At 36.4% G+C, this 144179-nt stretch overlaps 1 protein-coding gene, 1 long non-coding RNA gene and 1 pseudogene across 4 annotated transcripts; all 3 read right to left on the reverse strand.

Annotated features, from left to right (window-relative positions):
- Positions 1-10968: 10968 nt before the first annotated feature.
- Positions 10969-119141, reverse strand: LOC131507250 (uncharacterized). Of its 3 annotated transcripts, none has more exons than XR_009259412.1 (3): positions 118884-119141; positions 113751-113913; positions 10969-11075 (listed from the first exon to the last, which is right to left on the reverse strand). It is a non-coding gene; the product is annotated as an uncharacterized LOC131507250 (long non-coding RNA). The 3 variants fall into 3 exon arrangements; XR_009259410.1 differs by lacking the exon at positions 10969-11075 and adding an exon at positions 35881-36139; XR_009259411.1 differs by lacking the exon at positions 10969-11075 and adding an exon at positions 108064-108165.
- On the reverse strand, positions 57924-60764 carry LOC131507249 (transmembrane protein 209-like). The gene has a single exon (XM_058721765.1). The coding sequence runs from the start codon at positions 60731-60733 to the stop codon at positions 59048-59050; it is 1686 nt and encodes a 561-aa protein (XP_058577748.1). The 5' UTR covers positions 60734-60764; the 3' UTR covers positions 57924-59047.
- Positions 119142-131745: 12604 nt separating the features above from the next.
- Positions 131746-132099, reverse strand: LOC131506156 (small ribosomal subunit protein uS10-like; annotated as a pseudogene).
- Between the last annotated feature and the right edge of the window lie 12080 nt (positions 132100-144179).

Consider the following 144179-nt stretch of genomic DNA (forward strand, 5'->3'; position numbering starts at 1 on the left):
TATCATTTATTTCTGCTCTAATCTTTATTATTTCCTTTCTGCTGGCTTTAGGCTCTATATGCTATTCCTTTTTTAGTTCCTTTAGATGTAAAGTTAGGTTGTATATTTGGGATCTTTCTTGCTTCTTGAGATAGGCCTGAATTGCAATGTGCTTCCCTCTTAGGACTGCCTTTGCTGCATCCCAAAGGTTTTGGATTGTCATGTTTTCATTTTCATTTGCTTACATGCACTTTTTTATTTCTTCTTTAATTTCCTGGTTAACCCATTCATTCTTTAGTAGGATGTTCTCTAACCTCCATGTATTTGAGGGCTTTCCAAATTTTTTCTTGTGGTTGACTTCAAGTTACATAGCATTGTGATCTGAAAATATGCATGGTATTCTCTCAATCTTTTTGTACTTGTGGAGAGCTGATTTGTGACTCAGTATGTGATCTATTCTGGAGAATGTTTCATATGTACTTGAAAAGAATGTGTATTTTGTTGCTTTAGAATGAAATGTTCTGAATAGATCTGTTACATTCATCTGGTCCAGTGTGTCAAAGCCATTGTTACTTTGTTGATTTTCTGCTTAATCTGTCCATTGTTGTAAGTGGGGTATTAAAGTCCCCTACTATTATTATATTATTATCAATGAGTTTCTTTATTTTTGTTATTAATTGATTTATATATTTGGGTTTTCTCATAGAATTTTAACTCAAATATTTTAAGAATCCAGGTTCCCATATTTTATATAAATTTTACAAATAAGACTCATTTATTATTTTTGTTTAATAAAAAGCTGTCTTCCCTGATTTATCAGCATAGAGTATAATACAAGCTTACATTTTTAGTCTACTTGGATTATGTTCTTCCTATGTTTGTGTAGAATTCCTAATCAAATCAGCTACCAGTCATCTACTGAAGTGTAAAGTTTTAAAAATGTTAATTGGCATTTAACCAAATTGATTCATTATTCTGAAATTTTTGTTTCAACAGTAATTATATCTTATAGTATATGAGTTAGAAGATTAGCTCACAAGATCCTTAGGACTACTATAAAACTGAGCTAACTAATCTGTATTAAGTGGATACCTAGATCATTTCCAAGCAGTCAGAATACTAAAGATTAATTACCAAGCATAGCTTTAAGTTCATATACTTGTGCTTCTTGTTTACATTCTATAGAGAAGCTATTTTTCACTCTTTTTTGAGAAGCTGTACAAGGGATTATTGTGTCTGTAGAAAGGTATTTAATGTGTGATCATAAATTCTGTTCATCTAAGATGCTACTATGTGACAGTTGACAATTGTCAACCCCTTGAGTTTTTTCGGTGAAACAGAAATTGCTTTGGCTAAAACTTGTAAATAATATACTTGAATGAGACTCTACCACTAACGGTCCTGTCAGAGAGACACAATTTTATGTGCAAAGTAATAAGATGTGTTTGCCTTCAAGAAAAAAAAGAGAAAAGTTTTGTCTTAAACTAGAACGACAAGGACAAAACCTGATGGATACCAAAAGTAGTATAAGGCACACAGAAAGGGAATTTCATTTTCTGATTATACTAAGTACAGATAATGAGTCTGACGAGCCATGAAATGTGTTAAAATCCTAGCAAAGTTTGCTCAATTTTGATGGGTTTGTGTCCTCAGTTTACTATTTATTGCTTTCACCTAAAATATAAAGAGTTATTTTTTTAATGTTTATTTATTTATTTGAGAGAAAGAGAGAGGGAGAGCATGCACAAAGAGGGGAGGAGCAGAAAGAGAGGGAAATAAAGAATCCCAAGCAGCCTCTGTGCTCTCGTGTGCAGAGCCCAAAGCAGGACTGGATCTCACAAATTGTGAGACCATGACCTAAGCCAAAACCAAGAGTCAGTCATTTAACTGACTGAGCCACCCAGCTGCCCCTAAAGGGTTCTTTTTTGTGTGTGTTATCTGCATGGATAGCAAAGATTCTGTTTTGTCAGGAAAATTTTCTGTGCTTTCCTTTGGTTTTATTACATTCTTGTTTACCTAAGAAAACAAAACTTTTCTCACTTATGAAAGAGTTACAGTTCTTAAAAGTTGTCATCTTCCCTGTTTATTTTTAAATGTTTATTGTCACTTTCAATTAAACGGCCAATTATTTCTCAACACTCACATTCCTAAGTATTCAAATTCCTGACAACTTTTTTTTTCCTTCCTAAAATTTAATCCTAAATGTTAAGCAAAGTAAAATAACTTTCAGGATATCTTTTGTTCCTAAAAATATCTCTGGGATTTCCCAGAGGGTTCCTGGAAAAGTATGAAGACTCATTCTTTCACTGTAGAAAAGAAGGTGCCAGAAAAAATTAAGATTGTTTGAAATATTACTTTTGATGAGTTCCATGGCAAGAGTTGTCAAATCAGAAAAGAGGCTCAGCTTTCTCTAGATTAAATTGTGTGGTAACATGCCTCAATATTTCAGAAACTATATGTGCTAAAGGAGAATGACAAGAGACTTGTCAGTACCCTTGCTGACCTTGATATATTTTTATTTATCAGACTTAGTGGTACTCTGCCTGATGTAGGCAACAACGGTATAATAACTTATAATTATTTTGATAATTAATTATCATAGTTTCATAATGTCAATTATTATTTAAAATGTTAGCTTTGGGGGCACCTGGGTAGCTCAGTTGGTTGAGCGACTGACTTCAGCTCAGGTCATGATCTCACAGCTTATGGGTTTGAGCCCTGCGTCGGGCTCTGTGCTGACAGCTCGGAGCCTGGAGCCTGCTTTGGATTCTGTGTCTCCCTCTATCTCTGCCCCTAACCCACTCACATTCTGTCTCTGTTGCTCTCAAAAATAAATAAACATTTAAAGAAAAAAATGTTAGCTTTGTCATATTCTTACTTCCTTAATTTGAATCTAGCACTTTCTAGGACGGTGCTTTTTAATACAGGATGCACATCAAACTTATCCACAGAGTTCTTTTTAAATAGAGGGTTTTTAAAAGACCTACTCCAGACTTACCAAATTTGTTATCTGCTTAGCATAGTCTTGATATGATATATGTATATTATGTCTCTGGTTAATTATATGTTACATTTCAAGATATTTTCCTCTATAAAGAATACATTTGCTATTTTTTAAATAAGATGTAACATTCATTATCTGTTAAAACATTCTTCATGCTTAATCATTATGCTTATAGACATTTTGTCTAAAACTTTAAGATTGCCTTTTTATGTTTATTTTGCATGTCACAGAAATAACCAATTCCCTTGTCAGTTGCATTTTTGTAATGAACTCTCATCAGATCTTTCACTTTTGAAAATTATAAGTAATGACCACAGCCATGTTAAGTCTCTGTCATCTACAAACACTATTTGTTTGACTATACTTCCCTAAAGCCTCAGCTACAAGTCAGAGTTTTGTGTTTAACAAAAGACTGTGTCACAATCTGAACTACAGGGACCCTATCAGGTATTGGTAATAACTAGCACAGCAGTGAAACACTTAAATAACTGATTCTTGGACACATATCCCCCAACCAAAGAGACATAAACCATCCTCAAACACTGGAAGACCAATCCTATTGAAGATCTCCAGCTGAGACTTCTCGGGAATCCAAAACAGTCCGTCTTCAGATGTAGATAGCTTTCACCCAAGATGCACAGAACAATACCACAGGTTGTCACTTTTTAATCTGCGTTCTTCTCTATACTACTTTCCTTCCTCTTGCTGGCATATGGCCATTTTTAACTATGTGGCTTATAAGTCCCCTATTTTTTTTTTATTTTTTTAACGTTTATTCATTTTAGAGACAGAGAGAGACAGAGCATGAATGGGGGAAGGTCAGAGAGAGAAGAAGACACAGAATCTGAAACAGGCTCCAGGCTCTGAGCATTCAGCACAGAGCCCGACGCGGGGCTCGAACTCACGGACCGCAAGATCATGACCTGAGCCAAAGTTGGTCGCCCAACCAACTGAGCCACCCAGGCTCCCCATAAGTCCCCTATTTTTAATATTTAAGATTGTTGTCTGTACTGTCAGTCACTGTCACTCTGTGGTATGAGTCCAATAACTGGCTGTAATTTTGCCACAAACTAGCTATAAAGCATTCAATTGAAATAGGTGAAGGAGACTGAGAGGTACAAACTTCTAGTTATATTGGGGTGTCTGACTATCTCAGTAGGTTGAACACTAACTCTTAGACTCTTGATTTCAGCCCAGGTCATGATCTCATGGTCGTGAGATCAAGCCCCATGTCAGGCTCGGCACTTGCAGAGCCTGCTTGGGATTATCTCTCTCCCTCTCTTTCTGCCCCTCCCCCACTTGCATACAAACTCTCTCTCTCTCAAAATAAAGTTTTAAAAATTTTTAAATAAATAAGTTACAGGGATGAAAAGTATGGCATAGGGAATATAGTCAACAATATTGTGATAAGGCTGTATCATGACAGATGGTGACCATGCTTATCACGATGAGCACTGAATGTCAAATCACTATGTTGTACACTGAAAATAATTATGACATCGCATATCAACTACATGTTAATAATAATATTTTTTAAAGTATTCAATCAAATTGACTATGAGGTTTGTACACATTTCACTTTGGAAATTATCCAGCTTCCTTTGGTTCCAGTTCCTTATAATAAACAAGTTGATTTCCTGAGTATGCAAACTCATTCATTGGATGATTATTTATATGGGAAACACCAAACCTATCCAGGCATCCTGGAATCTAAAACCTCCTATCATTTCATACATAGAAAAGGAGGTTCTTGCTTCTACTGAAATAAGATCCAGAGACTCTTTGTGAAAGCAAGCCCTTACAATGGAACTTCCACAGAAATAGAATTTGGAGAGGATTAGGATATAGGTGATATGTATTTGGATCACTTTCATGGGTCTTACAAGGAAAATATATTACCTTTCTTTTGCTTTAGATCCATCTAATGATCTTGATACTATAAATCACAATCTGGTGCCAATCCATTCTTGATGAATGGTGCCAAAATATTATAGTATTAGTTGCCAATTCCAGAGGGGCATTTTTCCCCAAAGATAAATCATTGGATGTCCCTTAATGATTGGTATTGGATATGTGGTATAAAAGCCTACTCGCTATTACCTACAAATGGACAGGAACTCACTGTCTTAGCACACTAATGCCTGCTTTTAAGATCGTTTCTGACATTATCCAGGGTCCATTTTGGCACATTGATGTGTCTTCTAGGAAAAAGGGATCAGTAAGTAATTTAACTCAAGAAGGAGAAGACTAGGCTCTGATACCAGAACTGAAATGGTAACTATACTATGGGAATTCTGAGAAAATAGTAGGTGATTTAGACAATGCCACTAAGGCCAGAGAACTCCTCAACCAAGAATTTCATGGAATTCAACACTGCTGGTTCAAAATAGACTTGCACTAGACATAATATTGGCCTCTAGAGGGGTAATGTGTGCTGTTTTAGAGGAAGAACCTTGTACTTACATGTCTGAAGACCTCTCTTGAGATTTTTTATTAATACTAAAAATATCTGGGAAATAAACAACAATAACACTCTGTGTTTGTAAGTGTGTGGGGGGAAACAAAAGACTTCTCATCTTTAGTGGACTACCTGGAGTATACTTGATAATTCACTTGATGAATTCTGAACTAAAAATATCTACTCCCAAATACTTAGCAACCATTAAATGTAACATTGATGAGGGAATTTGTATGTAAAAAAGATTACACATTCTGTTATTATTTACTGTCAAACTGGTTATTACATTCATTTCTCCAGCCATTATAAAGACTAAAAAGAATTTTCAGTGTAAAATATGCATTGTTTCCAACCTGAGCACAACTTAAAAATTGAATTCTAAACCTGGACCTTAAAAGCTTGAGCCCACAAGGAATAGGGAACTTTGATTGACAATCCACAGAAGGAACCAGGAAAATTATATGAAAGATCACCCCATTCTATTTTAAAATTGGCTGACTTGAGTGATGAAACAAGCTCTTTGAAACATACATGGATCAGGAGTTCACATTTCACCTTCCTCTTTGTCAGTATTAAAGGGCTGAATGAATTATGGCATGTGACTTCATACCATGTGTCAGATGGCACAAAATCAATACAGTGTGCTACTGTGGACAATAATTCAGTGGCAATAAAACCTGAAATCACCTGGATGATTTACTAGTTGAACTGAAAACCTTTAACGGCTTGGGCCTAGACCACTTTGTACATCAGGAAATAACTGTAAAAAAGTAAATTGTGTCAGGGAGTTAAGAAAAGCCACTATAATTATGTAATACATAGCTTCTATAGAAAAAAAAATTGCAAGACATTTTCTATAATGTCTTCTCCAATTTATCTGATCACAAAAATCATCTGGCACCCTCATTTTCAAAAGGATATTCCTTTGGAAAATCTGCTTCTGACAGACCAATTGGGTGGAGCTCAGGATTCTGTAATTTTTTTACAAGTGTTCCAGGTAACTTTGTGGTCAAGGAAGTTTAAAAAACACTTCTAGAGTATACTCTATATTTTCCTGGTAGTTTCTCAAACTACTAGTCTTAAATCCTCTGCCCTTAATGTTGCTTACTTTACCCTAGTCCACTAGGGCTAAACATCTAAGACATCCTCTTCAGTTCATGCCTGCAGTTCTTAAAATAACCTCCAAACTAATAATCCTCTCTCTAGGCTCTTATGCAGATGCCAGACTAATCTTCTAAAACTGCTTTTGTAATTATGTTAATCCCTTGATAAAGAAAATATTTTGAGGGCACAGCCAGTAAAAGTACAGGCTCTGCAGTAGACTTCCTACCTTGGAATCTGAACTTCGCCAGTGATTTACTAGTGCTATAAGCTTGGAAAGATAAGTTAACTTCTCAGAGGTCTACTATCTTACTCATAAAATATGTAATTTCAAGTGAAAACCCCTTAAAACTATATGTATGAGTTAAATAATTAATCATTTAATCAAACTTAGGTACTCCCAAGTATTGTCCCAGGTTCTGACATAGACTAAGTGGTTAATCAATATTAAATATTATTATTATTATAGTGAGATAATAAATTTAAATAATACACTTTTTATCTTATTTCCTCACCTGTAATTCCTCAATGAGAAGCATTTCCTTTGCCTAAATGAGATTAGAACTGTGAAGCAGTTTTAAATATTATAAGAAACTACTAATATTCAATTTTCGTTCTTGTTGTTTATTTAAGTGAAGCTCTTGAACCCATAACAAAAACAAAAACAAAACAATGTTTTTGATTTATAGGAAGCGAGATTATTATGAAGTAAAAACTCTTGAGAATCAGAAAGAAAGGCCCAGAAAGAAGCAACACACAGAGTTCATGCCATAAAAATAGATTCAAAAAAGACAAGAGGATAACCCTGACTATTCTACTCAATGTAAGACTAATAAGAATCAACAGGACTCACGAGGGGAAAACTCAAAAGCACAGTAATTTGTAGGATATCCATGGAGCTTGGAATGAGATGCTGAAGATAAGACCTGGGACTCCAGAGAGGAGGGGAATCACATTTAGACCCTGCCAGTCAAGGTCCAGCACCAGCAACAGGGAGCCAAGGCAAGCCTACTGCCCAACCCTGTGATAAGGAGCCCTGTGAGGCCGTGAGGTATGCTGTTTGTAGCTGCCTGATGAGGGCCTTCCTCTGAGAGCTGTCTGCATGTCTCCCACAAAACTATCAGCAGAAATGACACTCTCTAAAAGGCAGGAATTCACTGAGTCCCATCCAAACCCTCCACTGTGGACTAACCATTTTCAACAGTCTAGAACATTCATGTTTCCCAAAACAATGGGGTGACTCCCCAGAGACATGGTGGAATGAAAGGGAAATCCTCAGCAATTATACTTGGGCTGATAATACTAAAACTTAGCCCAATTACATTTTGTTATTATAATGATTCCTTATTGCCTTTTACGCCATGTGTAAGCCCAGGGCCTCCAGAATCTGGGCTTTAGAGTCCAATTATTTCATATTACTTCTCTCTTGCTCACAACATAAGTTATCCAGCCAAATCAGATTATTCTCCTTATGTGTATAAACCACAATGATACCAGCTGATGTTTCCAACCATGCTTAGAATACATGCTTGTGGTTTTCCTTTGTCTATTTCAAACGTACCCATTTTGTAATGTCCACCTTGCATCCAACTTTCTCCATAAATTTTCTATAACGAACGGCATTCAACTCACCCATCTCTAAGCCACCATTATGCTTAGAAATGCTACACAGTTAAGCCCTTGAATATATATTGTGTTATGTCTTTCTCTGTATTTTGTGCATTTTTCTCATCTCTTCAAGTAGATTAGATGTTCATGGTGGTTAAAGGCTTTATCTTATTTGTCTTATGTGTGTTACACAATGCCATTCCAAATTCTGAGTCATAGAGTAGGTACCAAATTAATACCTCTTGGTTAATTGATATGTTCTGAACACTGTAGGTCTATAAACCACTTTAGGCCATGTAAAATATCTATTTAATTGTGTACCATCTGCATTTCAAAAATGATATTTAAAATGATACCAACATCCCTTTGGTGAGAACAAGAAGGTACAGATTTCTCAAAGAAAAATATTTGTAAATCCATTATATTTCTGTGTTTTGCATCAAAATGTGTTACATATGCTTTTTTCACTTCTTTTTCCATGGGCACAAAACAAATCAGCAGAAGTGTGTGAAAATCAGTTAAAAATATTTTCTGACCTATAAAGCTCTCTACCAGCTGTACCCCTACCTTTTTATTATATTGACCCATCTTTTATACAATTATTGGTGCTAAAGAGTTTTTAACATACTGAATTTTTCATAAAATATTCATAAAATAAAAATAAATATTGATAAAATAAGGGTTAGTAATATATGATGACAATGTTTCTTCTAGGGTTGATAGTCTGCTTCCATTTAAATGCTGGTGGGTGTAAGCCAATGATCAGGGAAATAAAGACCACAATCCAGTTCTTTCAAAGGTTATTATTTTATTTTCTTACCTCTGAACAATAAACTATTTATTCCAGACAACCCTCTGCTAACTCCCTTGCGTTTTCCCTTCTTCATGTCTTGTATCCTGAATATGAAGAGGAAAATGAGTGTGAGGACATGCTTATATTGGATCTGTGGTGTGGCACTGGATTTCAGCACATCCATTCCCATCCCATTCCTGGTCTTCAAGTCCTCCTAATCCTGACAGAAAGAACTGTTGTCATTGGTCAAGTGTATGGGCTATTTCAGTAATCTTTTAAATTGCCCCAAGTCAAGCCAACCATGTAGTTTTTCCAAGGAAAGACAGGCAAGCTTGCAAAATCTATATGGGTTGTAACACTAGAATATCTTACAAAATAGTAGGCTCTAAATAATAAAGGACTTTCATGTATCTACTCTCATTTGACAGTACTAGTGTACACACACACACACACACACACACACACACACGTGCACGCACTTGCCCTCACTGAGGCAGCCATGAAGATGTGCTATTTCAATCAATCTTCAAGAAAGAGCTCGCCATTCAGGAGCAAGGAGTCCAGTTACTGATAGCTCCCAGTGTTAGTGCCTTCAGTGTCCACCACAGATTATGAGTGGAGGTCACACTCTTTGCCAACGGCCAATAGCCAACGATTGAGCATGGTGTAAGTACTAAAGCCTGGTTATTTCTGTCTAACACCAGACTCCCCTATCAGCGATCTTTGATGGAGAGCTCCTTGTTGGTTTGGCCATGGCTCTGTCACATCTGCATCATCACCTAAAGCTGTCCTGTCCAATCATGCTCCATCTTCTTTTCTTTTGGCAGCTGTCAAAATATTTCTTCCTCCCTCTCACAGGCATTTCTGCCATTAAGCCTCTTGTACTGCTAATTCTGTCTTACCGTCTTAGAGGATGCCAACTGACACACCAATACTTTTTTTTATTTGATCTTATAATATTTGGGTTAAAAATTGTGTGTGTGTAATATCCATGTATACACACACGCGCACGTGCGCACACACACACACATAATTACTTCACTCACAGCATGAAGCAGAACAAGTACTTTTCAGTTTTTAGTACTAGTTAGCTCATCTCAACTTTTCTAAGTTACTCCTTCCTTTTTTGTTAGAAAAGAAATCATCATTTCAGCAGAAACTAAATCATAGTGTTTAGATGTAGGTAAAGAGAATAAGCAAATTTTTTGCGTTACACAAAAGAAAGTCTGCAAAAATGTTATTTCTTGTAATTAGCTATTTGTAAAAGGTATTTGTAGGGTTTTTTGTGATAAATGCAATAGAGTTTCATTAGGCTGCTAATAAAAACCCAATATTATTCCCTCAAATCCATATTAAGAAATTTGCAGTCTTTTGCTCTCATCCATACCCACTGTTATTAAGATAAAATTAAAATATATAATTTTAATAGAGTTCTGATCTCCATAGATAGCAATGATTAACAATGCCATAGGGAAAAACATCTATTGAACAAAGACCTTGATTAAAAATAACTATTTTAAATACAGTTATCAAAGTAGGTATTTTAAATAGGATGATCAGGGTAGGTGATCAGGAGAGAAACATCCACATTAGTGTTGTCCTTCAAGCAATCATCTTGGGAAAGCATAATTTATTCCAATGAAGCTATTTTGATCAGGTAGTTTTGTATTTCACTTAGAGAGTTATCTTTACATTTAGTTTATAAAGCATTCAAGAAAATGAGTCAGTAACTATAGTCACATATTTTTTAAATCCTCAAATAACTACCTTATTTATAGCACTTATTTCTAGGTAGCTTCTAAGTTTTTCCAAGAATAAAGCACAACTCCAAAGAATAAATATATGCTGCATTCAGAGACATTTTTTAAAAAATATATTTCCCAAAACAATTTTCAGAAAAGAAATTTCAAAAGTTTCAAACAACTTGCAGAATTTCTCAAATGAGCTAATAGTTCCCAACTATCAAATATGAAAGAACAATATGTACATTCTTACCTCTGCATTTGTTAAATATTTGTTTTCTTACCTCTTAGTGACATGCCACTCATCTTTAGACCCCTCTCAAAATATTTAGAGCTCATTTTTCCCCAAATAATGACATTCAAAAGATGCTTGCTCCCTTTGATGTTCCCCTAGATTTACAAAAAACACAATCTATGAACCTGTGGTAAATTTGGTCCTTTCTTATGAATAATATTTTTTGAAGATTTTCACTTTCTAATACTGAGCTAACAGGTTAGGTTGCCAGATTAGACAAACATGAATTAGAGATTTTTAACCTGTGTTACACCCAAATAAGTAATATCAATTAAAAGGATAAGACAGAGAAAGGAAGACATCAAGTGTGGCTCCCCAGGTACCCCCTTGGTAGATCAGGGCCACCTTTGTGGTCAAGAATGGATAAGGTTTCTAGGGGAGGTTCACAGGGTCTTCAACAGTGGGAATACCCAATTTAAAACATTTTCATTTTATGCCCCAGAGGCTTCCGTAGTTTAGGAGACATGCTCCAGGGTGCCAAGTTCCTAATCTTAGTTTAATTTTCCTTCACTTAGACATTATGCTGAAGGCATTTTCAAGATAAGGCTTTTCTTGCTACCAAATATCGCCAGTCCTTTCTCCCTGGGAGCCAGGTGACATAGACAATAAAGCTGCCTTATTAACTCCTTCCTCCCAATCACTTAGCACAATTTTAAACATGGAAAGAAAGAAAAGAAATGAACAACCACAACAGTAACAACTCTTGAAATATATGTCCTGTATGTCCATGATGTTACCTGATCTGGAGGTTTATGATGGTTTAAAAAAAAAAAAAGTTGATGCACACCAAATAGTCAGAGATGGCAGGGAGAATCCTGTGACTCCCAGTGGATTAGCAACTAAAAATCACTTCATAAGTAGACAAACCACGAAACTTCTAATAGAAGGATCTATAATAGATTATGGTCCATCAAGAAAAATGTAAACATAACGTGTCTGGATATCACAATCCTCTAGTAAAGAACTTTAAAGAGTAAAGATACCATCTGCCAGTGAAAAGAAGTATGTGCTTAGAGCGACACTGGATGTTAAGAAGGAATAGAAGTTATTTAAAAGCCTTATTACAATCTGAAGTTTCTTGCAATGACCCTCAAGTTCCTATTAGATCTGTTCAACAGTAGTCCAACTGTTCTCTGACTTTATCTTATTTATTCTTCTCTGGCCACACTGCCAATTTTCCTTACACTGACTGTATTCCCCCACATGAACTGCTCTTCCTCTGACCAAATACAAGTCACTCCCTCAGGCTATTCTCTGGTGAATTTTTTTCTCAATGGATCTATTCTTCTCATCTTCCCTAAAATAGCAAACCATTCGCATTCCCAATTCCATTTACCCAGCTTTACATTTTTGTGCATCACACTTACCATCTTCCACTAGATCTTATAATTTCCTTAATCATTTTGTTTATTTTTCATCTTCACCAACAGAATGCAAGTTCCAAGGGTATAAGGATTGTCTCCAAGGGTTTTATTAATACATCCCAAACATAAAATAGTTCTTGGCATATAATAGGTGTTCCATAAATACTTACTGAATATATGTGTAATTCTAATTTTTTTTAAGTTTATTTTTATTTATTTTGAAGGAAAGATAGAAAGCAAGTGGGGGAGGGGCAGAGAGAGAGGGAGACAGAATTCCAAGCAGGCTCCCCACTGACACAGCACAGAGCCCCATGCCCAGGCTCAAACTCACAAACCGTGAAATCATGACCTGACAGGAAACCAAGAGTCAGACAGTAACCAACTGAGCCACCCATGTGCCCCAATAAATGTGTAATTCTAAAGACAACAATAATGCAAGAAACACAGACATGGGACAATCAAGAAGAAAACACCAAATAATTTTAAATCTACCTGAGAATATGTATTATAAGCATGTAAAAAGTTCAGTAATTAATCAATTTTAAGTCATGGTTTAAAATCACAAAGAAGAGATTAGAAGTCAAGAGCTTAATGCATCAATTCTAATCTACTTATTAATAAAATAAGGCAACTTAGCATAAAAGGTAGTATGCGAGCCATTTAAGTTTTTAGCCTGGTCTAAATCCAAGTTCTATCACTTATTAGCTAGATGTACTAAATCAAGCCCTTCAGTTTCTATTAGCCTTAACTAACTTACTGATAAAGTAGGATAATCATGCCTACTTTGTAGGTTTCTTAGGACCATTCATATCAGATAGTCTATAAGAACTACTGATCCCAGGGAATGATTAAATAAATTGATAATATTACTAAGAGTTTTTGGAAGAAATACAGAAGGAGGGGATCTCTGGCCCCTATCAGTAAATAGCATAGTTATTTAATTATAGCAAGAAGGGTCACACAATTCATAGAACTTAGATTTGCAGAGATACAGCTCCCTTATTTTTGTTCATAACTGATCTGTCCATGAAATAGAAACTCAACTAAATTTATATCTAGTTTAAATTTACTCCCACCCCACACCTTAAAAGGCCATGTGATCTCTCTATTAATATTTTATTAATAAAAATATTTAACCTCCCATATAGCCACCCCATCGCCTGTTTCCCTCCCTAACTGGACCTCCAGGGATATAAGAGGGAAAATATGTCTCACACATCCTTGTGGAAGAGCAAGCAAGGACACCCTTCATTTCAATGGCCTTTATCTTCTGGTCACTACAGTCTAATAGACTCTGATAATCCAGCTACCTCTGGAAAAATCATGGTTGGCTCTTTGATTTATGCTGTCTTCATAGGCTGCCAACCTTGGAGTGATTACCATTTACTTCCTCCAGTCTCCCAGCCTAGAGTTTTCTACCTGCCTCTACTGTGGATCACCTTAACCTCCCCAGAAGCTTCCTGGTAACAGGCTGGCTGGCTCTCCTCTCAGGGTGCATGACACACAGAAGTGCTATCTGTGTTGGTTATGTGCATCTTCTCGGTACAAAGTAGGTATACCTGTTGTCCAGAAAATTGTAATTTTTGCCAGTTGTCTCAGTGTGATTCCTTTCACTCTAAATAATGTTGCACTATGGGGCGCCTGGGTGGCGCAGTCGGTTAAGCGTCCGACTTCAGCCAGGTCACGATCTCGTGGTCCGTGAGTTCGAGCCCCGCGTCAGGCTCTGGGCTGATGGCTCAGAGCCTGGAGCCTGTTTCCGATTCTGTGTCTCCCTCTCTCTCTGCCCCTTCCCCGTTCATGCTCTGTCTCTCTCTGTCCCAAAAATAAATAAATTAATTAATTAATTAAAAAAAAATAATGTTGCACTATGGACAAGTTGGAATGTCATCCCACAAACGGGAAAGCAGGTAAAAAAAAAAAGTTCTGCTCTTGCCATACTACTTACTTATGGGAGGTCTCTGCCTTGCATCAATCCCTTAGAAAACAAAAACCCAGAGAAGGGAAATCAGGATGCAAAAGTCCTACAGCTTTACTTTCATCCTAGAGCTGTTGCTTCTTCTCTTCACTTTCTTTTTCTTCCCCCTCATTCAGACTCCAATCTCTGGCTAAGCTTTTGTAACAAACAAGGAGATTTCTTCCACATTTCAGGGGACATCTATTAGCTGAGCCCTCCAGGCTGAATAAACAAATTCTGTTTAATTCCTTCTTAAAACAATAGCCTTGCAAAGTCTATACTGTTGCATAATTCTGTTTTTTAATGAGAGAAGCTGAACATTTGGCTCATACTCCCTGTTTTTCCAGAGCTTGTTCTGTCTATTGGGTCATATTGCGGGGGCTAAGACTAGAATATCTGTGTTACTCAACCTAAAGTATTTTCTTTTATTAATCTTCTCTTAATGATTTTTTCAATTTTACAACAATCCAACTGAGACCTCCTTCAAAAAGATTAACTTCAATTACTTAAATACCAAAGGCAAAGAAAGAACATTCCATAAATTTTAAAGTGACTATGTCTCAATCCAAAGATGAAACCAAAACTGAAGTGAAACTGTAAACAAGTTAATAGTTTACTTCAGAATTGCCTCCACATTTTTAATTGGAATCTTTCTTCCCACTGAGGTACATTCCCCTTCAAGTGTCCTACCAACCATTTCTCAGCCAATTGTTCTTCTTCCTATTCCTTCCTTCTTCCTTCTTCTATTGATACCTACTTCCCAGAAATAAACAGTCAGGAAAGCTCTGACAAAAAATAGAGAGCATGCATGTTATATGGCAAGAGAAATAACATGAGTCTGGAAAAATGAGTATCTAACTTTTGGATTCTATAGTAGGCAGTAATAGGAAGGGCGGCTGGGAAATGACTTTTAAGTGAGCCAAAAACTGTGTCTGCCACAGCGTCTTCTCATTCCCAGTGTCCCTGTAGGTTATATGTCAAGAAAAATAATGTTAGCTAAATTTTTTATTCTTATTATTTTTTAAGATGAGGCAATCTTTGATTCTTAGACACTTTCACAGAGAGCTTTTCAGTAACTAATCTTCCCAGTGGAGAAAAGAGAACATGAAAATCAGCTTCCGGCCATCAGCCGCTGCTCTACTCAGGACCTGGGATCCTCACAGCCTACGTGGTGAGGTGGAGGAAGGCACTTCCTTTTATCAGCTGGTACTGTTGCCTCTTGATGACACTTCCACTTTTTATCATTTTCTGCCGAAGCAGATGTTTTAATGAAAGACAACATAAAGATCTTAGAAATGTGTTTTTACAAATACAGGCCACTTTAGTAATTTTTTTCAAAGAGGCATTAATCCTGGGGCTTGTGACATTTCCCAGGAAAGATTTCAGCTGTAGCCTCCAGAAATCACACAAACGTAATACACACACACCATTACATAAAAATGCATCATTTATACAAAAAGAAGGGAACTAAAAGGGAATTCTTAGCTGAACTACTTCATTTATTTATTTATTTATCTATCTATTTATTTATTTATTTATTTATTTATTTATTTATTTTAGCCAAGCTACTTGTATATAACAAGCATTGTGATTATATACATTGGTAAGATTTGGAGATAAATCAAAGTAATAAATTAATAATAACAACATTTATCAAGCACTTAGCATACGCTTAGCATAGAATAAGTAGTTTCATGTGGTTATATCATTTAATTTTTACAGCAATTCACTTGAAAAATGAGGATATGAAGCCCCACAGAGGTTAAATAACTAGTTCAAGGGTGCACAGCTAGTAAGTAGCCCAGCCAGGACTCAAACCCTGACCATCTGCCTCCAGAGCCAGCACTCCCCACCACCAACCCACATTGCTTTCCAGGGTCAGGATGATGAAGAAGGGAGAGGGAATAAGACAAAGTTTAGGAAACATGACATGCAAGGCCATAATGCACACCAATGTTACAGAAGCAAGATCCTGAAAGAACTTCAGGAAACTCTACATGGTAGTTAAGCCTTTTTAATGCTAAAACTTCCAGTAAACTTACTCTTGAAGTGTCCAGGCTTAGGGACACTAGGAATTAGAATAGGTTGTATCAGACACTGTTTTTTGGCCAACTCAAAAGTCATTTCCCAACTGTCTTCCTACTGCTGCCTACTATCGAATCCAAAGGCTAGATGCCCATTTTCCCAGACTCACAGTAATATGTTGTCATGTGACCAAGTTCTAGCCAAAGAGCTATGGGTCAAAAAGGGAAATCAAGCAAACAGTTTCTGGGAAAGATTTTGTTTTTGTTTACTGACATTAAAAAAGAAAAAAGGCAATAGATAGCACTACCCCTTCCTCCCTTCTTTCCTCCTTGTATATTGGCATAAAGGCAAGGGTTGCAGCAGCCACCTTGAGCACTAAAGTCAAAAAAGGAAGCTGAGGATGGACTATTATGCTAAGTGGAGTAAGTCAGACAAAGAAAGACAAATACCATATGATTTCATTGGTATTGAGAAAACTAAACACAGCAAAACTAAAAAAAAAACAAACAAACACAACAAATAAACCAAAAGCAGAATCAGACCCATAAATATGAAGAAGTGATTGTTGCCAGAGGAAGGTGAGCAAAGTAGGTGAGAAGGAGAGAGGGAGATACAGGCTTCCAGTTATGGAATGAATAAGTCATGGCAATAAAAGGTACAGCATAGAGAATATAGTCAATGATACTGTAGTAACATTGTATGGCGACAGATGGTAACTACACTTGTGGTGAGCATAGTGTAACATGTAAACTTGTTGAATCACTATGTTTTACACCTGAAACTAACGTAACACTATGTATCAACTACACTGAAATTAAAAAAACTTTTTTAAATTAAAAGTTTTTAAAAGGAAGCTGAGAGGGAGGAATAGACATATTAGAGACTTGTACAGAGAGCATGGATTCTGGATGTTACTGAAAAGAAGTTGACCTAACACCAGCCCTCATCTACCTAGAGATTTGGTTTGTGAGAAAAAATAAATCTTATTTGATTAAGCCTCTGTTTTCAGCTGAATGTATTCCTAACAGGCATAAGGCTTTAACAAATTGGATCAATTTTTATTTCATTTTATCAGAGTAAAATCAGCCCCAGTTGGATTTTAGGAGTTTCAACTAAATGATTAATGGATTATTTATTACATCCGTTGCCCTCTCTTTTCCAGTGGGTAAAGTATTTTGTGAGATTAAAGATAATGCCAGTGAGCATAGAACAAACTTTGGGTAGATTATGGATTTTCTTCATTTTTTAAAAAGTCAATCTTAAGCGTATTTTAGGACCTACATGTATTTCTTCTCCCACAAGATCTCTCAATGTTTTATTTTTCATCATTTTAAAAATCACGAAAAACAAACTTGTGTATGGCACTTTGCAAAAATAAAAAGTAACAAGTGTTTGCTTTCTCTGTAATCAAAAACAGTTAAAGATGTTGCTTTAAAGATTGCAAATGCCTAGATCACCATGGTAATTCAGTATTCTAACACATAAACTATCTAATTAATTACAAATATTAAGCATCTACTATGGGTTCATTCATGGGCTAACCTATTAATGTAATAAAAAGTTTTCTTTTCTGTAAAATGATTTTTTTCACTATGGCCTTTTCATTTATGTTAATCATTGCTTATGTTAGATATTGTGGATTTCTGAAACAAAGTTTCTCAAATATAAGGGAGCATAAGAATTGTCCAAAACACTTATTAAAGATGCAGATTCCTAGTCTTAAACTCCAAATTCTGATTTAATAGATCTGTGGTAGCATCCAGTGATCTCCTTACTTAATAAGCCCCAAGAAATTGTGATGGAATTAGAATCAATGGAATAGCATTTGAACAACTGTCCTGAAGGGCAGGAATGACCCTTCTAATTCTTATTGTCCAAGAAGGTTCTTAATCACTTAACATAGAACATGCTGATGAAAAGGAACATAGGATTTCTACATTGAGTTTTGAATGTACTAAAGTGTAATATATATAATAAAAAGTGTGAACTTGTTTTTTTGTTTGTCTTTGCTATTTTTGTTTTTGTTTATTGTCATTTGTTTTCACAGAGTTTATATTACCATATTCTGTCATAATTGAAGGATGTTAACTATTATACAGATTCTGACAAAAATTAGAAATTTTACATGTTCTTTTACATTTATTGACATTTATGGTCCTTGTTGATATTTGTTTGTCAGGTTAGTTATATTAAATTGACTTTATTATAAACAAAATCTCCATTTGAATCCTTCCCATTCAATTAAAGCCATAATTTTATTAATGTCTCTCCAGTATTCACTCACATATAGATAATTTCAGAGGAAAGTCTGTAATTCAAATTCACATTTGCCTAAAAATTGGAACTACTACAACGGCAATGGATTACAATCTTCTTCAACCCTCTTTGGTCTTCTCCCAAGAGGTAGAATCTTTGAGGATAAATAATTTTACTTTTGCTTCTTTTATTCAATTTCTCTCATCCTTTTTCATTTCTTATATGTGGTCTTATGTTTTCCATCACTGAGTCTAAAATAAACTATTTAAAGAAAAATGGTTAGAGAGGGAAGGAGCCAAAACATAAGAGACTCCTGAAAACTGAGAACAAACTGAGGGTTTATGGGGGGTGGGAGGGAGGGGTGGGTGGGTGATGGGTATTGAAGAGGGCACCTGTTGGGATGAACACTGGGTGTTGTATGGAAACCAATTTGACAATAAATTTCATTTAAAAAATAAATAAATAAATAAATAAATAAATAAATAGACAAAATAAACTATTTATGATTGAGAAGAACTTCACATCATAAAAAAATGATAGAGTAAACTTTTCTCCACATGATGGATAATGGATGGAGTATTCTAACATACTGTGTTACTGAATATGAGAAGCACGATGAATATAAAAGGAGGGGTTGGAATAAAAAAATACTGGCTGAATGAAACATGTACTAACAGATACATCAGAAACATGTTTTATTGACCTATGAAACTAAAATTGCACTTTGTCTCTTCATCTTCTTTAAACACACCCTCCCAATAATCCTCATCTCTCTGATATGGCTCTCTCCAGACTTTGAAATTGCATTTACTTTTCTTTCCTCTGTGTCTCTGACAGTCATGCAATGGCTCCCTCCTTGCAGTTCTATCACTGCCTTAGATTGGCCTCTCTCTCTCTTTTTCTTTCCTATATTTTATTCAGGTATAATTAACATCCAATGTTAATTTCAGGTGCGCAAGATACTGATTCAACAATTACCTTATTTAACACTCACCACGAGAAGTATAGTCACCATATGTCACCAAAAAATGGTACTACAGGGCGCCTGGGTGGCTTAGTCTGTTCAGTGTCCAACTCTTGATTTCAGCTCAGGTCATGATCTCACGGTTCATGAGATCCAGCCCCACATGGGGATCTATGCTGACAGTGCAGAGTCTGCTTGGGATTCTCTCTCTCCCTTTCTCTCTGCCCCTCACCCACTCATGCTCGCTCCATCTCTCCCTCAAAATAAATAAATAAGCATAAAAAATGTTATTACAATATTATGACCATATTCCCTGTGCTATATTTTTCATATCTTATCCAGTTATAAAATAAATAAGTCATGGCCTCTCTCTTTTTCCTCAGTCACCCGCTCCACCACAGGCTTCTTCACCTCACATGTCCCTCCCAGGGGTTACTCTCCTTGCCTCCATTGTCTTTCCAATCCCACCCACAACTGATCATGTTCCAAACTGCTGATATAAACTTGCTCAAAAAAAATGATTATAATATCAGTTTCCTGCTTAAGTATCTGTAGTCCATTCTCTATCTTTAAATTTTGACAATTTTCTTTGTCCCCTGCAAGATTTTTCTTGTATCAAACCACAGTACCCAAAGAACTGTGTGTGGGTCTCCTCTTAGCCAAAAGAGGCAGAGAATATGAGGTGGGGACCAGAAGACTCAGGAACAGGAGGCACTGACACATTTTTACAAGTCTGGTGAGTGACAATTATTTTGCAAAACTGCATTACATATGCTTATTTATTAAAATCCATACTCTAAATCAAGCTGTTTCAATAAGCAATTCTAATTTTCCAGAAAGTAATAATAGCATTTTAAGACAGATAGGCAGGCAAATGTGGTCAGGGTCTGAGGCTTTCAAAGATGATATAGCCAAGGTTAGGCATTTAAACAAGAAATCCTGACTGTAAAATGGCTACTTAGGTAAGCAAAACAAGTTATACAAGAAAAGCAAAAACAATGCAGTTATACAAGTATTCCAAAATCTTTGGATTTTATATATCAAAGAATAAAAATAAACAGGGTAAATATCAATGGATAAAATTAATGTATGGTATCATTCTGTAAAAGCTGTCACAGAAAGGCTGAAGCCATAATGAGCTGATTGGGAAGACAGTTCAAGACTGCAGCAACAGAGCTTTTTGACATGGTCAGAAATGAGAAAATAACAAGGGAAGAATAGATCTTCTTTGAGGACAAATAGTGTCCTGCTGATGGGTGGCAGTGAGAAAGCAAAACATCTCAGCTTTATTCTTTTTTCTCTGTCAATAAGAAAGACTACAAAACTGAGAGTATAAAACCTTCCAGCATTCAGAAATCGAAGCCCAAGAGAAAAAATGCAAGAGAGCCAGGCAATAAGGCTCCTTGCTAGGCAAATTAGGTGTCAGACTTGGAGACAATACCATGAAATCTTTTTCTTAACACATAACATACCTTATGTATAACTGAGAAGAAAAAGGTTGCTTATGGATTTATTGTGGTCACAAGACAAAGCACAGAGTAAAATGTAAATTATAATGATAAACCATTCACAGTTAGATAAAATACATCTGCCAGTTTTTCTCATTACTTACTCTCTGGGAAAGATAGTACTGAGATGGGTTTCTACAAAGAAACAAGGCAGAGTACAGCTAGACCATCATTCCTAACCTCAACCAGAACTTGCACAGCTAGAAACTGTACTATAACTTGGAACCATGAAGTGTGAAAAGGCACATGACTCCCATGGCAACTTTTGTTGTGAGGCAAGGCTGCAGAACAGAATATCAAGATAAGGAAGGACGTGCTGACTCCCACAGACTAAAGCAAGAAGGGATGTATGCACTCGCACTGAGGTATATTGATTCTTACTTCCATGAGATGTAAACCTGAAACAACTTTTTTTTCCAATCTCTGATTAAAAATCCTTTGATGGATCTCTTCTCTCCTGTGTGTTAACTACATGTTAAGTACCTCCTACTTCTCCAGGTACTTTTGGATACCCAGACGTAGTCCAGTCCATTTACAACTCCAAACTCATATCCAATTCTGAGCTTTCCCTTTCCTCCTATGAAGACAGGTGTTGTGGCCATGTAGGCTATATGAAAAAGAAGAGGTGTTCCAGTCTTATGACACCTCATCTGTGTCTGGATTGCATTGACAGCTGTTGTGTCTCCTCCCTGCGTGACAGGTGTCCACACTCTCTCACACAGATTGCACATGAGTACCTCAAATGAGCCCTGCGGAATGTCCCGCTTCAGAATTCCCTGAAATAATATCTGGTTCTGGATCAACTTATTTCATCATCTCCCAGCCCTGCAGCCAGACGCCAACCGACAGCCTGGCAGTCTGCCCCCTGGTGCACAACTGGTAAGAGATCTTGAGCCTGACTGACCACCCATTAGACTTATGAGAAACTCACACATCTTTGTCAGTCTAGCTCCTCCCCTTCCCTTCTCTCTCCAATACTTTTTTCTCCTGATCAGACAGATACAAGGACAGATCAACCAGGCCACTCCCTAGGCAGATGAGATAAAGCTAGATGACCTACGAGATTCTGTTTCTTGCAGGCATCCTCAATCACAATCAGTGATTTCCCTTGGGCCCTTAGCTCATTCTCCTTGCTTCCAAAATGTAAGGAAACAGCCTCTCACCACCAAGCACTCCCTACTAAAGTGCATATTTCTCCTCCACAGACCTTTCCTTAAATGTTTTGGGAGCTAAATGGAGAAGGGGTGCAAGTTGGTTAACTCCAGTTAGACCTTATCCGTCATAAGCCCTTAGGGAGATAGTTCCAATTTTGAGTAACTTGAGGGCAGATTTTATCAGAAAGTGCGATACTTGGTTCCTCCTATCCTCACTTTGGGCATTAGCTGCAACTCAAGAAGAACAGAGATGATTCCACCCAGCGTCTTAACTTACACCAGTAGTAGTGGCTTTAGAGATGGAATGGATTTTTATCATTTCCTGCAAATCTCACTTTTTGGAAGAAGATGATATTCCTCCCTAAGAGAAACTCAGTGACTTGCCCTGCTTAGATCCATGTGAATGGCAAAACTAGGATACATCGGGGCACCTGGGTGACTCGGTCGGTTAAGCGTCTGACTTCAGCTCAGGTCATGATCTCACAGTTCGTGAGTCTGAACCCCACATCGAGCTCTGTGCTGACAGCCGAGAGCCTGGAGCCTGCTTCAGATTCTGTGTCTCCCTCTCTCTCTGCCCCTCCCCTTCTTGCACTCTGTCTCTCTCTCTCTCTCTCTCTAAAATAAATAAACATTAAAAAAATTTTAATTAAAAAAAAACCTAGATCTATCTCTTTACAACTTTCTTCCCTCTCTCTGCTATTTCAAGGTTCTAAATTGTCAGTAGCCCCCTTCATCCTTTATTAGTGTTACTATTAAGACCCTTATCCTTGACAAATACCAGATTTGGAAATACATCTTCAACCATTGACAAAGCTAAAAAATTAAGGTCCAAGTTAAAGGGAAATGCTACTTGCTTATGTAAGGAATATCCAAATTTTTACATGTATTTATAAGTTTATAATCAGGGCTTCAAGAGCTTTGCAAATTCTAAGAGGAATTGTTATCTTAGTGTCTGGTTGTGTTGCAGCAGGCAAGTGCCACCACAGTCATGCCAGATCATTATACTAATGAAAAGAGCAGGAAACTGACACTACAACATACCGAGATGACTCAGAACCCATTGAACAGCAATACCAATCTGGATCAGTAGCATATCCAGATGGCAATGGCTTTTTCTTCAGCTTAGGCTAAAGAATTACCAGAAGTGAAGAGGGGCGCTGAGAGATAAAATAGAAAAACACACAAACCACAGACAGTAAAACCTTACTATGACTCTCAAAACAAATAAGCTGAACCTAACCATGATGTGTCACATGGACAATAAAAGCTCACTTACTTTATCACTTTTAACACCAACTCATAATGGACTCCCATATTACAACGACTGGTTGTTCCAGGAACTTACCTAGTTTACAAATTCATTTACCAATCCCTGCCCAGATTACCATATAAGTACACTTTTTGAACTTTTCTCTTTTGAGACACTACTAAGTCTCTGTCAAGATGGTGCTCTCCCTTAGCCAGAAGGTTTGTATGATAAACGAGTTTTCCTGGTGTTCTTTGCATGGGGACTTCAAAGACTTATAAGCACATAGGAGCAGGGGCCAAACCTCATAAAGAATCATTACAGGTTGAACTGTGTCTCTCCAAATTTATATGTTGAAATCCTAACCCCACTATCTCAGAATGTGACTGAGTCTTTAATAGAGTCTTTAAAGAGGTAATTAAGTTAAAATGAGGTAATTGAGGTGGACCAAAGAAAGAGCCAAAGAGAGAGACTTTAGAAGACACTAATCCTGGGACACCTGGGTGGCTCAGTCCGTTAAGCATCCGACTTCAGCTCAAGTCACCATCTCTCACAGTTCATGGCTCAAGCCCCACGTCAGGCTCTGGGCTGGCAGCTCAGAGCCTGGAGCCTGCTTTGGATTCTGTGTCTTGCTGTCTCTCTCTGACCCTCCCAACTCATACTCTGTCTCTCAAAAATGAATAAATGTTAAAACAAAAAAAATTTTTTTAAAAAAGACACAAATCATGCTAACACCTTGATATCAGACTTGTAGCCTCCAGAATTGTAGGAAAATATATTTCTCGGACTTCAAGCTGTATTACAAAGCTGTAATCATCAAGACAGTATGGTACTGGTACAAAACAGACACTCAGATCAGTGGAACAGAATAGAGAATGCAGAAACGGACCCACAAATGTATGGCCAACTAATCTTTGACAAAGCAGAAAAGAATATCCAATTGAATAAAGACAGTCTCTTCAGCAAGTGGTCCTGGGAAAACTGGACAGAAAAATGAACCTGGACCACTTTCTTACAACATACACAAAAATAAACTCAAAATGGATGAAATATCTAAACGTAAGACAGGAAGCCATCAAAATTCTAGAGGACAAAAGAGGCAACAACCTCTTTGACCTCAGCTGCAGCAATTTCTTACTTGACATGTCTCCAGAGGCAAGGGAAACAAAAGCAAAAATGAACTACTGGGACCTCAAGATAAAAATTTTCTGCACAGCAAAGGAAACAATCAGCACAACTAAAAGGCAAGCAACAGAATGGGAGAAGATATTTGCAAATGACTTATCAGAAAAAGGGTTAATATCCAAAATCTATAAAGAACTTATCAAGCTCAACACCCAAAAAACAAATAATCTGGTGAAGAAATGAGCAAAAGACATGAATAGACACTTCTCCAAAGAAGACATCCAGATGGCCAACCGACACATGAAAAAATGCTCAACATCACTCATCATCAGGGAAATACAAATCAAAACCACAATGAGATACCACCTTACACCTGTCAGAATGGCTAACATGAACAACTCAGGCAACAACAGATGTTGGTGAGGATGTGGACTGCTGGTGGGAATGCAAACTAGCACAACCACTCTGGAAAACAGTCTGGAGGTTTTTCAAAAAGCTAAAAATAGAACTAACCTATGACCCAGGAATTGTACTACTAGGTATTTATCCAAGGGATACAGGTATGCTGTTTAGAAGGGACACACTCACCCTGATATTTATAGCAGCACTATCAACAATAGCCAAAGTATGGAAAGGGCCCAAATGTCCATCGATGGATGAATGGATAAAGAAGATGTGGTATATACATACAATGGAGTATTATTCGGCAATCAAAAAGAATGAAATCTTGCTATTTGCAACTGCATGGATGGAACTGGAGGGTATTATGCTAAGCGAAATTAGTCAGTGAGAGAAAGACAAATATCATATGACTTCACTCATATGTAGAATTTAAGATAAAAAACAGATGGTGGTGCCTGGGTGGCTCAGTCGGTTAAGCGTCCGACTTCAGCTCAGGTCACGATCTCACGGTCCGTGAGTTGGAGCCCCGCGTCGGGCTCTGGGCTGATGGCTCAGAGCCTGGAGCCTGTTTCCGATTCTGTGTCTCCCTCTCTCTCTGCCCCTCCCCCGTTAATGCTCTGTCTCTCTCTGTCTCAAAAATAAATAAAGGTAAAAAAAAAAATTAAAAAAAAAATAAGATAAAAACAGATGAACATAAGGGAATGGAAGTAAAAATAATATAAAAATAGGGAGGGGGACAAAACATAAGAGATTCTTAAATAAAGAGAACAAAAAGATGGTTGCTGGAAGGGTTCTAGGAGGGGGGATGGGCTAAATGCATAAGGGGCATTAAGGAATATATTCCTGAAATCATTGTTGTACTATATGCTAACTAACTTGGATATAAATTTAAAAATAAACCAATTAATTAATTTTAAAAAATCAGTCCCTCTATTGAGGTTTCTTCAGCAGAAGTGAAAACAGGCTATGAGTTCTTGATTTCTGGCACTCTGCTCTACTAGGATGAGCTTTCCTTTCCTGAATCAACAACTAATCAGATCTCTGTCTCTTTTACCCTACAATTTATGCAGTGACATTTTCTAATGATAATTGCTTTGTAAGGAGTGGATTGCTTCAGTGCTAAAACGTATTTGCTGAAACAGGACAAAGAGATATCTAGCAATGTCATGAGCAGCCGGGCCATGAAAATTGTATTTTGTATAGGTGAAATGTTTTGGCCAGTATTACCACAGCCAAAATTACCTCTGACATTTCCAAATGTCACAGCTAATCCAATCTTAACAGCAATGTTTTAAAATGTGTTATAAGGAAGACTTCCAAAAGTAAGTCTAAGCTAAGGAAGCATAGTGATTTTAGCTCAGGGCCTCTCAAAACAAAATAAATAAATTTTTTAAAAAAGCAAAGTTATTTAGACAGGCATTTGGGAAGTTAATTATCAATACTTTGAGAATCTCCAAACAGTTCAATATCGAAAATGTTTAATGTTATTTTGGTGAGAACCTGGCACTAATGCTTTCATGTATTGGATTCCAACATAGCTGATGTAACTTTATTTTGTTTTGTGACTACAGACTACCAGCCATGACATCCCACCAAATCCCTGTTACATACCAAATATCTGTGCCCCCCTCCCCGACCAAATTCATATGTTGAAACTCTATCCTCCCATGTGGGTTTTAGGAGGTGGGCCTTTGGAAGGTAATTAGAACTAGATAAGGTCATGAGGATGGAGGCCTCATGAATAGGAGTAGTGCTCTAAGAGTCATCAGAGAGTTTGCTTCTATGCTCTGCTCTCCATCATGTGAGAACTGAGAAATTGGCTCTTAGTGAAACTTGACCATACTAGCACTCTGATCTTAGACTTCCAGGCTCTAGTTCTGTGAGAAATGAGTTTCTGTTGTTTGTAAGCCACCCAGTCTGCAGGTACTTCGTTATAGAAGCCTGAACTAAGACAACCCCAACTATAGTAACACATGTTGCAAGCCTAGTCTTACAAAGTGTCTCATCCCCTGGACCATATAATTTGCCTAAAAATCAGCAGATGACCTAATCCAGGCCAGTCATAATCACTCCATGAAACTACATAAATGGATACATAAATGGGATCTCTTTCCCCAGTTGTAGATCTTTGGACTAGGATGCTATCATACTGAAGATGTCTGTGGCCATGCCACCATTTCTCCCACCATATGGACAAAGCCTGTCTACTGTGAGAAGCCAACATACCAATATAAACAGAACCAAGTGATGTAAGAGAGATTGTCTGGAGAGATAGAGGAAGACAAAAATATTATTCTTTGAATCTATATGTTTTCAAAGATAATCACACCCTCTTGGAATTCTGAGTTACATACATGATTGAATAAACTCTCATTTTTAAACTAGTTTATTTGGGTTTCTGTCATTATAATAGAATGATATCATGGTCATGAAATTTAGCCCACCTAAACAAAAAGAGAATTCACATTGATAGCAAAGCAAGTCTTAAAGATTGCTTTGAAGATTCAGTCATGTATTGCCATATGATGTTCTTAATAACATAAATGGATTTAGATTATCTTGTTAATTACAGAATAGTAGAGTTCAACTAGAAAGTTCCATTTCAGTAATCATAAGCACACATTATTTTATTAATGTTAGGATCTATCCAGACATCTCTTGCCTTTGTGCATGAATTATTATATGACAAGATTTTGAAGCTTTTACAGGATAGGAACATGTATGATTTCACCTTCACAGCTCCTCAGATGGGTCAATTTATGGGAATAATTTCTGAGTTTAAAAATAAGAAAATATTGGGCGCCTGGGTGGCGCAGTCGGTTAAGCGTCCGACTTCAGCCAGGTCACGATCTCGCGGTCCGTGAGTTCGAGCCCCGCGTCAGGCTCTGGGCTGATGGCACGGAGCCTGGAGCCTGTTTCCGATTCTGTGTCTCCCTCTCTCTCTGCCCCTCCCCCGTTCATGCTCTGTCTCTGTCTGTCCCAAAAATAAATAAAAAAAACGTTGAAAAAAAAAAATTAAAAAAAAAAAAAAAAAAAAAAAAAAATAAGAAAATATTTGTCCTCTTTTTCCAGAAGTCAAACAATCAAAATAGAAATGTTTTTGTTATTTTATCAGTGGTATAGTACAGTGAGCTAAATCGTGGCCTCCAAAAGTTAGGTCCACATATAACCTTAGAATGCGACCTTATTTGGAATGAGGATCTTGGCAGAAACAAGGCAGACTCTTGAGATGAAATCAACCCAGATTAGGGAGGATCTTTTATACAGAGACATAAAAGGAGAATACACAGGTAGATGTAAACAAGGCCATGTGAACTACAGGCAGAGACTGGAGTGATGGAGCTACAAGCCCAAACCACCAATTGCTAGGAACTTCCAGAAGCTAGGAAGAGAGAGGGAACATTCTTCCCTAAAGCCTTCATAGGAAGCATGGCTCTGCCAACACATTAATTTTGGAATTCTATCCCCCAGAACTGTGAAAGAACAAATTTCTGTTGTTTTAAGCCAATAAGTTTGTGATCATTTGTTATGGCAGTCCTAGAAAACTTTTAGAAATGTATATTTCCCATAATCAATTCGAGTGTTCTTTCATTGGTTTCATTGTAGTTATCAAGGTTTGATTTTTACACTATTCTTAGAAAATCTACCATAACACATTTTGCCATGTGTGAAAGTTTCTGGGAGTTTCGTCTTATGTTTCCCTGGATAATTATTTCTTATGAAATAATTTCTTGTGAGAGTGTGAACCCACAGACACTTGGCAGATAACTATATTTTTCAGCTGTATTTTTATAACTGGGTTTCTTAAACTTTATATTTGAGTAAGATGTCTACTACATATCAATTTATGCTGTCATTCAGAAAGTATCTGTTAAGTTTTACAGTTAACAACTTCATAAACAGTTCTTTTTTCTGCCTTAGACCAAGTTTGTTTTGGGATTTCTGTGAGTTTATAAATCCTATTTCTTATATAAAAGTCTCATGTCTCCTTCGCTTACTATGATCTTCATTGGCTTTGGTAATATAATTGTACATTTTTAATATTTGGAATCTCTGTTTTTTAAATAAACTAATAGTATGAATAACACTGCAAGGATTCTTCTTGTAGTTTGATTTTCTTATATCATATGTCCCCCAGTGCCTAGAAAAGTCCTTTCTATATAATAACTATGCATAATGTTTGTTAATGGATAAATACATAAGTAAATGGCTTTCTATTCTTATTCCAGAGAGAAATGCAGTCTCAGATTCAATACTTCCCTCCCACCTGCACATTGTTTGCCATAGACAGTCCCAAGAGCTGAAAATGCCATGAATGCAGTTGGACAACACCCCAGACGTGCCAAAAACCAGCAAGGGAAGCCATGGTTGAGGGTAGAGTTTCCTAACAGAGAGTCGGTAAAGAGGCATCTGGAGTGGAGTCTATAAGAAATTTTCTGTAAAAATGTATGTATATTCCTAGAGAGGAACTGTATACCTTTCACCATGCTCTTAAATGGATTCTTGATCTAAAAACAAGCTTAGAATTTGTTTTTAGAACTGATCCATAGGTGAACTGATTCATAGATGTCGATATTACAAATCAGAGGGAAATGTATATAATGTATGTGTTGAAGACATTTTTATTGCCACAAGAGAAAATTCAAAGTTGTAGCTAGCTAAAGTAATCTTTTAACATTCAAGTCACACTCTGTAATAGTATTTTCTTAATCGATAGGTATCCAATTGCAAAACTGCTGTCAGGATCAGAGTTACCCATCTTATATGTTTCCAGGTCCACGTTGAGAAATTTGTACTATATATAACTGTAAACACAAGAGAATTGATTTGGCCAGCAAATGAATTTTACTTATATTCAGATGCCTTGTTATGGAACTTCTCATGATTTATTCCTACATTTGTTACTTTATCTGAATAGTTTCATCATTATTTTTATTCAGATATAGTTGACATTATAAAAAGAGTTAAGTGACCATCTTAAGACCCATATATATGCAGCATCTTCTATTAGACATAGCTTAGAACTTTTAATAAGTATTTGAAACAAAAAGTATTTATTAAGTATAGTTTGTCAACCATCATAAAGATTTTGCTTATTTCTGGACTTCCTCCCATTTCTTGTAGCCGGATCTTCTTTTCTGAGTTTAGATATGGGTCCACATTCCACATCCCTCCCTGTTTCCCCCAGATAACGGGATAAGCACAGCTCCCTCGGAAGAAATGAAGCAAGAGACTGGGGGCATATTCTCATCGCATTTTCAAAGTCTCTTGCATCCTCCCATATTCCTACACAAAACATAATAAATACATCAGATCATTTCCTGTTTCTTCTATATGCTGCAATAAGAAATAAGGCACAAAGAACAATATCCAATCTGACCAAAACTAAGAACAACAAAATTTGCTCAATACCTGCCAAAGTGTAAACTGCCTCCTGATGTCACTGTATGGGGTTACACATTTTAGTGTGTTGACAAGAAAAATAAAATTTGTGAGAGACGTAAAGCCAAGTAAAGAGGAGGAATCAAGGACACATGTTTTAAAATCCTAAAACAGGAGAATTCTTCCACACCTGTAACTCTCCATTTAAATGCTAATTTACCCATTATGATTTTTCATAGTCGGTTGCTTTCCTTCTTCACCACCTCACATATAATGGTGTTCATTTTGTGTGGGACCTAAGAAGACATGTCCTAAGCTTCTACTTTAACTCACACTGTGATAAGCATACAATGGGCATTAAACAATTTTTTTTAATCGAAGTGAAGACTTAGTGAACAAAGTGTGAAGTTTCTCTAGGAAACATAAAAACAAAAGACTCAAGAATCCACAAAGCGGGTAAGTAATTAAACATCTGATCTACAGAGGCATAAAATGACAACAACAAAAAGTGTTCTTATTGTTAATATTTTCCAATGTCCATTTTTAAAGCCTGAGATCAATCAAAGGTCAACAACTACCATAGTTAAGAGCTACATAAACTTTTTACCTAAAATATCCAAACAGTCGAAAGCTTTTTCTAAATGTCACTTTTCTAACCAGGTTAGTATTTAATGATCAGCTTATATGGTAAAATTCACTCATTTATTTCTGAGGCGAGTTATTCAGTTATAATTTTCTACTCATTACAAAAGGGATATAATGTTTCTCCTGGAATCTTGGAACAAGCAAAGAAGGAACAAGGCAAAGAAACAAAAGAGAAAAATTTTAAATACTTCTAAAGCCATCTCCCAAAGAGAAACACTTGATATTGATCATTGTAGATGTTTTATAATATAGAGGCATTGTAGATGGAAATGATGAAAATGATCAATCACCCACATGCCTTCTTCCATATTCTCCCCTCCTACACGTGCCATGTGTTGAAGATGGCAGTACTACAGAAGCAGGAAGCTGATCCCCCAGATTACCACAGGGAGCATCACCTACCAAATACCAATTAGAACTGAGATGTGAGCAAGACATAAGCATACTCAACTCCTGAGGCTTTCCCAAAAAAAAATTTTTAGCAACACTTGCTTATTCTAATACAGTAATTTGTGCTTTGAAGTGAGATGATGCCTTAACAAATCCTTAAATAGATGTCATTGGCTAAGCAGCTGAATTTTGGGTGATGAGAAATCTGATATCAGAGGCTGAAAAACCATTGAGCCTTACGCGTAGTGGAAAATGGTTAGACAGAATATTAAAACTAGCACATGCAGCTGCCACTACAGGACATCAGCTACCTGTTACAAGAAACAGATAAGTCCAGGAGAGAATTTGCTGATTTGCAAGAGAATAGAGTCAATAAATTTGGGGTCTGGAAGAACTGGAAAATATGAATAACTTCTAGAAACCAAACAGTAAGATGTAACAGAAAAATTGTTGAAAACAGTAAGACATAACAGAAAAAACTGTTGAGGGACCAAGGCCCTTCAAGACGTAGCCTTGTGAAGAAGACAGAACAGGATATGGATTTTTAGCTTTGATAAGACTTTAGGCAGCCTCTCCTGGAAAGAAGGTGAGCCTGACCCATGACTGGAAGAGATATCTGTGAAAGTAAGAGTGCTATGTATTCATTAAATAATTTTTTATCCTCTAAATACACACACACACACACACACACACACAAACCTATATTTATGTCCCCATGCATAAAAATGGGACCTTTAACTATTTCTCCTCAAATAAAATGAGCACCTGAGTGGCTTGGTTGGTTAAGTGTCCAATGCTTGGTTTCGGCTCAGGTCATGATCTCACTGTTTATGAGTTCAAGCCCAGTGCATCGGCTCCAGGCTGCCTGTGGGGAGCCTGCTTGGGATTTTCCGTCTTTGCTTCTCTCTCTCTGTCCCTCCCCCAATCACACTCTCTCTCAAAATAAACTTTAAAAAAAAGGGGGGGGGGGAAGTGAGCAGACTTTCTATGTTTCAAGCAGTTAAAAGCAAAAATGCCTTCTCTACAGTCCTTTTTCTTTTCCCTGCTGACTGGATGATGTAGGTATATTGAAGCCATGTAGTGAGTATGGAGTAGATTCATGATACACTGTGATAGATCTCTGAATGGCTACGTGGAGCAGACACTCCTCACTCTCCTTCCCCTACCACATTCACAAATAGACCCAGTCAGATTGTGAAATGAAAGACAAATAACCTTATCTCATATTTAGCAACTGTAATGTTAAGATCGTGATAACAACTAGCATTATTTCCCTAATATAAATGGATAAATAGATCATGTTGTATTTGTGTAATGGAATATCGAACAACAATGTAAATGAATAAGTTACTGAATTATAGGTACACATGATATCAAAGGCCAATCTCAAGAATAATGTTCCTGAGACAAAAACAAATAAACAAGTTAGGAAGAAATGTGTGGAAAAAAACAAATTTAATATCTCTAAGTGTGAAGTTACCTCTGAGAGTGAAGAAAGTAGTAGATTGGGGAGGAAGATCAGACCCAGTGTTCAAAGATAAAGGTAATGTTGTATGTCTTAAGCTAGGTATTCTTTGTATGATGTATTTTTTTTTTAATTTTTTAATGTTTATTTATTTTAAGAGGGGGGAGGGGCAGAGAGAGAGAGGGCAGGGGAAGACACAGAATCCAAAGCAGACTCCAGGCTCTGAGCTGTCAGCACAGAGTTCGATGCAGGACTTGAACCCAGGAACTATGAGATCATGACCTGAGCCGAAGTCGGACACTTAACCGACTGAGCCACGCAGGCACCCCTGTTTCATGTACTCTTTTTTTTTTTTTAATTTTTTTTTCAACGTTTTTTATTTATTTTTGGGACAGAGAGAGACAGAGCATGAACGGGGGAGAGGCAGAGAGAGAGGGAGACACAGAATCGGAAACAGGCTCCAGGCTCCGAGCCATCAGCCCAGAGCCCCACGCGGGGCTCGAACTCACAGACCGCGAGATCGTGACCTGGCTGAAGTCGGACGCTTAACCGACTGCGCCACCCAGGCGCCCCTCATGCACTCTTAATATATTCACATTTTATAAAAATGTTCATTCTTCCATCAACATTGCCTTGAAAAGAATTAAAGTCAATATATTCAGTAGTAACATTTTTGAATCACAAATATATACCTACAGGGTAAGTGAATAAATAACCCCCCTATTAGTATGGAAATATGTACTTAGCACTTTCACAAAAGCCTCCAGTGGTAACATTAGGCAGGCTTCACAGAGTACTGCATCTCAAATAACCTTGCAGTCAATGTGATATTCTCTGGACCACTGTAGGCAACTCATAAAGTAGCTCTAACAATTAAAAAAAAACACAGTATTAAGATAAAAATAAAAATAAACAAATTATTGATATCAAACACACAACTGAAGAGTTTGAATAAAATTATTTCTTAAACTGTGAAGGGTCAACATTTACATTTATAAATTGATATATTATTTTATATAATACCTAGTTTGAAATATGTATGCATAACTATAAAGCAAATATAAACAGATATATTACTATCAGTGGTATGATTTTTATTCTTTTCTGTATTATTTAGTATGGCTTAAAGTTTCTTTTCTAATGGGCGTATGTATCATTTTTTACAAAAACTACAATCACTCTGATTAAAAAATGAGAAAATTCTTTGTACCACAATGCGTGTTCTGAAAAGACTTTGTCACTTTGTTCTATGTCATTTAGCTGTGGTTATGTAATAAACCACCCCCCAATCTAGTAGCTTCACAGGTTCAGTAGCTGTTCTAGCAGCTGAACAGGTTCAGCTGATCTTGACTAGGCTTGCTCATGCTTCTTCAATGAGCAGGTGGGTCAGCTGGAGGCTGGTCACAGCTGGAATGACTTGGCTGACCTCCACTGCTACAGGCTTGCCCCAGGCTTGTTCTCATGGCAGAGGAAATGGTCTAAAGGAGGCAGTGAAAGTAAAGCACAAGGCTTCTGGAAGCTTATGCTCAAAACAGTCACATCCACTGAACTCCTTTGATCTAAGAGAGTCAAAAATGCAGTCCTAATTCAAGAGGTGTAGAAACAGGTGAGGAAAAAGACACAAATTACTGAAGGGAAGAGATATAAGAACTGTAACAGGATGACTGGGTAGGGAATCAAGCCATTTTTGGCAATTAATCTACACAGGATCTAATTCAGAGCCCAGAAATGGAAGCCAACTGTTCACTGAACCAATCCAAAATCTATTCCCACTTATCTTTGATGTTACCTATTTCGTGTCTCCAAATGCCCTGCTTCTCTAGCCCTTCCAGTGGCAATTCTATACCTCACAATCCTTGAACTTCACTTCTACATATTTTAATTTAGTCATTTATTTAAAACAAAATTACTAGATATTTGCAAATGACATATCGGACAAAGGGCTAGTATCCAAAATCTATAAAGAGCTCACCAAACTCCACATCTGAAAAACAAATAACCCAGTGAAGAAATGGGCAGAAAACATGGACACTTCTCTAAAGAAGATATCCAGATGGCCAACAGGCACATGAAAAGATGCTCAACGTCGCTCCTCATCAGGGAAATACAAATCAAAACCACACTCAGATATCACCTCACGCCAGTCAGAGTGGCCAAAATGAACAAATCAGGAGACTATAGATGCTGGAGAGGATGTGGAGAAACAGGAACCCTCTTGCACTATTGGTGGGAATGCAAATTGGTGCAGCCACTCTGGAAAACAGTGTGGAGGTTCCTCAGAAAATTAAAAATAGACCTACCCTATGACCCAGCAATAGCACTGCTAGGAATTTACCCAAGGGATACAGGAATACTGATGCATAGGGGCACTTGTACCCCAATGTTTATAGCAGCACTCTCAACAATAGCCAAATTATGAAAAGAGCCTAAATGTCCATCAACTGATGAATGGATAAAGAAATTGTGGTTTATATACACAATGGAGTACTACGTGGCAATGAGAAAGAATGCAATATGGCCCTTTGTAGCAACGTGGATGGAACTGGAGAGTGTGATGCTAAGTGAAATAAGCCATACAGAGAAAGACAGATACCATATGTTTTCACTCTTATGTGGATCCTGAGAAACTTAACAGAAACCCATGGGGGAGGGGAAGGAACAAAAAAAAAAAAAAAAGAGGTTAGAGTGGGAGAGAGCCAAAGCATAAGAGACTCTTAAAAACTGAGAACAAACTGAGGGTTGATGGGGGGTGGGAGGGAGGGGAGGGTGGGTGATGGGTATTGAGGAGGGCATCTTTTGGGATGAGCACTGGGTGTTGTATGGAAACCAATTTGGCAATAAATTTCATATATTGAAAAAAAATAAAAAATAAAATAAAATAAAAAAATAAAACAAAATTACTGAGCACTATGCTAAGTGTTAGGAGTAAAACAGTAAACACGGCATAGTCCCTGTGGCCAATGAATTCTCAGATTAATAAAAGCTGCAAACACAGAAATAGTGACACTTAGGGGAAAAAAAATAGGTGTGTAATGATAAAGATATTTATAAGGGAATTTGGGGATCCCATAAAGGCCCCTAAAAAGGTTAGAGAGGTAGAGGGAAATGGTCAGGTAAGATTTCCTGAAAAGATGATCTGGGGTGGAGTCTCAGATCAGCTAGAAAATATGGAGGTCTTCCAGCAAAAGCAGCAGACTACGCAGAGGCATGGAGAGGATAAACAGCATTGGAGAAGAACTCTGTAGGAGAGGAAACTGTAAGTAGTTCAGCGTTGCTGGTCTGTAAAGGAAAAGAGGAGATGGTAAGAGATGAGACTTCAACTTTACACATTAGGAATATTATCAGCAGTAGTATTGAAGATGGGTTTCAGGGAAGAAAAGGAGAATGATGGAAGAAAAACTAGAAGATGAAGCTGGTTATGTTTTCTTATCACTTTCTATCATACCCTAAAATTTACTTTTGTAATATGTTTATTATTCATTTTCTCTCTCTCCACTAGAAAGTAACTCTGCAAAGGCAAGGGTTTTTGTCTACTTTGTTCATTGGTGTGCCCCGAGCACTTTAAATACTGCCTGGCACATAGCAGACACTAATAATAATTTCACCTAGTAATAATGTTCATTCAATAAGTATTTGCTGAATGAATGAATGAATGAATGGGTCTTAGCCTACATTCCCCAGAAAACAGCAAGAGGCAAAGTTTATCTACTAATAACTCATATCTTATTGGGTCATTCAATCTCAGGGTATCCAGAATGTGGAATAAAAGGAAGTGAAACAGAAAAATCAAATACAAGATATGAATTGCTGAGTTAGCCATAGCTTTAAAGAAAATAAAGGTTGCTTTCATATCATGAAGGCCTTATCCAGACAGCCTCCATGGAATCATCCTGCCTTGGAAGAGTCCATCAGGTAGAAAATGGAAAAGAAATTTATCTGCTGGCTTCCCATCTCTTCTATCTCATTGGTCAAAATTTGTCTCAGGGCATTGATTCTTGCCCAGTGCTTCCAGTCAGCTGCTGGGAGGCTATATGTCAGGCCCCTGGTTCAGTATTTCATCTAAGTCTGGATGCGGTGTAAGGAGCCAGAGCCTCCATGGGAATAGCTGGTGGTGTTTTAGTATGAGGGGCAGATACTGCTGCAGGAGCAAGCAAGAGGGCAAGAGAAGTGAAACTGGGCAAACCTGCAGACCCAATATAGAACAAATAAAAGAGCATCACACATAAAGGAAAGAAGAACATAACAGTTCCTCCCATTATTTCCTACCTTTGGGGGGTGGAAAAAACCAACTTTGACCTTCATTTACACAGCTGTACATCTCCATGGAGAATTCACTCCTACACCCCAGTGCCCAGGCTGGTTCAGGAGCTCTAACCCTCCTCCCCAAAATTCCACTTCAGAACCCAGTGGAAACCATCAGAATATGCTAGGACCTCTTATTCCACCGTTACTCTCTCACATTAGCCATCTTTCGCCTAATAGGATGGACGTTGGATTGCAAAGCCTGCAACATTTGATTTCTCTCCCAAACATATATTGTGGAGATATTTTAAAGAAAATATTATATCTGTCATGCCATTTTTGTGATCTCCTCCTTAATTCCTAATAACCTTAATTTTCCCATTTTCTAAATATCAAAAGCAATTTTAATTAAGTTCTTCATGGAAAGTAAATATGAGACCCTAATGGTTCCCAATGTCTGGCAATACCTGTTCAATGAAATTCCAAGACTCTGGAACTGAGTAAAAATATGTGATCTCGATAATGGCTGCCATAACTTCAAGGGTCTCCTCTGATAATAAAATAGCATTGGAGGGAAAGTTTTATACATCTTTGGAAACTTTAAAAACTACTATACTAGAGGACCACTGGCTATTTCTTTTACCCACATGAATCTAAAGTTAAATATGCACTGTTTCTAGGCCATAATCTTTGTATATGTTTAATCACTCACCATGACTGCTTATCACTACCTTTAAATACATTTATTGTGTGTTCTCCCATTAATACTCATGCAATGGCATGACTAACATGTTTCTAATAATAGTTGTAATAATAACAGTAATAGTTTTAAAAAGTATAACTAAAATTTGTTGATGACTTTATCATTTAAAGAACATTTTTATATGCATTATCTTCTTTCATCCTTTTTCTAATCTTGGAGCAACTTATTATCAGTCCTTTTTAAACATAGGATAATTAGAAGTTGTTTTTAAATGTTTCATTATAATCTTTTTATTAGCAGGTTTCTATTTTAGGAGAATAATATTCTCATATAAAAAACTGAACCTTATTAAAATATGGAAGGTATAAGTTCAGAATGGCCCATGACCCTTGCCATCCAGTGATTATATTATATGGGTTGGGTCTGATATAATCACATGAGCCGTATAAAATTAAGTTTTCTCAGGCTAGTAGGGAAAGAAGTCAGAGAAATTTGAAGCATGACAAGGGCTCAACTCATCCTGGCTGGTTTGAAGATAGATAGGGCCATATAAGAGGGATGTGGAGAGCCTCTATGACAGAAAACAGTCTAGCTAATTGTTGGTAAGGAAACAAGACCTCAGACCTATACCTTCAAGGAACTGGATTCTACCAACAACCTAAATGAGCTTGGAACGGACTCTTCCCCAGAGCTGCCAGCTGAGAGCCCACGCAAGTTGATTTTGACCTTATGAGACCCTGAGTGAAGAACTCATCTGAGATAGCTGTGCATCTAACCTAAAGACTGAACCAATAAATGGATGTTGTTTGAAGCTGTCTAAGTTGTTTAAGTTTGTGGTAATTTATTATGCAGCAATAGAACATTCATACAAAGGGTATATATAATGAAAATATTACTGGCCCACCTCTGTTCCCATACCCCCAGAGCCCTCTCCAAGAGCAACCACTATTTCCAGTTCTTTTTTAAATTATTATTAATAAATATTTTTTGTTTATTTATTTTTGAGAGACAGACAGACAGACAGACAGAGCATGAGCAGGAAAAGGGCAGAGAGGGAGACAGAATCCAAAGCAGGCTCCAAGCTCTGAGCTATCAGCACAGAGCCTGACACGGGGCTTGAACCCATGAACCATGAGATCATAACCTGAGCCAAAGTCCCATGCTCAACCAACTGAGCCTCCCAGGTGCTTCTGCTATTTCCAGTTTTTAAGTACAAATTTGGAAATATTTTAGACACATATGTGTGTGTACATACACACATGCACACCACATGCCCTTTATTACACAGTGGAAGCACGTTTTATACAATGTAGTGTACCATGCATATACTAGTATATACATGTCTCATTTTTTTACAGTGACTTAATATTCCATAAGAATTCTGTAACTTACTAAATCAGATCTCTATTGACTGACGGTTTTTGTCTCTACTCCTTTATATTACAAACAAAGCTGCAATAATTTTCCTCATATAATATGTTTTTGCACACAGTTGAAATGTATATTCATTTTATAAATGGCAGTTATTTGTATATAGGAAGCTATCATTGACTTTTGGATCTTCGCAACCAAATCTCATTGAATTCTCTTATATTTTCCAATAATTTTTATTTCATTTCTCTTATGTTTTCCAGTTATATAAGCATTCAAAAAATAAGGGCTCTCTTCTTAATTTGCACATTTTATACCTCATTTCTTTCTCTAGTTTAATTGTACTAGCTAGGTAATTATAGTACTGCTACTCTATTCCCAAATGTTTTTTGTTCCAAATAAAGCCAGGAAGACAGTCATGCCCACTAGATAATAATAGTATCATTTTGTCTTTAGCTTCGTTGGGAGTACTGCTTACTAAAATTTGTAATCAATTATTTAATTTAAATACTAGGCTGAGTTTTATAAACATTACATCATTTAATTTTCATATAATAATATAAGGCAAGTAATATTATCCCTATTTTACAGTTGAGAAAACTGAAGCATTATGATACTATGAATGTATTCTAAAATTAAGAAGTTGAACATGATCCTCTTTATGCTAATATCAAACAAATAAAATTGAAACAAGTTTTAATTATCTCCAAAAGGAAGTAAATTATACAGCATTTCAAATGTAGGGAAAATTGTTGCTCTGTTCTCAAAAAAAAAATGTTAGTAACTTCTCTATGGTCACTGAACAAATGTCAGATTAAGAAAGTAGTCCAACCAGGAATCTGAGAATCTTACAAATCTAGGTAGACATTATACAGTAAGTTTCCATTTTCATAGTGAGGCATTATCATGCTTATTTTTAATTAGAATTATGAGATATAGTTACAAGAAGTCACATGCAATAAAATGCACCTGTAAGTATACTGTTATGGGTGCATTTCATGTTTTCACAAACTTATACATGCATATAACCATCCTAACAAAAATATAGCTCACAGTGTTGTGCAGTCTATATCTTCAATACCACACCCAGAATAAGAAACCACTGATTTGATTTGTGTAAAATATACATTTCTAGAATATCATGTGACCAGAACCACATCAAATGTAGTTATTATGTCTGCCTTCTTTCAGACAGCATGTTTTTTTTTTTTTAATTTTTTTTTTTTAATGTTTTTTATTTATTTTTGGGACAGAGAGAGACAGAGCATGAACGGGGGAGGGGCAGAGAGAGAGGGAGACACAGAATCGGAAACAGGCTCCAGGCTCCGAGCCATCAGCCCAGAGCCTGACGCGGGGCTCGAACTCACGGACCGCGAGATCGTGACCTGGCTGAAGTCGGACGCTTAACCGACTGCGCCACCCAGGCGCCCCAGACAGCATGTTTTTGAGATTCATCCATGTTGTTTCCAGGATCAGGATATTTCTCTTACACACTATCTGTGGAATGCATTTAAAGAAGAGAACAAAGGAAAATACTAATTTTTAAATATCTCTATCAATGAAATAAAAGAATGAAAATAAGTGGACTAAATTTCCAATTTAAAAATCTAGGAAAAAATAAAAAGATAAAAGCAAAAAGTAATGAGATTAAAAACGAAAAACTGTAGACACGTTAATAAACCAAAATTCTAATTCTTTCAGAAACTACAATGAAAATAAAAAATATTAACTTAATCTAAAGAGGAAGAAACATAAATATACAAAATAAGAAATAAATGAGAGAAATAATTACTGATATAGCCAAAGTTTAAAACATCATAAGCAACTACTTTGCAGTCTCTGTGCAAATAATTTACAAATCTGCATGAAATGGATTTTATAGGAAAATATAGTTTATCAAAACTGAGGTCAGTGGAAATAGAAGATATAAGTCAATCTAATTTCCATAGAAGAAACAGAGAAAGTTGTCGAGGAGCTAATTCAAACACACACACACACACACACACACACACACACACACATACCAGTCAGATGACTCTATGAGGAAATTTTACCACACCTTTAGAGTCAAGATATTTCCAATGCTATATAAATTTCTTCAGAGTACAGAAAATTAAGGAAACTTCCAAATTATGTTAATGAAGCAATTATAACTTTGAAACTGATACCTGATTAATTTTCCACACGCACTAAAGAAAATTACAGATTACTATCACTTATGAACACCAGTGGAAAATTCCTAAATATTAGCAGAGACACTCTGACACTCCATTATGAAAATAATATGTCAAAACTAAGTGGGATTTAAGCTAAGAATACAGGGATAGCCCATTATTAGGAAATCTATTGATATGATTCACCAAATTACTTGATCTAAGAAGAAAAAATATATTTTCTCCATAAATGTTGAAAAAGGCCTTGGCAAAATTCAGTGCCCATTTCCAATACAAAATTCACGAAAATACAAATGATTGGATACATCCTTAAAGTAATAAAATATATTACTCAATCCTCTAGTCAGTATCTTATACAAAGGTAAATACTATAAGAATTTTCACAAAAATCAGAGATAAGGATACCCATTATATCCACTAATATTTTGTAATGTTCTGAGGGCATCAGTTAGAGGCATAAAAGATTTCAAAGAGGCAAAACCATGTGTATTTGCCAATAGTATGATACTCTGCCTGGAAAACACTAGAAAATCAATAATAAAACTGACCAAAAAAAAAAATCACAAAAATAATTCAGCAAGGTAGCAGACTATAAAATTAACATGTAAAAATCAAAGACCTCTATATACACCAATAATGACCACTTAAAAGAAAAAAATAAAGGAAAAGTACACAAATATTGTAATGATGATAAAGATAAAATATTTAGTAATAAACTTAATAATTGGTTATTTTCTGTATTTAAAAACTTTCAAAACAAGAAAAATAGGTAGTAGCGGGTGGACAGATACATTTTTCTTGGATCTGACCACATTATCAAGATATCAGTTCTCCCTAAGCTAATTTATAAATATAGTGCCAGTAAAAATAACAAAAACATTTCCCCCCCATGGCTAGAAAAGTTGATACTAAACTTCATAGGAAAAAAACAAAAATGCATGTTAAAATGCTAAATAAACACTAAAATGAATGAAGTATGAAAAGAGCCACTAGAGGATATTAGAACACATTACAAAGCCTCTATAATAAAACAGTGTGATACAAGAATGACAGATCATAACAATAAGCACCCAGATTTGGATTTCTAAATACCATTCGCCACTACAATAAACCAGATCTCCTTGGAAGAATGGTGTATTTATTATCTGGGACATAAAAGATGTAAGAAATTCTACCAAACATTTAAAGACAAGTTAACACCTATTCTTTTGAAGCTCTTCCAAAAAAATAGAAAAATAGAAATGTAAGGAAAACTTCCAAATTCATTCTATGAAGCCGGCATTACCTTGATTCAAAAACCAGACAAAGACCCCACTAAAAAGGAGAACTACAGACCAATTTACCCGATGAACATGGGTGCAAAAATTCTCAACAAGATACTAGCAAACTGGACCCAACAATACATTAAAAGAACTATTCACCGCAATCAATTGGATTTATTCCTTGGATGCAGGGCTGGTTCAATATCTGCAAATCATTCAATGTGATATATCACATTAATAAAAGAGAAAATAAGAACCACATGATCCTCTCAATAGATGCAGAAAAACATTTCACAAAATTCAGAATCCTTTCTTGATAAAAACCCTCAAGAAAGTAGGGATAGAAAGATCATACCTCAAGATCATAAAGGCCATACATGAAAGACCCACTGCTAATAGCATCCTCAATGAGAAAAAACTGAGAGCTTTTGTCCTAAGGTAAGGAACACAAGAGGGATGTCCACTCTCACCACTATTATTCAACATAGCGTTGGAAGTCCTAGTCTCAGCAATCAAACAAAAAAGGAAATACAAGGCATCCAAACAAGTAAGGAGGAAATCAAACTTTCACTCTTCTCAGATGACATGATACTCTACATGGAAAACCCAAAAGATTCCACCAAAAAACTGCTAGAACTGACACATGAATTCAGCCAAGTTGCAGGATATAAAATCAATGCACAGAAATCAGTTGCATTCCTATACACCAATAATGAAGCAGCAGAAAGAGAAATCAAGGAATCGATCCCATTTACAATTGCACCAAGAACCATAAAATACTTAGGAATGGACCTATCCAAAAAGGTGAAAGATCTATACACTGAAAACTACAGAAAGCTTATGAAAGAAATTGAAGAAGACACAAAGAAATGGAAAAACATTCCATACACATGGATTGACAAAACAAATATTGTTAAAATGTCAATACTACCCAAAGCAATCTACACATCAAATGCAATCCCTATCAAAATAATACCAGCATTCTTCACAGAGCTAGAACAAATAATTCTAAAATTTGTTTGGAACCCTGAAAGATGCCAAATAGCCAAAACAAAGTTGAAAAAGAAAACCAAAGCTGGAAGCATCACAATTCTGGACTTTAAGCTGTATTACAAAGCTGTAATCATCAAGACAATATGATACTGGTACAAAAACAGACACATAGATCAATGGAACAGAATAGAGAACCCAGAAATGGACCCACAAATGTATGGCCAACTAATCTTCGACAAAGCAGGAAAGAATATCCAGTCAAATAAAGACAGTCTCTTCAGCAAGTGGTGCTGGGAAAACTGGACAGTGACATGCAGAAGAATGAACCTGGACCACTTTCTTACACCATACGCAAAAATAAACTTGAAATGGATGAAAGACCTAAACGTAAGACAGGAAGTCATTGAAATCCTAGAGGAGAAAACAGGCAACAACTTCTTTGACTTCAGCTGCAGCAATTTCTTACTTGACATGTCTCCGGAGGCAAGGGAAACAAAAGCAAAAATGAACTATTGGGACCTCATCAAGATGAAAATTTTCTGCACAGCAAAGGAAATGATCAGCAAAACTAAAAAGCAAGCAACAGAATGGGAGAAGATATTTGCAAATGACATATCAGATGAAGAGTTAGTATCCAAAATCTATAAATAACTTATCAAGTTCAACACCCAAAACACAAATAATCCAGTGAAGAAATGGGTGAAATACATGAATAGACACTTTTCCAAAGAAGATATCCAAATGGCTAACAGACGCATGAAAAAATGCTCAACATCACTCATCATCAGGGAAATACAAATCAAAACCACAATGAGATACCACCTCACACCTGTCAGAATGGCTAACCTTAACAACTCAGGCAACAACAGATGTTGGCAAGCATGAAGAGAAAGAGGAACCTTTTTGCACTGCTGGTGGGAATGCAAACTGCTGCAGCCACTCTGGAAAACAGTAATTTTAAGTTTCAAAAATTAAAAATAGAGCTACCTTATGACACAACAATTGCACTATTTATTTATAATAAATAAAGGGACATAGGTATGCTGTTTCAAAGGGTCACATACATCCCAATGTTTATAGCAGCACTATCTATAATAGCCAAAGTATGAAAGAGCCCAAATGTCCATCAAGAGATAAATTGATAAATAAGATGTAGTGTGTGTGTGTGTGTGTGTGTGTGTGTGTGTGTATAGACACAATGGAGTATTACTCAGCAATCACAAAGAATGAAATCTTGCCATTTGCAAAAACGTCGATGGAACTAGAGTGCACTATGCTAAGCGAAGTAAGTCAGTCAGAGAAAGACAAATATCATATGACTTCACTCATATGTGAAATTTAAGATACAAAACATGAACATAAGGGAAGGAAAACAAAAATAATATTAAAACGGAGAGGGAAATAAACCATAAGAGACTCTTAAATACTGGGAACAAACTGAGGGTTGCTGGAGGGGTGTGGGGGGGATGGGCTAAATGGGCAAGGTACATTAAGGAGGGCACTTGTTGAGATGAGCACTGGGTGTTATGTGTAAGTGATGAATTACTAAATTCTATTCCTGAAATCATTATTATACTATATGTTAACTAACTTGGATTTAGATTTTAATAATAATAAGACGAAGAAGAAGAAATTAAAAGTAAACCTGGCTACTTTCCCTGTCCTGGACCAGGCCACCACTTACCACCTTTTCCACTAGATCCCTGGCACAAACCACCATGATCTTTCTCTTCAATTACGGCATTAGCCTTCTATGTGTCTCACTGCTTTCCCCCTTCCATGCTACAGTGTGTTTTCTCCACATAGAGTCAAGAGATTCTTTAAAAATAAAATCAGAATGTTACTTTTTGTATAAATTCCTTTAGTGCCTTTCCATCTCACTCAGAGTAAAAATTGAGTCTTTTAAATTGGCCTATCCTCTCCTCGACTTCTCTGTTCTTATTTTCTACCACTATTTTCCTGTTCACTCTATTCCTCATGGCCGTGTTCTTCAAATGCACTATGCATGTTTCCACTGAAAGGCTTTTGTCCTTGCCATTCCCTCTCAGAGACACTCTTCCATCAGATATCCACCTGGCTCATTTGTCACCATCAAGTCTTTGCCCAAAAACAGTCAATGCTTGTTGTTTACAGAAATAATGTTCTGAATGACCCATAATATAACAGTGCCTGAAACAAAGACACCAAACTATAACTGTTAAATGAATAAAAGGTATTTGGTTAAGAGGCAGCTTTCTATCAAGCGTTCAAAGCAGAAAATGCCATCAAGGAAGATCACAACCCAGCATAGACACCAAATAGAAAACCCTGGGAAATAGATACTCTCTCCCATGGAGAACTCTTGAAGAGGGCTAAGGAAAGAATTGCTAAGATTAATTATCTCTTATAAAAAATTATTATCACACAAAGTGTCCAAGGGAGAAAAAAGCATTGCCATGATCTGCCCCCATATATCCACATACTCTCACGCAGGGCCAGGGAAAGGAAGCTGAGGTCCCCATAACAAATCCCCTACATTACCTGATTCCTACAGGCTGGGGCAGGGTGGAGAGACAGATATGATCCAGTGTAAAGCATAAGACAGTGAACTCAATTTGTAAAACTCAAGGAATGAAATATCTATCCCTTAAATCCACATATGCTACAGAATCCACAATGCTGCCTGAAACCTTTTTTCTGTTAAACATTCTAGAAATTCTACCTTTCCAGAATGGCTACATTCAAGACAAGTTTATAGCTCATTTGAGGTATCTATGTGGTTTAGGTCTCACCAACTAGGAAAAAGGTGGATTCAGGTGCAGAGGAGGTTAGCAATATCATATTCCTTCTATTTTATAATCACATTTACTCTGAAATAGAGATAACTTTAAGAGTCTTAGGAGCCCAGGGTCTTAGTATTATGTCATCTTTTTTTTCTATCTTATATAACAAATAATGCATTATCTGAGAACCACTGGCATCTTAGATTCAATGAAACATGTGTAAAGCAAATTTAGAAGTGTTAGCCAGGGCCAACTGAGATTTATTAGAAAAGTACCACTTATTAAAAGGAAGGGAGTTCATAAAACCTTTCGCTTTAATTTTTTAAGTTTACTTATTTATTTTGAGACAGAGAATGTGTGTGTGTGAGCAGAGGAGGGGCAGAGACAGAGGGAGAGAGAGAGAATCACAAGCAGGCTCCACACTGTCCATGCAGAGCTCCATGCAGGTCTTGAACTCATGAACCTGATCATGAGATCATGACCTGAGCCAAAACCAAGAGTTGGACGCTTAATCAACTGAGCCACCCAGGCACCCCAAACCTTTTGCTTTTAATAAGATGCTGAAATACTATCTCACACAGACTGGTGTCCATTTTCAGAAAAAGTCATATTTATAAGAAAACCTCATTTTTACTCTGGTACCTCTTGATACTTCCTTGACTGCTTTGGGTGGAGGCTTCATGGGGAAAGCCATCATAAAAGAAACAATCCTAAAGAACTCATGGAACTGGACAGGCTAAAGCAGAATTCACGGGAAATTGTCCTCTCAGACTGATGTTGCCCGCCTGAATTTTGGCCGAATACTCAGGCAGTGTAGGCAATTAAGAGATGGTTTAAGAATCTGGATACAGCAATTGAAATCCTGGACACTGAATTTAAATACAGCTGTCATCACTGCAGGGAACAAGGTGAAGAAATACAGTGTAAATGGGGTCCTATGGAATATTCAAAGGGCACTTAGTCAATTTTCTCTCAGAAAAGGAGGACGGCTTCATCTCCACAAACGCTCTAAATAGTAATGTTGGTTATCATTGCAAATGAATCTTAGCATTCAACTCCTCTAAGTCATCTCATGTTGTTCAACAGATAATCCAGTTAAGAGACACTTTTAAAATCTTAGATTGAACAGAGCAATCATATCAGAGCTTCTAGAATGGATCAAAGAAGCGCCAAGTTTGTTCATTAAGAAGAAAATACCTTATGAATAAACATAAGTTTCCACACTAAAAAATGTTTTCATTGGTGATTATTGTATATATGTTTTTAAAATAGCTCATATGCCACCGTATATTAATTTATTTCTTCTTAAAACGAATAAAGATAAAAATTTTTCTGGAGTAATTTAAAAATAAATATTTAAAGAAAATAATGGGGATCACTGATGTTTTTCTCTTTCTTTTTCCCTTCCCCAAACCTCTCTTACCTGCTATGGAGGGACGTGTGTGTGTGTGTGTGTGTGTGTGTGTGTGTGTGTGTTTTAATCAGACCATTTGCCCTTCATTTTATGAACCCACTTCTTTCCTCTATTTCATTCCTTTTGAAATTGTTACAAGAAAGCAATTTCTAACTACTCACTTGAGGAAATTAGTTTTGGATCAAAACAGTTCTAAGGTCTGACCATGCGGTTGAAATTTCCTATAAAGGGGTTTCAAGATAATGTCCATATAAGTCCAGCCAACTAATTAGCTGGAAGTCTTTTCCCTCTTATTTAATCATTTTTCAGTAAAAGTCAAGCTTTCTGACTCACTAGTGATGGAATATTTCCTTGAATCTCAGTGATGCGAGAAAGCCTACAGTACTTAACATGACACTTCTATTAACATAGTCATTACACATGCTGTTTCTAAAACTTCCTATCCAGGAGAATAAGTCTTGTTTCTCCTAAATAATTTCTCTTTCGAAGTCTTCCACAGTCAAACCCAATTAAGAAATAATATAACAAGATGCTCTTCCACTCTCAAGTCTGGCACTTCATGTTTCTTCCCGCCATTCCTTCCCTCTAACCGCACTTGCAAATATACCAATGGGCTACTGTCCAATTAGAGTTCTCAGCTTGATAACATATGCAGAATAGGCTGTGGCTCTTTAGAGATCATTTACAAACTATATAATAATAATAATAATAATAATAATAATAATAGAAAAAAACATATGCACGTGGAAGCTGTATGTTTGTGTATGTGTGTGGTTGTTTTTCAGCACTTAACAATTTTTAAATTCTGTACTTGATTACCTATCATTAATTTTGTTTTTAGAAAATAAAAATTAATTGGCTTCTATACAAGGAATTATATTTCATAATTTTCAAGGCACCACTAATTTATTCTTCAAACTGATTAAACCTGACAAAAAGCCCACTGTGGTTACCAGTAATCATATATCTTATTTAACAGTCACATTTTTGTTTATTGTCAGTTCTCTGGTCCTCATGCCAAGAAAATCTGTTTATATGTATATAAGTAGGCCAACCAGGAGACTTCTATAAGTGGATATTTTCACAAAATTTCAGCCCCCAAAGCTACTTGTAATTGTCCATCTATAAATAAATACAGTGCTTCAAGCAATGACTTTGTAGCTTTCCAGCTACAACTCACAGAGCTGAATAGTGTCATCCCATTGCTATAAGCATTTTCTTAGCAAGTTACCTTCTAAAGCTAAGCTGGGTTGTGAAAGGCATTTTTTTTATGCATTTGCGTCTCTGAGCTCCTAAGCCCCTAACAGTTTTGAGTGCAATCAACTCAGTATTGTACAAGCTCTTCAGGCAAACACACAAACAATAGAAAATAATGTCTTCACCTTCAAGCACAGAGGATAACTCTAACCTAAAAGAGCAATGCAAGCCAAAATAAAAAACAAAACCAAAAATAACCCCAAGGAATAAGAGGTAGAATACTGCATGGATGACCTTAATGGTCCTTTACTTACTAATATTTGAGAGACAGTTGATCAACCCTCTATTTAACTTCGCTTGAATAGATACAGGTTGTACATACATTAAAGAAAATTGCCATGACCTTCCAAATCATAAAGTGATTCATTACCTAGTTAGCAGTTCATGTGTCTTCTATCCTTTTTATAAATTTTTTAGTGTTTTTATTTATTTTTGAAGGAGAGAGAGAGACAGAGCATGAGCAGGGAAGGGGCAGAGAGAGAGGGAGACACAGAATTCGAAGCAGGCTCCAGGCTCTAAGCTGTCAGCAAAGGGCCCGATGTGGGGCTTGAACTCATGAACTGTGAGATCATGACCTGAGCGGAAGTCATCCACTCAACCAACTGAGCCACCCAGGTGCCCCATCTTCTATCCTTTTTAAATCCTGGAGTCTCCATTTACACAATATGTATCCTTGCCCTTCTGAAAACTAGCACCTACTATAAAAATAATGCTTAACTCTTCTCTTTGTCTCTGAACAAAGACCTGTCTTTGTCCATGTTCTACTTCAGCACGAATGAGCTTATATTATTAAACCTTTATGAGCCAGCATGTCCTCATCTACCTAATGGGGATAATTTTGCCTTTCACAAAGTTTTAAAGTGAGTATAAGATGAAATAATGAATGAAGATCTTTTAAAAGAAACACAAAGTACTATATCAATGTAAATTATTATTTTTCAGAGTTATATATAACAACTAAGTTACATACAACTTGTCAAATATATGCCTAAGTGTTATCCAAATCCAGTATTATCTAAAGCAAATGTCAAATTTTGCCACAGCCACTAGAGTAAAATAAATATTTTCTGTCTTTTACTTAAAGTTTTGCTAACCAACAAAGAAGAGGAACATATTTAGATATATTACTATTATGTTTTTAAAGGTATTTGTACTTTTAATTAAATTAAAATATGTGTAAACATAAACATTATTATATTTATTTACTGGGTAATTGCAGGTGGACAGAAAGACCACTTAGAAACCAGAAGTCTGTGCCTTCCTAATAAAGAAGAAACATCTTAATTGCATCCCTTTCCATTTATCTTTTTAATCAATGACCAAATTCTGCTAAATATATCTTAAATATGTCTTTGTCTCTTCATCCCTTTGAACACTGCTACTGGCCCTGTTCTGGCCAAGTACACCATCACACAGTTGTACAGAAACCCCATTTAATGTCAGGACTTAGTATGGAGTATTTAAGGACAACCAGAGTAATCATCTTTGTTTGGGAAGAAGAATACTAGCACCACAAAGTTAAATACACAAGAAAAAAATACTTAGTTTTTCTCCAGATCCACTTGGCCATTAGCTATTTCCATATTCTGTATTTCAACCACACAGAAAATTTTAGGTCTTTCCAATGTGTCATATTCTCTCTCACTAGAAAGGTTTTACAAATGCTATCTTTACTTGGACATTCTTTACCTAAAGACCCTCCTCTATCAGTTCTCTTCAGTTTATACATCGTTCAGATTGATTCTTTTTTTTTTTAATTTTTTAAAATACTTATTTATTTTTGGAAGAGCACAAATAGGGATGCAGAGAGAGGGGGACAGAAGATCCAAAGTGGGCTCTTTGCTGACAGGCTGAAAGCAGTGAGCCTGATGTGGGGCTCAAACCCATGAAACATGAGATCATGACCAGAGCTGAAGTCGGACACTCAACAGACTGGGCCACCCAGGTGTCCCATGTTCAGATTGGTTCTTAAAGACACTCCTCTGGGAAGCCTCACTTTCCTTTTCTTGAAAACATAAGTGTCCCTGATATAAGTTCACACTGTATCCTCATATTCCAACAGAGTTTTTGCCAGAGCTGTGGTAATGACTTAAGTTCTTCTCCATAAGACTTTCATCTTCATGAAGACAGTAACTGTGTCATTCTTGCTCATTTTTTTATCCCAAGCACCTAATACCAGATGTGGTATATACTAGCAGCTCATAGTATTTGTTGAATAAATTGAGACCACAGAGCTCAACATCTATCTACCTCTTCCATCAATCTTTCCTATTTTCTTGAGCCCCTATCTCCATCCTATGTCATTAATATATCTACTCAAAAATTTGGATTTTACTTTATTTCGTGATTCATTAAAGATGTGACAATTTTTAGCTTCTTATATAAATTAATGTCCTTAGTTACAGCAATAGCAAGTAATTCTCTACATTAAATATTCTGAGTAACTCATAGAATCCAAAGAGACAAGCAACTACTTATAGACACTTCTGAACCCAGAAGTCCAAGTCCATTTCACAGAACTGGTCTCATGAAGGCATCACAGCTGCTACCCATGGGTGCAGACCTTAGGTAATTCCACCAACCCCAACAATGCTGGCCATTAGGTACTCCTGCTACTGTTGCCTGCAGTTTCTGGAAAGTGGATGCAGCAATGGCCACTACCTCACCTTTACCAGAATGCATTCTGAGTGGTCCCTCCCACGTATCTGCTTATCAGAGCAGGGTCAAGGGCCAAGCCTAGATGCAAGGGAGGCTGTGGAGGGAGGTTCTCTAGTGGGAGGTACATGAAATCTCATGAGGCAGAAGAAGCTTCAAATATTGGAGGTGATGTTGGGGCAAAGGAGGAAATGTCTACTATATCCCACACAATTATTCATGAGTTAGGATGAATGAATGGGGGAAAAATCTTATTGTTCTGTGATATCTCTGAAAACACCCAGAACAATGTACTGCATACAGTAGAATTTAAATGATTAATATATTAATATAGGAAAAAAATAGTAAATAAACATACCACCCAATGCCACTGAGAAGGGCTCCAAAAGTCCCAGTTGAAAGCAAAGTCCAAATTTTTAACACTGTCCACATGACCTTCTTATTTATACCATACCATCTGTGATATTACAAAAATCTAGGCCTATTTAAATGTTGTGCAAAATATCTGAAGCAAATACTCCTTTCAGTAGCCAGCAGGTGCTAACTGCTTAGCAACATGGAATAATGAAGCAATTAAAGAACTCCATAAAGAATATTATAGACTTACACAGTATTAGGAAGAAGACATCATGTGGCATGCAGACGCCAACCCTCAATAACAGATTCTCAGACAGCTGGTCACCCGCACCACTCAAAGAATGACTGGTAGAAAGAAGTTATAAAATTGGACTCCTTATCTCTGAAAATCAACATTCCACCATTGAAGCAATGAATACAGTGCATCTAGGCACATGGTCTTTGAGTCATAAATCCATTGTCTTATCTCATTCTACTAGAGCAATTCTTTGAATTAGAGGATACTTAGCAGATTTTAAAACTTCATTTCACAAAGCCAGGATTAGTAAGGATGCACTGACATGGCATTATTTATGTGAACAAGAGAAAGATTTTATTTTCTGCCTGAAATATTGAAGTGCCCATATTTGAACAAGTTTCCTGCAGTAGGCTGTGACCAGACCAGGCAAAGAACAATTAGATACTAGCTTGCTTTTTACCTCTAAGCTTGGATATAAAATTTAATCTGTGCAGAAGCAATTTCCAAAAAAAAAATACACATAAAAGAGATTACCATGGCTTTTCTTTTCACACAAATCCGTTCAATAAAATCTTAATATCTGGCATCTAGTAATCATTCAGAAAGAATAAAGAAAGAAAAGTTTAGAAAAGAGATAAATTTTCTATCCAGCAATTACACTGTGGTTGACAGGATTTCACACACAGCTCTCACAGATTAAAAACCTGAAGAAAGTTAAGACCTTTGAGATATCTTTCAGTCCTCCTCTCCATATCTTTTTTGGAAACACTAAAGATTCCAAGCCATGCTCAAAATGGTAAGTTCCAGAATGTTTTCTTTAAATGTCTGCAATAGAAAAACCCAGTGTCTTCCAGTAAGACTTTCTTTAGTCCTGAGCAAAACACTGAATTGGAAAAGAATTAGGCATAACTTAAACAAATGGAAGGTGTGGCTTCTCACAGCTTTCACAACTTATCCTAAAAGAATTCCTTTAAATAAAAAACTTGGTAATAAATATGTTCAGGATGATACCATTTTTACAATGATAATACTGAGTGTTCTTTTATGCCCATAAATGCCAGAGACTATTAGCAGTCTTTCCATTTCACTTTCTTGGAGGCTTCTTTTTTAATAGGTACTAACTTTAACCTACACCCATAGCCATCTGTCATAAAAGGTGCATTTCTCAGGCTCCCTAACAGCTTCATGTGGCCACTAAGAATCAGACAATGGACCAGAAGCAGAATGTTTCAGAGAAGCCTTAAGGGACCTTACCTAAAGGTAAGGCCAGTGCCTGCCCTTTTGGCCCCTTTTTGTCTTTATCCCTTTCTAATCCTCCTGCTTGAGATATAGTTGCCATTCTGAACCATGGAGATGAGTCCCATTCTCTACAGATGGAAAAGCGGCAATCTGTAAGGAATCACACTTCCGGTACTCCCTGCTCTGAAATTTTACAAGACAAGTAAATTTCCCTCTTGTTTAAACCAGAGCTACTTGGGGCCTGTATTACTTACAGGCAAACCTAATCCTTTACACACACATTGACAGAACAAGTATAGCAGCTACTGCTAGTGGCCTTCTCAATAGCACTCTTCCCATTTCCTTAAACAAAAGAAGAATCATAATTCTGTTCTAGAAACAATTTTCCTAGACACTCCCTGCCCCCCAAATTATGTGGGCAAATGAATTCATGTCAATCCCATTAGATAGTGACTAGATAATCACTTTCTCAGACTTCTTTGCAGCAAAAGTGCCAAATATCCAGTTCTGTCCATGAGGGTAAGGAAGATTTATAGAAACATTTTTTTCTCCCTAATGAAAGGAAGCCCCCTTTCTCCATTCAGCCTTTTCCTCCCAGTAATGCCTTTATATAAAGATGTGCACTTGAGGTTGTTACAGCCACCTTATAACCATGAACCGAGAACTCGGCGGGGGGGGGGGGGGGGACACGGGGGGAGCAAACAGGTAGAGAAAGGCAGGGGGAAGGAGCCTGGGTCCTACCTCACAGAGCTAACTCACTGACCCTAGAACCACTTATCTTCAAGCTCCTTGATTATGGGAAATAATTTAACCTTTTAAATGATCAAGTCACAAATGGTCCAGTATTTAATTATAGCAGAAAGCTTCCTCTACTGATACATTTTAGTACTTATGTAGAAAAAAAAAGCCTGTTACTCTTTAAGATTAGAATAATAGGTTGATTTACACTTATACTCCTTATATTTATAATGGTTGGATTTATCAATATAAATTACTTTATAATAAAAAACAATTATATTAAAAAGAATGGACTCAAAGTACCTCTACAAATATATTTGTTTAAACCTTGCTCATATATTGCTTGAAATATTCTGTTTATATTTTCTTTATATATGAAAAATGATAAATACTTTTGAGTGTTTTATTCTAACAGACACTGATTATTAATCTCATAATCAACTTGCTAATCCATAAATACCTATTTTTTTAATGTAATTTATTGTCAAGTTAGCTAACATACATTGTATACAGTGTGCTCTTGGTTTCCGGGGTAGATTCCCATGACTCATCACTTACATACAACACCCAGTGCTTTTCCCAACAAGTGCCCTCCTCAATGCCCATCACCTATTTTCCCCTCTCCCCCACCCCTCCATCAACCCTCAGTTTGTTCTCTGTATTTAAGAGTCTCTTATGGTTTGCCTCCTTCTCCATTTGTAACTATTTTTCCCCCTCCCTTCCCCCATGGTCTTGTGTTAAGTTTCTCAAGTTCCATATATTAGCAAAAACATATGATATCAGTTCCATCCATGTTGTTGCAAATGGCAGGATTTCATTCTTTCTCATTGCCAAGTAGTATTCCATTATATATATAAACTTCTTTATCCGTTCATCAGTTGATGGACATTTATAAAGGCTCTTTCCGTGATTTGGCTATTGTTGAAAGCACTGCTGTAAACATTGGGTTACAAGTGCCCCTATGAATCAGTGCTCCTATATCCTTTGGATAAATTCTGAGTAGTGCAATTGCTGGGATAATTTTACTTGATATTTTAATACTTATGTTTTGAAATAAAACTCATTTTACAGAGAGAGTATGCTGTCTGACTACTTAATAAGAAAACACATATTTGCCAAAAAGAAAAAAAAAACAGAAAAGAAAAAGAAAAAAGAAAGAAAAGGCAAGATTCAAGACATAAAAGGAAAGGAAAGAATTATGAAATCTAAACTAATGATTCTAAAAGAGTAAGAAAGTGTATGAACTATAGTCTTCCTAGGACAGGGTATCACCCCAAAAAAGTAAGATAAAATTGTGGGTATCTTAAGAGTATTAGGGGGAGATGGGAAACAGGGTATGGGCAAGAAAAGGGAGCAGAGAACATCTACGCCTGGTTATAAGTACCTGCTTTAAGACAGGAGAAAGCAAACTAGCTCATACCTGACTAAAATATTGGAAAAATGAGAGCAAAAAAAGGGATTAGACTGTGTGTCAGGATAAAGAAGAGGAAATAGACAGATGTTGAGAAATAAAAATGGGATGGCCAGAGGTGAGACAATGTACAGTTAAGTCTAAGTTAAAACAGGAAAATATTACACAAATCTGGCCCCTTTAACACTTTATTCCATATTTGTGCATCTTATTTCACTTCAAGAAACTGGGAGAAAGTTTTTAGAAAATTTAATTTTTAATTAACTTCTACATGTACATAGTTCACAACTCAAAAATATGCAAAAGGCTATAGAGTAAGACATAAGTCCTCTTCCCATTGGCTCGGTCTAGCCTTCCCATGGCTAGGTCTTTCCCCCACAGAGCCATTGTCACACTTCCTTGTATATATTAGGGACATTTTCTTAAAGACACAATTTTTTAAACCAGAATTTTTTTAATTGGATTTGGAAGTAATACTTAAATGAATTAAAAATCATTTGTTGTCTATGGTGTGGAAGATTTAATATTAAGATGACAATATTCTTCAAAGTGATTGCAGATTCAATGCAATCCCTGTCAGAATCTCAGCTGCTTTTTTTTTTCTTTGTGCAAAAATTGACAGGCTTCTCCTAATATTCATATGGAATTGCCAAGGACACAGAATAGCCAAACTAATCTTGAATGAATAACAAAGTTGGAGACCTTCTTCTTACTGTTTTCAAAACTTACTACAAAGCTACTGGAATCAAGACTGTGGTACTGGCCTGAGGACAGTCACACAGATCAATAAAACAGAATTGAGACATCAGATATAAACCCCTACATTTATGTTCAATCTATTTTCTACAAGGATACCAAGACAATTCAAAAAGACATGAGGGATGTTTTAGAGTAATGAGAATATTCTAAAATTGTGGAGATGGTCGCACAGGCTCTATAACTTTACTAAAAGTCATTGAATTCTACACTGAAAATGGGTGCTATGCAAATTGTATTTCAATAAGTTTTTTAAAATTGTTTTAATTCATCTTTTCAAATTTGTCATTAAGTTATATTTTAATCTTATGTTTAATTTTTAATTTAAACAGTGTTTCAACAATACTGTTTACATTCACCTATAATAATAAGTCTATTTTTTAGAGCAATAAAGAGAGAAAAGATTATCAGACACATAATTAAAACCATTTAGATGAAATGTCTTCTGACTAAAGTCTAGTTATTTTTAGTACAAAATTAAAACAACTGTTAGCATCCAGTAATAAGTATCAAAATTGCATGGGTAGACTTCATTGAAGTTGGATAGGGAACCCAAAGATATACAGTGATAAAAATAATAAAGACACAATCCTGATTTAAATGTTTCATAGGGTGACACTAGAGGAGAAAGACATATATTCTGTTTTTACTGAAGCCTTGTAAAAACAAGCCACTTTCAAGTAGATTTTCTACAAATTCAAAGTTTAAGAAAAAAATCCAGGATATAAAGTTATTATCAACAGAGATCAGTAACAACAACAACAAAAAAGGTATTTTGTGCCACCATTTGAACATATGCCTAAAACATTAAATTGTCAAACTTGAAGCAATTTTAAAATAATAGCTTAAAATTAGGCTAAAATTGTAGAATTTAGGGTATATATCATGTGCTTTTATCTTGTAGAACCTAGTAACTTACCCCTTCCTCAGTTTAAACTGTCTCAAATCTTTTATAAGATATGAGGTTAAGTCTTCAATCAACAAGTAATAATTAAAGTCCTATAATATGCCAGGAACTGAAGATATAGTTATGAACAAGGCATACATATTCTCTGACCTCCTAGAGCTAATATGCCAGTATGAAAAAAAAACTTTACACAGATAATCATATAAGCAATCATCTAATTAGTATAACTATAAGTCATTATGTTTAGCAGTATATCTATTTTATTCATTCATTCAATCATTACATATTTATTGAACCCTACTATGATCAGGGTGCTATTAACAGTACATCTTGCTAAAACTCCCAAAATATTTAAATCTTGGTTATAACCTAGAAATACTCTCATCCCAAAGTGCCAAATGAATGTTCTCATTTTCGGAGAGCCTGGAAAGAGGTAGACCTTGGAGGAAAAAATGGGAATTCTATAGGTGAGCTAATAGACTTCAATGAGAAATAGCATCCCCTTTTCACTGAGTTGCTCTGCTTCTAGACTCAAGATGTACACATTTTCAGCTGTATTTTTTTTTTTTTTAGATTTTCACATGTTCTCGTATTTAACATGTTTAATTGACATTTTCTTCTAAAATACCACAGCAAACATGTTCAACATACATCAAAAGCAGTGAAAAGAAACCTCCTTTCCTCTGGACATAGGACTTTCAAAACACAGGAACGAGTTGTTGAAAAACAGAATTTACAAATTATTAAAAACGGGATGCACATATAGGACCAAAATGCAGTTACTCAGAAGATTCTAGTTTTGTTTCCAGGTTTCCGTAAGGTGACAGAAGTGGTCTCTAACAGGACGTCAATCCGGAAAACAAACATACTTGCTAGCTAGCCTTCAAGGTCCTATACATAGATACGTAAGAAAATAGAGTCAAGCAAAACTCAGTCACTTCTTACTCTCCAGATATTTTGAACATATGTAAAAAAATTTAAACAGATATTGTATGATCTTAAAAGAGAACTCTTAAAATAACACAGTCAGATTGAATTATTAAAAAGAAAGCAAGAGTTTCTTAATGTCTTCAGCCTTTTAACCTAAGACCCAGATAGTTTAACTCTGTGAGTTAATCTGAGAGCTGACTTCTAAACATGCCAACACTGTCACACCTCTTTCAATATTATTTAAAAATGTACATGGACTAATACAAGTTGATCTCATCTCTTTACATGTGGGCCTTGGGCTGATCTATAGAACAACAGGGAAGTAAAGAGATAAAAAAGGTGAATTAGCAATTTCCTTGTTTCTTTTTAAGTATTTACACCAAATAATGCGATTGAAAAAAATAATGTTTTTGTGGGGAAAAATCAGGTGGATGATTCTCATTTGTAGGTTACAATGTAAAAGGACTCAAATTTCTTAATTAAGGGGAAATTGCACTGTTTTGGGTCAACAAATATCTGAAGGTCTGCAGTTTCACAGACAACTGAAAAATCTGAAAGGTAATAAAAAAAGAGAAGGTAATGTCTCTCGCTATAGAGGACACAGGAAATACTTTAACAATAAGTTTCATAATAGCTATTTTTTCCTTAAATCTAAAAGAGTCTGTTAACACACACATATGTATCTTATTTCAAAAGACACAGTGACTCAGAGATGCTTAGATTCAACTCCTGGTTCAATCAAATAAAAGTCCTAATGTTTGGAATTAAACGACCCACATTATTCGCCAAAAATCCACAAAATATTCACACCGGATAGACCAAGATTAACTCTCCCAAGCATTCCTGACTCTTTGGTTTTTATGATGTAGAGAAACATTAACAATGTATGAAACATATTATTTCGGCCCTTTGGAAGATTGTACACATGACGTTGGTAGATTAGCTCATAATGAGGAGGGTTGATAGCACTCTGATAGATGCAAAAAACATTCTCATTTGTCACATCTGGTTTATTTGGTGTCTGAACAAAGTGCTGAGAAGTAAATGTCTTCCCGTCAGGGTACTTAGGATGGGGAGGCAATCTGGAATCAACGTAGGTGCAAAATACATGCATGATGATAGCTGAGTCAGTGGGCAGGTCTGTATCCCACTTCCGTCCTTTGAAGTCTCCACCTCTATTCCATCTAAATGAACTCATACAGCCTCCCTGAGAAAGTTCTTTAATCCTTTCGAACAAGTATTCCTGATTGGGTGTAAGGTCTAGATACTGCACAATTGTGTTCAAAGTCGGGATGAGAGGAGCTTTGACCAGAGCAGCTTGCTTCAAGCTAGTAATGCTAGCCTCTCCTATCTGAAGCTCGGGACAGCCCATTCGTCTCATCTGTGTGCTGACAGACTCAATCTCTTGTACCAGTGGCACTAATATTGTCTCATTGATCCAATTTCTGAACTTAGCTGTCCACGAATCCATATGATCAAGAAGTTGTCTATTCATAGTCACTCTTGCCCAAACCTCCTCTGCAGCTTGTTTAGAACTGAGATCAGCCTCATCTTTGTTAGCACATGGGGCCTGAGACCTACAGGCAAGCTGATACTGAAACTTCTTCAAAGTCTGTGCATAATCTCCCATGGAACGATTGTAGTTCCAGAAGGTAGGACTGGTGGAAGGCGAGGTAGAATCTGGACTCCCCAGCTTAACTCTATGCTGTTTCTCTTCTTCACTTCTAAGAAAAGTATCCAAAGTCCGTAGGTCTGTCATGTAGTCTTCTTTGTCAGTAGGCGAGTTATAGACGGTGGGTGAAGAACGGTAGCGAGATCTCAACCCACTGCCCTCCACTGGTCCGACAGTTGTAGGGTAGGGGGAGGAAGGAGAAGGACTATAGCTCGCCAACTTATTATAACCACTGATGGGAGAGTAAGTCACTCCAGGGCTATAGGAACTGCTGCCACCTGATGACAGACCTTGCAGCTGAGGGCTGTATCCGGTTATACAGCTGGTAGTGAACTTGGGGCTGGTACTGGGTGAACGAGATGGGCTATAGCTCAACACACTCTGACCCTGAATTGAAGGAGAAGGTGGCGAGGGAGGGGTTTGGGTTGCTGCCAGATCGTGTGGAGGAGTAGTCTGTACAACAGCTGTTTTCGACCCTAAAAGTGTTTGCTGTCCAGGGCTAACAACCAGACTTGTTGGTGCCACAGTATATTTGAAATACCTCCAAAAATCAAATAAGGCGTTTAGGCTGAAGAGGGACGCAAGGGCAAGCTCAATATACCAAAGGGGCCAGTATGTCACATTATAATATGAACTAATCAACTTTCCAGTCATTTCAGTATATATCATTCCAGCCACAGATACATTTAGGAGTCCCCAGGCTAAAACCACTTTCTTAGCTTCTGTTTCTTTTCTCATCTTGATGGTTCTGTCAATAAGGGAAGCACTAGGATTTGCCTCCCCTTGCATCATGTTCTTCGGCCGGAAGCTGCTGGCTCGCGCCACTCTCCTTCAGCTGTATTTTTAATAGAGAGTATCCATGGAGATAAGTCAGGAAGTCTACTGGGCAATCACCCAGAAACTAGTCCCAGGAAGTAGCACTTTAGTTTACAAGAACGATATCCTGTCAATGTCAGAGATTTCATGAGAATGAATCCATCAATAGGTTCTGAGAGTAACCACATCAGGTTACCTACCCTTCTGAATATGTAATAAAAATCTTTTAAAAGTTGTAGTCTTATTTTCACTATCCTCTGAAGAGGTTTTAACAGAAAGTCCTATGCTTGGGTCAGAATGCTAACGGGAAGACAGTGACCACTCCTCCTCCCCTACCCTTCTTATTCCCCAAGTACATGCCAAGGCAAGCATGTGATTGTAGTAGTGGCCAAGGAGCTCAGTGAGCTATACTAGGGGAAGTATACATACAGGGAAAATCCCCACCATTTGGGGGATTCCCTGAGAGATGTTATATCATACAGGAAATCTCAGTAGGAGATTGAGGATCCAGCTCTCAAAAGGATGGAGAAGTGATGACAAACCTGTCATGCCTCAAGTATATCTGGGACTGAAAAGAGAAGTACAAGAGTGGCATCATTTGGTTTACAGGTGCAGCTATCATTTGCTAAATTAGAGACATGTGACTCTGACTGTTAAGAACTATACTGCTATTGACAGAAAAAGTCTTAGATTTAAAACAAAGAAAATAAAACAGACTGTGATGTTCCTTACATAATTCAATCATCAGTAACAGCAAATAACAGCTTGTTTCCAGATTGAAATGCAAAGCATGTATGTTGGTGAGCACCTGTTATAGAAGCAGCATGAATCTACTTGACCTAATTCCATTCTGTATGTCAGCCTGAAATGCAATAGAAAGCCCAGAGTAAAGATAAACAGAAAGCTCAAAGCTCAACATGTGGTCTCCCCCTGCCACTTGGGAATAAATGGCACAGTAGTCAATCTTCTAAGTTTTAGCTCTCTTCTTCCTTCTAGCCAGAAGGAGGGGGAGCAGTGTAATCAAAAAGAGATCAGATGGTAAAAATAGGAAACAAAAAGAATCATCAAGAAAAATATAGTAAACATTCCCCCAAAAGGGAAAAAAGATATAGTTAAGATTGAACATATCTGTCATATTAATAAATATAAATAAGACAAATGTATGTATTAAATACAAAAACCTTTTAGAATTGGATCAAAAAAGAAAACACATGTTATAAACAGGCAAAAAAATATAAAGCAAAATTACTTGAAAATGTTGAAATGAAAGAATAAACAAAGCTTTACCTATCAAGGAAAAATCAAAGGAAAGATAAGGAAGGGGTGGGTAGGGAAGGGAGGAAATGGGATAAAGAGGAGAATTTTGTAATGATATTATCTGCTGTCTATAAATCAATAGGTAGACAGGTAAATATCAGGTAGGTAGTAGGCAGGTAGGTAGGTAGACAGATGATAGATCAAATAAAATCAATAGGGATAGGGAGAGAAAATGAATCACAAACAGAAACAAGTTAATCTATCTGTAATTTTTTCTATTTTTTAATTTTTTATTGAAGTATGATTAACATACAGTGTTATATTATTTTTCGGTTGTACAAGTTAAGTGTACTCTTAAAAAACAGAATTACCACATGATCCAGTAATTCCACTACTGGATATTTACCTAAAGAAAATGAAAAGCTAATTTGAAAAGATATGTGCACCCCTATGGTTATTGCAGCATTATTTACAAACTAACTGTATTTTAAATGAATAACATAACTGCACTAAAGGGTTAGAGATGGGAAAAATTAATCTCAACAGTTTTTGAACAGAATATTTTGATTCTTTATTTCAGGTGAAAGTAAAAAAGAACAATTGTATTCTAGTTGGTAGGTTTGTCTCCACAGTCTTGCACTATGGATTAGCAATTACTGAATTAGCTTGTTTAGCAGCTTGCCTGAGATCAATTTCTCTCTCATTACCAGGAAAGAAAGAAGGAAGATAACACAGCCAAGTTTCCTTGTAAACACATTGCTAATAGATGTATGGTTTATCTATGGAATCTCCAGAGTGATTTTTAGCAGGACGGCCCTGGTTAATGTTCACGGTAAACAAAGCTAGAATCTATCAATTTATAAGGCAATACTCCCTGGAAAATGTCATGTAATCTATGTAAATATCTCAGTGTAACATGGAAATGTGTCATAACCTAAAACACTCCTGGCTGTGTAAGTTAGGGGCCTAATCAGTGCTCATACTTTTTTTTTTTAAGTTTACTTAGTTTGAGAGAGATACCACACGTGCATGTGTGCAAGAGGGGCAGAGAGAGAGAGAGAGAAAGAGACAGAGACAGGGGCAGAGAGAGAGAGAAAGAGACAGAGACAGAGACAGAATCCCAAACAGGCGTCACGCTGTAAGTCTGCATATAGATACATTTGCCTGTGTATACTTTTGCCACCTGTCCACTCAGGTGGACTCAGGTGCACTGGCAAAGCCCCACATGGGCCTCAAACTCAGAACCATGAGATCATGACCTGAGCAGAAATCAAGAGTCGATGCTTAACTGAATGAGTCACCCATGCACCTCATCCTATTCAATTATACTTCTTTTTTCTAGTAATGGATTTTAAATTGATATATATCAAAAGAAAAATCCAGAGAATTCTCAATGTTATTAAAACATTTAATCATAAATAGATTTCCTGACCATGACCTGAAGCATTGTTTTGCTGTTTTAAATTTAGTAATGTTGATATTTTATCTATTTGCCTTATAGCAGATTTATTAAATACTAAAGCTTTGACCCATAATTATAAAACTATAACCAAAATTGTAATTTTGTCCAATATGGGAATTCCCAATTCACAGGTATCTTAGAGAAGAATTAGAGCCTTGATTCTCCAACTTGTTACACATTTGAATCACACATTGAAGCATTTTAGAAGCGTAACCAAGTACTCAAAAGATTTATTTCTGCATTAAAAAGTTACTTCAACACTTAGTGGCTTAAAACAACAATGCATACAATTTTATGGGTACAGAATTTATTCAGGGATTAGCTGAGTGATTCTTCAGCCGCTCTTGGTTGCCACTGGGCTGAAGAGCCCAAGACAGTTCCTCTGATATGGACATCTAGAATCCTGGATTCAAAAGGCCCCCTCTCCCTGAATACGCTTAACAGACTGAGCCATGCAGGCATCCCCAAAATTTCCTCATTCTAATATTCCTCTAAGGTTGAGAATTACTGAATCAAAATAAGTGGCATTGGTAGTTCCCAAGTCATTCCCTCTATTTGTTAATTCTTTTAAAATTGAACTTCTAAAATATTCTACTTATTTTTGCAAAACAACCGCCCTGACAAAAATGAGCATTAACATGTGGAATGCTTGAACTTACTGATGTTAACACACACACACACACACACACACACACTCACACACACACAAATGTTGTTTATCTTCAGGAGACAGATTTAAGATGATTTTTCATTGTTTATGAAGGATTTGTGTTGATTTATGCCTTCTCTGCTTCCAGGTGTCGCTTATAAATGATTTCATTCATTAGTAGTTTTCTAATTAGTTAAGACGTTTACAAAAATATTACCCTGATCTGTCACTCTCCTTTTTGAAGAACATGATTAACCAACTCCTTGTCAAATTCCACAACCTTCAAGTCAACACCACATACCTTTCCAATTCCATCCCTTCACTACTCATCAAGCACCTCACACTCCAGCCACAATGCACTCTCCCTTATCTCTTTGAAAGGTTCAAATGCTTCTGTTTATTCATTTACCTAGACCTGAATGTCCTCTATATTCAAGACCTATGACTGCTGCGTCGATATCAAGCATCTACTCATTCATGCTTCAAAAGCCAACTCCAATGCTCTCTCCTTTGTGAAGACTTTCCAATACCTACCCCCTTCACAAACTACCAGAAAGAATTGCTCCTTTCTTTGTGCTTCTACAATTAACTGTGAAGTATTATTCTATTGTAGTACTTGTCTCATCATATTCCAATAATCTCACACGTCTGTCTCTTTTTTCCTACTGGAAACTCCAAAAGAAAGCAATTGAGTCATTGCTTTTTCTGTATGTGCATTATTTACCAGACTGCCAGATATATGACTGGTGTCCAATCAATGTTCTGCTGCCCAGAACTTTTAAAAATATGTCAAAATGGTAAATACTACTACAGCATAACTAGGTAGCCAATGATAAAATTTAATTGGTAATTACAGTGATAAGAAGTTGACTTTGGATGTTTTAAGTACCTGTGCCAATGAGTATCTTACTGTTTACCTCACTCTAGTCTTTTCTGTGTTGTCCCAAATGAGATTCCAAATAGCTGTAGGATTCAATGTAATTCTTTAAACAAATGTAACAATTACACTGTATGGCCAGATCCTTCACTCACATTCCAACAGGGTTTGGAAACAATTATCACTACTCCTTGCCCACACTCCTTAATAAGTTTCAGGCATAAGACCCTATGACTGGCCCAGGGAGGCAGCCAGATGATCAACTCTTGCCTGCTTCTCCTTTAATTCCTTGAGTGCCTTGTGATTCTCTGTCCGACCAGGCCAGGAAAATGAGCTGGAAACAAACCTTTCCCTATCCTCCAGCCATTTACCAAACAGCACAGCCAACTTTCTATCTAATTCTTGTCATGTAGCTGTACTCTACCTATAATCTAGTTTGTCTAGCTTTCAGGTAGAATGCTTAAATAGCTTGGCACTAATTCATACAGATACTTTACACCATGTACTTCCCCAAGTCGTGACACTGTCCCAGCCCTCATGCACCTATAACTCTTCCTCCACTCCTTACATAATCCATCCCCTCTTGGAACTTAGGTGCCTGGCCCAAACTCCTCCTCTCCAGCCCCATTCTCTGACTCCTATTCCTGTTTCCCAGTCAGTGAGCCAACTAGTTTCTTGGTCACCTCTTGTCTCTGGGCCTTGGTCTTACACCCAACAGCACGCTTAGAGCCAAGACACAAACCAATAGCTAGCCAGATTTAGGATACAAAGCAAAAAACTTAATTCAGTCATCAAGGAATTGCTGATTATTGGTCCTTAAGAAAGTATGCCACAGGAAAATGAAAACTGTAGCAAACTGGAGGAGAATCCTGACACAAAAAGTAAGACAAGAAAATCATTCTGTTCTAGCCACCATGATTACTCTTTGGCTATTTTGCCTGCAAGATCTTCCCACTATCCCCTCCCTACCACTGGCTGGCTCCTATTAGCCTTTCAATCATTAGTTAAGAGGCATCCTACCCTGGAAGCTTTCCCAGATTCCCAGATTATGGGACCCTCCTTCCCTCATCTCACGAAGCTATCTTAGATGATCCACACCAGAACTTCCATAATATCCCATAACTGCCTCTATCATTGGGTTGCAACACTGTCTTATCATTTTTTGTGTGCACTCTACCACTATACACACACTTGACAGGCCAAAAAGTCTAATGTTGTGTTGTCCCTGCAATAGTAGAGATCCAAAAATATAATTTTCCTCATCAAATATATGCTGAACAAATTAATGTAAACATATTAATATATTAATGAATAAATATATTAATGAATGAATGCACTGTATCCATTATTCAATTATTTTCATTTAACTTCTTTGAAAGAGTTTTCATTTAAAATTTCAGGTATGGAATTTGAATATCTTAGTTCTGCCCCTCAAACAAGTTCAGCAGAACAATTCCAAAACCTCTTTTTTGTCATTTATATATCAAAAATAGTAAAATTGATTTTAAAATTAAGATTAACATGTTTTAAACCTTTGTGTGTAGTATTTACAGATCTTTTTAAGATTCAAGTGTATATAAGGTAAAGAAAAGCAAAAATAAACTATTAGGACTAGATAAAAATAAAAAGCTTCACACAGTAAAGGAAAAAAATCAATAAAACTAAGAGACAATCTATTGGGGCTCCTGGATGGCTCAGTCAGTTGAGGATACGACTTCAGCTCAGGTCATGATCTCATGGTTCCTGGGTTCAGGCCCCGCATCAGGCTCTGTGTTGACAGCTAAGAGCCTGAAGCCTGATTCAGATTCTGTGTCTCCCTCCCTCTCTCTTCCCCTCCCCCATTCATGCTCTGTCTCTCCCCCCGCCTCAAAACTAAATAAATATTTTTAAAATTTTAAGATAACCTACTGAATGGGAGAAGACATCTGTAAATGACAGATCTGATAAATAGTTAGTATCCAAAATATATAAAGAACTTACACAATCTACACCAAAAAACCCCAAATAATCGAATTTAAAAATGGGTAAAATGAACATAAGAGAAGCAAAAATAATATAAAAACAGGGAGAGGGAACAAAACGTAAGAGACTCTTAAATACAGAGAACAAACTTAGGGTTACTGCAGGGGTTGGGGGGGGGCGAATGGGCTAAATGGGCAAGGGGCATTAAGGAGGACCCTTGTTGAGACGAGCACTGGGTGTTACATGTAGAGGATGAACCACTGGATTCTACTCCTGAAATCATTATTGCACTATATGCTAACTAACTTGGATGTAAATTTAAAAAAAAAAAAGGTAGAAAACATCAACAGACATTTCTCCAAAGAAAACATACAAATGGTCGATGTTCAACATCACTCATCATCAGGGAAATACAAATCAAAACCACACTGAGGGGGCGCCTGGGTGGCGCAGTGGGTTAAGAGTCCGACTTCAGCCAGGTCACGATCTCGCGGTCCGTGAGTTCGAGCCCCGCGTCAGGCTCTGGGCTGATGGCTCGGAGCCTGGAGCCTGTTTCCGATTCTGTGTCTCCCTCTCTCTCTGCCCCTCCCCCGTTCATGCTCTGTCTCTCTCTGTCCCAAAAATAAATAAAAAACGTTGAAAAAAAAATTTTTTTTTAATTAAAAATAAATAAAAAAAAAAACCACACTGAGACATCACCTCACACCTGTCAGAATGGCTAAAATCAAAACCCAAGAAACGTGTTGACAAGGATGTAGAGGAAAGGAAACCCTCACAACTACTGGTGGAAATGCAAATGCAAATTCTTTTCCACTGTGGAAAACAGTATCAAAGTTCCTTAAAAAATTAAAAATAGAATTGCCATATGATCCAGTAAGTGCACTACTTTTACCCAAAGAATATGAAAACCCTAATTTGAAAAGATATGCATACTTACATTTATTGCAGTATAATTTACAATGGCCAAACTGTGGAAGCAACCCAAGTATCCATCAATAGATAAATGGATAAAGATGTGGTATGTGTGTGTATACATATATATATATATATATATGTATACACACACACACACACACACACACACAATGGAATATTACTCAGCCACAAGAAAGAATGAAATTTTGTCTCTTACAACAATATGGATGGAAATAGAGAGTTTAATGCAAAGTGAAATAAGTCAATCAGAGAAAGACAAATACCATATGCATTTCACTCACATGTGGAATTTAAGAAACAAAATAAGTAAACAAAGGAAAAAAAGAGACAGACAAAAAAAACAGACTCTTAACTATAATGAACAAACTGATGGTTACCAGAGGGGAGGTGGGTGGGGGGATGGGTGAAATAGGCGAGGGGATAAAGAGTATTATCATGAGAATCACTAAGTAATGTACAGAATTGTTGAATCACTATATTTTACACCAGAAACTAATATAACATTATACGTTAACTACACTGGATTAAAAAAAGGATTCATCCCTATAGGTCTTAGCCCTATATGAATTATTTGATGCCCATCTGAATATTCATCATAAGAAGTCAGAGTCACAGGAGTGTAACACTTGATTCTTGTCACAGTTTTTGAAACTGTGACCCTTTACCAGGTCAGAAAACAAATTTTAAAATGTCACTGCATTCACATCTAAGAAGTTTAGTCAAAATACCCAAGCAGAGATATTATTTCTAATAATTATAATAGCTAATATTGATTAAACACTTATTAAGAAGTAGCACTCTTCTATGTGATTTGCATGTGTGAACATATTTAATCTTCATATTGGCCACAGGAGAAAGGCAGTATCATCTCTATTTAATACATGAGGGGAAAAAAGGAACAGAGAATAAAAGTAATTCTCCATAGTCACACAACTAGAAAATGGCAGAGCTGAGAAATAAATCCAAGATATGTGGCTCCAGAGTCTGTGATCTTAACTAAGCTACTTCAGAGAACATGTTTCCTAATCAGGGAGCTTTCCACCTACCAGTAAATTAAATGAGATTAATTTCCTAAGCAAGGAATAATAATAACTAATATATTGAGCATTTATTATATGACTGGTGGTGTGCCAAGTGTTTCCTCTGAAATATCTCTTTTAATCTTATAACAACCCAAAGAGGAATTTATTTTTATCTCAGTTTTATAGATGAGAACTCTAATACTTACATACAATTAATCCCACTGATGACACTTATAACCTCAGGCACATTTCTATACAAGTTCCTAGGTCAGTACTACCAGTTTCACAGGGACATAAAGTAAGTCGCCTTCCTCCAACCGGGATGGCCAGTGACATATAATGGTCAGTGACAATAGCCCCTAGATTCCTAAACTCTGTTTCCTTTTCTTACAAATTAAACCTGGAACATACTGACCCTACCTCACACCTCCCCTCCTATCTGTCGTCTCCTCTCTCCCTGTTGTCCTAGTCCCCACCTTGATCAATCTGAACCACTAATATGCATTAGTGAACAAAAAAAAAGATACAGTTCCTCCCTCTTAGGACTGGTAAATTAGCAAAGAACAGAAAATACAAATGTGATAAGATACGCAAAGTAATGCAGTATCCTAGGAAGAAACCAAACTCATTTTGAAGTGGGAATACCTCCTTTTGGTATACAAGGTGAAGTCTGAGAGACAAAAGGCAACTTAGTAGGCAGAGAGGGGATGAAGAGGGAAAGTTAGGTTTGACTCTAACAAAAAACAAAATATCAACATCTTAATATGATCGCTTACTTCTCAGTCACATAACAATCTAAACATGAGCAAAGTCTGATCTGTTGGCTTCACAGGACTAGGAACTCAGACTTCTTCTCTCTTGCTGTTCTGCCTTATTCAACAAGCAGCTTCCATCTCATTGTCTAAGATGACTACTCCAGCTCACAAGTCTAGTTTCCAGCCAGAGGCAAAGACAGGAAAAGTGGAGGACATGCTCCTCACCCTTTATGAGCATCACCTGTAAACTGCACACATCACTTCTACTCATATCCTAGTTGTCTAGTCACAAGACCATGACCAGCTACAGGGAATTCTGGGAAATAAAGTATTTAGCTGGGCAGCTATGCTTTATACTTTATACTAAATAGAACTCTAGTGTTGTATTAATAAAGGAAGAAGCAGAAAGGGACAATCAACAGAATATGGGAAGTAATTGACAAAAGAAAGAATTTAGTGAATCCTGGACTAAGAAAAGTCCAATATGAGATAAATCATATATGTGATGAAACTAGAACAAGCAGAGATGAACAATTTAAAAAAAAAGTCTCATGGAAGTGATCCCAGTTCTCAATTTCTAAATTCTAGGTTCTCTGGCTTGAAATTTCAATTATCTTCCAGAGCTGAAGTCCACCCTTGAATCCTTGTCCCAAGCAGCTATCTTCATGAAAAATGTCTTGCTCCAACCCCATCCTGTCAACTAAGCTTCATTTTATCAATAAATCATCAGTTATAATCCAATTGTTCATCTGATATCTCTAGTCTTTACTCTCTTTACCTGGCCCTCCAAAGCTGCCTAATCCACTTTATTGAGAAAGTTTTCAAAGAAACTATGATCTGGAAAAAAACCCAAAGGTTATTGTCCACATATTACTTCATGTGAGTTACCTTAGTTCAGTTATCTGTAATTCAGGGCAATGGTTGGGGAATTGCAGATAACTTTGTTACCAACCACATTTTAACATCTCATTATGTGAGATCAAGAATCTCTATTTAAAAACAAGAGACACTATAGAGTATTCTATCTCCAGGCTCCTGCCTCTCTCCTAAAGACATGTTCTAGTTGCTTCTAAATTTTTACAGCTAGAACTGGATGACTCTAAGGAAACAGAATAATTACGAAAAGACCCATCACATAATCCAGACTGAAAGAATCAGAAATGACATTCAGGTTTGACTTAATATTTTGAAGAAGGAAATTATCCATAATTCTTCAACAGAGAAATAATCAGTAGTAAGTTTTTGAGCTCTTTACTAAGCATACCTTTTTTTCAACGTAAGTGAAATTATACCTCAGATAGGTTCTTGTACCCAGATATTTAGAAGCATTTTTAAAAGATTTTTTAAAATTTTTAGGGTGCCTGGGTGGTTCAGTTAAGTGGCAGACTTTGGCTCAGGTCATTATCTCACAGTTCACAAGTTTGAGCCTCTTCTCAGGCTCTGTGCTGACAGCTCAGAGCCTGGAGCCTGCTTCGAATTCTGTCTCCCTCTCTCTCTGCCCCTCCCCCAGTCATGCTCTTCTCTCTCTCTCTCTCTCTCTCTCTTTCTCTCTCTCTCTCTGTCTCAAAAAAAAATTAAACGCCAAAAAAATTTTTTTAATAAATAAAAGATTTTTAACAAGTCTTTGAAGTCTACATATTAATGTCTTTTTTATGCCATAATTTAGTAATCTATTTCCTGATTATTGAACATTGGTGCAGTTTTGATGATTTTATTGAAATTCATACTCTAATAATCAATTATCTTTGGACATAAACTTACATAAATGTTCCTGATTGTTTTCTTCTCTGGAATTTTTCTCTAAATATATGACAAATTTCATTTTTAAGGCTTTTATCAGTTTATACCCATATGAGCTATATATAAAAGTGAATTTCTCACTGTGACTTCATCACTATTTTTAAAATAGTTTCTAATTAGATGTGTAAAAAATAATATCCCATGGTCTTAATTTGTATTGGTAATGAAGTTAGACTTTTGGAGACTCTCATATATTTAAGAGATACATGCATATTTGGTCTCAGAGTGGTAGATTTGGTGCCCATTGATTTGACTAGACCTCAAGGGGTTGGGTTTCTGTTGTTTTGAGAGCTCTCTATGTTATCATCCTTTGTTATAAATATTTCAGAGTTTAGAATTTCCATTTTAATTGCATTTATAGTGCTCTTTATGTTAAGAAATTGTTACCTACTCTGTGGTCAAGTCTCTGAATTTTCACTTTTGTGATTTCTTCTATTTCCATTAGCAAATCTGTTTTCATCTGGACATAAGTATTCACCATATTCCCTCCAGAGTTTGTAATTATTTTCTTTTTTAACATTTAATTCTTTGATATATCTTCAATTTACCTTTGTGGAAACTGATTTTTTTTCATGAATTCAAATTTCAATTTTCCCCTAGCTAACATTAAAATTTTAAACATACATGAGCAGTGAGAAAATAATTGCGTCAAAATCATGAAACTATATAAACTGGAATTTGAAAACTGACGGCATAAGCCAGGGCAGGGCAAGTAACTTAAAAATTTCTCAAAGAGGCTTGGCCATTATCTCATAGAAAGTAAACCATTGTCTGGGACTGGGGTTTTAGGGGTTTTTTGTTTGTTGTTTTTTTTAATCCAGACATTCCCCCAAGGAAATCACAAACCATAGAACAGTTTTATTCGAAAACAACATATTCTATTAAATTGAACCATTTTAGAATGTAGGAATTTGAACTATATTACAATAGCGTTTCAATTGTGCAATTCACTTAGTGTGTAAAGACAGCCTCAGAACAGTGCCTGTTTTTCAAACGGTTTATCCTAGTGGCACGGGAAGCTAAAGCTGACCTTTTATTGTGATTCCTTCTGGGCATGATTTTACAGTAACAAAATAAAGGAATAAAAATCACAGAGAAATCAACTTTTCTATCCCCACAACCCATAAGAATTATACATATTGCAAAAAAATGAATGCCTAAAATACATTTAGGAAAGTAATCACATAAGTGATTATTAACCCAGAGAGAAAGAAAACTATCAATAAAGGGGAGTACCCTCTTATTTTTTAAGCTGTGTTATTTTATGATAACAACCTCAAAATTCCAGTTCTATTTTTAGTGAAGTGAATGAACAGCTAGTATGAAATGGAGTTCCTTAGAAGCAGAGCCTGAAAAGGAGATTTTTATAAAAATAACTGACTGATGGAGGTCAGGAGAAGGGGACTGAGGGAAGCAGCATAGGGCAGCAGAGGAAAGCTAAGCTAGGAGACGCTCAGCTGGAGATAAGCTTCAGCCTGATCCTGGAGGGAGCTCAGGAGCATGAATTTCATGATAGAGCTTCTATAGCAGGGAGCCAATCTTCTATTCCGCTAACACAGTCTCCGCGAGGTGGCAGCTGTGAACCCTAACGCTCTCACCCAAGTGTGTACTAGCCGCAAAAAAAAAAAAAAAAAAAACCGGTATCTACTGCAGCAACCCACTGCTGTTACCACACTCACCAAGCTGTACTCACTCTTCCTAGAATGTCCTCCCTACCCAAACTGCAAAGCTACCACCTAAGTAAACTCTTTTCCAGCCTCCCTCCCTAAACCGTCGCTCTTTTGTGCATATGCTCTCACTATTGTTTCTTCTACTGTAACATTTATCACATCATATTGTAACAATTGGTTGACACATCTTTTTCTTTCCTCCCGGGAACTTCTCAAAGAAAGCAACTGTGACAATTTCTTTATGCCCCAATTCGTTGCACGCGCCTAATACATAACTGGTGTTCAATAAATGTTGGGAATCCAAAGCTTCTAAAAATATAAACAAAGGTTAAATTATAATAGTGCATAATAGGTATCCAAGAATCAAATTTAGGCCACAGCCAACACAGTAGAACTTGCCCTTGGAGTTCTTAGGTATCTGCATGTCAATAGTGGTCAGACTTCAACATCTACCCTTAGTTATTTTTCTGTCATTAGACTGAGAACTCATTGGTAGGATTTTCAACCTTCTCCTTGAACTAATGAACCAGCTATACTCTCTATCCAAGATCTCTCATACACAAATCAGCAAGTATTGAAAATAAGTGCTGCTACTCCATACCTAGTGTGGCTCAATTCCCTATGCTCTTCATCTAAAACTTTCATGAGAAAGTCAAGATGCCAATTTACTATATACGGTACAACATAGAAGTTAGCCATTGCTGTAAAATAAACAATCTCAAAACTCAGTAGCTTAAAACACAAATCATTCATTCTCATGAACAGGTATTGAACTGCATGCCAGCTGATTCAGATGTGTTTTGGCTGGAGCCTTTGCTTCAAGCTGCTAGTCTAACTTGTCTCAGCTTCTTATTGCTTTTCCACCTGTGTCCCTCCTCATTTACCTTGTAGATTTTGAGGAAATAAAGCTTTACAAGTGTGATAAGATCTGCAAAGTAATAAAGTGTCCTAGGGGAAAATGCTCCACTAGTTGGAGGAATCAGAGAATCTTTGCTAAGGAATTGGTATTTAAATTGAGACCTGAGAGGAGAATAGCCATTAGGTTTTTTTGCCTAACAGGCAAAAGATATCTGATATGAGGATATGGCTTAATTGCTTAAACAAAGGTCAAAATAAACATTGGCTTAATTAACATTAACATTCATTTTTCAGTCATGTAAAACTTTGAGTAAAACTGCTCAAGGCAATTATGAAGGCTACAAGTGCCAGGAATCTAGGCTTCTTCGGTCATCCTCAACATGCAGCTTCCATTCCAGAAGCAAAGATGGCTGTTTCAGTTGTGTCCACATTTCCACAAGCAGCCCCCCAAAATGGTAAATTCTGTGTATCAGAGCTGATATCCTATGTGCAGGGGATCCTCTGTCATTGTTTCATGTTATTCAATATTAAACTTTCTGCTTCAACTATACAGACTTCGTGCAGAAGCTGCTGTATATTTCTTCTCCTTCCAATATTTCATTTATTATTTATGATGTCATAATGTGAAAAGGGAATATATTCAGGAAGTACAGTGCTCTTGGAATATAAACATACTCCCAACTTCTAGGTTTTATCTACCATTTAAAAATATCGGGGACTTCAAATGGCTGCTAGCCCAATTGATTGTAGTATATTCAAAATAATACTCCCAGGCAATCTTCATGCCATTATATTGGTTTATTGCCTTCACTGCATTAATCACTATTTGAAATTGTTGTGTATCCATTTGTTTATCCATTTGCCATGAGAAAGTAAGTGCCATTAAGCATAAATTTTTCGTACCTTATTCATCACTGTATGTCAAACACCCTATATTGCATCAGAGATAAATGTGCATTTAACAATTATTTTGTCCAGTGAATGGATGATAAATGAATGACTGAATGGTATCCAGGGGCTTATCCATATGGAGTACAAATGCTCAGAAAAAGAATTATAAATTAGAAAGGTGCTCCAAAATTATCTAATTTGCATATTTTAATTATACACAGCAGATTCTCCAAAATTCAGATCAACTGACTTAGAATTATAAAGAGAAGAAATAAGTCAATTACCCCCATATCTCATATTCAATTACTTAAAATAAAGGCTGATTAAAGAAAGTTTCATCTCCACCCTTGTATCTCTCTCCTAAAGAAATATACTTGACAATCTCCCAGCTCTACAATTATTAAGTCATGGGGATATAATGCACAGTATAGGGACTATAGTTAATACTGTTATAGTATTTTTAAAAGCTGGTAAGAAAGTAAATCTTGAAAGTTTTCATAAAAAGAGAAAAATATATAACTATGTATACTGATGGATGTTAACTAGACTTATTGTGTTGATCATTTCACAATATATGCAAATATGATATCATCATATTATACAGCTGAAGTGAATATAATGTTATATGTGATTATATCTAAATTTTTGTAATAGTAAATGTACTTTTTCCTTACTAACTCAGAACTTGAATTGGGTGACTCAAAGGAAAGAAGAAATAATTACTAAATGAATGAATGAATGAATGAATGAATGAATAAATAAATAAATAAATAATTTTATTTATTTATTTATTTATTTATTTATTTATTTATTTAACAATCACCACCTCTTCAGGGTAATCCATAATGGAAACTCAGAAATAACATTCAGGTTGGGGGTGGGTGGAAATAACAGAAACATGTATATATTCTTGTATTTGCTGCTTCAAACCCTGAAAACATTTATAAGTTCTGAAACCCAAATAAAATTTAGCTACCTTTCCTCATGTGACAACATTCTCACATGACTGTCTCTTTTCTTAAATATATTTTCACTTTTGTTAAAAATTATTCTGTAACTTTCTTTATAAATTTCAAAATGGTTCAATTTGAGATTATTAAAGAAACACTGGCTCACAGTAGAATATTTGGAAAAGAGGTAAACTGTAAAGAAGAAAATTAACATAATCCATAAGCACTCAAAAGAGCTAACTGCTATTAACCTTTAGGCACATTTACCTCTAGCTCTTTTACATAATTTTCCATAATTAGAATCATACTTTATACAGAATTTTATAAGATTGTTCCAATGTCTTTGAATTATTTTGATGACTTCAAAGATTACCTCATCACTGTGGTTTATCATAATTTATTAAACCACTAAAACACTTCCTGGTTGTTGAACAATGATGTTGTTTTAATGATTTTTTTATACAAATAGTACTGCAATAATCACACTTAGACATGAATTTTGCCCATGTTCCTATAATTTCCCTCATGGAAGATAAATTATTAGGTTAAAGATAATAATGTCTATTGATAAATATCTTTTCTTTGATATTTTATAAATTTGTCCTTTATACCAAATATATTGTTATGAGTATTTCATAGGAAGCCTATTAGCATATTATTTTTCTTGAAATGCTTTCAATCCAATTAGTCAAAATATAGTTTCATTGTTTTAACTTGTACTTCTTACATTCATGTAAAAGTTGGGCTTTTGTATGTTTTTAACATATTTGTAAGGTACTGTTTCTGTAAGTGGTACACATAAAACCTCTTTTTTTTTTAATATGAAATTTATTGTCAAATTGGTTTCCATACAACACCCAGTGCTCATCCCAACCGGTGCCCTCCTCAATGCTTATCACCCACGTTACCCCCCCTCCTACCCACCATAAACCCTCAGTTTATTCTCAGTTTTTAAGAGTCTCTTATGGTTTGGCTCCCTCTCTCTCTAACTTTTTTTTTTAATTCCTTCCCCTCCCCCATGGTCTTCTGTTAAGTTTCTCAGGATCCACATAAGAGTGAAAACTTATGGTATCTGTCTTTCTCTGTATGACTTATTTCACTTAGCATAACACTCTCCAGTTCCATCCACGTTGCTACAAAAGGCCATATTTCATTCTTTCTCATTGCCACATAGTATTCCATTGTGTATATAAACCACAATTTCTTTATCCATTCATCAGTTGATGGACATTTAGGCTCTGTTGGTGGGAATGCAAACTGGTGCAGCCGCTCTGGAAAACAGTGTGGAGGTTCCTCAAAAAAATTAAAAATATATCTAGCCTATGACCGAGCAATAGCACTGCTAGGAATTTACCCAAGGGATACAGGAGTGCTGATGCCTAGGGGCACTTGTACCGCAATGTTTATAGCAGCACTTTCAACAATAGCCAAACTATGGATAAAACCTATTCTTTAGTTGGATTTAAGAGGTTATTCTTATTGTTTTTGTAAACCTTATTTTAAAATAAAATATAAATACAAAAAAGAACCTACATAAAATAAAGGTAAAGCTTAACAAATTATCACAAGGCATCACAAATACTCATGTAACCATGACCCAAGTCAAGAAATAAAATTTTGATATACTTAGCTTGATTATGGTAATCATCTCACAATCTACACATATATCAAAACATCACACTATATACCATATATATATACATATATATACATATGTGTATATATATATATATATATATATATATATATATATATATATAATTTTTATTTGCTACTCATATCCCAGTAAAGCTGGGGGTGGGAGAAATAAAATTTTGTGAGTTATCCAAAAGTTCCTACATATCCTCTATCCCAATCATAACCCTGTTCTCCCAAAAACAACCAATGTCTCACGTGTGCCCACAGTCCAATTCTGCTATGCTTAAAAGAGACTGCCTCCTCTATGGTTAAAGGTTGAACAATTATATGAAAGGCTGTACAGTTCTGGGAGATATTGAAGTACCAGCCAGTGTAGAAAGATCATACCAAATGCCCTGGCCCTTCAGTTGAGACTAGAAAAAGGTCACCACTTAGGAGTCCAGAGTATTCCCTGAAGTACAAGTCACATGCAAAGACTAAATCAAAAATTAAAATATACCCTCCCACCCTAACAAGGTTAAAAATACCAAGCCTGACAGGCCCCAGAGTATGTTAAAATTTAACAGACAATCAGAATAAAAATAAATACCTTTTAAAAGAGATACATAATCCATACTCATAACAATCATCCACAATGTATAATATACAATCAAGATTACTAGATATGCAGGAAAAGGGAGAAACATAATGCATAATAAAGAAAAGAAACTGTCAAAAGAAACAGACACAAATACGACCCAGGTGTAGAAATTAGTAACAAAGAAAATTAAAGCATCTATTATAAATATGTTCTGAAATATAAAGAAAAATATAGTCATACTTAAAGAACAGGTGAAGATTCATTTTCAGCAGAGGAAAGGAATTTGTATTTTAAAAAAAGAAGCAAATGAAAATTCCACAATGGGATGTATAATATATGAAATGAAAATTTCATTGGATGGGTTTAATTAAAGAAATGAACAATAGTGTGGAAAAGGAACAGTGAACCTGAAGATGGATCTATAAGAAATATCCAATCTGAGGAGCACCTGGGTGGCTCAGTCGGTTGGGCGTACGACTTCAGCTCAAGTCATGATCTCACAGTCTGTGAGTTCGAGCCCCATTGTGCTCTGTGCTGTCATCTCAGAGCCTGGAGCCTGCTTCAGATTCTGTGTCTCCCTCTCTCCCTGCCCCTCCCCTGCTCATGCTCTGTCTCTCTCTGTCTCAAAAATAAATAAAAACATTTTAAAAAATTAAAAAAAAAAAAAAAAGAAATATCCAATCTGAAAAACAGATAGAAAAAAGATGTGGAAAAACAAAATGAACAGAGTATCACTGACTAATGAATCAACATGAAGCTCTCTAACATATCTCCAACTGGAGTTTCAGAAGAAGAGAAGAAAGAAAATGGAACCAAAAATAATTTTGAAGAAATAATTATCCCAATTTTTCCAAATTTCATAACATAAACAGAAAAAAGCAAAGAAGCTAACCTCAAGCAAAATGAATACAAATAAATTAACACCTTGGTTTATCATGACACAACTGTTGGAAATCAGAGATAAAGAGAAAATTCTGAGAAGAAACCAGAGAATAACAACAGATTTTATACATATTTATATATAACAATAATTTCATTGAGGGTTGACTCCTAATAAGAAACAATGGAGATCAGAAGATAATGGATTGATATTTTAAAAGTGAAGGAGAAAAAAAAAATGTGTCAACCCAGAATTCTACATCCAGGGAAAAATATCCATCAAAACAATGAAAACATTTCAGGTAAATGGAAACTCATAGAATTTCTAGCACACCTGCACTGTTGCACAGTGCACAGGAACTGTTGAAGAAAACTCTTCACCCTAAAAAGAAATTACCCTAGATGGTAACTTAGATCTAGAGAAAGGAATAAAGAGCACTAGAAATGGTAAATACAAAACTGTAATTTTTGTTTATGTCTCTTTACATCTTTAAAATACATATGACTGTTTAAAGCCAAAACTATAATACTGTACTTTGGAATGTATAACATTTACAAATGTAATTTAGATGAAAATAACATCACAAAGAATAGGTTGTAAACAGAACTTTACTGTTGCAAGATTTTTACATTTAACACATAGTATAAATTTAATTCCAAACAGATGTGATAAGGTAAATGTGTATATTGCAAAAACCTATAGATTAAAAGTCAGTTAAAACACAGCAAAATGAAATAAAATATTTGATTAACCCAAAATATGGCAGGAAAAGAGGAACAGAGACATAAAAGCAGATGAGATTAAAATAAAAATAAAACACTAATAGAAAACTGACAGGGTTAAGTCTAAACAGATAAATAATTGTATTAGATTTTAACAGACTATACACACCAATTAAAAGGCAGACTTTGTCAGGTTATATAAAAAAGTAAGATCCAACTATATGAAATCTATAATAGATGTACTTGAAATATAAAGAAACAGATTAGAAATGAAAAATGAAAGATTATGTGTATAAGCTATATAAACAAAATAAAGCTAAAATAAGGGTATGCATAGGTGAAAAGATAGTTTTCAAGAGAAGTATTAACAGAGATAAATAGGAACATTTTAAAATTTAAAAAGACCAGGAAACCAAAACAATTATTAAATGTGTATATGATTTAATAATAGAATTTGAAAATACATGAAATAAAAATAGACTGAAATAAAGAGAGAAAAAATAAAAATCCATAATCATGGTTGCAGTTTTTAATATTCTCTCTCAGTAATCAATAGAACAATAAGAAAAAACTCAGTAGGAATATAGAAGATCTGAACAACAAGATCAACCACATTTGTAAGACCCAACACTCAAAGAATGCATAATACATATTATTTTCAAGTGCACATGGACAATTCATCAAGATAAGCCATATGCTAAATCATAAAACAAGTCTCAATTAATTTAAAACTACTGAAATCTTAAGAGTACGCTTTTTGACCACAAAGAAATTAAAAATCAGTAACAAGGACTTCCATTTTCTTATTCCACATGTAAGGAGCTTAGAAGTCTCCACTATACCCTAATAACAAGAAAAAAGCTGAACAGACTGAAAAACCAACATTTTTTTTTTTTACCTGTAAGAGAGAGAGCCCAGGGCAACCTGCTGCCTCTGAGACTAGAGAGACAGGCAGGCAAACACAGGTCATCATGGCTTACAGGAGTAGAGACTCAAAAGAAGAAACTTTGGGAGCCGGTTCAAAATCCTTGGGAACCGGTGCCAGAGTAAGAAAACCTAAACTGTAATTGATGAATTTCTGGAGGCTCAGAGGAGACAACTCTGAAAATTGAAAACTCTAGGAGGACCCAGCCATAGGGGAATCCCACAATTTTGTGATTTACCTTCAAGACCTGGGCCAGACTCCTACAGTAAATATGAGAGAAAAATCCCCCTGGGCTTCTGGCAGGGACAAGGGAAAAGGCACTGTTTTGAAATACACCAGAGCATTTTTCTTCTTAACAAGAACTACACTCAGGGGAAATTAATTAACCAAAGCCAAACCTGCTGGGGTATTATTAGAGCCTCACTGACCTCAGGGAATGGAAATACCCAACTCCAGCCCACTTTAGCCAACCTCTCCCACCCAAGGGTGGAGAAAAAAATTAAAACAGGAACTCTTGTGAACTTTTACAGTCCAGAGGCACAGGCTCAATAAAAGATTGAGATTTAATCATAACACTATAGAACACTTCCCCCTCCCCATCTTTTTCACTACCACATTACTAAAGGTCTATTTACAGCAGGTCCTTTTATCCAGCATATCATGTCTGCCTAGCAAGAAAAATAATGAGGCTTATCAAACGGCAAGAAAAAACACAATTTGAAGAAACAAAGCAAGCATCATATTTTGCTATGGCAGGGATGTTGTAATGATCAGACTGGGAATTTAAAATGACTATGATTAATATGCTAAGGCTCCAGTGGATAAAGTAGACAGCATGTACTAACAGATGGGCAATGTAAGCAAAGAGATGGAAATTGTAAGAAAAAAAAAAAAGAAATGCTACAGATTTTTTAAAAAATGCAACAGAAAGGAAGAATGACTTTGATGGGCTTATTTATATAATGGACACAGGTGAGGAAAGAATCTCTGAGCTAGAAGATATATCTGTAGAATCCTCAAAAACTGAAAAGCAAAGAGCATAAAGACTGAGGGAAAAAAAAGAACATAATATCCAAGGACTACGGGACCACTATAAAAGATGTGCATAATGGAAATAGCAGAAGGATTAAAAAGGATAAAAGGGGGTGCCTGGGTGGCTCAGTCAGCTAAGCGTCCAACTTCGGCTCAGGTCATGATCTCATAGTTCCTGAGTTCAAGCCTCACATCAGGTTCTGTGCTGACAGCTCAGAGCCTGGAGCCTGCTTCCCATTCTATGTCTCCCCTTCTCTGCCCCTCCCCTGATCATGCTCTGTCTCTCTCAGTTTCTCAATAATAAATAAACATTTTTTTAAATGTTTAAAAAGAAAAAAAAAGGAAAAAGGACCAGAATAAATATTTCAAACAATAATGACTGATAATTTTCTCCAAATTAATCTCATACACCAAAGCACAGATCCAGGAGCTCAGCAAACAACAAGCAGAATAAACACCAAAAAATTTGAATATAGGCATATAATTTTCCAAGAATAAAAAATCAAAGATAAAGAAAAAATCTTGAAAGAAGCCAAAGGAAAAAAAAAACATTTTACCTACAGAGGAACAAAGATAAGAATTACATCCAACTTCTCCTCAAAAACCATGCAAGCAAGTAGAGTGAAGTGAAATATATAAAGTGCTTATTGGGAAAAAAACCCAACAACCTAGAATTCTGTACCTTGTGGGATTATCATTCAACTTGAAAGAGAAATAAAAGACTTCTCAGACAAACTAATATTGAGGAAATATGTTGCCATATTTCCTGCCTTGAAAGAAATGTTAAAAGTTCTTCAGAGAGAAGGAAAATAATATAGGTTAGAAGCTCAGCTGTCCATAAAGTAAGGAAGAGTATCAAAGAAGGAATAAGTGAAAGCAAAATAAAAACTTCTATTTTTCTTATTTTAGTTGATCTAACAGATAACAGTTCTTTCAAACCAACAATATATTTGGTTATGTATGCTTATGTTTACTATTGTGTGTGTTTACAAATATACATAATTATGCATAAGTCTAGTGAATGAGAGCAATGATACAAGCAAGGGATGAGAGGGAGGAATTAGCACTATTTCATTATTATAAAGTACTTACACTACCCATGAAGTGTTATTTGAAAATGGACATGGAATTGCTGCAATATATATTGCAAACTCCAGGGTAACCAGTGAAACAAAGTAAAAAAATAATAATTATAACTAATATGCTAAGAAAAGAAAGACAATGAAATCATATAAAATGCTAAGATAAAACCACAAAAGACAGAAAAAGACTGGAAGACAAAAATCAGAACAAAGAACAGGGGCAACAAATAGAACACAGGAATGAATATGGTAGATATGAATCCAACTATATCAATAATCACTTTGTACATCAATGGTCTATAGAACCAATTAAAAGTGAGATTTTCAGATTGGACCAAAAAACTCTAGGTTGTCCACAAAAACCCACTTTAAATATAAAGAGATGTAAATATTTAAAGTAAATGTATGAAGAAAAATATACCATGCTAAAACTAATCAAAATAAAGCAGGAGTAGCTATGTTAATTCTTACTGAAAACCTTAAGACATCTGAAAATACAGATAAATGAAAAGATAATCCATGCTCATGGATTGGAGGAATTAATTTTGTTAAAATGTCTATACTACCCAATTTGCAGAATCAATGCAATCCCTCTTAAAACTTCAATGGCATTTTTCACAGACCTGGTACAATCTTAAAATCTGTATGGAATCATCAAAGACCCCTGATTGCCAAAGAAATCTTGAGAAAGAAGAACAAAGTTGGAGGCATCATGCTCCCTGATTTCAAACTATATTACAAAGCTATCATAACCAAAACAGTATGGTATTGGCATAAAAACAGACACATAAATCAATGGAACAGAATAGAGAGCCCAGAAATAAACCCCTGCTTGTATGGCCAATTAATCTATGACAAAGGAGCCAAGAATATGCAATGGGGAAGAACAGCCTCTTCAATAAATGATGGGGAAACTGGACCGCCACATGCAAAAGAATGAAACTATCTTACAACATACACAGAAAGTATTTCAAAATGAATTAAAGACTTGAATGTAAGACTTAAAACCATAAAATTCCTAAAAGAAAACAGATGGTAAGTTCCTTGACCATCAGCCTTGGTGATGACTTTTTTGGATCCGACTCCTAAGGAAATGCAACAAAGTAAAAAATAGACAAAGTGGGACTACATCAAACTAAAAAGCTCTTGCACAGCAAAGGAAACCCTAAACAAAATGAAAAAGAAGCCTACTGAATAGGAGAAAGTGTTTGCAAATCATATGCCTAATAAGAGGTTAATATCCAAAATATATAAAGAACTCATGCAACTTAATAGCAAAAAAAAATCAATTAAAAACTGGGCAGAAGATATAATTAGACATTTTTCTAAAGAATACATATGGGTAACCAAAAAGAAGAAGGAGAAGGAGAAAAAAGAAGAAAGAAAGAAAGAAAGAAAGAAAGAAAGAAAGAAAGAAAGAAAGAAAGAAAGAAAGAAAGAAAGAAAAAAGGCATACAGATGGCCAACAGGTAGACAAAAAGGTGCTGAACATCACTAACCATCATGGAAACACAAATGTTGGTTTGCAAAGTGGCCCCCATACATAAAGGGCAAGCAGAGACTGAAGAAAGAGCCAGCTCGTTCCAGACTGATAGGTGACAGTTTTAATAAACTTACAGAAGAGGCTCTTCACGAGCAGCCACAAGACATGAATAAGTAGGTCTCCACATCTGCCCACCAGAATCTTAAAAGTTTATGTATAGGCCTTAACTGGGTTCAGTCAGGCATTCAGTCCAGATGGACCCAACAACATATTACTCTCTCAAGGATGTATCTTTAAAACAGCCTCTAGTGTGGGAATGGTGGGCAGACACACATTCTGAGGACAGGGAAGGGGTTGAGAAGCCTCGGATTGCCCAGGTCCACCTTGCAGGTCAACTGGCAGTCATGTCCTCTCAGTAACTTCCTCCAACACTACACTCCTCCTGCTGTCTCTTACAATCATATCTGCCCCCTTCTTCTGCCGTGTGCCTGAGTGGTCAGCAAGGGGTTTCACTAGGATGGAGGTAGCTCATTTGGCAGCTACCTGGCTGTACTGGAAGCAGATACCAAAGCAACAATAGGAGCACATGCAAGAGAAAACACAGATCAAGGTAATGATTCCCAAAATAATTAAATTTTTTTTCTACCAGGAGCCCCATGATCCTAACCATTAATTTATTAAGCCCCCTGGGCTGGGATTGGACCATTCAGGGCATTCATTTGTGTTCTCCTGTGATTTAATAAAGACATACATTAGCAGATTCATCAGGTATGAACACATATTCTGTTTGGATAATACCACAGGTTCCTCCTTTCAAGGCAGTAATAATGTCTAAGGCCATTCTACCTTGGAAGATAGTTTTTCTCAGAGACATTTCAGTATTCAGTAAGGACAGGCTTTGCTGGCTATCATTTAAGGCTTGCTAAGTGAATTTAGTAAGGGCTTCTATGTGTGCTATCATGTCCTCCAGGCCAAACGGGAACAAAGATGGCAGCCAAATGATTGTACCAGTGGAAAACAGAACATGCCCATCAGGCCTTGAGGAGAGCAAGGTGGACATCTTTAGGAACCTGACCCACTTGTGCATGCAATACATGTTGGCTGCAGGAGGCAACACTGTCAGATGTCAGGAGATGGATTGGGGGCAGGATATGCCAGACCACAAACCCCACCTTCTTTCTCTTTCAGTGGTGCATGTTTCACTCCACGCATTTCAACAGGTCCTTACAGCAAGACAATGAAACCCCAATCGAGACTGAGAATTCCCCTTCACCTAGGGGTGCAAAGTAACTCACGTGACATTTGAAAAAGGAAATCATAGGACCTCACTTCATTCCACCCATTTAAGGTATATTAATTTGTATGAGACTCATATCTTCAGTATTCAGTAAAGAAAAAGAACAGTAAATGTGTCCTTTCAGAAAACAACAGGATACTTAATAATAAATACTTATGCTTCCACTAAGCATTTCCATTTAGCTAATCAAGTTTATTGTAATATGCATGTCTTGTGTGATTAAACAATTTTTTTCCGAGGAGGGCACTTGTTGTGATGAGTCCTGGGTGTTATATGTAACCAATTTTACCATATAGGTCAACTAGCTAGAATTGAAATTAAAAATTGAAATTTAGGGCGCCTGGGTGGCTCAGTCGGTTAAGCGTCCGACTTCAGCCAGGTCACGATCTCGCGGTCCGTGAGTTCGAGCCCCGCATCAGGCTCTGGGCTGATGGCTCGGAGCCTGGAGCCTGTTTCCGATTCTGTGTCTCCCTCTCTCTGCCCCTCTCCCGTTCATGCTCTGTCTCTCTCTGTCTCAAAAATAAATAAACGTTAAAAAAAAAAAAATTTAAAAAAAAAAAAAAATTGAAATTTAAAAAGATAGTAAAAAATAATAATAGGGGCACCTGGGTGGTTCAGTTGGTTAAGCATTCGACTTCAGCTCAGGTCATGATCTCGCAGTTCATGAGTTCAAGCCTCATGTTGGACTCTGTGCTGACAGCTCAGCTGGCCTGGAGCCTGCTTCAGATTCTGTGTCTCCTTCTCTCTCTCTCTCTCTGTCCCTCCCCCACGTGCACTCTGTCTCTCTCCCTCTCAAAAATAAATAATCATTAAAAATTTTTTTTAATAAAACAAAAGAAATTTAAAAATAAAATAATTTTTTCCATACTGACTTGTTATTGCTGGGTTTTTCCCCTCAGTATTTTTCTTTCCTCTCATAGAAGCAAAGAATTAGATTCAAACAGAATGATATACATTAAAAAACAAAACAAAACAACAGAAAAACTCTGATTTTTCTCTTTATCTTTTGGTTTCCAAAAAGCCTAAGTCCCAGCAGATCAGAAATTTTTAGTTGTGTCATAGGCAGAATAATGTCCACCCAAATATGTCCATGTCCTAATCACCAGAACCTGTGAATATGTTCCCTTCCATGGCAAAAGGAACTTTGCAAATGTTATTATATATAAATATCTTGAGATAGGGAGATTGCTCTGGATTATCCAGGTGGGCCCAAAGTAATCACAAGGGTCCTAATAAATGAAAGGATATAGGAGACTAAGAGTCAGAAAAACAGATGTGATGACAGATGTAGAGTTAAAATAATGTGATTGCTGGGGCGCCTGGATGGCGCAGTCGGTTAAGCGTCTGACTTCAGCCAGGTCACGATCTCGCGGTCCGTGAGTTAGAGCCCCGCGTCAGGCTCTGGGCTGATGGCTCGGAGCCTGGAGCCTGTTTCCGATTCTGTGTCTCCCTCTCTCTCTGCCCCTCCCCTGTTCATGCTCTGTCTCTCTCTGTCCCAAAAATAAAAATAAATAAATAAATAAATAAATAAATAAATAAAAACGTTGAAAAAAAAATAATAATAATGATGTGATTGCTGGCTAAGGGACCTGAGCTAAAAGCAGCATCTAGAAGCTGGAAAAGGCAAGGACAGGAATTTTCCCCAAAAGATCCCAGAATGAACACAGACCTGCCAACACCTTGATTTTAGCCCAGAACTGTAAATAAATTTGTGTTGTTTTAAGACATTAATGTTGGGGAGCCTGGGTGGTTGAATCAGTTGAATGTCTGACTTCGGCTCAAGTCATGATCTCATAGTTCGTGGGTTCCATCCCAACATCGGGCTCTGTGCTGACAGCTCAGAGTCTGGAGCCCACTTTGGATTCTGTGTCTCCTCTCTCTCTCTCTGTCCCTCCCCTGCTTGTGCTCTCTCTCAAAAATAAATAAATAAACTTAAAAAAATTTTTTTAAACATTAGTGTTGTGGCATTTGTTATAGCAGCAGTAAGAAACACTAACACGAGGTATTAACAAAATACTTTCAGTGAAACACATAGAGAGAACATCACCTAACCCCCTATACCCAACCCAACACCAAATAAGAAAACAGAGTTTTCTGGGACTGGAGGGCCCAGGATGGGGAAAAGGGGAAGGGGGTGAAATTTCCTCCCCAAACTCTCCAGCAGTTCTATGAAAAACATAGGAAAGACCTGGAAAACTTTTGCCAATATGGTACATCCAGGCTCATTGTAACATGATCAGCCTTCTAGAAAGATGCCCAAGAATTACACTAACTTAATAAAAAGACACAAAATCAGAATGGCCATGCTAGTTCAAACCATGAGATATCAACTGTAACCTTCAAACTAAGATATTTATTTAATAGTAATAATAATAATAATAATAATAATAATAATATCCCACATTTCCCAGTATCTTGATACAACATGTGATTTGGAAACTAATTTGCAGGTAGGAAGAAGGAAATACAAAAGAAACTAAGATTAAAATTTTCTGACAGCCTAGAGAGACTAAGGTTAAAATTTTCTGACAACCCAGAGCCATAAAAAAGAGTATATTTTTCTGTAAATGAGTTTTTAAACTGTAATTCATAACTGCCTCAATAATTCCTCATAAGTATTCCTTGATTTTCTATTATAGATGTTTTCTTAGCATATAGTAGACACACACACAAAAATATTTACTGTAAATAATTTCTTAAAGTGTAAATTAACTTTGAAATAAAATAACAACTTGAACAAAATAATTGCTTTATAAAGAAAATCACTGAATTGACTTTGGAATACAGGTTACAAATTTTTCTAGAAGCAAGATGCACCATGCTTCCAATGATAAATTATTTTCCCATTCTGGTAACATCTTCATTGCTCTCTCTAGATTTTCCCTGAATTCTACACATGTCACTAGCTGTGAAAAACAGAAGTGGTTGTATTATTTGACACATATCATTTAATACTGAGTTCAACAAAAAAGTTTATCTCATAGTTTCTACACACCATATAATTTGACCTATTTTAGTATATGAGCCACTAAAAAGGAAGCAAGAAAGCCTGAGGTAAATCCTATTTATCAATATTACTAATTGTATATATTTAAGCATTTTACCTACCCCTTGTATGCCTCAAAGATAAAAAGGACAAATATCTGCCTGTGTTTGTTTTCTCATAAAGATGTTATAGTCCAAATAAGTGTAACCCAAGTTCTTCAACCTTGATCGGGCTGTGGGTACAAGCAAGGCCAAATTAACAATGATAACTTGGATTTTATTTGTTCATTTCTCTGAACTCTATTATAGAAAGAACCTGGCCCCTACCTCCTTTAAATCCCCAAAACTCTCACATATTTATGAATCTTATATTCTGCTCTGCCTTTTGCGTAGTGTTGTCTCCATCTCAAAGCCATTAACTGACACTTTCCATAAATGCTGGGGGAGGGGGGTTTAGAGCAGTGGTGGAGGGAGACACGCAAACATGCCGGCCGATCTCATCTAACATTCATGACCACCAGTGCTGTAAACAGGACACAGTGTCAGGAACAGGTCATATTTTAACATCCTCTCTTCCTCCACGCACCAAAATTTCACTCCGCAATAATTATTTTGTTCATAATAATTATGATGAATATTTTTATGGCAGAACTAAAAAAAAAACTATAACAACTCACAATTTGAACTAGCTTCACAGTTGCAATTTTTAAACAGTTAAAAACTCTAAGTGCTCACATAGAATGGCAGTATTGAAATAACTCAGATTCTGTTGTCTTTACAGTCACTGAGCTCTCATCATTTATTTCAAATCCAGTATTAACCTTGGGAATATGTACAGAGGCAAATTCACCGGAAGCAAGCTCAAATGGTTATGAACCATTTTAAATTACAAAAGAAACCACCGAAGTTAAGTATGTGTTGGAGCTCAGAGGCCAATTTTTTAAACAGTGGTTCACCCAAATAACTCAGTAGAATACAACATTTATTAAAGAAAAAGGACATTCGCAATCCACATTTTCATGTGTTAAATTGAAGCCATTAAAACTCAAAAGTAATCATAACAATCGTTTAGATTAGAACTTGGACTAATAAAACATTTTTTTTTCAGGGAGGAGTACATTATCACTGACATTGTTTAGAATTGCTACACATAATGATAATAAATAACAGACCAATTTTAATTTAAAATTTTAATACAAATTTAAATTTAATTACTAATTAAATTTTCATTTAAATTTAAGATTCAAAATTATTTAGGAGCACCTGGGTGGCTCAGTTGGTTGAGTGAGCTTCCAACTCAATTTCGGCTCAGGTCATGATCCCAGGGTCATGAGACAGAGTGCCACATCAGGCTCCATGCTGAGCGTGGAGACTGCTTAAGATTCTCTCTCTCGCTCTCTCTCTCTCTGCCCCTCTCCCCTGCCCTTTCTCTCCCTCTCTAAAAAACTGAATTAAAATAAATACATTTCAAAAAATTAAAAATTAAATTAAAAAATAAATAAAATAATCCTTAAAAAGATTTAAAATTATTTAAAATAATAATTTAAAGTTGTTTTAAAATTTCTACATAAAATTCGTGGCTTATCACCTGTACCCATAGTGAACAGTTCTATCCCTACCCTTGCCCACTGCTGATGACCACTCACTTCAAGTGAACTCTATCTCAAATGACTATCTCAAAATGACTATTTTATACATTTTGCTCTCCTCCCAAACCTCCATCACGCCATTTTCCTCTTCACTTTTAGCTCATTGTGATGCACTGCAATTCCACTGTCTTCTACTTTGCATTATTTCTGACAGTCACTATCATTTTTTATTTCATTTCTCTGTACATAGTGTGTTTTCCTCTGGCTACTTTTTAGATTTTAACTTTATCACTGCTTTTAATTATTGTAATTATAGTGTGTCTGGGGTAATTTTCTTTATGCTTCCTGTGCTTGGGTTTGTTGAACTTCTTGGATCCATAGGCTTATAGTTTTTATCAAACATGATAAAATTTTCAGTCATTATTTCTACAAATATTTTTTGTCTTGTCCTCTCTCTCCTCTATTTTGGGAATTCTAATTTCCTATATATTAGGCCAATTTAAATTGTTCTGCAGCTCACTGAGGTTTTGTCCATTTTTTTCATTTTTTCTCTTTATGTGAATAGTTTCTGTTATGATGTCTTCACATTCATTAATTTTTTTCTTCTGAAGTATCTAATCTCCTGTCAATCCCATCCAAGGTATATATTTTAAACCATGTGCTTTTATCTCTTAAAAGTTTTATTGGGGTCTTTTTTACATATTATTTTTGTTTACTTAACATGTTCATGCTTTCCTTCAAAAATGTATAGAACAGAATTATAATATGGTTTTAAAATTCTTGTCCATTAATTTTATCATGTAAATCATTTCTGGGTCTGTTTCTATCTAATAATGTTTCTCTTCATTATGGGTCATATTTTTCTGCATCTTTGCAAGCCAGATATTATGAATTTTATCTTGTTGGTTACCAGATACTCTAAATATTCTTGAGTTTTATTCTATGAAAAGTTGAGTTATTTAAAAAATGTTATCCCTTTGAGACTCAATTTTAGGTTTTATTAGTCAGAAACAGTACAGCCTTCGGTCCAGGGCTAATTTTGCCCTACTACTGAGGTGTTACCCTTCTGAGTACTCTAATTGTTGCCTATGTATTTTTGGCTGGTGGGAACACATGCTATCACAACTCTCTGTGACCTCCAGGGATTGTTTTACTGGCTCCTATCCAGTGGTCCTTTTCCTCACACATAGGCAATGCTTGATACTCAGCTGAACACATGGAAAATAAATCTTCTGAAGATGCCTAGGATGTATCTCTGTGGAACTCTCTCTTTTGTGATACTCTATCACATGAATTCTAGCTACCTTGAAATCCTGCAATCTTTCAACTCTGTTTTCTCAACTCAGAGACATCTTCAGGTTCTGTTTGGGTTTACCTTTCCCGCTTGGGAACCTGTAATATGGGGAATCAAAGGCTCATCTAATTTGTTTATTTTCCCTCAGAGATTAGTGTTTTGCTGCCTGTTGTCCAATGTGAAAATTGTCATTCTATATGATTTGTCCATTTAGAAAGTTTTTAGAAACAAAAGAGTAAATCTGGTCCCTGTTACTGCATCATGATTGGAAGCCAGAAATGAGAATACTGGTACTTTATGTTGAGACATGGTTTGGAGATCTCTCTGGAGAGGACCAATTATCTTTGGGGATTGTTGTTGGGAAACAGAACTGTTTTGAGCAGGTAGAACCTCTGCTACAAAACAGAGCTGCCTGCACCTGCATACCACAGCACAGGCTAAAATTTTAATATGGTCTCACTAACACATTTTAATAGATCTGTGTCCTGAAGTCTTAAAATTTAATCTCAAAAGAATATTTTAATGTAAGAATTCAGGTGCTTTTACTCACAATGTTTGTCAAACAATATGTATAATACATAACACAAAGAGAATATTTTACACAATATAGAAATATTTTATAAATTTTGAAATGAATAGTTTCTTCCAGCTAAATCATCTATCAACAAGTCAGAATTATCCATAATCCCCTGAAACTGATAAATCAATAATTCTTGATCAAAAAAGTTATATGTATTTTTATTGTTGAAAATAATAGCCTTGTTTTTTTATTTAAAAATATGTTCAAAAAACTAAATTAAAATATGTTCATATATAATATACAATTATATGTGTACAATTACATTAGATTTATTTCACATTGAGATTTTGACAAGGCACAGTAAACATAACCCTAAAATAAAGAATTTTGCATTCTATGTTCTGAGTAACTGAGTTATAAAATATGTAAGTGGATTCACTTGTAAAAATATTTTCTAAAGCTGGATTTTAAGAACATGGAAAAGCCTGCCTTTTATCAAAATATTTATATAGTGACCACAAATCCTTTGTGGGATAAGGCAGAAGTAATTAAATAAGAAGAGAAAAAAGAAAAATTTTCCTTGGTATTCATACACTCAAAGATCTGATTATCAACCATAACTCAAATATCTTACAGATTATTTACTTTTTTTTTTGGTAATTTTATTACTATTTAGTAATATCTGTTACTTAGGTGAGGTCCCATACATAAGAATCCTAAAAGCCAAATGGGAAATGGGGCATTGTCTGATAGTTCTGAGTTCATTTATGTGGTGCACTTCTAAACAAGCATTCTACTTTTAAAAACAAGAAAGGGCATAGATCATTTAGCACATACCAGTCGCATTCAACAAGACACACACTACAGGCATATTGAATAGACTTCAGAGTTGTTTTGAAAACCCTGGAAATTCTCTCACCCTGCTTCCTCTTTTTGTAATCTTTAATTAGATCCCTTCACACTCTCAAACCCAAAATTCACAAATATTACATTGCATGCTTCCACATATTTCTTCCAGAGAGCCAAGTGAGTTTTCCCCACCTGAACATTGCCCTGTCTCACCTTATAACTGCCTTGGAAGATGAATTCAATTCAATTTCAACAATTTCCTGAGTGCCTACTTCTGCCCTGGGTCCTTGACAGAGATTAATACAACATGCAATCTTCCCCCAGCAAATAATAGTAGCAAAGATTTCTTGAACATACAGGTTATGTCATACACTATTAGTCTTTATTTACATTAGCTTATCTAATTCTCACAACTACCTCTGTTTTACAGATAAGGAAAGTGAAGCATTTTTTGAAATATATGCAATTAGCTAAAGTTACAGAGCTGATGAGAGGTGGAGGTCAGTCTTAAATCCAGGCTGACTGACTCTTCACCACTGTATGTATGCACTGCCCTCCCCAAAGAGAGGTAGACCCATATATACAAAAACTATGCTATAAGGGTATTTCACTATATCCAAAACACAATAAAGGAAAGTGCAATGAAAGCATCAAAGACTATGTGATTTATTTCATCTAGAAAAATTGAAAATAGCTTAATAAAAGAGATAGTATTTGAACTGAATATTAAAGGCTGAGAGTATCAGCAGAGACAAAAGCAAAAGACATTCCAAGCCAAAGGCTCATGTTGGGTGATTGCCACAACCTGTTTTAGTGGTTCTTGGATTCCACGGTGCATCAGAATTCCACTTGAGATGCTTCACAGCCATGCAGATTCCCTGACATATACTCAGGCACTTAGTTCACAGAGTCTGATAATCTACATTTTTAATAAGCCTTCAAAATGATTCAAATGCAGGTAATTCAAACACAAACCTAATTGATTTTCAGCACCAGCATCTCCTTCCTGTAAGCTTAAACTCTCACCACCACCCTTGTCCCAACCAGAAAATTCTAAAATTCCAATCTCTGCCAGGTGGGAAGTAAGAAACACTAATCCAACACTTAATATTCAGCATCCATCACCCTCACTGCTGGCCCAGCCCTGATCTTGTATTTGAAATCAAATATTTAGAATATTCCATTGTCCCTTTTATTATGTTCCCATAACTGCTTCATACCAGTATTTTCACAGATATTAAATATTGAAAAGATTTGGTTGCCTTATTCAAAGTTCTATACATTACATGAATTGGAATCCTTTATTCCATAAAATACCCAGAACAATATCACCAAAACCAGGGCCCTGTATACTATATTCTTTCAAAGGTCCTACCTATGGACTAGAGTTCTGATCCTGACCTCTAGCCTAAGGATTAAAATCCATGGTACCAAATGAGTTTTGACACCAAATGCCTCCTTTACTATATTTTCAAGTATCACCTCCTGCTTCTGTATTACCAAGCTATGCTCCACTTGTCGGCTAAGGTGCTATCATTCATTCACTCATTCTGTACATAGCTACGCCTTATATCCGGCCCTATTCCCCATCATCTCCCCTAACCATGTGGAAATTGGCATCGTGCTAATAACTAAGGGGAAAAGTATAACTTGTTTTGCGTTTGTTTATAAATTGGAGAAGGTAGTAAACAAAAAGACAAAGGTAACAGAGACAAAGGATTACATAGAGCTTTTAGAACTTTCAGCAAATCAGGCAATAATTGCTTCCAACAAGAAATATAAAATATAAGAACTATAAAATTCTAAGTTTCTACTATCCCTTTCAAATATTATATAAGCTCTTTGAAAACATAACATTTATACGTAATTTTCTACCTGTGACAAAAATTAGTTCAACACTCAAGAGATTGAACAAGAAATAAAAACTAAGCTAGTTATAAAAACAACTGATTCATTGTCAATAAAAGCCAAAATGTAAAAATATGTGCTTTTTAATAGTATATTTTAAGTGATAAAAGTGCCATACTCAGAAAAATGGGAAAATAAATACAATTTCAAAGAAAAACATCCAGGGACGCCTGGATGAGCATCCCACTCTTGATTTCAGCTCAGGTTATGATCTCATGGTTTGTGAGATTGAGCCCTGAATCAGGCTCTGCGCTGACAGTGTGGAGCCTGCCTGGGATCCTCTCTCTCCCTCTCTCTCTTCCCCTCCCCTGCTTATGCTCTCTCCATCTCTCTCTCAATAAACAAATAAACTTTAAAAAGAAAAAAAGAAATACCCATAACCTCCCCACAACCAATATTAGTATTTTTGAGATAGATCCTTCTGTTTTAATGACATGTTTACTAGATAAATTTCAATCAAGAACAAACCATGATTGATCTTTCATATCAGAGGGAAGGGTTATACTCAAATGTATAATTTATCAATTTAAACAAAAATTGGAAGGAGTACAATTCTTTCAAGACTCATAGAACTCTCAACCACATTAGAGATGCAGAAGGAAACCCTAACTGGAGAAAGACTTCAAGAGAGGATTTGAAGAGAGACTTATTGAAGTTCTGGGTCTCTAACTGACCCCCAGGAGAGAAGCATTGGAGTGCCTGCTCCTATACCTAAAGCTTAGCAATAAAGGGGGAGGTACCAGTTTCAACAGAACTACTAAGAGAGTTGAACATGTGACCCCAAAGCGGGGGTGTGATGGACTGGAGTTGGACATTCCCTGCAAAAATCTAGAGGGTACAAAGGCCAACTTCTCTGATGATGAAGCCAAGTGAACCACTGCTGCTAGGACGTGGCCTGAAGTTTCTGAGCTGCTCAAGTCAAAAGATAAGTGAAAATTTCCCATGTGAAAAACTCCTGGGATTATCTTGGGTCTGTCAAAGGATATAAGGGTCCCAGCAACAGAATAGACTCAGGATACCTAGGAGTTTCAGAGAGCTTCACAGAAGATCACACAGAATAGTAAATCACATGTAAGGCATGTGATATGAAGTCCCCACATATGAGGATCTGAGGAATCCACCAATGTACTCCATGAGACGAGTCATGTACCAGACATCTGCCGGCCCAGAGAGGCATGGTCAGCTTACAGCACTAGCAGTTCCAGTGAGAACTTTCTTATCCCTCTTTCTCTCCTCTCTCCCACATACACCAGTCATGGAAGGGCATGAAGTCAAAGTTGGGCAAACTGCAGATCAAAAGAAGGAGGAGGAGAAGCCATCCATATACCCTTCCCAGAGCAGGTAACCCACCTGAAAACTGTCCATCCTGAAAGAGGGGAGAAGATTTAAATTTAAATAAAGTTTGAAGTTTTGATTATTAAAACTTCACATCCTATTTTCTAAATGAATACTGTGCTTTATAATTTAGACAGTTTATTTTTAAGTTTACATTAGGGGATGGGGGAAACTTTCTCCACTAAATTGATTTTAAAGGATCCATAGGAGAAAAAAATAAAATTTATTTTCGATTCTATTCCTACAAGTTATGCTTGCATCAACCATATAAACATTACATATACATATGTGAATGTATCGTATGATACAATGTGCCCATACTATATATATCTTGGGAATGTAATACAACAACCTACACAAATTTGTCTCTGGTTTTAGTTTCATATAGGAATATATTGGAAACTATTTTTTTTCTCCTGTCAACAGGTATTATTCTACAATCTCACTGCTCCAATTGTCCCCAGAGTAGTAGCTACTGCATCATCTAACAGCTTTTTAGATATGAAAAATTTCAGGCTTTATCCCAGACCTACGGAATCAGAATCTGCATTTAAATGAGAACTCAACTGGGGCGCCTGGGTGGCGCAGTCGGTTAAGCGTCCGACTTCAGCCAGGTCACGATCTCGCGGTCCGTGAGTTCGAGCCCCGCGTCAGGCTCTGGGCTGATGGCTCGGAGCCTGGAGCCTGTTTCCGATTCTGTGTCTCCCTCTCTCTCTGCCCCTCCCCCGTTCATGCTCTGTCTCTCTCTGTCCCAAAAATAAAATAAAAAAACGTTGGAAAAAAAATAAATAAATAAATAAATGAGAACTCAACTGATTCATAATTCAGTAGCATGCTGGAAGTGGCTTGCATTTTGAAAGAGCCGGTTGTGCACATCTTCCCAAACACTGCTTTCAGTGGCATCACTTTGGTAGCATGAAATCAGCTATGCAGGAATACTTATATCTCAGAAATCATCAAACACTTCACAAAAACTTTTTTTCAGAAAGCCAGTTGCTAAACATTTACAAGAACACCACTGTTTCACATGTGCATTAAATTTGAGAGGCACTGCTCTACATTATTCTTCATGATTGCATAGTAGTGTATTGACAAAACATTCCATATTTAGTTGATCTATGCTTTGTTGTTGAATTCAGAGTGCTTGCATTTTTGCCATTGTAACACTGAAATGAACACTCGTACACACATATATTTTCACCCACACTTTTTTATTTAAGATAAAATTTTAAAGTGTGACAGCTACATTTGTATATTGACATTTATCTTGGCACATACTACCAATTTCCCTTTGTTTTTTTTCATCTTTGCCACTGATCTTTAAGAGGTAAGTCATTTTTTTAGAACTCTCAGAGAAGTTATCTATCTGTAAGGCATACATAGCCAGAAGCTAATAATCTGAAGAACATAGTCTATATATTACACTTATTTATTATTTAATTTTCTTTCCTTGTTTTCTCTTATCTCACCAGTGATATCTTCCTCTCTGTACGTCAGCCTGATCTTTATGTGTCTTTCTTTTCCTCAGTTACTCTTAATCTCAGAGTTCTACAAATTCCCTAAAATTATATTTAAAAAGTTGAGTGTATCTGTATATGGACATTTCTATTGAAGTTCTAAGGGCTCTATCATATTCATGGAATTGTCTCATTTCAGCTCTAATGTTGGAAATTCAGGTAATAAACTCTTATGAAGTTCATTTCATAGAGTAAGAAATATAACAGAGGTCTAAAGGACACTTACATATATGCAGTAATTGAGTTCCCACAATAGAAGCCAGTAAGTTCACCTCCATAAGTAAGTCTACTGCTTTATAGTCAATCATTTGCAGACAGTTGTCACCCTGTTGTTTACATGGCCAACTGTTACAGTCTCTTGCAAGTAGTCACTTTTCTACTACACAATATTCATTTAAGTAAAACTGCCTGTGATAGTAGAAATTATACCTTTTTAAAAAATCTGATTTGCTATGGGGTGCCTGGGTGGTTCAGTCGGTTAAGTATCAACTTCTGCTCAGGTCATGATCTCACGGTTCATGGGTTCAAGCCCCGCGTTGGGCTCTGTGCTGACAGCTCGGAGCCTGGAGCCTGATTCAGGTTCTATGTCTCTCTCTCTCTGCTCCTCCACTGCTCACACACTGTCCCTCTCTCAAAAATAAATAATAAAGATTGAAAAAAATTGTTTTAATCTGATTTGCTATAGCAAGAATATGTGGAATCAAGTAAACCAGACTCTTAATAGGAGACTATATCTAGGGACTTCTCAGTATGTATTTATTCACTCAATCTATAATAGGAGCACATATTTTGTTCAAGCGCACTATGGTTCATGTTTAATTTCCTTTTCTTCTCTGGGAAGTTATAAAATCTAGCGCAGACATTAACAATTTAAAAGGCAATGGTAATGAAATAACAATAAACTTAGCAGTCCAGCTCAGAGCATGGAAGAAAGGATTATTACAGAGGCAAATATATTCACAAAATACCAAAGCCTGGAATTATAGAAGAATACAGTACAATTTACTGAATAAATCACAAAGAGGGATTTGAAATAGTATATAATAGGCTTATTCTAACAGGCCTTGAAGGACAGCACACAGACCAGATTCACTAATTATTAATGGCATTCAATTATTCCCACAGCACTGAAATGAGACAATTTAATATTTCCTCATCAACCAAGGATTGAACTGTGAACCTGGAGAAATAAATGTAGTTATTGGTGCTTTACTGATTATTCATATTTTAAGTAAATAAATTGAAATAACAAGCTTCAGCAGGTTCTCATCCTGCATTAAGACACAAAGTATCTGACAAAACAAAAGACACTAGGTGTACAACTGGTTAACAAGAATATGCATAACAGAATATGAATTTTAACATGACTCCTAGGTGATTTATATATACACTGGAATTTGAGAAGTACAGTTGACCCTTGAACAATGAGCAGGGATTAGGGACACCTATACATTTGAATGCCAATAACATCAACAGTTGAATAACGTATGTTTTGTATTACAATAAAGTAAGCTAAAAAAAAGGAAATGTTTATTAGAAAATCATAAAATAAAATACATTTATAGTACTGTACCATAAAAAATCCAAGTATAAGTCGGCTCAAGCAGTTCAAATCCATTGTTCAAGGGTCAAGGGTACTGCTTTAAGGGATGGTGAAGAAACAAGATAGGGCACTTGCATCCCTGGGTCACCCTACAAAGCAGAGCTGCCCTGCAAGAAGATGCATGTGGGGCTGACTTTCCAAATTTTGCACTGATAGGGCTCAAATTCAGAGATTTTTTTAAATGTTATTTTTCAATTTCTGCACTAAGGCAAAGAACACACTGGGCCACTCTATCTGAGGAAAGAGTTCATTCAATGGATGTAAGATTCATGCTCACTTATCACTTCTACTCTAAAACATTTGGCAAGCACAAGCATTTATTCATCAATCCAGCAAGTGTTGAATACTTGCTTCATGTCAGACATAAATATCTTATAAAATAGAACTAAAGTTGCTGTGTAGATAAACTGACTAGGGAGGGGGAGAGTCTTTATTTCAATCAGCATATCCAAAAATCAAGATTGAAAAGATCTAAATTATACAAGTCATTGTACAATCAATCCTGTAAAAAATAATAAGACCATACCAAAAAACGAAACAGCCTGTTTCCTTGCAGTTACTATTATCTTTTATAAGGTATTGAAAGTAAAGATTTAATTTTTTGGAAAATGTTTTGCTCTGGAAGTTGAAAGGTAATTATAAATGTTTCTATAAGAGATGATTTCTAAACAAGTTGGAGTCTTTGTAAAACCATGAACAAGATCATTTCTTTTATTTATAGGAATTAGAAAATAATAGTATTCATTGTATTTTATAATACATATGTCAGGTATAATTTTATATTTGTACTCAGGGTATTCCTAACAATGGATACATTAAATGAAGTGACAATACCAAGCTTGCTGAAAATAGACAACAATATAGTAAATTAAATAGAAGGTACAGATTATCCATATAAAGCTAATTCTTTTTCTAGTATTAAATGTAAATACTTGCTAATACCTATCATCCCTTCAGATTATTAGAGGTTTTATTTTTTGCATTTTTGTGGCACAATATGAATAATCTTCACAGACCACTGTTTACTTCTGCAAAACTGCAAAAGACTCACTCCATTTCTGTAAATAGGAATTATGGCCTTTAAATTGACAGTTTTCAATCTTTCCCACTAATAAGTTTAGATTATTAACTAAGACAGCAAAAAGGATACCACCAACTTTTTAAATGAAGTTTGTAAATAAAGGAAGAAATCTATGTAAATATCTTTGAAACACAGATTAAAAAGCTGTATTCAGTCATAACAGATGCAAGAGGCTTCAGTGATTTGTTTAAGTGACTTAAACTGATCGTGTTGCTTGACTTATTTTGCTGGTGGGGCTCAAATCAGCAGAATAAGTCAAGCAACATGATGAAATAAGATGTTGATGATATCAGAAGAGAAATCCTGTACCAAAACTTTTGTTGGCTGCCATAATGCTCCCTCCTTTGTCCCTGATCCCTCTTAAACCCAAGCCAGAAATGAAATTCTCTTTTTTATGTACGGCATTGTATAAAAAAGACTTTTGGTAATCTGTACAAATTATCTAGGAGGGATAGACAAACAGAACAACCAACATACATTAACTAACTAACTAACTAACTAACTTAAATTTATCTCTTTGATACCTTGGAAATCAAATACAAGAAAGAAGAAAAATGAAGGTTGAAAATATGAAGTATCATTTTCTACAATCTTTTTCAGAAGACAGGAACAGAGGAAATATTTATAACTTATTCTACAGGGCCAGCATTACCCTTATACCAAAAAACAGAGAAAAGCTTACAAGAAAAGAAAACTACATACCAATATCTCTCATGAACACAGATGCAAAAATCTTCAACAAAAAATTACCAAATCAAATCCAACAAAACAAGGTATAGGAAAAATTGCATGCCATGACAAAGTGGGATTTATGTGAGGTATGCAAGATTGTTTAATCAATCATTAATTAATTACCATTCATCAGTTAATTATAATTCAAAACAGAAAAATCACGAGTATATCATTAGATGGAGAAAACACTTGACAAAAATAAACACCTACTCATGATGAAAATTCTCAGTAAACTAGGAGTACTGGGAACTTTCTCAACTTGATAAAAAAAATGTTCACAAAAAATCTACAGCTAACATCATATTTAATTATGAGAAACTTTTCCACTAAGCTTTCTCACTAAGATCAGATACAAGATAAGGACATCCCCTCTCACAACTTCTTAGCCCTTGCTAATGTAATAGGCAAGAAAAGGAAATAAAAGGCATACATACTGGGAAGAAAGTAATACAACACTCTGTTTACAAAAACCATGATTCTCTATCTAGAAAATCTGAAAGAATTGACCAAAAAACTCCTGGAATTAATAGTAATTATAGCAAAGTTTGAAGATTCAAGGTTAATATACAAAAAGCAAATGCTTTTCTATATAAGAGGACTGAATAAGTGGAATTTTAAGTTAAAAAAATACCACTTATATTTACATTCAAAAATATTAAATATATAGTATAAATCTAACAAACTATGTATAATATCTATATGAGGAAAATTAAATCTCTAATGAACAAATGCAAAGAACTAAATAATGGTGTGATATCCCATGTTCATGGACAGGAAGACTCAATATTGTCAAGATGTCACTTCTTCTCAACTTGATCTACAGATTCAATGCAATCCTAATCAGAATCCCAGGAAGTTATTCTGTGGTTATCAACAGACTGATTCTAAAGTTTATATGGAGAGACCAAAGATCCAGAATAGCCAATACATTATTGAAGAAGAACAAAGTTGGAATACTGATGTTATCCAATTTCAAGAATCACTATGAAACTACAGTAATCAAGACAGTGTATTAGCAAAAACAAGACAAAAAGATCAATGAAATAGAATAGAGAGCCCATGGGTTCTTGGTTGGCTTGATCAGTTAAGCATCCAACTCTTGATTTTGGCTCAGGTCATGATCTCACGGTTTGTGAGTTTGAACCCTGCATCAGGCTCTGTGCTGACTGACAGTGCTGAGCTTGCTTGGGATTCTGTATCCCTCTCTCTCTTTGTCCCTCCCCTGCTTGCTCTGTATCTCCTCTCAAAATAATAAAAATAAGCTTAAAAATGAAAATAAAATAGAATGTATCAAGCAAAGAAATTATACTCCATCAGTCTACCGTCTGTGCTGGACAAAGGTGGAGAGAAGTAGGTTTAGTATCAAAAAATGGATAAATAAAGTTATAAGCAGGTATATAAGATAGGGAACAACTCTTGTAGTTGAAATATTTCAACTAATTCATAACTTTTTATTGTTATCCATATTCCATGTCACAGAACAGGACACCCCAATGTTTTTTAATCATGACATCTTTGGAATTTTAGAATATATACATAATGAAATAAAGTTTTCTATATAATTGATGTATTTTTCAGTTCCCGCTATTCACTTTACCCCATGTTCCTTCCTCTCAAATCAAGTAGAATTCCTATTACTTAAAGGCAAGGATTTTATCCTAGAGGAGAACACAGGCAGCAATTCTTTGACATCAGCTGGATCAGCTTCTTACCAGAACATTACTGAAGGCAAGGGAAATAAAAGCAAAAATTAACTACTGGGACTTCATCAAGATAAAAAGCTTCTTCTACACAGCTAAGTAAACAGTCAACAAAACCAGAAGGCAACCCACAGAATGGGGGAAGATATTTGCAAACGACATATCTGCTAAAGGATTAGTATCCAAAATCTATAAAGAATTTAGCAGACATGAAAGGATACTTTTCCAAGGAAAACATCAAGATGGCTAACAGATATGTGTCTGTTAAAAGATGCTCTGTGCAAAGATGCATCTGTGAAAAGATGCTCAACGTCACTCATTATTAGAGAAATACAAATCAAAACCATAAAGAGATACCACCTCCCATCTGTTAGAATGGGTAAAATTAACAACACAGGAAACAACAGGTGTTGGCAAGGATGCAGAGAATGGGAAACCTTCTTACACTGTTGGTGGGAATGCAAACTGGTGCATCCACTCTGCAGAAAAGTATGGAGGTTCCTCAAAAAATTAAAAATAGAATTACCCTCTGATCTAGAAATTGCACTATTAGGTACTTACTCAAAGGATACAAAAATACAGATTCAAAGGGGTATATGCCTCCCAATGTACATTAGCAAAACTATGGAGAGAATCCAAATGTCCATTGACTGATGAATGGATAAAGAAGAGATGGTATATGTGTATGTATATACATATACATATACATATACAATGAAATATTACTCAGCCATCAAAAAGAATGAAATTTTGCCACTTGCAATTACATGAATGGAGCTAGAATATATTAAGCAAGTTAAGTCAATCAGAAAGAGACAAATACTGGGGCGCCTGGGTGGCGCAGTCGGTTAAGCGTCCGACTTCAGCCAGGTCACGATCTCGCAGTCCGTGAGTTCGAGCCCCGCGTCAGGCTCTGGGCTGATGGTTCGGAGCCTGGAGCCTGTTTCCGATTCTGTCTCCCTCTCTCTCTGCCCCTCCCCCGTTCATGCTCTGTCTCTCTCTGTCCCAAAAATAAATAAAAAACGTTGATAAAAAAAAAAAAATTAAAAAAAAAAAAAAAAAAAAAAAAAAAAAAAGAAAGAGACAAATACCATATGAGCTCACTCATAAGTAGAGTTGAGGAAACAAAACAAATGACCATTTGGGAAGGAGGGGGAAAAGAGGAGAGAGAGAAACAAACCAAAGGAGACTCTTAATCATAGAGAACAAACTGAGGGTTGATGGAGGGAGGTGGGTGGGACATGGGCTAGATGGGTGATGAGTATTAAGGAGGGCACGTTGTGATGAGCACTGGATGTTGTGAATAAGTGACCAATCACTGAATTCTACTCCTGAAACCAATATTGCACTATATGTTAACTAACTAAAATTTAAACTGAAAAAAAGGCAAGGATTTTATCATGGAAAATAATAAAAAGAAATGAAATCACAGCCTTGGAGTTTCAAAGTAAATTTCTGGGGGAGTCTGAGTGGCTCAGTCAGTTGAGCGTCTGACTTCAGGTCAGGTGATGATCTCACAGTTCGTGAGTTTGAGCCCCACATCCGATTCTCTGCTGTTAGCATAGAGCCTGCTTCAGATCCTCTGTCTCCTTCTCTCTCTGCCTCTCCCTGCTTATGCTCTCTCTCTCTCAAAAATAAATAAACATTAAAAAAATAAAATATAAAAAAATTTAAAATAGCTTTCTGAAACTCATGGCAGAAAAATAGTTTTAACAGCAAAGGCTTTTTGAGTTTCAAAAATGGAAGCTTTTGGATATCAAAAGCCAAAACTGTGATGGATTGGGGGCCTAACATTCATGATACAAACTTTGATAACAAACATGATAGCAAACTTTGAAAAAATAGAAATCCCTAAAACACTCTGTACCAAACTACCTAAATAGTCTTTGTACAGAAGGAAAAGGAAAATCAAAAGTTGCCTAACCTTTACTTTTTCTGTCTCTTACAAGTGAGAATTTCCCTTCAAAGAGGCCTATATCCTGCCGCATTTCAGGATGGTTTGAATAATGAATAAAGAATTTCAACAAAAGCTAAAGATTGTACAGAATTAAAAATAAAATGGAAATTCTAGAGATGGAAAATAGAATATAAGATAATTACACAAATATAATTTTAAAAATCAATAGAGGAATTAAAATAGTATTGTGTAAATATTCATATCATTCATACTCATAAGAAATAAAATCTGTAACCAATCTAAATATCCATTAATTGATGAACAGAAAAATGTGATATATCCACATATATATCCAAAAGACTATTATTCTACAGTGAAAAATAACTACATACTAACACATGCTATCACACATATAAAATTCAAAAACATGGTAAGTGATGGAAGCCAGATGTAAAAGGCTCATGTCTTATTATTTCATTCATATAAGATATTCTGAAAAGGCAAATCTAAAGAAGCAAAAAGCAGATCAGTGGTTGTCTGTGACTGAAGAAGTTGAAATTGATCTAAATTGCAAATGAGATTGAAAGACATTTGGGCAGTATTAGAAACATTTTAAAAATCAATTGTGATGTGCAGGAACAAAATCAATATACAGAAATCTACTGCACTTCTATACACTAATAATGAAGTAGCAGAAAGAGAAATTAAGAAAACAACCCCATTTAAAATTGCAGCAAATAAAATACCTAGAAATAAACTTAACCAAGGAAATGAAAAAGATCTGTACTCTGAAAACTATAAAACACTGATGAAAGAAATGGAACGTGACACAAAAAAAATGGAAAGACATTCCATGCTCATAGATTGGAAGAACAAATATTGTTAAAATATCTATACTACCCAAGTATACATTTAATGCAATCCTTATCAAAATACCACATTTAATGCAATCCTTATCAAAATACCAACGACATTTTTCACAGAACTAGAACAAAGAATCTTAAAAGTTGTGTGGAACCACAAAAGACCCTGGGTAGCAAAAACAATCTTGAAAAAGAATAAAACTGGGGTATCACAATCCTAGATTTTAAGGTACACTACAAAGCTGTAGTAATAAAAACAGTATGGTACCAGCACAAAAACAGACATATAGATTAATGCCACAGAACAGAAAGCCTAGAAATAAACCCACAATCATATGGTCAATTAATCTTCAACAAAGGAAGCAAAAATATGCAATGGGAAAAATACAGTCTCTTAAACAAATGGTGCTGGGAAAACTGGACAGCTACATGCAAAAGAATGAAACTGGACTGCTTTCTTACACCACACACAAAAGTAAACTCAAAAGGGATTAAGGACCTAAATGTGATGCCTGACACCATAAAAATTCTAGAAAAAAGCACACTCAGTAATTTCTCTAACATCAGCCATAGCAACATTTTTCTAGACATGCCTCTTGAGGCAAAGGAAACAAAAGCAAAAATAAACTATTGGGACTACATCAAAATTAAAACTTTCTGCACAGAGAAGAAAACAATCAAAACTAAGAGACAACCTACTGAATGGGAAAAGCTTGCAAATGACATATCTGATAAAGGATTACTATCCAAAATATATAAAGAAATTGTACAACTCAACACCAAAAACCAAATCCAATTTTAAAAATGGGCAGAAGACATGAACAGACATTTCTCCAAAGAAAACATACAGATGACCAAAAGACATATAAAAAGATGCTCAACATCACTCATCATCAGGGAAATGCAAATCAAAATTTCAATGAGATAACACTCTGTACCTGTCAGAATGACGAAAATCAAAATCACAAGAAACAGCAAGTGTTGCTGAGGATGTGGAGAAAAAGGAACGCTCTCACGTTGTTGTTGGGAATGAAACCGGTGCAGCCACTGTGGAAAATAGTATGATGGTTCCTCAAAAAAATTAAAAATAGAATTACCCTATGATCCAGCAATTCCACTACTGGGTATTTACCCAAAGAATATGAAAACACTAATTTGAAAGATATATATATACCCCTATGTTTATAGTGGCATTATTTACAATACCCAAATTATGGAAGTAGCTCAAGTGTCCACTGATGGATGAATGGATAAAAAAGATGTAGTATACATATACAATGGAATATTGTTCAGCCATAAAAAATAAAATCCTACCATTTGCAACAACATGGATGGAGCTAGAGAGTGTAACGGTAAGTGCAATAAGTCAGTCAGAGAAAGACAAACACCATGTTTTCACTCATATGTGGAATTTCAGAAATGAAACAAATGAGCAAAGGAAAAAAAAAGAAAAAGAGACAAACCAAGAAACTCTTAACTATAGAGAACAAACAAACTGATGGCTATCAGAAAGGGGGGAGGGATGGGTAAAATAGGTGAAAGGGATTAAGAGTACACTTACCATGTTGAGCACTTAGTAATGTATAGAATTGCTGAATCACTATATTGTACACCTGAAACTAATATAACATAGTGTACTGGAATTAAAATAGAAAATAAATAAATAAAATAAAAATAAATCAATTGTGGTGATATACAACTCTATACAACTCTATAAATTTGCTAAAAATCATTAAATGTGCATTGTTACTACTTGGCAATGAGAGAGAATGAAATCCTGTCATTTGCAGCAATGTGGATGGAACTGGAAGGTATTATGCTAAGTGAAATACGTCAGAGAAAAACAGATATGTTTTCACTCATGTGGAACTTGAGAAACTTAACAGAAGACCATGGGGGAAGGGAAGGGGTAAAAAATAGTTATAAACAGAGAAGGAGGTAAACCATAAGAGACTCTTAAATACAGAGAACAAACTGAGGGTTGATGGGGAAGGCAGGGGAAAGGGGGAAATGGGTGATGGGCATTGAGAAGGGTACTTGTTGGGATGAGCACTGGGTGTTGTATGTAAGCAATGAACCGGGAATCTACCCCCAAAACCAAAAGCACCCTGTACACACTGTATGTTAGCAAACTTGACAATAAATTATATTTTAAAAAATAAATAAAATAAGTAAATAAATAAATAAATGTCCATTGTTTTTCTTGGACTAAGCCCTAACCTTCGTGAGACTTTGCACCAAACATTGCCTATCCATTCTACTACTTCTCTGGTAAACTCCCTTTCCCAACCTAACTAAAATCATTTCGGAAGGCTCAGTTTGCAAGTTAAAAACAAAAAAAGTGTTTTTCCTTGAGACAACCATTGCACTTTGATATGCAGTAGCACATTCTTATACGAGTTTCTATTTTAGTGTTGTCTTACTACAAGTATGTGCTGTCTTAATTTCTGTTAAACTCCAATCATTTCACCTACCCTTGCTTTTGCACTATTGGAACAAATGCTAACACAATTTAAAAAAAATTAACTAATATTATGAAAATAGTTTTGACCATATAGGACTTCCCAAAAGGGGCTCAGGGACCTCCAGGGTCTGCAGTGGAAAGCCACTTTACTGGAAGGAGAATGATAATAATGAGTGCCCTCAAGCCAATAATTGTACTGAATTTCAAGAAAGAAAAATGAGAAAATGTAAAGGTGGCATGATTTGGTAGAAAAAACAAATGTTAACCACATTTTTCGGAACCAACACTGGGGATAATTTGACCAAAGACTTCTTCTGTGTGATTTCTTGAGAGAAGAGGCAACCTGGAAATCAAAATGTTAAAACTGTCGAGACATTTAGCTAGTTTATTATAAATGAAGCAGAATATCTGAAATCTCTGTAATTTTTTTAAATGACATGTATATTCCATGACCACAAAGAAAATCTTTTCAAAACAAACAACAAAAGCAATTCCTTGTTCTAAAAGGTCCTAAGCAACTTATATCCAATATTTTTCCTCTCCTGGCAAAAATGGAAAGAAATCAAGATACACAAAGTAAAATACTAGGGGAAGAAAGTAAATGAAGAAATGCAAACACTGCATAAAATGAAGAAATACTATCAAGTTTTTCTGGGAAATTTTATATTTTGTGTGGTACTTGTTATTAGATATTATGATTGCCACCCACCTCAATATTTACCTAATAAATTTAAAAATCAAATGTTCTGCCTGGCCTATAGTATATAATTGAGTACTGACTATGCTAGGACCAGACACAATAATAAGCCAAGTGATCTTGGTCCCTTCCCCAATAGAACATAGAGTTTAGCTGTCAGGAATATGCCTTTATATGTATGACATGATATTATTATAGAGCGGTAGTAAGATTTGGATGGCTATTTACAATATAGAGAAATCAAATGACTTTAAATATAAGCTTGAGCCTAAAGATCTCTTGCCCAGACGGTATAAACCTGTGTACTGCAACCAACATAGCTCACAAACTTGTTTGTTCGACCCATGTCATATTTTATTTTTAATCAGTATTAATATGCGGGAACCCCAAGTCCAGATTTTTGACTACTCATGAATAACTGCAAAGTGGGTTATTCACATTTTCACATGACAATTTGGCATACAACCCACCCCAGTCCCTTACATTCCTGTTCTTCCTATTAGTGATCTGTGTCTTTGCCCCTTTAGAGCCACTGCTACTCCAGATCCCAGTGTCTAATAACTGGAGGCAGCCAGAAATTGGAAGATTTTTTTGTTCCCTCTTCTTATTTCATGACGGTGTCAACAACCAAAGCCAAATAAACCAAACAAGTCCTTAAAAACCCCAAAAGCCTAATTTTAGGGACATGAAAGTGAGGAGAAAGCTATGAGAAACTACATTTCTCCCTCATGGTGAGTTTGAGAGGAGAGAAATGCTAATTTGAAGCAACTAATAGTGATGATGAAAAGGTACACAAATCAACTAATATTTCCAGAGAACCAACCATGTGCAAAATTTGGTACCAATTAGTACAGGGGGCCAAAGCATAAGCCTGTAGCAAGATAAGCTCTTGGCCTAGGGTCATGATTCCCAAATCATGAGCAGCAGATCCACAAAGTACCAAGCATTATCAATCAACTGAGTCACATTTGTCAACTAATAATTAATCAACTATATCATAATGAATCAACTGAGTCATCTACGCTTATACGAACATTTATTCAAATATAGGATATTGCCGTTGTGAGAACTAAAATTTACATATTTTTAAATCCAATGATGCCATTGTCTTTTTAAGCAACAAAAACTATGTGAGATGCAGGTCTATGCAATTCTTTATTTATTTATTTGAAGAGGTACTTAAAAACAGAAACTCCATTTTATTTTTTTTAGAGGAACTCTATCTTAGAGGACAATTCAGAAATATCTATTCAATTTTCAATACAATTAACTTCCAAAATTTTTACTTCTAGGAATTAATTCTTTACATATATATACTTGAAGTAGTACACACAGATGTTCATCAAATATTCTAATTGTATAATTCAAGAAAAAGGTTAAAATCCATCAGAGGATAAGGGAGGTCAGTGAATTAGAGAATTTCTCCCAGATATCTAAACCATGATCTGCCAGAAGGCCTAATCAAGGACCTTAACCATCAGCCAAGGCAGTAAATTCTTAATATTCCTACCCAATATCATTTGATCATTGTTATGAGCAGTGGCTACTATGTAGTTCCCATTCTCCCCTGTTATGAGTAGTTTTATTGTGGTTATCTTGCTTTTTCTCACCAATATAATTTGAAATGTGCTGGGGCCAGATAACTTGCCTTTTGGTTTACAGGATGTCAAACATTCCTATAAATGTTAAAGCTACATTTAGATCCAATGGAGAAAACTGTGGACTTTGAGCTAGATGCAGCTTTTTTCTTATAGATAGTGAAACAAAATTCCTAACTAATAATGACTCTTTGAATACCATCCTTCTCCTCTTCTTTTCAAATGCCACTTTATGCAAGTTCTCGTTACTATCTAGTTTCAGCTTTTCCCATTTTATGTGTCTTTCCTCATCTCTCTATGTACCGGCTTTTGCTAAGGAGAATCAATTAGGGTCCCCAACATTGCATTTCACTGCTGGAACCTCATTCACTTAGGAAAGCATGAATCTTAGGATCTACTTTCCTTAGATATCTATATGTATATTTATATGCAAATGTAAAAATAATTGCTACCATTTAGTCAATACCTACTACATCAGAGACTATTCTGGGGTTTCAAGCATTATTCAAAGAGTTTTACTGAATTTTCACATTAATCTTCACAACACTCCTGAGCTTATCTTGTTAGCTTAACTTAAGAAAGGTTAATTTGACCACGATTACACAACTAGTACTGATGAAGCCAATATTTGAAACCAGAAAGGAGTCTAGGCTGTGTGTGTATGTGCATGTGTGTGTGCACATGTGTCCGTGTGCATGCACAGGACACTTACATCTTCGGGGTAGAGGGGTTACTACTTCTGTCATTATGGCAGAACCATGAAAGCTTTATGCTCCCAGATCACAAATATGACATAAAAAGGATCTTCTCGATGAAGAGTAAATAAAAATCCCTCCCCTCCCAGCCCAAGAGATGAAGGGTTGAAATAAAAAGTCAGGTGCTTGGGTCCCTGTTTACACTCATCCTTGGGCCACACCTTGGAGTAGGGAGCATAGAAACATGTAGGTGTGAGTCACCTCAAAAACAGCAGGAATTAATAAAGTGTTCTGAGGCTAAGCCTTAGAGATTCTGCAGGTCTTGAAGACAGTGTTTCTCAATCCTAGTAGTACTTTAGAAATGTCTAAAGATGGGTTGATGGGGGGGGGGGGGATGGGAGGAAGGGAAGGGTAGGTGATGGGCATTGAACAGGGCATCTTTTGGGATGAGCACTGGATGTTGTATGGAAACCAATTTGACAATAAATTTCATATATTAAAAAAAAAGAAATGCCTATAGATATTTTTTAAATTGTGATGCCCTGGTCTACCCCTGGCTCCTGCCCAGTATCATTTGACCACTGGCTGTAAATTATGCAATTCTACTGATTATGCACATCCGCTCCACTAGGAAAAGTCTTGCGGTGAGTTCCGCAGCTCAGCCTAGTAGTATGGAAAAAGCTAACCAGGGCATAAGATTTAGCCTGAGTTGGAGCTCCAAAAACCCACTCGTCTGCACTTATTGTATATGGGGAACCAGAAGCTGGAATGCAGAGTTAATGAGAACATGGTAGGAATAGGCACACAAAAATCCATTTGGGATTGATACAAAAAGACCGCATAGTGCAGACCACCAGACTGCAGGATCACAGACAGAGGCTGCACTTGGGGTGTTCCCCCCACTTCCACCCTGATAGAAGCTCATGAATAGTCATTTTAAAATAAATGCTTTTCATTCTCTTTGCATATCAGAGTTATAGTACGAAAACATCAGTCCTGTCTCAGATAGAATAATATATACCAAATAGGTTACAGGAGTAGGGTTTTGGAAAGTTGGATCTCTGGACTTTTCTTTTTACCACTACAGCCTACAAGAACCCACAGCCTTATGTCTGCCTTTCTTCCTGTTAATGTACATGAACCATCGGTGCCCCTTTCACAAGCAGTGCATTGGCCCCTATCCCCTCTCGCGTATTCAAATACATAAAATCTCCCTTCTCTCTCCCATATCACTAATCTTCTGTCTATCCTAGATCATTCTTATCAACACACAAAATGTTAGTAATTCTCCTACCTTAAAAAGAAATATTTAAAAAAAAACTCTGGTGTGCTCTCCTCTCCCATGAGCAACTATGCATTTCTCTACATTCTTTTACAGCACATCTCCTCCAAGTTGACCACACTGTTTCCAATTAAACTCTTCCTTTGCTCTAGTAAATCCACTGCAATCAGGGTAGTGCCCACACCGCTCCACCAAAACTGCTTTTGACAAGTTACAAATGACCTGCTGGTTACTAACTCCAGCGGTCAATGTTCAGTTTTCGCGCAACCTAACCTGTCAGCAGCACCTGTCTTAGGCCACTCTCTCCTCCTGACAACACTAGGGAGAGCATTAAAAAAAAGAAATAGTTCTGTGTAATACACACTGGAACATTAGCTCAAATATTATTGTATTCTGAGCTGGGCATAGGTTTACCACACCATGGACTTATGAGTCAAACATATATTAAATTTTTTGTAAATCCTAAGGCATCTTTGGTCACTTTTACACCCCCAGTATTCTAAACTCACAGCACAAATGAAAACAAAAGAGCATATTTCTCAGACTTCTTTCTGAAAAATATAAACAGCATCTCTTTCTGGAAAAAAAAATCCTTTTATAATCCATTAGAAAAAAATTAGACACAGCCTATCAATTTGACACCCAAAGATTCAAATTAATTTCTCTATTTCACTCACTGGTAACATCTAAATATATGGTAACCTGTTTTGTTTTGTTTGTTTCTTTGTTTCAAAGAATGTTCCAGTCCTCAAAGAGATTTACAAGGCCATAGTTTCCACATATTTTTGTTAATGGCTAGTATTATTTCATCCTCACTTTTACATTACCTTCTCTATAAAAGTATTATTGCCAATATGTCAAAAATATCCTGAAAGTTGCAACTCAGGGAAGTCTAAGAAACCATTACTTGAATTGGCCCTCAAAAGTAAATTCAATACCTCAAACAGGAATTATCCATAAAAAGCAAAACATAAGAAATACATATATATATAAAACCACAGGTCAGTGTATTGTGTTTTTGACCACATAATTAACTATAATTACATGGAAACACCTTACTAAATAAGCGTATTTATTATCAGCACTTTATATCAAAATGCCATTTGAATAAATGTTTATTTATAGATTATGATTTATATAATACCAGTTTACATAACCAAGGGGAAAAAAGTAGGAAAAGAAAGTAAAACAATATGATGAAAAAGAAACAGAACTAGACTGAATAAGCTTATTTTACTTTCCCCAGGAAATGTTAAATTCTGAGAGGTGATGATTATAAACATATACTTCTTTATGAAGTATGCCAGTATGAAGTATCCCAGAAAGGAAAGGCCTTAACACACAATGCCTTTATACTGAAGGCGATCAATCTATTTATGTTTTAAATTTTATTTATGTTGATTCTGTGTACCATAGTCTCCCTTATCCACAGGGGATACCTTCCAAGACCCCCAGCAGATGCATGAAACTAAGGGCAGTACCAAATCCTATATATACTGATTTTTTCCTATACATACATACCCATACAAAGTTCAATTTATAAATTAGGCACAATAAGAGATTAACAACAATAACAAAACACAAAAAAATTATACTGTGATGAAAGTTATATAAGTGTGGTCTCTCTCTCAAAATATCTTACTGTACTATACTCACCTGTCTTCTTGTTGTGATGACGGGAGATAAAATGCCTACGTGATAAGATGAAGTGAGGTGAATGACGCAGGCACTGTGGTGTAGCATCAGGGTGCTATTGACCTTCTGATGACACCCCAGAAGGAAGATCATCTGCTTCCAGACCATGGTTGGCTGGGGAAAACTAAACCAAGGAAAGCAAAACCATGGATAAGTGGAGGAGTACTTCATACTTGGAAAAATACTTTGATATCCAATTTTTAAAAATCATTTGCTAATCTCAGTAAAGCTTTGATAATCAATAGCATTTCTAAGGGGGATAAAAGAATTGGTTATTAATTTCTTTTTCTAATAAATGTTTATTCATTTTTGAGAGGGAGAGAGAGCAAGCAAGCAAGGGAGGGGCAGAGAATCCAAAATAGACTCTGTGCTGACAGAAATCAATAGCATTTCTAAGGGGGATAAAAGAATTGGTTATTAATTTCTTTTTCTAATAAATGTTTATTCATTTTTGAGAGAGAGAGAGAGCAAGCAAGCAGGGGAGGGGCAGAGAATCCAAAATAGACTCTGTGCTGACAGCAGCAAGCCCATTACAGGCCTCAAACTCATGAACTGTGAGATCATGACCTTCCCTGCAGTCAGATGCTAAACTGACTGAGCCATCCAGGTGCCCCAGGGATTAATTTCTTAGGAAAACTTTATTTCATGCTTTTAAAATAAGTTTAGAGATCATTCTGAACTCTATTTTATATAAATGAAATATCATAACACAATCAGAGGGCAGATTCTTTCACTTAACATGAATGAACTAAAATAAATTTCGAAAAATGGCTGTGGGTACTCTGAAAGGAAATCCTTTCTCTGCACCAGAACCAGTGAAGTCATGTGATGACCCAGGTCACACGGTGCGGTCCTCCTGCTTAGAACCACACAAAGGCTTCCCATTCCACTTACAATTCAAATCAAAGCACCTTACTGTGGCTGGCCTGGGAGGCTCAACATGCCCTGGACCCTCACTTCCTGCCCTGAGCTCATCCCATATTACTCACCGCACTGCAGCCACAGAGCTTTCTTCATGTCTGCTAGACATGTCAAGCGTGTTCTTGACCAGTGTGTTCACACTTGTTCTTCCCTCTTCCAGATGTCTCTATCCTGAGATACCTATATGTCTAGTTCCTTTTCACATTTAAGTCTCCATTCAAAGCTTCATCGTAGAGGTCTCCCCAAACATTCATTCACCCACATAATGCTTTGGGGCACTTATTATGTCCTGTACGAGGTTTTGGGGTCAGGTGCATGGGGTCCAGCAGTGAGTAGAACAGACTAGTTACCTTCCCTCATAAAGCTGGAGGCAGATCCACAATAAACAAAGAAATACTTGGCAGTGTCTGAGTAGAATGTAAATACCATAAGTCCTCTCCAACCAAACTAACGAAAATGGTTCTATGGCCATAACAATAGACAATGCACATGGACATTCTCAAAGTATACATCTTCAGATAAAAGATGAAACATGCCATTCTATATCTTGTGATTTAAAGAACAGAGGATGATCTTCGAAGCCACACTGCCTCAGTTCAAATTCCTGCTCTGCCGTTTACCCCACATGATCTTGGGCAAGTTAGTGAACTTCTCTGTGCCTATTTTCTCAAATACAAAGTAGAAGTCTTAATAATATAGCTCATAGGGTTTTAGAAGGAGTAAACTGTGGGAAATCAAATAGCTATGTCCTGGGTTAAGAAATTACAGGGAATGCATTACAAAGCAGAACACTGCTCTCTGACCTTGTTGAAAACAGCAGGCCTCACTTTGCTTATCTAGTTAATGTATATCTAGGGGTTAGGTCCTCCCTGTGCTCATAAATTCCTTAGACCATGTAATCGCATGCAATATTTTATCCTGTCTTAACTTGTCTTTCTGCACATTTTCTATACGTTCAGTAGCCCACTGAACGTACTGTGCAATGTTTCCCTAAGTGTATGCTCAATAAATACAGGAGCTTGAGAGCAGCTCCAAGACACTTCCCTTACCCTCCCTCTCACCACTCTTGACTTCCATGGAGTCTTGAGTAATCCTTCCTGCCATCCCCAGCTTTGCTGGATGAAGCCAAAAGCCAAACCCACAATAAATGAATCCAATATTTCCAAAGAACTTGGAGTGTTGTCTGGCACATAAGAAACACTCTGTAAGGCTGTATTCAATAAGTAAAATTTGTCCAAGTTCCAAATTTTCCTTGATGCTTATCCAGTAGTTTCCCATATAAAGAAAACACATTGACAAAGTGTTGAGAACCCTAGGTTCTGATACCCAGGCTGTCACCAACCAGCAGGCTAATCTTGAGCAAGCCACCAGATGCCTCGGGGGACAGTCTACTCATTAGGCCAGTATTCAGTCACTTGGGGTTGAGCAATGCCCTCTCAGACTGCACATTTCATAGTACAGAGGGAATAGAGAATTCAAGAAGCACGGAAAGAGGCTCCAGTTGAATTTGTAAATATATGTTTTAACTTTTCTCGGCTAATAATGATTAGATACTGCACCACAGATGAACTAAGATGAGTGGAAATAGATGCTCTTACATGATGCAAGGAGAAACAAAAGTGGTTACAACCTTTCCAGAAGTCATTCAGGCAGTATTTAGCCAAAGTCCTTAAACATAAAATTTCCTCTGACCAAGAAATTCCATTTTTGCAAATTATTTCAAGATTATTTTTTGTGGACTAGGATGTTCATCATATTATTGTTAACAGTATGGGAAACACTATTAATATTTAATAGTTAATAACAATAGTAATAGGGAATAACTAGAAAACTAAATATTCAAAAATAAGAAATAAACTGGTTAATAAAGTATGGCATTATTATACTGTGCAATCATTAAATCATGCTGGAAAAGAATATTTAATGACATAGAGAAACATGTAAGATATGAAAAGCTTAAATAAAAAGTTTTGGTTGCCAATAATATACATAATATGAATTTAATTTTTTAAGCATCCCTATAATTAAAGATATACCATGATGGTTAATTTTATGTGCCGTCTGGAACATGGGGTGCCCAGATTAAATTGCACATTATTTCTGGGGCGCCTGGGTGGCTCGGTCGGTTAATCGTCCGACTTCGGCTCAGGTCATGATCTCACGGTCCGTGAGTTCGAGCCCCGTGTCGAGCTCTGTGCTGACAGCTCAGAGCCTGGAGCCTGTTTCAGATTCTGTGTCTCCCTCTCTCTCTGCTCCTCCCCTGTTCATGCTCTGTCTCTGTCTCAAAAATAAATAAACGTTAAAAAAAAATTTTTTTTAAAAATAAATAAATAAATAAATAAAAAATAAATTGCACATTATTTCTGTGTATATCTGTGAGAGTTTTCTGGATGGGATGAGCATCTGAATCAGTTTTCTGAGTAAAGCAGATTGTCCTCCCCGTGTGGATTGGCATCACCCAATCCACTGAGGACCCAAATACAACAAAAAAGCGGAAGAAGAGGGAATTCTCTCTCTGCCTGACCAGAGCAGCCGGACCATCATTCTTCTCCCTTATTCAGATTCAGACAGTGTTTACACCATTGGCTCCCCTGGTTCTCGGGCCTTTGGATATGGACTGGAACTATACCATCAGCTTTCCTGAGCTTCCAGACTGCAGATGCTAGATTATGGGACTTTTCAGCCTTCATAGTCAGGTGAACCAATTCCTTACAACAAACATACATTTAACACACACACACACACACACACACACACACACACACACACTGTTATTTCTGTTCCTATGGAGAACTTTAATAAATACATTTACCAAAACATTAATGGTTATCCATACAGGATGGGATTATGAGACATTTTTATTTTCTCTGAATTTGTTTGTTTTTATTTTGGCTTTAGAAAGTTTTCCATGAAAACCATGAATTATATGTGCAATCAGAAGAAAAGAAACAAATGTAGCAGCTATGTAGTTCACCCCTCGGATCCTCCAAGAACCTGCCATGAGGAGCACTATATGCTAATACCCTCCAGCTGGAACACTTCCAGGATCCACTGCAGCATTTGAGATGAGGTCATGCTCTCCCCAGAAGTCCCCACTAATGACTGAGCCTGGTGGGAGTACTAGGGCCTTGCCCTTTCTTCCCAATTCAGGACTCCTCTATGGGTAAACTGTGCATGAGCTCAGCATAGGGCTGGCTGAGATTTCTCAGAACTTCCCATAATATGAGGCCTTCCTACCCTCTCCTCTTTCCTTCCATTCTCCCTGCTCTCAGAGCAGCAGCGTCTTCTGAAGCCTTTGCCCACCTGCTCTTGTTCATTCCACCATTTTTCTTCCTTTGGCTAGACCTCCAATAAAGCTCTCACACTCCCAACTCCATCTTGAACCTGAGCTCATGCAATCATATTCCAAAACTGCTGAATTTAAAATTCATGTAAGGTAATCTAAATGCAGAGATATGGACATGTAAACTGGGCCTCTTTTTTCTCCTCTCTCCTTTCTCTAGATTCCTTCCCCCTGACCCTGACTTCAGTATCTAAAGTCTTATCTGTCCCCGAACTTGGCATAAACTAAGATCAAATAAATTTTTTTATTATACCATTGATGTCAACCACAAATCCAGCTTCTATATACTGCTTCTAATATAGGAAAAAAAGGAAATTACAATAGAGAAATTGATGATATCAGACCTACCCCTAATATATTGTGGAGCCCAGATAAGAATACAAACGGGATCCACAAAACATACAATACTTAAAAACGACACCTCCAGTTAACAAAACTGTAAATAAAGTATGTCCTATCCCAGGGGCACCTGGGTGGGTCAGTTGGATAAGTGTACAACTTCGTCTCAGGCCATAATCTCACAGTTTGTGAGTTCAAGCACTGCATTCTGCTCTCTGCTGTCAGCACGAAGCCCACTTCGGATCCTCTGTCCCCTTCTCTCTGCCCCTCCCCAGCTTGTGCTCTCTCTCTCTCCCCTCTCCCTCAAAATAAATAAACTTTAAATTTTTTTCAATGTCCTATCCTGCTACCTTGAAATATATACTTCGACAAAAATCTGGAAAGATAGGTTCAAACTTATAATTCTCAGATTCCTCAAAGTTCCACATCAGTACATAGAGGCACTGATAAAATTATCTCCCTTATCTGCTTCGACCCCACACATGGCATACCCTTCTTCTTTTCCATCCCCAGCCTCTTCTTGTTCTCCCACACTCCTCCCACATAGCTATAGCCCAGGTCTAGGGGCACACCCACAAGTGGAGAGAGCTGCCTTCAGGAGGAATGACCAAAGTAAAAGGTTTCTCAAGCCCTGAAAGTGGATTCCAGCCATTTAGTGGAATTTCGGGGTCTAGGTCCACATAGCAAGGTTTAGAAGGCAGGCATAGGTGCCAAATGGGCCCACCTCCCAATTGGGCATATCCCCTTGGTCCTAGTCCCTACAGAGGCAACTGGCAGGAGGAAGGCCAGAATGGGGCATTATGAGTCATAATATCTACATTAGTTTGCTGGGGCAACCATAACAAAATACCACATACTGGGTGACTGCAACAACAGAAATTTATTTTCTCATAATTCTGGAGCCTAGAAGCCCAAAATCAGCGTATCTTGGGGTTGGTTTCTTCTAAAATCTCTCTCTTTGGCTTGCAGATGGCCACCTTCTCATTGTGTCTTCACATGGTTGTCCCTCTCTCAATGCTTTCTGTATCCTAATCTCTTCTCATAAGGACATCAGTCAGGTTATATTAGAGCCAACTCTAGTCCCATTTTACTTTCATTACCTCTTTAAAGGCCCTGTCTCCAAATATAGTCACATTCTGAGGTACTGAGGACTTCAACATATGAATTTGGGAGTTGGAAGACACATTTCAGCCCATAAAAATACCCAAAGAAGGGGCTCCATTTGTCTGGGTTTAAGGGTAGTACTAGAGATTACCATCTCATCTGGAGAATTTTCAATGGTACATGACCAGCATACAACAGCTGCCTTGTGTGAAACTGCCTCAGACACTATACAGGAAACTTAACCCTCACGTAGTAATCTCAAACTTCTGCAAAATAATGAGGCAGTAGGAAGTTGACAGTCTGAGTGGGATGAAAGGAGTTCCATAAGCCATGAAAATCTACCCTGAGTATTAAAAGTAATCATCTTTATCCCTAGCCATCTATGAAATTTACATAAGGGATGGATACAATAACTATGGAAAAGAAACAAAAAGGTTAAATCACCTTCAGCCTTGGAAAATCACATTCAAACCAGAGTTTATTTGTTAAGCACCAATGCCTGAATTTAGCAATATACAAATTACATCCCAAAAAAAAAAAAAAAAAACACCTACTGCAAAATAGTGTTCAATACATGTGTAATGGTTTGGTTTAATAACAAAAGAATGTAATTTTTATAAAAATAGACTTGCAACTGAAAGGGTTACTCAATCATAGAGCTGTAATATTAACCAAGATCTTAAAATGCTGTTTATTGTCCAGTCTCACTCCAATATCATCTTTGAATTCCCAGAGAGAATATAATCTGCACATCTTGCAATCCTCCTGTAGGGAAAACCCCTATAGAAACTATAGAATGTAATTTCCCACCCCAAATACCATCTTTTAATGACTCCATTTCTACCTTCTTTCTCCCCACCTGACTTCCCCAAAGGTAGGCAAAATTTCCTTCTGCTATTTAATAACCTCATTGCTGAGAACTTTATCTCAAAATTTATTTCAATCCCTCAGCAGTTAACTATCAATTCCTTTGTATTTTCCTCAGCAGAAAATGAACAATAAATAAATATCACCCTCTGCTTACAAGGTTTTCTTATAGTTGAAAACATTATTAAATTGTTCCTCAGTCTTCAGTTTGATAAGAAAAAGCGCAGTTTCCAGTAATTGTATATATCGTGAGGTGAAATCATTGAGGAAAACCTATTCAGCAGCTGCATTTTAGTATATTTAATGAATGTACAGCTCTACTGGCTTCCCCTATCAGGGTCATTGCTTACCAAAAAAAAACCCAACTAATTGGATCAAAGGTCCAAACTTAGAACATGCAAAACAACACAGAAATGAAACAGCATAATATAATTTTCTATGCACAGTTTTTTTTTCTTCATGCTCAATGCTTTAGGGGTTATAGTTGAAAGACTTTAAAAATAACACTTAAAATTTTTATTGCATTGAACTGAGAGGAAAATAAGAAAGACAAGTGTTGAAGGGTAAAATTAAAAAAGAAGTAGTTAATTTTATGACCAGTAAATGATACTATAGTGAGATTATCAAATCAAACTGATACTGGATAAATAGACCTGAGAGAACACCTCTCTGCTAATGCTTGCTATTATCTCTACAGGTCCAGGATCCTGGGACAATTAGAGTTTATTCATAACCCACAAAAGAATAATATTAGTAGTACACTTAAAAGTCATCTGAATACATTTTAAAACTGCATAAACAGCAAAAGAGCAGAATAAACACAGCAAGAATAGCTGAAAGCCATGGGAACCCCAGAAGTCATGTTAGAAGCAGCCCTGTTCTCCGGGTCTTCACCACCTAGGACCAAACATTCCAACTGAAGGAGAATGTTTTTTAATTTGCTTTTGTTTACTAATTTTTAATTTGGCCATGTTTGTTGTGAGAATTTTTGCTTAGTTGCTGTTGTTGTTTGGGGGGTAGGGAGAAAATAAACAATATAATTAGAACAAAACAAAGAAGCAAGAAGAACCTCACTACTTGGACCTTCTAGCACACACTGCTAACAAATAACCGAGAAAATTAGCTCTCCCATTTTGCATCCCTCTTTGCTTTAAAAAGAAGAGTCTTAAAAAAAATAAATAAAATAAAATAAAATAAAAAGAAGAGTCTTCACACAAAAATGGATAGAATGTTTTAATGTTTATTTATTGTTGAGAGAGAGGGTGTACATGCATACACATGAGCAGGGTAGGAGCAGAGGACTGGGGAGGAGAGAGGATCCAAAGTGGGCTCTGTGCTGACAGCAGAGAGCCCAATGCAAGGCTCTAACTCACAAACCGTAAAGTCATGACCTGAACCAAAGTCAGATGCTTAATCAACTGAACCACTCAGGTGGTCCTGGATAGAATAAATTTTTGAAAACACACAAAAGACCCCAAATAGCCAAAGCAATCTTGAGAAAGAAGAACAAAGCTGGAGGCAACACACTCCTGATTTTAAAAAAAACTCTATTATAAAGCTATGGTAATTAAAACAGTATGGTACTGGCATAAAAGCAGACATAAATCAATGGAACAGAACAGGGAGCCAGAAATAAACCCATACATATATGAACAATTAATTGATGACAAAGGAGTCAAGAATATACAGTGGGGAAAGTGAGTCTGGTGCTGGGAAAACTCAGCAGCAACATGGAAAAGAATGAAATTGGACCACTATATTGCAGCACATACAAAAATGAACTCAAAATGGATTAAATACTTGAATGTGAGCCCTGAAACCATAAAACTCTTAGAAGAAAATACAGGTAGTAAGCTCCTTGACATAGGTCTTGGCCATGATTTTCTGAATCTGACACCAAAAGCAAAAGCTATGAAAATAAACAGGTGGGACTACATCAAACTAAAAGTCTTCTGCACATCAAAGGAAAACATCAACAAAATAAAAAGACAACCTACTGAATGGGAGAAAATATTTGCAAGTCATATATCTGCTAAGGGGTTAATACTCAAAATGTATAAAGAACTCATACCACTCAATAGCAAAAAACAAAAAACTGTATTTAAAAATGGGCAGGGGGTGCCTGGGTGGCTCAGTCCCTTAAATGTCTGACTCTTGATTTTGGCTCAGGTCACAATATCACCGTTTGTGAGTTCAAGCCCCGATTGGGCTCTGTTCTGACAGTGTGGAGCCTGCTTGGGATTCTCTCTCTCTCCCTCTGATTGCCACTCCCTCTCTCTCTCTCTCTTTCTCTGTCTCTCAAGAATAAATAAATAAATTTTTAAAAATGGGCAGATCTGCATAGATATTTTCCCAAAGAAATAGAAATAGCCAACAAGTATGTGAAAATATGCTCAACATCATTAATCATCACAGAAATGCAAATTAAAACCGCCATGAAATATCAGTTCATACCTGTTAGATTGACTATTACCAAAAAGACAAGAAATAAGTGTTGGCACAGATGTGAAAAAAAGGAAATCTTGTGCACTGTTGGTAGGAATGTGAATTGGTACTGCCACTATAAAAAACAGTATGAAGTTTCCTCAAAAGATTAAAAATAGGACTACCATATCATCTAGCAATTCCACTTCTGGGTATTTATCCAAGGTAAAAAAAAAATCCCTAACTCAAATAAAACTATATATACCTTCTATGTTCATTGCAGCATTATTTACAATAGCCAAGATACAGAAACAACCTAAGTGCCCATAGATAGATGAATGGATAAAAAAGGTTACACACACACACACACACACACACACACACACACACACACACAATGGAATATTATTCAGCTATAAAAAAGAATGAAATCTTGCCATTTGCAACAACATGGATGGATCTTGAGGGTATTACGCTAAGTGAAATAAGTCAGACAGAGGAGGACAAATACAGTATGATGTCTCCTATTCCACAAATATTGTATATATGGAATTAAAAAAAAAGGTTCATAGATACAGAAAACAGACTGGTGGTTACCAGAAGCAGGGGAAAAGGGGCAGAAGAAATGGATGAAAGGGGTGAAAGGTTAAATAAAAACAATTTTTTTAATGATGAAAAAAGGATAGAGTTCTAAAGTTTATTTCAAACCTGTTTGAGGAATGTAAGTGATATGTGATAATTAGCTTGTTATTCCATTTTTGTGCATTTATTAATTCTTCATGTAGGGTCACATAGGATACTACAGCAGACAGAGCTAGGTGATGCCAGATAATGGGGTAATGGGGTTTGCACCTGCACTCCTTGTTACGCTGTGCCTGAAATAAAAGGACTAGCTCACCATATTGCTCCTTCAGCTGTTCAACAAATCTAAAGATGTCATGTCCTAGAAATGTGGATTTTAGTAAGGAACTCCTCTTGAAAATGAATTTATTTCTTTGTTTTCCTCCTTGAAAATAACAGGGTCTTTAAATAATTAGAATTTCAAATTCAGAGCTAGTTTTAAACAAAGCACATGAATTTGCTAGCTACTTTTCCCTCACTGTGGATGTTAGATAGTCTCCACTTTTTCTTCTTAACCTGTAGACTACTGTAGAGCCTAACAGGGAGCAATTTCAATCCCCTTATTATTTTTTAAAGGATTGAGAGGTTCCTGGGTGATGCAGTCAGTTAAGTGTCCGACTCTTGATTTCAGCTCAGGTCACAATTTCATGGTTCATAAGACTGAGCCCCACACTGGGCTCTGTGCTGGCAGTGCAGAGCCTGCTTGGGACTCTCTCTCTCTCCCTCTCTCTCTGTCTGTCTGTCTCTCTCTCTCTCTGCCCCTTCCCTGCTTGTGCTCTCTCTCTCTCTCTCTCTCTCTCTCTCTCTCTCTCTCAATAAACTTTGAATGAATGAATGGATGAAGAATTGAAAGCCAAAATTGGTGACATGAGAGTTGAAAAACTCTTCTCAGGCTAGTTGATTTGTTTTTTGCTGGTTTTAAGTTCAAAGTGAGTTAACCAAGATGGATTTTATTCCTGAATACTAAAAGTATTTGCAAATTCAATGCAGGACAAATGTCAGCATTTGAGACATTATAGTGAATGAAACAGATGACAGAAAACTGAGGATGAACAAGGAAATGTTTCATTTTCCAAATATATTTTCTTTTTTAATGTTTATTTATTTTTGAGAGAGACAGAGCATGAGCAGGGGAGGGGCAGACAGAGAAGGAGACACAGAATCCAAAGCAGGCTCCAGGCTCTGAGCTGTCAGCACAGAACCCAACGTGAGGCTCAAAATCATGAACCATGAGATCATGACCTGAGCCGAAGTCAGATGCTTAACCAACTGAGCCACCCAGCTGCCCCTTTTTTCCAAATATATTTTCTAAAAACTACAGATTTCTAAAATTTATTTCAACCACTGGAAAAAAAACAAAAACAAAAGCAAAAACAAAACTTGTATAAATCATTAATAGGGTATATAAACATTTATAAGTGTTAATGACTAGAAGCCAGCCTGACCTTTTAAGAATAAATCATGCAAATTACCTAATATCTTTTTCTCATAGACAGACTGGCATAAAATGTTATATCTGCGTTACAGCAAGGCATTTGAAGTTTTTAATGATATACTTACTAATTAGATAGAGAAATGTGATCTGGATAATATTACAAGTGAGTGATTTAACAGATAAATGAATAACCAGAGAGTACTGGTTAATAGACCAAATTCAAAAAATAATAAATTATCTATTTCTATGCTTAAACTAACGTGAACAGAAAATATCACTGTTTATAAAAATTGTAAATAAACAGAAATTAGAGAAATAATATGCTTGACAGCAAAATCCAGATCCAAAATATGCAATAGGCTATACTAATAAACCCATTAGCCAAGATAAAAAAATTTTAAAGGGAAAATCTAAAATAACTACTTACAGATTCCAAAATTCCTGTACACAAGTGCAAAATTTGGGAAACATGCCTTAAATAAGTAGATTTTTTTTTCCAATTCTGCTAAGATTCTTGTGCATAACCTCAGGCCAACACTAACCTCCTAACAACCCGGGGCGGTAAAAAGACAGTGCTCTAGACCTTGAACAAGATGCATGTGAAGGACCAGGAACAAATTACGTTCTTCATGCTGAGAAGGCAGCAAGCAACTTTGCTTACCTAGGGCAAGGAGCTTGAGGTAAAGAGAAACAAGTAAAAAGGAACCATACCAAAGAACTGATGCTAATAGTCTGGGAGTAACTCAAGGCAGGAAGCAGGTAAACATAAGAGACTTCAGAACAAAGAAGCAATCATCCCAATGCCATCTCAAGTTTATGATTCTTTTGCTGTTCTGTGGCTTAGAGACTACATGGAAGGATAGTGGTATGAATCATTCTGAAAATGCCATCATTACCATCCAGGCATAGTTGGGAGCATTTTAGTAACAGTGAAAACATGAGGTAAACACCTGTCATACTTGAGGAGGCATGAATAATTCTGCCTGCTGCCCTGTGGAGCTGACTTCAAAAAACAAAAACAGAAAACTTTTAATGGAAAAAGTTGAGTGTACGGCATTGGGCAAGGCACTTTGGAAGAAACAAATATAAGCAAGACACAAATAGAGAGGTTTTCATCCACATTAGATCCAAGGCAGTATCTGTTGTGCTCAATGAGTAGGACAAACATAGTTCTAGACACATTCAAAAGATAGCAACGCTCCTTCTGGCTAGGTTTATGAGGAAGTCTTCTTGGAGACAATGGCATTTAGCAGAGCTAAAGTTAGTAGCACAGGCCCCTCCCCAAATACGACACAGCTTATACTTGGATAATGTCTGAACCCCTCAAAATACAGAAAACTATACCCATAGCTTGATCTCTTCCTGTTTGTCCTCCAGATCCTCTTACAGTCTGGTGTCTTCCCTGGAAGACTGGCCTGTGTGGACTGCAGCAAGCTTCCAGTGGGGTTCAGTCAACCTGAAGCACCAGTGGGACAGCAGAAGGCAGGAGAAGAATGACGTCAGAGTCTTTCTTCCTTCAATTCTCCCTGCCAGCCACCCAGATTATCCGTGTCTGTCTCCCAAAAGCCAGCTCCCGTCATAGGACCCTCTATTATAGCTTACTCACCAAGTTCATGAGCCTCTCTCACCCCTTCCCCCTTTCAACCTAGGAGAGCAAAGACCCCCAGCTGATACCAGCCCTAAGGAGCCACTCTATCTATCCTTTATAGTATTCACTATGTCTTGCCTATAGCTTTATACTTTGTACTTCTATTAAACTATGCTCAGTTACCCAGTTTGAGTGTGGCATCTATTTCCTGACACATACGGTGTACTTTTGGGTCTCATATTCATATTGCTAAGCTGAAGGCTCTTACCAAGGCTTAAAATATGAGTCTGCTTATGGAGAATGAGATATTAGGGATTTAGGACCCAAATCTGCCTTATATAAGCATTCTTAGAGAAGAGATGAGTTTAAGCAATTGCCAGAAGCAGGCATAAGGTCTTGCCCTTCCCAACATCATCAGTCACTTTGTGTATGTGTATTCAGAATCATAAGGATGAAATGCACTACCTCAATAAGATAAATAGTCCCTAACTTTGCACTACGGGACCAAGCTAAAGACAAATTAGGAATCTTTACTCACCCATGCCTAAGAAATACAATCCCATTACTTCTGTCACTGCTGCTGCCACCACCCATATCCGATGGCTCTTGTCTACTAACTGCCCCAGAGGAAGCCTCCAAAGACCAAGCAATAGCTTATGGCTTGGGTAATAAAAATGAAATAAAGTAGGCCTCTCAATTTGGGGGAATCTGCTGCTTGCTTTAGTACAATATTGCAAAGGCAGACCCAACATTATTGGTAATACTGTTCCTTAGCTTAGGTAGATCCATGTGTTTATTTTCGTATTATGTTTCTCTGCTCTTTCCCACTCCATCTGGTCTCACCCTTGTCTCTCAGCAACCAAAGACTCAAAGCTGTGCCTGCAAGAGATTCCACTGGAATTTGGAGTGAGCAAATGAGGCTCACATCGCTGCACAGCACTGCCAACAATTTAGGATTAAACCTCCCTTCTACCATTTCCAACTCTGAAGCATTTTCAATGACTGTGTCTTCCCAGGCTCCAGCCTCCCATCATTCTGCAGAGTCTCCACCCTCCTCCCACCCTTTTTCTTTCCTCCTTTCTCCTTCATAGATTGTTCATCTCTGAATTCTCCAAGTTTCTGTTTATTTCTTAACCAGAGAAGATTAGCAATCTATGTTTCACTGCACCCTGGAAAGCTCATCTTGGTAATAAAATATATCTATTAATGGAGGTTCCCAAATAAAGACAGTTTTCTCCTTGAGATAAACCCTCCGTGTTTGCTTAGAAATAATAGTGTTTTCTCTCTACCACAACTGTGAGTACACTTTGTAAATGGAATGGATTTTACTGTGCATATTTTAAGAAAGATTTCCAAAATCTCATCACTTTCAGCATACAGACACCATCAATGTCTGTACCGTAAGGTTACAGAAAAGATAGATAAAAGATACCTATGGAAACTTCCTTTCCATGATAAGAACCTTTAAATTTCAGAGCTTAAAACACCCAACACATACCTCCATACTCCTGCTCCCTTTTACAGCACAAGGCAAATGTCTGAGTTGTTTCACAAGAAAACCCTGCCCTGGCTGGCAGACACAATCAATACCGCAGATTTAGAGCTCTTTGTACAGCTTTTTGCACACAGTGGGTGCTCAATAAATATTGCTGGCTGATTGATTCTAGCTCCAGTGATCCAGAGAACTCACACAGAAGCAGCTAGTTTGAAAAAGAAATTATTTTTGAATTGCAAGCTAATAAATATTGTGCCAGCAGATTCTGACTAGGAAAACTTACTCTAGAGTGAATTGAATGCAGTTTTCACTTTTTGATTTTTAATTTTCATACAAATACTCTGTTGTGGGCTGGACTGTAATCCCCCCAAATTTATTCATTGAAGTCCTAACCCCCAATACCTACAAGATAGAGATCAAATCTTTAAAGAGGTAACTAAGCTAATATGAGTTCATTAGCATGGACCCTACTCCAGTGTGACTGGTGTCCTTATAAGAAAAGGAGATTGGGACACAGACATGCACAGAGGGAAGAACATCTGAAGACATAGGAAGAAGATAGCCATCTACAAGCCAAGAAGAGACCAGCCCTGCTGAAATCCTGATCTCGGGCTTTCAGCCTCCAGAATTGTGAGAAAACACACTTTTGTCATTTAAGCCACCCAGTCTGTGATATTTGGTCTGGCAGCCTAGAAAGTCATACATGCTCTCATAACTTTCTAGCAACAAAGTTCTTAACATTTGGGGGAAGGGAACTTGCAGAACTCCCTAAAAGCCTGATGAAAGTCTCCGAAATCTCCTTAAGATCTATCTGCTTATCTGTGCAAAACCAAAATTTTACATTTGATTCTAGAGGATTCATGGATCTCCTTGATCCCAGACCCACAATTAAGATCCTCTGTGTGTGGTATCAAATACTCTCAAATGATATGCATGAAAAATTTGCTGGACTAGTCCTGAGACTAGTGAGTGGTTCACTCAAGTCTCCAGTGATGAGAGGTATGGTCATTACCTTTGTAACCAAATAATAAATAATACATTAATTAAATGACTAATTATATAACATTTCAAAATTTCACAAAGAAAAGTAAGACATGCTAAGGAAAAAAACCCTGAACATAACTTTCATTCAAAGTTATAGTAAAATAGGAGTGCCTGGCTGTCTCAGAGGGTAGAGCATGCAACTCTTGATCTTGGGATCTTGACTTCAAGACCCACATTGGGAGCAGAGTTTACTTTACATTTTTTTTTAATTATAAAATTATAGTAAAATAATTGTGAAAAAAATAACTTCATGGGCAAGTTGAATATGTTCAAATATTTCTCTAATATAATACTCAAGAAAATATTGATAATTATGATCAGAATTTAAGAATAGTAAAGATGGGGCGCCTGGGTGGCTCAGTCAGTTAAATGTGTGACTTCGGCTCAGGTCATGATCTCACTGTTCGTGAGTTTGAGCTCCATGTGGGGCTCTGTGCTGATAGCTCAGAGCCTGGAGCCTGCTTTGGATTCTATGTTTCCTTCTCTCTTGGCCCCTGTCCCACTCACTGTGTTTCTGTCTCTCTCCCCCCTCTCTCTCTCTCTCAAATATAAACAAACATATTTAAAAAAAAAAAAAAAAGAACAGTAAAGAGGGGCACCTGGGTGGCTCAGTTAGTTAAGCCCCGCATTAGGCTCCACACTGACAGTTCAGAGCCTGCTTGGGATTCTGTCTCTCCCTCTGTCTGCCCCTGCCCCCACCTCTCAAAATAAATACATAAACTTTAAAAAAAAAAAAAAAAGAAAAGAACAGTGAAGAAAATGTCCATGCAAAAATGAAATGAACTAGAATAAAATGTATTCAAAAATAAAATCTAAAATATTAAATATACTAAAAATACTAAATTTTTATAATACTAAATTACTAAATACTAAATATTAAAATACTAAATAAAATATTAATATACTAAATATTAATATATTTAGTATATTATTATTTATTTATTTATTATTTATTTATTATTAATTATTTTTAATTATAATATAATAATAATATATTATATATTTTATATATATTATATATAATATAATATAATAATAATTATTTATTATTAATAAATAAATTTATTATTTATTTATTATTATATTATTTATTTATTTATATTATTTATTTATTTAGTATATTATTATTAATATAATAAAATACTAAATAAAATATTAAAATACTAAAATACTAAATATTTTAGTAAAAATACTAAAATATTATATGATTTGTGTCAATAAAGGAGTTTCAGCTGACTAAAAGGGAAGAAACCTGTCTCCCCCAAAGACAGGTTGTGAGATAAGATGGCTCATGGCTGGAAGTGTTGGAGCAGGGGCTAGATAATCAGTTGTTATGGGTGTATACAAGAAGAGACTCTGTTGGAGTTGGGGGGGAGGGGGAGTTGAACTACATGCCTCTAACACCTACATTTCATTAGTAAGGGAAATGATATATGTGAAATAAAATTCCTCTGCAAAGTGTACTGTGTCATAAGAAAGACAAACTGATAGAGAAATTCAAAGAAAAGTGCGGCTGTTTGTATGTGAATTCCTAACTCTGAGTTCCCTGAGTCCCTTTCCCTTTGTTATCTAGCTGACCGCAGGGGTGAAGGGGTAACATAATCAATTTAAGTTTGCATCTCAGGGAGCATGAAAAGGGGGGCTGCCAACAGAAAACAAACCTGCTGCTTTCCAGCACAAGCCAGCCAGGAAAACAACTAAAAACCTGCATCAACTTTAGAGGGGGGAGAAGGAAGCAACAACACAGATGCCCTTGGCCAGTCATCAACGTGGGCATGCATTTCCACACCTGTAATTGACTGGAAACCTCTAACACCAAGAGACAGGTTGTTCCTGACTTTTTCCATTTCATGTGAAGTATTTATTGCTGATTTTGAGTTTTAGCTTCACCTTGAAAGATAGCTTATCCCAGAATATTTTTTTTTAATTTTTTTTTTTAACGTTTATTTATTTTTGAGACAGAGACAGAGTATGAACGGGGGAGGTCACAGAGAGAGGGAGACACAGAATCTGAAACAGGCTCCAGGCTCTGAGCTGTCAGCACAGAGCCCGATGCGGGGCTCGAACCCACGGACCGTGAGATCATGACCTAAGCTGAAGTCGGACGCTTAACCGACCAAGCCACCCAGGCGCCCCCAGAATATTTTTAACATATATACCATAAAACATTCAGAAACAGAAGATATCCACCTTAAAAAAAATGAAAAATTTCCCCATAAAAATCTAGTTTCCTATAATAGTTTGAACATTTTAGACCAAAAAATGCTAAATCCTTGCCACTAAATAACCATTTTAAAAACAGTTTTTCTTATTTTAAAATAATAAATTTGAAGACAAATATTACCTATAATGCCTACTAAATGCCACAGAGATGGGGTTTTTTTCCCTTATTTTGTAGAAGTGGAAAGATATGTGTTAGCAGGTCAATTAACTACCTTATCAATGTAAGCTAACATTTATTGAGGTACATAACGTGCTAAGCACTTTAAATGCATTATTACATTTATTCTTCACAACAGTCCTATGAAGCAGACACTATTAAACTCCATTTTATTGATGAGACATCTGGAGCACAGAGCAATTAAGTAATTTGCTTAGGATTACACACCAAATTAAGTGGTAAACCTAGAATCCTCCCTCAGAACATCTTGGTTTGCTTGATGTTTTTTGTTCATTTGTTTGTTTTTGTTTCAGGAAGTGAGGACCTAGTCACCTATGGAGTATTTAATAAGTTAGTTATCTTTAACTGATAATCAATTTATTAAAAAGGTTGATTTAAGCATCTGCAATGGTGACTTCAACCTCAATTCCTGTTTCAATACTCATGGAAGTTATCTGTTTAACAATCTCAGAAGGGCTGTATAAATCAATGAATTGCTTGTGGATCCTCATCTGAAAATGATCCCAAGTCTAAAACCTTCACCTCAAGAAATTTTTCTTGTAGTGATTCTCAGAGTCTTGGTAGGCATCCAAACTGGTCCTTTCACTTTGAGATTCTTTTTCTTTGTGCCTCTGATCAAGTCAGCACATGCTTTCTCCATTTACTTTGGGGCTGGTTAGAGTAATTCTAATTTGATGAATCACTATCTCTGGTTCCAGGGGTGTCTTCCTGGTGTCTTTCAAAGCCATGGCTGCGGTATGGCTTCCTGACTGACTTGTTCCTTGGCGAGAGCCAACATGGTGAGGCAGGAGCAGGATCATCGGGGCCTGCAAAGTTCTGTGGTACCTGCGACCACGTCTTCTTCAAAGAGCCCTATGTTGTTTTTAATAACCCTAAAGAGTAGCTTTGAGAAAGTTGTTATAAATCAGCAATATGCAGCCTAAAGATATATATACAAGAGAATCATTTTATAGTATGAGAATCCCCATTATTTTTGGATCAGTACTTCCTCAAGTACTATCCACTGAGCTACACTGGGGTCCACAGAGCATGGCACTCAGGCAAGCACCTCCATTCCACTCTGCCCATTTTTGATGACTGAGTATTGGCGATGCCATGACAAAGTTAAAGAAAGGCAATTCTAAGTTCTCTATAACAGGAGAGTTCTCTCCCTCCTCACTGCCACCCATCAATCAAAATGACACAATTCATCACCAATGAGCTCTTTCCACTGTGGCTGAACCACAACAGCTAATTTTACTCACAATCATGATTCTCAACAGTGCTAGTTCAAAGTACATATTGTATCTTACAGTAGTCCTCCTTTATCTGTGGGGGATATGTTCCAAGACATCTCCTCTAGTGGATGCCCGAAACCATGGGTAGTATTGAACCCTATATATACAGTGTTGTTTCCTGTACCTACATACCTATAATAAAGTTTAGTTTATAAACTAGGCACAGGAAGAGATTAACAACAATAAGAATAAAATAGAACAATTATAACAATGTAAATGTGGCCTCCCTCTCTCTCTCTCAAAATACCTTATTGTACAGTACTCACCCTTCTTGTGATGATGTGAGATGATAAAATGCCTACATGATGCAATGAAGCAAGATGAATGATGTAGCCATCATGACACAGAATTAGGCTACTATTGACTTCTAACAATTCATCTTAAGGAGCAATGTCTGTTTCCATGGTTGACCACAGATAACTGAAACTGCTGAAAGTGAAACCATGGATAAAGGGGGGCTGCAAGCATACCTCAGAGATATTGCAGGTTTAGTTCCAGACCACTGCAAAAAAGCTAATATTGCAATAAACCAAGTCAAATAAATTTTTTGGTTTCCCAGTGCATATTAAGGTCATGTTTACATTGCACTATTAACTCTATTATGTGTGCAATACCATTATGTTTTTTTAAAGTACATGCCTTAATTAAAAATACTTTATTACTAAGAAAAGAATGCTATCATCTGAGCTTTCATCAAGTCATAATCACTGATCACAGAGAACCGTAACAAATATAATAATAATGAAAAAATTTGAAAATTTCTGAAAATCACCAAAATGTGACAGACACAAAGTGAAAAAAGCTGTTGGAAAATGGGGCCAAAAGACTTACTCAATGCAGGATTGCCACAAATCTTCAATTTGTGAAAAAAAAATGCAGTATCTACAAAATGCAATGAAATGAAGCACAATAAAATAAGGTATGCCTGTACTGTATTCTATTCATCCACTAAAACTTTTGTACATCTTTCTATCTTGGAGTTTTGCTTATTCTGAGCAAAAAAATCTGAGCCTTATTCCCAATGGGTTCTTGAGAACCCATCTAAAAATCCACTCCATGGATGCCTGGGTGGCTCAGTCAGTTAAGAATCCAGCTCCTGGTGTCAGCTTGGGTCACTATCTCACCAACATGAGATAGAGACCCACAGTGTGATCGAGTCCCACATCGGGCTCCATGCTGAGTGTGGAGCTTGCTTGGGATTCTCTCTCTTCCTCCCTCTCTCTCTGCCCCTCCTCTCTATGTGCTTTCTCTCTTTCTCTCAAAATAAATATACTTAAAAAAATAAAAATACAAAATATAAAAATCCACTTCAATAATACATTTATTAATTATTATGGTTTTGATGTTTAGTTATATGTTCAACTTGGTTTCTTCTGATTGTTTCTGGGTTCCTCTTTTTCCTTCTTTTTCCCTTGAATCTATACTCATATTCTTTCTCTCACTGTATCCTAAAGCAAAATCCCACTCTATTTCCCAATTCTTATGAGACTAATGAACAAATGTTTTTCCTACACAGATTTTTCTAGTATAATTAACCCATATAAAAGCATGCAAAAAACTGGTAAACTCTTGTGCAAATTAAAACAGCCAGAATACTACTCAGAATGTGCCCTAAAAAACCCCAAAACATCATTCAGAGAAAATAGCTAAAGTCCCTTCCATATAAAAAAAATTGATGCTGTCATTCACCCTAGGCACCTTAGACAATAACATTTTATTGGACATGTTGAAAGATGACATATGCTAGTTTTTTTTTTTTAAAGGAAGACTTCAGACATTTTCTATCGGTTTGAAAGGTGTATTTTAAGGAAAGAAAAACTCTGATAACTTAGGTTAGCCTTGGAGGTAGAGGTAGGCAGGAATGTGTCAGTCAGAGGCAAAAGGGGGAACAGAAAAAATAGAGGTCCCAGTTAAGCAGTTATATAAAAATTTTAATTTTTATGATACAAAAAGCAATTACAAAATTACAGGCCTTCTAAATCATCATGCTTGAGTGCTTTGGGTTGTACTCCTAATATTTAAAACCAGTTCTGTCGGGGCGCCTGGGTGGCGCAGTCGGTTAAGCGACCGACTTCAGCCAGGTCACGATCTCGCGGTCCGTGAGTTGGAGCCCCGCGTCAGGCTCTGGGCTGATGGCTCGGAGCCTGGAGCCTGTTTCCGATTCTGTGTCTCCCTCTCTCTGCACCTCCCCCTTTCATGCTCTGTCTCTCTCTGTCCCAAAAATAAATAAAAAACGTTGGAAAAAAAAAATTAAAAAAAAAAAAATAAAACCAGTTCTGTCACTGATATGTTTTATGCAAGCAGTAGCCAATACTCACCCTCCACAAATTATGGGGTATCCCAGGCACATAAGTGGTGGCAACTGGCAAGAAGGAAAAAGTAAATATATTCATCAAGTCTACAAATCTGAGCTAAAGAGCAGGAACAGCCATATGCTGAGGCTCACTCAACAAGAAGACATATCCCTCAACACCAAACCTTTCAATCACATATTATCAAATGCTAGATAATATTAGCATGATCTAGCTATGCTAGATCATAGCACTCATGGGAGTGCTATGATCTTCCAGTTGCTCAGGTCAATAATTTTGTACCTGTATCTTTATTTTTCTTCTCATGTCCACATCCAAATCGCCAGTAAATCCTGTAATACTTGCTTTCAAATTATATGCTGAATCTAATTCTAACCTACACTACTACCCATCTCCTACCCCATTCCAATCCACTTCCATCTCTTACTAGATTATTGCAATAACCTCTTTCCTAAATATTCTCTCTACTTCCACTCTTACACCTGACAAGCTGTGCTCCGTAGCCAGACAAACCCTTTTTAATGTAAGAAAGATGATATCACTTTCTGCTCATCATTTCAACAGCTTCCCATCCCATTCACGGTAAAACCCACAAGACCCACCACGACTTACAGTGTCCTACAAAATTTGTCTGCCCTCCGCTCCACCACCGCTTCTCCAGTCTCTTTTATTACCCTTACTCCACTCCAACCACATTGGTTGCCTTGCTGTTCCTCCAACATTCTAATTCCTTTCCACCTGTATTAGTTACAGTTCTTCAGAGAATAGAACCAATAGAATATATACACATATATAAGAGATTTATTACAGAAGTTGGCTCATGCAATTCTGGAGACTGTGAAGTTCCACAATCTGCTGTCTGCAAGCTAGAGAACCAGGAAAGCCAGTGGTGTAATTCAGCCTGAGAATGTGAAAACAATGGTGTTAAGTCCCAGGCGGAGTCTGAGGCACAGGAACACTGATTTCTGAGGGCAGAAGATGGACATCCCACCTCAAGCAAAAAGAAAAACTGTATTCTTCCTCAGCCTTTTGTTCTTTTCAGGCCCTCAGTGGACTGGATGATACCCACCTGCACTGTTGTAGGCAATCTACTCAGTCTACCAATTCAAATGCTAATCTCTTCCAGAAACATCCTCACAGACACACCCAGAAGTAATATTTTACCAATCATCTGAACATCCCTTAGCCCAGTCAAGTTGACACATAAAATTAATCATCACACTACCCAAGGGCACTTAAAACAGGTGTCGTCTCTACCAACAATTAAATTTCCCCCAGACATCTTCATGGCTCACATACTCTCACTTCCTTTAAGTCCAGGTTCAAATATCAGCTAATCAAAGAGGTGACTTTCCACCCACCAGTGCTTCCTATCTCCTCTTTCCTGATTTATGCTTTTCTACACATGAATTACCCCATGATTTATTCTATGTCTATGTATTTTTCTCCCTCCCCCACCCACTATAATATTAGCTCCATGAAAGTAGAGACTTCTTTTATTCTAGATCTTCTAATCCTGAACCTGGAGTCATGACTAGAACACAGTAGGACCTTAATAAATATCTATATTTATTAACAAGGGATATTATTTCAATCACTTATGGCACCTTCATTATGTGATTTCAGCTAGCATCATTTCTCTTTGAAAGGAATACTTGCCATTTTTTAATTTCTCTCTTGAAACCACTGTATAAATTTTATATTTTTTATTGACATAATATTAAAGTTAAAGGGAATTAAAAGTTTCTCCAGTTTAATTGCCTCTTCCCAAAGACCATATCCTATCTTTGAATGTGTTTACTAGAAAATTCTTATTTATGTTGAGCTAAAATTTGTCTATATAACATTCATCCTTTGAATGTTAAAAATCCTTGAAGATTTTTAAGAAAAGATTTTTGGAAAAAACAAACTTGAAACAAAAAACATAATGTAGGATTTAAAGTCTTTTAAAAAATTGCTTCAATTAAGGAAGTTATCAAATTAACATATTACCTGTGGGTAATATGTCACTGACAACTTATTTAGTATTAAATGACATTTGCTTTGTTCTCTGAGTAAACACCACCATGTTAGAAAGAGGCCATCATTGAACGGATAAAGAAATTGTGGTTTATATACACAATGGAATACTACGTGGCAATGAGAAAGAATGAAATATGGCCCTTTGTAGCAACATGGATGGAACTGGAGAGTGTTATGCTAAGTGAAATAAGCCATACAGAGTAAGACAGATACCATATGTTTTCACTCTCATGTGGATCCTGAGAAACTTAACAGAAACCCATGGGGGAGGGGAAGGGAAAAAAAAGGAGGTTAGAGTGGGAGAGAGCCAAAGCATAAGAGACTGTTAAAAACTGAGAACAAACTGAGGGTTGATGGGGGGTGGGAGGGAGGGAAGGGTGGGTGATGGGTATTGAGGAGGGCACCTTTTGGGATGAGCACTGGGTGTTGTATGGAAACCAATTTGACAATAAACTTCATATATTGAAAAAAAAAAAAAGAAAGAGGCCATCATTGTAGAAGATTCACACCTAAAATATATCCCTTCTTACCAATAGAGCATATGAAAAATAAGCTAGAGTGAGTACTCTGAGAAATGCTGGACAGCTACAAACGAGAGATTCCCAAAGAAAAGCAGGATTAAAAGTGACACAAAATGGTTTAAGGACAAAGATTTACATTTACAAATTTGTGGCTATATTTCTAAAAATCATAAAATGTCTAATGTCACTTTATTGTAATAAGGATTTTTTAAGTACTTTTATTTAAAAAGATATTTTTAGAAGGAAAGCATTACTTTAGGAATCATGTGCAATCTTAGTTATCCATTCCAAGGAAAGATAAGACTAGTCAGTTAGTTAGTTATTTAGTTAGCTAGCTTGCTAGTTAGTTACTTGTTTTCCATCTCTCTCCCCATTATAGAAACTGCATGAATGGATGACTTCCTCTGAAGATTAAAGTTTTAAACATCTTATTTTGGAATAATTATAGATTCACATGAATTTGCAAAAATAGTACAGAGGAGAGGTTTTTGCCTTTCACTCAGCTTACTCCAATGGCTACATCTTACATAATCATAGTCCAATATTAAAACTAGGAATTTGACATTGATACATGTGTGAGTTTAGTTTTGTGTCATTTTACAACATGCATAGATTTATGTCACTACCAACACAATCAAGATATAGAACTATTCCATCAGCACAAAGACCTCCCTCATGCTATTCCTTCATAGTCACATCCACCTCTTTCCTCCCATTCCAACATACCTAATCCCCTTGCAACCATGAATACGTTTTCCATCTTTATAACTTTGACTTCAGGAATGTTACATAAATGGGACCATGCAATATGTAACCCCTTGAGATTGACATTTTTTTCACTGAGCATAATGCACATTTCAATAGCTCGTTTTTGTTGTGGTGATTGTGGTTGGTTTGGTTTGGGTTCTGGCTGAATACTGCTGAGCAGTATTCCACGGTGTGAATATACCAGAGTTGGTCTAACCACTCACCTACTGAAGGATATCCAGATTGCTTCTAGGTTTTGGCTATTACAAATAAAACTATGATAAACAATTATACACAGGTTTGTGTGCAAATATAGTTTTCATTTCTCTGGGATAAAAGCCCAGGAGTGCAATTTCTGTGTTATATGATAAGTATATGTTTAGCTTTTTAAGAAACTGCCATACGATTTTCTAAGGTGGCTGTAGTACTTTACATTCCCATGAGCATTATATGACAGATCCAGTTTCTCAGCATCCTTGTCAGCATTTGGTATTGTCATATTTTCAAGTGTAACTGTTCTTACAGGTATACAGTGATATCTCATTGTAGTCTAAATTTGCATTTCCCTAATGGCTAGTGATGCTGAACATCTTTTCATGTGCTTATTTGCCATACGTACATCCTTTCAGTGAAATGTTTTTTCATGTCTTTGGCCATTTTTTATTTGGATTGTTTGTTTTTTATTGTGAGTTTCCAGAGTTCTTTATATATTCTAAAAATTGATCTTTTTTAATATATGTGGTCTGCAGATATTTTCTCCTGGTTTATAGCTAATCTTTTCAACCTCTTAATGAGGTCTTTCACAAGGAAAAAAAAGTCTTTAATTTTGATGACATGCAATCAATTGATTTTTGTCTTTTATAGATTGTGTTTTTTGTGTCATGTCTAAGAACTTTTCACTAAGCCCTAGATCCCAAAGATTTTTTTCCTATGCTATCTTCTAAAAGTTGTATATATTATCATTCACATTTATATTTATGATGCATTTTGGCTTAATTTTTGCATTAGACGTGAGATTTAGTTCAAGGGTTTTGTTTTTGCCTGTTTTTGTTTTGCCTGTGAACAGAAAATTCCTCCAGCACCATTTGTTGAAAAGTTTATCCTTCCTGGGGCGCCTGGGTGGCTCAGTCAGTTGGGCCTCTGACTTCAGCTCAGGTCATGATCTCACGGTTGGTGGGTTTGAGCCCCGAGTTGGGCTCTGTGCTAACGGCTCACAGCCTGGAGCCTGCTTGGATTATGTGAGTGTGTGTCTCTCTCTGCCCCTCCCCAGCTCGTGTTCTGTTTCTCTCTCTCTCTCTAAAATAAATAAACATCAAAAAAAAAATTTTAAGATTATCCTTCCTTTATTGAACTTCTTTTGTATTTTTTCAAAAGTCAGTTGGCCATACTTAGAAAATGGAAAAGTCTATTTCTGGGTTCTCTAATCCATTCCACTGATCTCTGTGTCTATCCCTCTCCCAATACCACAGTCTTGATTACTGTAACTAAATAAGTCATGAAATTAAGCAGACTTTTTCTCCCACTTTATTTTCTTTTTTGAAATTGTTTTATCTGTTCTAGTTCCTCTACTTTTCCATATAAATTTTAGAATCGTCTTGGGTATATCTACCAAAAAGTCTCATTGGGATTTTGATTACTTGTATATCAATTAGCGAAGAACTGGCATGTTTAAGATATTGATTCTTCTAATACATTAAATTGGCATAACTCTCCATTTATTTAGACCCCCTTTGATTCCTTTCATCAGTATTGTGTAGTTTTCAGAATAAATGCCTGAAGATGTTTTATTAAACTTACAGCTAAGTATTTCTTCCTTTCTTTTTTGAGTGATTGTAAATGGCACTGTGCTTTTAGTTTCAATATCAACACTCACCCATGATAAAAACTCTCAGAAAACTAGGAATTGAAGGAAAGTTCCCCAACTTTAAAGACTGTCTACCAAAAAAAAAAAAAAAAAAAAAAACCCACCCCCAGCTAGCATCACACTTACTGGTCAAAGACTGAATGCTTTCCCTTAAGAAGGGGGCAAGGCAAGGAATATTTTAATCATTGTTATTCATCATAGTGTAGGAGGTTTTAGCCAGTGTAATAAGAAAGGTAAACAAAAGGGATACAGATTAGAAAGAAAGAAATAAAACTGTCCTTGTCTGCAGATAACATGATGGTCTACAGAGAAAATTCCAAGGAATCTATTTAAAAAAACAAAAAAACTAGAACTAGTGAGTGAGTTCAGCAAGGTTGCAGGATACAAAGTCAACATACAAATTCAATTGAATTTTGGGGCGCCTGGGTGGCGCAGTCGGTTAAGCGTCCGACTTCAGCCAGGTCACGATCTCGCGGTCCCTGAGTTCGAGCCCCGCGTCAGGCTCTGGGCTGATGGCTCGGAGCCTGGAGCCTGTTTCCAATTCTGTGTCTCCCTCTCTCTCTGCCCCTCCCCCGTTCATGCTCTGTCTCTCTCTGTCCCAAAAATAAATAAAAAACGTTGACAAAAAAATTTTTCAAATTCAATTGAATTTCTATGTAATTGCAATGGGTACCTTCTCTCCTACCTCCTTCTGGAACTACAATGTCTTAACTTGTTTTGTTTTGTTTCGTTTATTTAAATTCAAGTTGGTGGGGTACCTGGGTGGTTCATTTGGTTAAGTGTCCAACTTTGGCTCAGGTCGTGATCTCACAGTTCATGGATTTGAGCCCTGTGTTGGGCTCCGTGCTATCAGTGCAAAGTCTGGAGCCTGTTTCAGATTCTGTGTCTCCCTCTCTCTCTGCCCCTCCTCTGCTCTTGCTCTCTCTCTCTCTCTCTCTCTCTCTGTCAAAAATAAATAAATGCTTTTTTAAAAATGTTTTTAAATAAATAAATTCAAGTTAGTTAACAATACAGTATAGTCTTGATTTCAACAGTAGAACCCAGTGATTCATCTCTTACATATGACACCCAGTGCTCATCTTCAAAAGTGCCCTCCTTAATGCCCATCACCCATTTAACCCACCCCCCACCCACCTCTCCTCTAGCAACCCTAATTGTTCTCTGTATTTAAGACTCTCTTATGGTTTGCCTCCCTCTCTGTTTTTAACTTGTTTTTCCTTCCCTTTCCCTGTTCATCTGCTGTGTTTCTCAAATTCTACACAAGTGAAATCATATGATATCTGTCTTCCTCTGACTGACTTATTCTGTTGTTCAGACCAGATCATTTCTACTGTTCTATGTTCAAATTCACTGACTTTTTTCCCTCTGTCCTCTCTATCCTATTAAACCTATACATTGAGTTTTTATTTTGCTTTTTAAAATTTTTAGCTCTAAAATTTCCATTTGGCTCTTGTTTATATCTTCTATTACTTGAGAACTTCCATTTTATGCCCAGACTTTCTATTTTTCAATGGTTTCAAGCATAACTATAATTATTTATTGAAGCATTTTTATGATGGGTTCTTCAAATTCATTATCAAATAATTCTAACATGTATCATCTTTGATGTTGGTGTCGATTGTCTTTTCTCATTCAGTTTGAGTTCCTCCTGGTTCCTGGCATAATGAGTGATTTTTTATTGATATCTGGCCATTTGGGGTTTTATGAGACTCTGTCTTATTTAAATCTTTTTTAGCAATTTTCCTCTGACACCACTCCACTGAATGAAAGGGGGCATTACCTCAGTTCTGCTAGGTGGGGGTGAATATCCAGGTTCTCTACTCAGCCTCTGTGGGAACCTTGAGGGGTTCTAGGGTTCCCTGATACTGCTGGGCAGAGTGGAAATTCAGGCTCCCACTAGGTCTCCACCGATGACGCCCTGGCTAGGAAGGTAAGTGGTGCCATGTCACTACTCCACTGATGCTGCAAGCAAGAAAGGGGGAATTCATTGTGCCCAGCAAGGATGAAAGTCCCAGCTTCTCACTCAGTCTTCTCTGACACCCCAGCAGGAGGTTAGGACAACATTTACAGTCAGGCAAGGGTGGAAGTCCAGGCACCCCACCCACTCTTCACTGGAAGGACTACGCATAGAGCTACAGTTTTTTTTCCTGTGGTTATTTGGCTGGACCAGATCATTTATTATCTAAATATTTTCTGCCTTTCTAGGCTGACCCTTTCCACATCTTTTAGCTAGAGAGAACAGGCTTTTCTTGGGTTGTGTTTTGTTTTGTTGTTTTGTGGGGAGTTGGTTTTTTGTTTGTTTGGGTTGCAGGGGAGTTCTTTGGTTTGCTTTCGTTTTTGTTTTTGTTGTGGTCTGTACCTATCTGGTCTGGTCTGTGGTCTGGGCATTCTCAGATTTAAAGCTTCTCCAGGACCCAGCTGGGAATATACAAGGCAAAAAAAAAAAAAAAAAAAGGAATTCACTCCTGTGTAATTCCTTGGGTCCCAGAGTCCATAACCATTTGTCTTGTTCTCTCTACCTTCCAGGGTCTTCTTATGTTTGTGCTATACTTGATGACCAGAGTTTTTCATTATTCTGAGAGGGGGAATAAGGGAAAATTACATCTCCTTAACATTTTTTCCTCTTTTTTTTTTAATTTTTAAATTTTATTTAAATGCAAATTAGTTAACATATAGTGTAATAATGACTTCAGGAGTAGAATTTAGTGATTCATTGCTTATATATAACACTCATTGTTCATCCCAACAAGTGCCCTCCTAAATGCCTATCACCCATTTAGCTCAACCTCTCACCCAACATCCCTCCAGCAACCCTCAGTTTGTTCTCTGTATTTAAGAGAATCTTATGGTTTGCCTCCCTCTTTGTATCATATTTTTTTCTTCCCTTCCCTTCTGTTCATCTGTTTTGTTTCTTAAATTCTACATATGAGTGAAATCATATGATATTTATCTTTCTCTGACTTATTTCACTAGTTCCTCCCATGTTCTTGCAAATGGCAAGATTTCGCTCCATTTGATCACCAAGTAATATTCTATTGTATGTGTATATATCACATCTTCTTTATCCATTCGTCAGTCAAGGGACATTTGGGCTCTTTCCATACTTTGGCTATTGTCGATAGCACTGCTATAAACATTGGGTACGTGTGTCCCTTCAAATCAGCATTTTTGTATCCTTTGGATAAATACCTGGTAGTGCAATTGCTGGGTCATGGGGTAGATCTATTTTTAATTTTTTAAGAAACCTTTTCCAGAGTGGCTGTACCAGTTTGCATTCCCACCAACAGTGCAAGAGGGTTCCCCTTTCTCTGCATCCTCACCAACATCTGTTGTCTCCTTAACATTTCCATAGAAAAAAGTGAAAAATAGTCAACTATAGCCTCCCTTAACTCCAGTGTAGGCTTTGAGTAAGTTCGATGTACTTACTGAATGAGAATAGGTTTCAGAATCAGACACATCTATGTCTGAATTCCAGCTGTGATTACATGAGAGATGCTAGACAAGCCAATAAACCTATGCAATCTTTAGTTACCGCATTTATAAAATCAAGATAGGGGCGGCTGGGTGGCTCAGTTGGTTGTGCTGCCAACTTTGGCTTAGGTCATGATCTCAGTTTCTGTGCTGACAGCTCAGAGCCTGGAGCCTGCTTCCGATTCTGTGTCTCTCTATCTCTGCCCATCCCCCACTTCTGTTCTCTCTCTCTCTCTCTCTCTCTCTCTCTCTCTCTCCCTCTCTCCCTCCCTCAAAAATAAATTTAAAAAATTTTTTAATGCAATAAAATAAAAGATAGGAAATTTGCATGGGTTAAAGATGACGTATGTGAACTCTGTTTTAGTGAGATGTACTAGAATCTCAGGGAAAGGTCTCTCCAATTACTATGGACACTAACTTCTTAATAAGAAGCTCTAAGAGGTGGTGTTTGGCTATAGAGAACTTCTATTGTAGTAACTACTACTGGCTTTCATTTGTCATTCTTTATGACATGACATGAAAATGAGGTACACTTTTAAGCTTTTTTCTTAACACTTTTCTAACAAAATGGGAGAAAATTTCCTCTCAGAATTA

The sequence above is a fragment of the Neofelis nebulosa genome, chromosome 3, assembly GCF_028018385.1.
Source record: "Neofelis nebulosa isolate mNeoNeb1 chromosome 3, mNeoNeb1.pri, whole genome shotgun sequence".
NCBI classification, from domain to species: domain Eukaryota; kingdom Metazoa; phylum Chordata; class Mammalia; order Carnivora; family Felidae; genus Neofelis; species Neofelis nebulosa.

Excerpts from the sequence above, each read along its gene's own strand:
- LOC131507249 (XM_058721765.1), bottom strand. The coding sequence starts at position 60,733 with ATGATGCAAGGGGAGGCAAATCCTAGTGCTTCCCTTATTGACAGAACC.